The 144,179-nt window shown below is 38.6% G+C and overlaps 4 protein-coding genes across 19 annotated transcripts in view; 3 read left to right on the forward strand and 1 right to left on the reverse strand.

The window, feature by feature from the left end:
- Nucleotides 1-1,464: 1,464 nt before the first annotated feature.
- On the reverse strand, nt 1,465-18,872 carry THNSL1 (threonine synthase like 1). 8 transcript variants are annotated; one of them, XM_015618890.2, is made up of 3 exons: nt 18,788-18,872; nt 17,119-17,206; nt 1,465-16,606 (listed from the first exon to the last, which is right to left on the reverse strand). In XM_015618890.2, exon 3 carries the CDS (start codon nt 16,550-16,552, stop codon nt 14,327-14,329), a length of 2,226 nt encoding a protein of 741 aa, XP_015474376.1. In that variant the 5' UTR covers nt 16,553-16,606; nt 17,119-17,206; nt 18,788-18,872; the 3' UTR covers nt 1,465-14,326. The 8 variants fall into 8 exon arrangements, 4 of the variants coding, with proteins under 4 accessions (XP_015474376.1, XP_015474378.1, XP_015474377.1 ...); XM_015618892.2 differs by having other exon boundaries at nt 1,465-16,609; XM_015618891.2 differs by lacking the exon at nt 18,788-18,872 and adding an exon at nt 18,322-18,640.
- Nucleotides 18,873-18,955: 83 nt separating this feature from the next.
- ENKUR (enkurin, TRPC channel interacting protein) lies at nt 18,956-33,030 on the forward strand. 2 transcript variants are annotated; one of them, XM_015618894.3, is made up of 6 exons: nt 19,121-19,202; nt 21,068-21,150; nt 22,613-22,758; nt 23,918-24,135; nt 25,901-26,047; nt 29,517-33,030. In XM_015618894.3, exons 3-6 carry the CDS (start codon nt 22,680-22,682, stop codon nt 29,688-29,690), a joined length of 618 nt encoding a protein of 205 aa, XP_015474380.1. In that variant the 5' UTR covers nt 19,121-19,202; nt 21,068-21,150; nt 22,613-22,679; the 3' UTR covers nt 29,691-33,030. The 2 variants fall into 2 exon arrangements, with proteins under 2 accessions (XP_015474379.1, XP_015474380.1); XM_015618893.3 differs by lacking the exon at nt 21,068-21,150 and having other exon boundaries at nt 18,956-19,202.
- A 5,620-nt stretch (nt 33,031-38,650) lies between these two features.
- On the forward strand, nt 38,651-81,053 carry PRTFDC1 (phosphoribosyl transferase domain containing 1). 6 transcript variants are annotated; one of them, XM_019005796.2, is made up of 10 exons: nt 38,719-38,737; nt 39,300-39,349; nt 42,108-42,214; nt 44,273-44,451; nt 60,987-61,052; nt 75,318-75,335; nt 76,753-76,835; nt 77,249-77,295; nt 79,080-79,156; nt 79,783-81,053. In XM_019005796.2, exons 3-10 carry the CDS (start codon nt 42,166-42,168, stop codon nt 79,828-79,830), a joined length of 567 nt encoding a protein of 188 aa, XP_018861341.1. In that variant the 5' UTR covers nt 38,719-38,737; nt 39,300-39,349; nt 42,108-42,165; the 3' UTR covers nt 79,831-81,053. The 6 variants fall into 6 exon arrangements, with proteins under 6 accessions (XP_015475052.1, XP_015475050.1, XP_015475055.1 ...); XM_015619566.2 differs by lacking the exon at nt 39,300-39,349 and having other exon boundaries at nt 38,651-38,737; XM_015619564.2 differs by lacking the exon at nt 39,300-39,349 and having other exon boundaries at nt 38,657-38,737; nt 44,268-44,451.
- Nucleotides 81,054-107,748: 26,695 nt separating this feature from the next.
- ARHGAP21 (Rho GTPase activating protein 21) overlaps nt 107,749-144,179 on the forward strand; it is a 108,782-nt gene continuing 72,351 nt past the window's right edge. The window contains exons 1-2 of one of the 3 annotated variants that reach the window (XM_015617327.3): nt 107,749-108,124; nt 108,217-108,537. In XM_015617327.3, coding sequence (XP_015472813.1) covers nt 108,451-108,537 — 87 coding nt within the window. In that variant the 5' untranslated portion in view covers nt 107,749-108,124; nt 108,217-108,450. The remainder of the gene's footprint in view (nt 108,125-108,216; nt 108,538-144,179) is intronic. The other 2 variants (XM_015617326.3, XM_015617324.3) reach the window with 2 other exon arrangements.

The raw sequence follows: 144,179 nt of genomic DNA on the forward strand, positions 1-144,179 counted from the left end.
CTACATTAATGAGTTATGAACTTCCTTAACTCTACAACCACTTCCCTGTCTTTTGCCTCTGCCTCTTGGTTGATTCTCTATCATTTGTTTATTCATCTCTTTTGTTAAGAATACACTGAAGGAATTTCTTAACCGCTTTAGGTACAAAATCATATCTCTAATTTCTTTGAATTTTCTAATTTCTTTGACTATTTTCCAACCTCTGAGGTTTTTCTTTAAATGTCAGTTGGCAAATAGCAGACATTGTTCATGCATTTGAAGCTACAGCTTAAATCCACACACTGTGGATATAACATTTGACTGGTATTGGTATTGATTGGTCTGATTGCAGCTAGTGAAGTAGATGTAACTTCCACTATACGCCAAAATGGATACTCTAAAAAAATCAGACATAAATCCTATTCCAAATCTGATCCTCAGAACTGACATTTCTTGGACAGCTAAATTACCAAACATTTTATGTTAGCATCTTCATTTAAAAACAAAACAATCAACAAATAACAAACCAAACAAAAACCCCCAAGATTAATATGTATGGAACCAAGGCATACTTGCAGTTCAGCTAAAGTTGTCCAGGTTATCTTTTTTGTCCAATGTCCTTCTGCTTGCTTAATTACCTGGCACCAGAGGTGAGATGAAGAGACAGGCGTCAAGAAACATGGTGCTGGTAGAAAGGGGCCTGGTCTGAAGGACACGAGAGACAAGGAGATGCAGCATCTCCACTTTGGTCTGACGAGTTGCGCAGCACATGCCAGAAACCACACACACATTTCTTCCATGTCCAAACCAGGTGAACCAACAGAAGTTCGGTAAGGCTTTGGCTGCATATCAATGCCATCTATACAAATAGTACAACCATGAAGGCTATAAAGGCTACTCCCAAAATGAGATGATTTCTTTAATTAGAGGGATCTGAAGGCAGCAGAGAGTCTGCCATGTATAAATGTAGTGTGCTTCTGGAGACAGCTGGTGACTTCAGCTGTGACAGCAAGGTGGGGAACCTGTGCCAGAGGGCCCAGCAGCGATGGGTGACTGCTGTGATTTGAAACCAGAGTTATTTCCACGTTGGTGCTTGCATAAGCAATAGTGCAGAGTATTTTGGGTCCCCAGTTCCTATCCCAGCCCCAGACACTCACCTTAGAAGGTTGTTCTTGCTCCTCCAGCCCTGATGCCAAGCTGGGCACCTGTGTGGGTGGCCAGAGGGCTGGCTGGTCACTGCAGCTGCTCCAGGGCCGCTACACCATGCCAGTGTGGACATTGGGGTCAAGAGCAGTGAGAGAACAGTACCACATACCAAGTGTGCCCTGGGGGCTGTATCTTTACAGAGTAAAATGAGAACACTAAAGGGTATCAAGAGGCACTTTTGACCAGAGGCTGATCAGAGAAGCATCATTCAGACAGGTCAGGAAGGAGCTTATGAGATGAGGATCCATATGGAAAAGGAAAAGGGAGAAGGGAAAGGTATATGGTTTCTGTTGCTTTTTATTGGCATAGCACACTTTAATAAGAAATGTCTTTCATTCATGTCAAAATATCCCAGTAAATCAGTACAAGTTCTCACAGCTGCAGAGGTGCCATCTTCTAAGTCTTTGCTTTCTTCCTTAGACTTTTAGATTCTGTGTCAGTATTCTTCCCCAATCCCCGAGACAACGTTCCCAGCTCAGCATGTTCAGTTCTGCTTGTTTTTATTTTTTTTTGTCTTGCATGGTTTCAGTTTACAGATTCTCAGAACTCAGCGACGGCTTCCTCAATGACAGTGAACCAAGGTCAGGCAACAGAGCTGCACAAAACCAGCCAAGGGCCAAGGCCAGCTGGAGCCCTGGGCTACAGAAGCCCTGAACCTGACAGCACAGCTCAGAGAAGTTGTGTGGTCCCTCTGTTACATCAAACTTGCATTGAGTAGGAAGGACAACTGCATGGGCCGGATCCCATCTGGATGTGATGATGCAGCAGACTGGTACCCACAGGGAGCTCTTTCTTCATGGGGATGCACATCTCTTTCAACACATGATCTGAGATGCACCAGTCAAGACAGCTCACAATGATCCACTGAGCATGATATTCCATGCACACAACAAATTCATATACATACACAATCTGTAGGCATGTACATTATATATACACATGTATACACAAAATCATACAACTTCAGATAGACTGCTAAACTATAATTCCTCATTCCATGTTAAACACAATTTTTGAATAAAAAAGTTTAAACAAAATTTGTAATGCTTTCTTCCTCTTTTAGCTCAGAATTATTGCAGACAAAAAGTAGGAGCACTCCTCTCTGCCCCTCCCAAAAAGCTGTTTCCCTGGTACCTAGCCTCACTGCAGCAGGCTTTTACACAAATCTCTCAAGAAAACTACAGCACCACTTTTATAGTAAGATATTAAGGCTAGGAAGCCTTAGTCATGGCCATGGTTAAAGGAATTGTTTAAAGAGTCAGAATTTCAATCTTGGGCTTTAATTTATAGACACTCAGCAGAATTGTGTCCAGCTTCTGAGATTACTCTGGATCTGATTTTTGTTGCTCTTTTCCCCCACTTTTAACTTAATACATAGTGAAGTCTGATTTTAAAAATTTTTTTATCATTCATTTATGAATTTGGGTAGGAGTAAGGTGGAGGAAAAAAACCAGCATCCCCTAATCAATCTGAAATCTTGCAAAAATCACCACTTTCAAGCTTTCTGAGAAAAATATAAGCTTCTCAAATATCCACACAGACATCTTCTCCTCCTAGGTAAAGTTATAATAACAAAATCCTGTCTTCTGATTTTCCTTTCCACTGAAAGTTGATACATACATACATACACTTTTCCTTCCAGTCAGAACTCATGGCAGTTTTTAAAAAATTTTAATTTAATAACAATAAAAATTAAATTTTTAAAATTTTTAAAATTCTGCTGAAAGAAGTATAGTGACAACACAGTTTGTTGAACTTCAGCATGAACATTTCAAAGGGTACCTGATTCCAAAAGGGAAATAAAACTCTCAATTTGCAGTCCAAGCACCAGCCTGAAAGGAACTTAATTACATTAACTATTAAAGCAGAATAAGCAAAAATGCTTATTACAAGATTATTTTTAAGATTCTGGTATTTTGAGTTGTAATGTAAAGCAAAATTTATCCTACAAAGACTAATTTTAAAATGTCCTATGAAAAGGCTTGGAGAATTAAAAAATAGTTATGCTAAAATGACAATGATAATGGGTGACAGTGAAGAATTTGAGTGCACAAAAGAGACATCTGCTTTGCAAACAAAAAGAAATTACCAAGGTGGTCTCAATGGCACTCCAAATGTTGCTTATTTCATCTATCCTCTTAAGAGATCTATGCACAGCACCATCCCTAACAACATCTAATACAGCTATCAAAAATGGAAAAAGGAAAGGCAACATACAGAAGGAAATTTAGGAACACAGGACTGGGCAATTGTTTCTGGGGAACTGGAGACAAATGCATCACAGAATTGCTTTCATAAGGTGATCAAAATACTTCTTAAATTAAAGTGACAGGAAACTCATTGGAGGAGAGTTAAGGGACATTGTAGGTTAAAGAGACCAATTTTTGTCTTTTTGGTCCTTACCCACACAGCCACAGTAGCCATAAGGCACAATAATTCATCGGTTGCTCAGCTGCACAATTACTTTTAAGCTGTTCCATTTAAATGTAAGCTGATTTATGAAGCAGATCATGCAATTAATACAAGGGAAAAAACCTCACAAAGGAAGATGATGCTTCTGCTGTCCCTGGACTGACCAAAGAGCCACCACCATGGGAGGTGGGAGACCCACACTTCACCCTGAGGCTTAGCACAATAAGCTAAGTACTCACAGAAGGGAAATTTTATTTTGGACAGATTTTTTAAAAAACGTGATTTATATTTCTTCCATCAGCTGTGCTTTGCAGAAGTGAGTAGCAATTTGTTTGATACTGGGAGATCTTAGTAGTTTGTGAAGTAGTTTTTAACTAGCTTTTATACTGGCCCTGTACAGTGCTGAAAAGCTCGGTTTGCACTTAGTCTCTTCTGGCTCAGCTTCATCACTGCACTTTGAACAGGGGTTGACTGGGTATTAGGTTTGATTTGTCTTTAATACAAGTAATTCTAGTGTCAGGCCAAAGTAACACAGTGGATAACTCTGTTTTACACTCAGATTCTTCTGAGAAGGAAGAGACCTGGACTTATAACTATCTCTTTTCACAGTATTATAAATGCATAAAAAGTAAGAACTTTACCATCAGTGACCCAGGAGCACAATGAACAAGATGTTGGCAATTCAGGTGCTGCACACTTCCTGGAATCAGAACTTAAAAGCTAGATTTAACAGTTTGAAAATGTAACATCTTTTTGCCTTTTGTAAAGGAAGTGAGGACAGTTTTTCTGTTTTCAGTAATCATCAGTGTATCATTAGCACCAAATATAAATTCAGAGAATACAGCATATGCTTTTGATAACAGATAAAGTAAAACAATACAATTTGGAAGTACATTAAATAGTTAAGTATCTGATAAGTTTCTCAAATGTGTAGTTGTAGATTTCTGAGACTGAGGAAGTGAGAGACTGAAACAGATAATGTGACTAACATGGGGAAGCAAACCTTTGTCTTCCACCAATTTAAAACCCACATGAAAGTACTTTATAAATCTAACATTTTCAATAGGCAGACCTGGTCATCTATTGAAGGTAAACAACTCCAAATTTCTTTTGAAGTACAATCATTCCAGAAAAGTCTTTCATCAAAAAATGTTAGCCAGAGTGATAGATCACTTAGAACAATAAAATCACCTGCATGAGCAAACACAGCTTCTGTCAGTAATTGTGCTTCCTTGCCCTAGGCATAAGTTTGTTACATATGGGAAGTGATAATACTTGTGGTTACAGTTCCCAGTATCACATTTTCCTTTCCCAGTTCACACTTACTCATACGTATGCTTATCCAGCAGCAGTTACATAAGATGCAATTCCAAACATTTATAATCCACCTCTTGCAAACAATAAACTGCATCAAATTAGCCCCTGACGTGCTTTGTACTAGAAAAGCAATTTGCAGATCCATCATGAAGTATGAGGACTATTATTTGTCTGCAGTCAGTACTGTTGTTTTTTCTCTGACAGCGTTACCTGCAAGTGCTGGGTTATGTGAACTTATATAACTGAGACACCCTTAGACAAAAGGACAATCCAGCATAATTTCTTTCCCCTGTTTCTGGGAGTTGGAGTATATATCCATCTGAGCCGACATCACGAGATGTCCTAGAAGCAACATCAGCAATGCTCCAGACTACTGATTTCTCCTGGTGATGTCCATCACACCTACACATTACAGCACTTTTGGGGCCCTGAACCCAGTCATTACTTTGACTACCCTTTTCCTTTGTATAGCTGTGTACAGTTCTATCTACAGACCATCCTTCACAATAAGCCCTTTCCACATGGTAGCCATCAGAGCACAGAATGTTTCTTTACATTTGATTTTTTTTTTGTACATTTGTTTTTTCTGTTTTCAAACATTCTCTGTGGGACAGATTTCTTGCTCTTCTCAGAGGAATGTTGCCCTCATTTACTCACCTAGTGCTATGCCTAACTACTATAAAGAAAATTCAGTGTGTAGCTTAACTTGAAAGGCAACAACAACAAATAATTTACTTCCTCATTAACACTTCATAATTACTATATATAACTTTCTTTGTCCACCCATTTCTACATCTTGGAAATAGCAATTTTCACCACATTTCTTTACCATTTGTGGCATGTAGGATATGTTCAGGCCCTCAAATTTTACCGGTACTCAGCATGAGATACTACGAACCCAGGTTGGCCTCTAAAGTCCTTGTGCTAGATTCAAGCAGCAGGTAGGTTCTACCACAGCTTGATCATTCTGAAAGTGAGTTTTTCTGACTGACAATTGCTTTCAGTGAACAGTAATTTGTATTCTGTTTTGCAGAGCCATCTTTGAGAGATGATGGAGGTACAACAGAATGTTAGGGAAAAGAACATCTGCTTAATGTCAAAACAGTGCCCACTAACTCAGCAAAGAGTGTCATTAGTGTCAGCTGTGGCGCAGCCGCTGCTCTGTCCTTTCAGCTGTGTTACGTGATAGGAACCGAACCCAGAGGGCTGAGGCATCAGTGGGGGTTGGCACATGGAGCAGAGGCATTAGAAGGAAATGTACACATGCATTAGAAAACACTCCACAGAAGTTTTGCTACCACAAAACAATAAACCAAAAAACTCATATTCCTTTCTGTTGACTCGAAACTGACTTGGAAAAAATTCCATAATTTACATTGGATTACAGTTTCAGCACAAACTTTATATCTTTTTTTTTTTTGAAAACCAAAATACAAGTAGGACACCAGCTAGAATGGAAATATAAATGATTACTTAGCTAAGGTCTGATCTTACAGAATCAGAAAAAAAAGCAAAGTAAGATCAGGACCTTAACCATGGGGGAGAAAATCCCTGTTGTGTAAAATCTAGTGTACTTGTACTAGTTTAGCAGGTTGTATTATACTCCCTTCATGCTTGTATTTAAAGAAAAAGAGTAACAAGGTATTTGAATTTAGCATACAAAGACTCCAAGAAAATGAAAAAATTATAAAGCCTGAAAAAAAAGCAGAGTTGCCTGCAGACTCAGTTATCAACCTGGATGACAGGCATATGAAAATAAGTTGCTTGGTCATTGTAACATAAGACTATGAAAAATCCTCCCCTGCAGAGCAAGACATAATTTATACAGCTTTTTCCCACAAACACTGTTATTTGCCCTTCCTTAATCCAGAACTCACTACAAGCTCCATATGCCACATCATGTTCAAAACACCAAACACTGGGGTTTGCATAGAAGACCGTGGTATTTTTTGTGCTCTTGATTTAAAGAATTTTTAAATTATTATTTTAGACTCTTTCATTAAAGCAAAACTGATTCCAGCTTTACAATTGAAAAGTCTCTAGCAGCATATAATGCCATGAATGAATGTTGTTTTGTAACCTAGAACCATTACATATTTCTCGATACTCCACACATCGGTGAGTATTAACCTAATTATGATTAAGGTTTCTGACTTAAATTACCTTTACACTTTATAAAAATGAAAACATAAAAAGCTCATATAATATTACAAATGCTTATGACTCCCTCTCACTTAGAGCCATTCAAAAACTGCAAGTGACCATGTCTAGCAAACTCCTGTTAGGAATGCCACCTTGTGGATAAAAGCTGTATGGAACAATGGTTCCAGGTAAATTTCACTAAATTTTTTATTTGCAAAATACCAGTTTTGTGGAAATGAACCGTTCTTGTGGTATTTCAGAACTGCATAGAATTCTTTTATTAACCTTTGTGGTAGAAAACTACTGTGAATATGGCTTTCCCATCCTCATCTGTATAAAATGCTAATTAATTATGCAGGGAGGACTGGTTTCTTTAGGAGATGGGATGCATTCATTATCATTTTAAACAGAATCAGATTGCCACAGATACTTAGAAAAAATGCCTACTCAATTTAGATATAATTTAGTGAATCAGTTTAAAATATAAAGAAAAATACATTTTAATCAAAATAAGTTGCTAGAGCAGAACCTATGAGTACATTTTACCTTCTCTAAGCTTTAATTGGTATATAAAAGTTGAAGTTTAACTATAAAAAGGAGACATTGGCTTTTCCGTTTGTCATATAAGTCTTATTATGAGCTGTAAATGAACTGAAAATGGCCATTGGATTGCAAGTTGCTTGTAAAAGCAGAGAAAAAAAGGGTGCAAAAGCATCTAATAAATTTTAAAAGATTTCTCACTTTTAAAAGCTTGGGAAAATAAATAATAATTAGCCACATTCAATAAAGCTGACATTTACACAGACACTTTCCTCCTGTGCTGTTCTCCTAATTTTCATAATGAAAGTATATATAGCCCAAACCATCACAAGGCGTATTGTATAATGAAATTTAAAACTAATGAGCCATATCCTAATAGCCATGAGTCAAGTCAGGGTATGCATTAGTAGTCCATTTGCAATTCTCTAGAGACAGAAAGAACAAGGCTAAACATATCCAGTAGCCTATTTAGTGCAGAACTTGCTCTGTGTACTCATCACACCACAGCAGAAGTGAAATTAGTTCATAAACTCTATCTCTCAAACCTCTGTGAAAAGCTGTTCGTGCTTTTATTAAAGGCAAGTTACTCCTGGGGCAGCCAAACATGACTTGTGATTGTTTAGTTTGACCTCTTGTGTAACATGGGTCTGACTTGTCTGAATTAGTCTTCTTTCTATCAAATCACATTTTTTCATGAAATCATCTAATATGTCCAGACTAGGGATGCTTTTACTGTTCTGTTACATACCTTTATTGCTTTTTGTAACATGTCTGACTTCTGCTTAGACTTGCTGGGTCACTCTTTCTCTGCTAGGTGGAACAGTTCTTTATTATCAATATTTCTCTGAAGATGGTTTGTCTAGGCTGATTCTTCTTTCACTAAACTAAGCAGATTCTGTTTTTTGAGACTCTCATGCCAGTACTTCTTTTTAATGCTTTTATTGCTCTCATGACTCTTTTCTGTCCAGCTTCCCAGCATTACTGAAAATTGTGACTGCTGAAATTCGGCATAATATTCTTCCAAAAGGTTATGCCAAAGCCAAATACAGACAGCAGTATTTCTTCCCTGGCAGTATTCCCATTTCTAACCTCTGGATCTCACTGGTCCTTTTGGCCACAAGGCAAGCTGAAAATTCATGCTTGGTTGAGAATGCACATCATCTCCAGACACCATTCAAAGTCAGCATTTCCTACCACAAATTGTTTACCTTGCTAAGTGTGTGTTCTCACACTGTGCTCCTAAAAACACAGGCCTACTACACTAGGCCAGTGTGAAATGCAAATTGCTTACAGCTCCTAACTAAGCAATTAATCTTGCTCTGATTAAGTGGCTCATTAGTATTTAAGTTTTGTAGCATCTGTAGATTTGAACAGTCATTACTTTATTTCCTCCTATGTTCTTAATAAACTCATGGTTAAGAGCCAAATCCTGTGTGAACCCACATAAAAAATCTGTTCAGTCCTCCCACAGTTTTGACACAATTATTGTCATGAAGAATTTTAAATCTAGGGGTGATACTGTCCATGTTTCTATAACAATAGTTCTTTAAAATAAAAGAAACTATTTGAAAATCTAAGTCTATTCCAAATACCAGTGACAAAATACCTAAATAAAATGCTAGAGTAACAATTCCTGTGCTATGTAACTGATTTTGTGGAATATATTTTTTTGTGGATATACACTTTTTATGAAAAATATGTTCCTCTGTTGTGCAGGGAAAACACTGTGGATGCTCCCCTTGGTTAAATTTTATAGTATCATACACAAACAAGTAAATCAGGTGCTATCTTAATTCTACTGAATAATTTTCCAATAGTGTCAAGAAGGAGATCAGACAGCAAATAAAATCTTCTCAAGTAAAATGAACAAACAGCTTAGAACTTGGTCCAGTCTAAGAGATCGGAAGTTTTAGCCAAGTTGGAGAGCAAGACCAAGACAGTTGTCTTTTAGATTGCTACAATCTGAAAAATCTGAAGCAACAGCTTCCCAGGTCAGATAAGCAAGCTAAGCACATTTGTAACTGCTGTGAAAAAACACAGTGACATTTAAATCCTCCTTAAGCTGCTAATACATGTTCAGAATCAATGGCCCATTCACATTAATTCACTGACATTAACTGCTCATCGCTGTTTCAACCATTCAAGCAATTTTTAAGCCCATGATCCTGAAATTATATTAGAAGTGTACAAAAGTTGCTCCACAACAGCTAAGAGACATCTAGCCCATCTCTACACTGAACTAAGCATGAATAAGAAATGTTAAACTGTCACACATTTCCTTTTCCATACTAATCCTCACAATACAGGCTTTCCATGCAGCACTGGACAAGCCTGTGGTACAATGTAAACAGAGTGTTTAGACATTTGCTATTTTTCATCTGTTTCCTTTTTTATATACATACTTCCTTTCAGAATGATGCAGACTATCTCACTAAAATCATAGTCTCAGCAAAGTGAACTATTAGATTATCACCAACTATACCCCTAACTTTCAAAGAAACACAGGATGGAACACATCTTTCAAGACTTAAGAATATCCAACTCAGAAACCACTTCTTTTAGTGTATTTTCTTTATAGAAGATTGGTAAGGATTTACAAACATATTTGCAAAGAAAGTGCTATAGTGCTATATATATCCTGCAGTGTTTATTTAGAAAAAAATACAGTGGATACAAATGAGTAATGTGTATTTCAGGTATGCCAAACATGATATACTTAATAGCAATGTCTGTTCTTGATGTCTTTGAAAGCAAAGCTGGTCTTTTGAACAACAAGAATCTTCCCTGTAGAGTTCCATCAGATAAAATATTCCATCACCTCAAAACTGTAAATAGCAATTCTTTTTATATCATAAAATCCTAAGGAAACAGAATTATCTTCTGATGTTCTATTCATCATTGACCTCATGTCACTCTCTGTCACTCTGAGAAGAAGGGCTGTGTCTAAAGGCAAGTAATGAGCACCTGGTATATCTGTAAGCAAAACAAATGATTTTCCATATAAATATTCTTATAATAAAAAGTGTAAATATAGATGTTGTATTTCTCCTTACATTTGTTAAAGTTGTCCCTGAGGTTTTTCATGTAGTAGGAAGTGTTCAGCAAAGGTTTATCTATACAGAAGAACAACAGCTTAACTAAAGCAACACTATTACTATGGGTCAACAAAGTGAGTGGAAATGTGTAGATCTGCACACTCACACTCTGTCAACTTGGTTTTTCTTGATTGATACTGCAACATACTGCTAGACAAATAGGAGTAAACTGTGTATGCAGCAAACCTAAATGGCTTAAAGCATCCTCCTAAGCAGCACAATATAGATTTGTTTTTCTGTACCACTGGCACACCACTTTGCCTTAAGAAGTGAATAGAAAATAATGTATTTACATTCAGTGTGCACAGTGTCTGCATGCTGAACACACAAGACCAAAAAGAAAGGGACTTATGCCCAGTCTTTAATGCCTTCTTAATCTTTCATAATACTGATAGTGGGGAAAAAAAGGACTCTAACAGTAGTAAAGTATTTGTTGAACCACAGTACATCGCTGACACTAAGAAAATCTGGACTGGGAAGAAAGGGGGATTGCTTCCCTCACTATCCTGTTTACCCACAGTCCCATATTCTGAGCATGCTGGAAATTTTTTTCATTTGGTCACAAATACTGTGTATATCCAGGATCACAACACTACTGCAGCATTTTATAGTGTTCATTAGTAGGATCCACAAGCAGATGTAGTGCAGGAAAATAAGTTTACTGAAGTTAATGAAAGTTAAAAAATTAATTCTTTTTGAAAATTAGTAAATACTATATTGAAAAGCCTTTAGACATTCTGAGAAATGTATTAATATTGTATGTGCTCATTAAGCACTGCCCTTAGACACCATAAATCCACGTTGAAACCCCTTACCCAAGTACAAATGCTCATTTTTTTTACTTATTTGGTTCATATCAACTGCTATAATGGCTCATGTAATAGGAAAGCAGCAACTAGAAATCTAAACCATGCATGGGTTACTGCCATGAACTTTAAAATAATTCAGTTGTGCCAAAATAAATCCCCTGCTAGTTTAGCTCTGACCAGTTTATCTAACACTGAGTTATCTCAGGGTAAGATGTTGGCTTCTAGTCTAATCTTATCTCAGCTAATCTAATCTCAGCTCTTCCCTTTCAGGTACTTTCTACAAAAACAAGCTTTTTCTATAAAGTATTGTAACAGTGTGTGACAAACTGCCTTGTGATGTCAAATGGCATTAAACCCCATGGAACCAAGTGCTGCAGGATTTCCACTGAGTCCTTATGCTGAAACCATACCCTATCCCAGTAATTCAATCCAGACAGTTGGGTTTGCTTGGTTTTGGTTTTTTTTTTTTCAAGATTTAGAATTCTGGTTTTATACTAAGCATAGCCAGAGAAAGCATTAGCTTTTTTTCCCCCTTGGAATTACAGTAAGAATCAGACTGAAGCATACAGAAATACAAGGTGGATGCTCACTTATCACTAATACAAGCAATGCTGCTTCCTTAGCAATATGCTTATGTAATCTTTTCTTACAGGACTTGGATGTTTTTAAAATTACATAATCACAGTCTTTCCCATGTTGTGTTAGGAAAATGGTGAAAATTCCCCTGCCCTATGAGAACACTGAATGAGTTAGATCTTTTCATACTACAGGAGGTTCAGTGGGCACTTCAGCACAGTTGTCCAACACTTCAGTGGTGGTTAGGAAGAGATTGGAGGCTCCCTCTTCACAAGGAGCCATATGGAGATGACAAGGGGGAAGTTGTACCAGGAGAAGGTTCATTTTGGTATAAGAAAGAAATTTTTACAGTGAGAACGCTCAATCACTGGAACAATATTCCCAGGGAAGCAAAAGAGTCTCCATCACTGGGAAGTTTTTAATACGTAACTGGAGAGGGTGCTAGATAATCTCATCTAGGCTCCCTTTGTCACGAAAGTTTTTGGGTCACTTCCAACCTGGTCTGTTCACAATTTCATGAAAACAAAAAGTTATTTTTCAATTTTACTGCAGAAACAGTGAATGAGGTTTGAGCAAAGAACTAGGAAGGTCCAAAAAAGTATCTAGGAATGGGGGAATCCAGAAAGCTACTGTGTCACACCCATGATCTCAGCTACATTTAATGATACTGCATATGTGTTCACTGTGGCAAACACACATCATGCTTGGGACTTTTACCTTATGCTGGAAAAAATTACAATTCTTTAATATAATTTGTGAGATGATTCCCTTCTAGTGTGACAAAAAGTACAAGCAGGCACACAGAGGAAGCTGAAGGATATGGCAGCAGTTCAAAGCCCCAGGTGAATCTTGTCATGTAGGAAATTATGCCTATTGAAGAGGCAAAAAAACCTGTTATCAGTTACCAGATTATTTGAATCTTAATGGGAAACACAACTTCCCATAGCTATATGTCCTTACATCTGAAGACTCCTAGCTCTTTAACTGCATGCCACTCAAAGCTTTCAATACATCATTTTACCGTTTCTCATAGTATGAAATGTAGCTTATGTCCTTGTGAAACATAATCATCAATTAGCAGAACAATTTCTCCATAACCACATGATCTCCTAGGACAATCCAGTCTATTTTTTTCTTCAGAAAAAAACCAGCAAAGAGCCTGTCATTAGCAAAACCACACAGATGTATTTTGGATTACATAATGAACACTTCTGATGCTATCACTCTGGAATTCATCCTTCACTTTCCTTGATGAGATGCCAAGCAATTTGGGAAGCTTCTTTTTATACTAATTCATGCAAAGCATGAATAGAATAGAACATCAAGGAAATTAACTTAAGAAAAATATGAAAACACAAGTAATTAGAACAAGAAAAGCTATATGATCTCAAAGATAAAATACAAAAAAATATATGTAAATAAATTGTGAAGTTTGGTTCTTATTTAAGAAGATGTTACCACTATCAGATTCTTCTATAGTATTAAAAAAGGATTTCAAAGTTGAAAGTTGAAATAAAAAACATCTGAGAAAGAGACTAGAAGACACTGGAAGAAGAGTCACACCTCAAATATATTAAAAATATTGAATTAGGTATTCTATTTGACACAGGAAAATATTTGGGAGAAAAAGGTGTTAAAAACAAAATGACCAGATTTTTTTACTTAGACACTGGCCACACAATAGATAAAAAACATTACACAAGAAGGTAATATATCACAAAAATCAATGGTTCAAGGATTAACAATACAATGCTACTTTAATCTTTGTAGTGAAGTCAACCCACATTAGTAACATATGAATACCATTAACTTATTATGTTTCAGTGCCCTAAGTGAAATGATTTAAAGTTTAATTAAACATACACTGACCAAAGGTTCACATCATTGTTGCAACAAAACAAGAGTTATTAGTTGCAGAAAGGTCAGACTTCATTATCTGCCTCCTCCTGTCGAGGATGCTTTAGGTTTGTGAAGGAGACAGTACTGCCAGGGAAAGCCAGCAGTGCTGGCATCTCCACTGTGTACGACTTGCAAAACGGTATTCCAGTTTTTTACACTCTTAATTCACAACCTTTCACCACCACTAGAAATCTCACACATGTTACTTACAAATACTGTTGAAAGCTTGACAACTGAATATAAAACTGTGAGATACGCTGTGGACTGGACACAGGCCAGATGAATGATGGCTTTAGTAAAGCATGCAGCTTGTTAAGAAGTCATTGCAATTGTGGACATTGGATCAGTTGCTCAAAAAACTTTCATAAAATGATTTTGAATTAAGGTTTCTATATGGGACATCAGCACACTCATATCAGCAGCACAGACCTGGTGATCCCCATTTCCAGTCTTTTTCAGGGTCTCTAATAGGCCCCAGTGGATTGGAGGCAAAGCGCTGTAAGAACTCAGCAAGTGAAGCTGACTTAATGGATTCTGATTTATTTCTGAAATCCTCAAGGCCTTCAAGATAGCAGGTGCAAACTTAGAATAATGAGCTGTAGATGAAATAATAATTGGGCAAGTTCTATCTTGTAATCGATCTGCAACTACTTTAGCAACAGCTGTGTGTGTATCCAAAATATATCCTGTAGTACTGTACACAGAGTGAATGGCAGCCAGACAGTCCTCATCAGAGCACCAGCCAGCCACTAAGTCCTGCTGAAGCTTTCCAAGTAGATCTTTCCGCAGCTGGAAGTGGCCCTGATTTTCCAGGTGGTTAAATAACTGTGTCACCAATTGTCCATCTCCATTGGCAATCAGGTGTAAGTATCGCTCAAGATTGGAGGACTTCAAAATATCTACTGCTGGTGAAAAACTGGAAATTAATTTTCTTCCCCTCAAATCATAAGCACCTGTTCTTATGAAGTCAGTCAAAACATTGTTTTCATTGGAAGCACAAATACATTTTCTAATAGGAATTCCCATCATTTTAGCATAGAAAGCAGCTAATATGTTGCCAAAGTTTCCTGTAGGAATGCAAATATCTACAGGGCTTCCAAAAGAAATAATACCTTGATGAACAAGATCAAGGTATGCAGAGGCATGATAAACTATCTGAGGAAGCAGTCGTGCCCAGTTTATGGAGTTTGCTGCAGCTAAAGCTGTTCCATATTCTACTGTAAGAAAGCCAGTAAAATCAGAATTAGTAAAGATTTGCTTTATAGCTGTCTGGCAAAAATCAAAATCAGATTTGACACCCACTGACCAAGCATTTTCCTTCTGACAGCCAATCATTTGTGATTTTTGAATTGGGCTTACTCCATCCTCAGGAAAAAAATTCACCAGAGCAATTCTCTGTTTGTCAGTGTCATGGAGACGACTAAAGCCATCTAGAACAGCACTCCCTGTGTCCCCAGAAGTAGCTACCAGGATCAAGTAATTGCAGCTTCTGGGTATGCAGTAGGCAAATAAATGTGGCATCAACTGTAATGCAAAATCTTTAAATGATGCTGTTGGTCCATGAAATAACTCAAGAAGGAACTGATTGCCTGCCAGATGCCTAAGTGGGGCAACTTTAGAACAACTAAAGTTTTCTCCATAAGCAGTTTCAATAATTTCTGCCAGCTTAGAAGCAGGAATATCAGCTGGATGTATGCATCTTTCTAGTATCACCTGGGCTCTTTCAATGTAAGTTGCTTCTATCAGACCTTGCCATTCTTCAGCAGTGAATTTTGGAAGTCCTCTCTCAGGAACAAAGAGTCCTCCATCAAGGGCTAAGCCCTGAGTAACAACATCACTGAAATAAAATTTATGAGTGTCTTCTTCCGTACTCCTTCCAGACCTACTAGACCTTGTTGAAATGAAACTTTCCAGTTCTGAGTCTTGGTATCTCTTCACAGCATCAAGTACCTTTTCTGCTACCACCTCTGCTGCAACATCCCCTCCACAAAGAACACGGATGTCAAACCACCTTTTGTAGAACTGCTTCCTAAACTGAAGTATGTCTTTGAGAGAAACACCAGGAGACAGGCCCACGACACGATCCATTCCCTTTGATTTCAGCCTGCTCATAATGACTGTTGTGGGCACATCCAAATATACAACTATTCCATTTTTCTTTATGTGCTGCATGCCAGCAGCATGCATTGGATTGGACCCACTAAGGGAAATTACACTTCCAGATGCCGAGAACTTCAACAGTGCTTTTCCTTCCTCCTCTAGAAACTTCTCACAACCAATGTCCTGCAGTTTTTCTGACACACTCGTATTCCAGGTTGTTTCAAGGACATCGTCATCTATGTCTATGACAGGGCAATCCAGTTTCTGGCCTACTATTCTCCCAGTTGTTGTTTTCCCAGCACCTGGAGGTCCCATCAGGATAATATTTTTCTTTCCAAGAAGAGAATGACTTGAGAACCATGACTTCCATATCTGTGCAAATGCAACAGGTCTTGAAAGCATCAGTTTTAAGCACATGCTAGAAAGACTGTTTTGGGTTATTACTCTTAAAGGCCGATACTGAAAAATGTGAAACATCTTCTGATGAGTTATTGTGGGTTTTTTTCCAAGACAACTTGAAAATCCACTTAACTGCTCCAGAAAGAAAACAAAAAAACAAAAAACCAAACAGTAACTAGTCCTTCAGCAAATATCTAAGAAAAAACCCTCAAGGATACAAAATTTAGAACAAGACTTCAAACCTAAATCCAGCTATAACCTCATCAGTACCAAGGAGGTATTTTTCAGAGTAAGACTCATTCTCCTCTCCTGCATAGTTCCAACTTGTTTCCACTGATAAATCCAAATTCAAAAAGTTCATGTCCTCAAGGTAAAAAAAGACATCCAAACCTAACACTTATAATACTGTTTGGAAATAATATTGCTTATAGGAATTAAAAATCAATTATTTTTTCTTCTAGAAGATTTGCTTTTAACTACACATTTATGAGTAACAATTAACTCAATTACCTTCTTGTAATTAAAATGTTAACAAACTATGCATTTGTCCCACCTCCCAACAAAACTTTGATTTTTATTTTTTTTTAATTATTTCTTTCTAAAAAACCAAATCCAAGACCCACTTAAATACACAGTTAACTCACAGTCTTGTGCAACAGCAAGGCTGGATGAGTTGCATTCAAATCTCTTCTGAAGGGAACAGTTTTGAAGAACTCCTATACTGGAATTGTACTGAATGTAATTGGGGGATAGAAAGGGGAGAAGAGATAGACAGACAGAGAGAAATCATGAGGACTCTACCAACAAAAAAAGTAACTAAGAAGGATGGATTTCCAACTAAGCAAGAAACTCCCAATATTATGCTCTGTTTACTTAGAAAAATAAACACCAATATCAGCACTAAATTTGTCTGCAATGTTAAGAGCAAAGGGGGAAAGACTCTTAAAATCTCCCTAAAACTGCAAGAGGGGCACTGGGAAGAGCATTTGGCCACTTTTATGGAAAGCTGAGGTTGCAAACAGTAGACTTCTGTCTTTGCACCCAGTGCTGTGACCTGGAGCATATGCTGTAATTACAAGACATAGATCAGAGTAAAAATGGCCATATAAGGCAATCCAGGACTTTTTCCTCAATCCTTGTAAAGTATAAGGGGATCATCCTATGTAGATGCAATATAAAGGTTCTATAAATCTTTAATTAAAAAAGGGTTTAAAAAACCTTTATAAACCTTTAACAAAAGGAAGACCAAGCTGCAAAGAGTAACTGTAATATCCAGTATTGTTCTAAAACTGTACTGCAATAGTAAGCAAGAGTGCATGTATAAATATGTATATATTCCTTTCAGGGACAGAAAGAGATCTTCATATTAAACTTGCAGATGTAAAAAAGTTATATTCAGGAGTAAATAAACCCAAACCCAGTATATTTTAGTAACTTTATTTCTTAAATTTCTTCACTTTAAACATCGTGTGTGAACTAAGGGAGTGAAAACTATGCCAAGCACAGAGTCCAGCCTGCCACGTTCTGCTCCACTACAGGTTAACTTTGAGCTGCAGTTAGTTGGTGTGCATTACACAAATAATGGGTGTAACATCTGGGCTGCTTTATTAATTTAGGCCATAGTTGTTGTTTAAAATCAACTTGAGCTTTGCACTCACCCACATAAAGTACATATACATAGAAGGCCACAAGCATTGAATACAACCCATTTCTCTTTATAATAATTTTTTGTCCACTGGCAAAACTTTTAACAGTAAAAACAGCTCAAATGACCCACCTACCCCACTTTAGATACAAACTCCACAAAAAAAAGGGTGGGGTTGCTGCAGCAGAGCTTACACCCATACCTCCAGTGACATTTTGCTTTGGCTATTCAGCTCGACATGGACGGGGATAGCATCTATGTATCTTTAGCCGCAACCCACAATTTTAACAACCATTGCCGGCGACAGGCGCTCTAGTAACAACCTGGGCCTTGTTGCTTGGATAGACACGAAACCACCCCCAAACCAAGCTTCTGCTCCAGTGGCTCCCTGGAGTCAGAGCGCGGATGGGAGGAGGGAGGGAGGCGGACGGACCGCACCCACCCAGCCAGCCAGCACGGCTGCGGGCTGCCACCTCCCCTCGCCGCGTCCTGTCCTGTCCTGCCCCGTCCTGTCTTGTCTTGTCCCGTCCTGTCCTGCCTTGTCCCGCTCTGTCCCGTCCCATCCCGTCCTGCCCCATCCCGTCCTGCCCTGTCCCGTCCCGTCCCCCTTGTCCCGGCTGGGTTCCACCCCCGCCCCCCGGCGCCCTCAGCGCGGCGCGCGCACGTACCGGCGGGGGCGGGCCCGCTGCCGCAGGTGCCGCGCAGGCGCAGTCCAACAGCCCGGCACGCCCCGGCTCCTCCCGCACCGCACGGTACCGGCAGCGGCTGCGCCTGCGCGGCCGTTCCGCGCCTGGCGCTGGAGCAGGTGGCGGCGGAGGCCCCGCCCCTCATGGCGCCGTTCCTCTGACGGGTTTCCCCGGTAACTGACAACAGCCGCCAACCCCGCCCCGAGCCCCTCGGTGAGGTGGCGCTTCCCCTGTCCAAGCCCCCGAGGCGGGAGAATACCCCGTGTCCAGAGCTCCACAAGCAGGCGGGCGCTTGCCCGTGCCCCGGCTCCCGCGGCGGGAGCATGGCCACGCAGAGTGCTCAGGAGGGCGCCTGTGACCCCCCGCCCCGGCCGGAGCAGCCCGGCAAACCTGGCGGGTATGTGGGTGTGACGGAACCATTGGTGGGCTGGGTGGCTGGTTCTGGCAAGGCAAAGCACCTAACGGGTAACACATATTAAAAAAAACCCAAACAAACTAGTTTTTGCATAGTTGCTCCTCCTCCTAACGAGTCAATAACGTCAGGAAGGACACTGAGGTACTGGAGTGTGTCCAGAGAAGGGCAGCGAACCTGGTGAAGGGTCTGGAGCACAAGTCTGATGAGCAGCTGAGGGAGTTTAGCCGGAGAAAAGGAGGCTCAGGGGTGACCAAACACTCTCTACAGCTGCCTGACAGGAGGGTGCAGCCAGCTGGGGGTTGGCCTTTTTTCTTAGGCAGGAAAAAAGCGACTGGACAAGAGGACGTGGCCTCAGCTGCACCAGGGCAGGTTGAGATTGGACATTAGGAAGAGATTCTCCATAAGATAGAGCGATTAGGTACTGGAGTGGGCTGCCCAGGAAGGTGGTGGAGTCTCTGTCCCTGGAGGTGTTTAAGGGAATAACTGGATGCGGCACTCAGTGCCATGGTCTAGTTGACAAGATGGTGTTGGACTTGGTAATTCAGAGGTCTTTTCCAACCTCACTGATTCTGTGATTCTGTGATCTGAGGGTTTACAGTCTACTCCAAGAGGTGATGATTAAGTTTGGTGTCTTCAGTGGCATCTTGTTCATAATTTGCAAAGCACTCCTTCTGTGCACAGGAATTAGATGACATCTTTTTTTACTTGCACTTAGAACAACTCAGTGAGCAGCTGAAAATGCTGAAAAGGTGGGCTTTCCAGTTTCCATACTTTCCATGTTTCAGGTGTATCATCTAACATTGTTTCTTTTGCTTCCCTTTCTTACATCTTGCCTTAAAAAAATATAAGAAAAGGCTTTTTTGCTGAAAGTTATGCACCCATGCTGTTTATTTCAAGTCCCTGTTTATGTAAAAGGCTGTTACACTTAGCATCTTTAGTGAAAGGGTAGGTCATAACAGCTTTGAAACAAGTAGATGTATCAGTGGCACTCATTAGAACAAAGATAGTTATCCTGTTTCAGGTAAATGGATTCAGACTTGTGAGATTCCTAACTCTGAGTCTTTCCCATGTAATAGTAGATTTTAAAATTTTGTTTGTTTTCATCGTGAATGGATATAGTTTTGGACAGAGATACTTTTGAAGACAGAGGAAGATGAAAGGACAATATGGCAAAGCATGCACATTAAATCTACTCCTGATTTAATACCACTCAGAGATTTGGGTACTCCATGACCATTAGGTTCAGTTTAGGCAACAGATTCCTTGGCTTAGATATAATCTGACTAAATCCCCTTCTGATCTCATTGACTTCTGTTGTTATCACACTTGCAGCTTAGGTTCACAATGTGACAAATATTCAGCTGGTAACAGGACCATTGACTCTGTGTGATTTGACCAGTTTTAACTAACGTCTACCAAATCTACTTTGTTGTATGTTTTTTTTTCCAAATGAAATCTTATTTCATTCTCAACTGACTGGTACTGCTCATGAAACCATAGCAAACATTCTCATTTTCCCCCAACTTTGATATCCCAAGTTGAGCCCTAAGGTCAACTTCATCTGTCATCTTCTTCTGTCTTCTTACAGATGTATTGTCTTTTTTCCCTTGCTAAATGATGAACAGATTAGATCCTGATGTTCCCCATAACTTATGTTTTCTCCCTTGCAACCCTCTCTAACCCTGTGATATTGAGCTGCTTTCTTGGTCTGGAAAGTCACTGAAAAGATAACAGATCCCTCATCTCTTTGTCCTGAGGAATGTCTATAGCTGTCTACAAATGATGTCTTTACCTCATGCCAGTATGTAAGAAACTCAATGTCTTCTCATTCATTTTCTCTTTCCAAGACTATGAACCCCTCTAGGTCAAAATTTGCATAAAGCCAGTGCCTTTCTCTCCCATGTGCTCATGATGCCACTTCTAGAAAATGGTGAGGAATACTATTATTTATCAGTTTGGTGGGTTTGTGCAATGTCTATAGCTGTTTGCTATGAATTTAACAGAAATAAAAAAATAAAACCTCATTCCTTAGAAGTATTTCAGGAAGTATATATAACTTTATGCAGATAATCCTCTCTCTGATTTTGGAGACCAAATCTCCAAAAGACAAAATAAGTCCACAATTTTAATGAAATCCTCTGACATGTTGTAATGTTATGATCAGGTACAAATACATTTATTGGACATTTGCTGTTCACAGGTAAGAGCTTTTATCAGTATTGCTACTGTGATACACATTCAGTGGCCCAGGATTACATGGTTTCTTTCTTCCTATTCCAGTATTTCCATAGAGTCCGTTGCACTAGATATAATCTTTTCTGCTCTTCTTTTTTATCCTTACTTGAAAACACGGTATAGTTTCTTTCATAAACACATTTTTTCTGTAAAATAAGCACAGTTTTTCATAAGCTTTTGTCTGCCTTAAATTAATATATTTCCTAAAGATGGACAGATTATAGAAGTACAGGGAGGGAACAGGGAGTTCTGCTTTCTCAGGCAAACATCTGTGACAGCTCAATCCTTCAGATAGAGTCAAGATGTTGCCAATCAGCTAATGCTCAGTGTTTGGCTGATTAAAGCAGAAGTTATCATGCCATATGCAACATTAGACCAAAACAGCAGTGTGTGAATACCATGTTCATACAGCTTTTCATGTCTGAGCCCTTACTGATTTTCACATCAGCTGTTTCAGTGCCAAACCCACCGCTGATTACTGTTGTTCAGGATCTCAGCTCCTATCTGTGTAATAGTGTGCTGTGCTATTTCAGAGCAGTCACCCATCTCATCTCTTATGAGAGTCTGTAACAGATGGTTCAGCTGGAACATTGAGACAGTGATACAATGGCCAGTAATAAGAAAAACTGATGATCAAGGACATCCTGTACAATTCTTGACTACATTTGATGTCTTTTCTTGAGCATAAATCATAGAATCACAGATAATGCTGAGTTGGAAGGGAGCCATCAGGCTCATTGAGTCCAAGTCCTGGCCCTGCACAGGACACTCCAAGAATCACACCACGCACCATAAGAAATTAATGCGAGCAATACTCAAGTTTATTTCCAAAATTTAGGTTTTGATGGATTTCAGAATGTCTGTGTTCAACATTTATATTAGGTATTTATTTCCCCAAGTGTGATAATCCTGACCTCAGAGACGCAAGAGCAGAAGGAAGAAGGAAGCTAACTTCAGAACCAGAAAACTCATTTGTCAGTGCACTACTAGGTTTAGCCTTAGCTTGGAGGCTGTGTGAGTCATGGTCTTTATTTGGGATAGAGTACAAAACAAAACTGATCAAGCTTTTACCATGAGCTACTGCAAAAAAGTTGAAGAACTATTTTGAATATTTTTCTGACCCTTAACTTCTTTTTGGCTATTTTCTAACCTCTAAGGTATATTGCCAAACTTAGAGAATTGGTGAAACATGAAGCAGAGAAAAATAAATCTCAGTGGAAAACTATGGGGCCAGCAAAAGTTGCAGTGCCGTCTCCAAATGATTTTCTGCAGAAACGTTCCAAGGAACCCAAGATAGCACCAAGTAAGTGTAGACAGAGAATATATACAATGAAATGTATTTTTTATGGTAGAGTTAAGTCTTCGTGTCCTACAGTACTAAGTTATGGGCACCTATTAGTTGTAAAAACAAAAATACTGGTTTATGCAGTAAGTATCAGAAAACCAGCTGTTGTAGGAATGGTCTTTGTCACTTGTGACATTACACTTATTTACTGCCAAAGAAGAACATGTACTCACTTGGATCAATCATTATTTCTGGTAATGATCATGAATTAGAGTTATGCCTAGTGGGAAATATGATGGGAAATAATTACTAATCACTCACTGTGAGACTACTCAGGATGCTACTTATTTCTGTTGGTGCCTTGGAGAAAAGATTACACTAAAATGGAAGAGTTTCTATATTCTCTGGAAAAAGGATTATTTGAATTTGTTTACAAGGATTAGGGAGCAGCAAGAGCTGGGCTCTTCCCTAAGGAGAGATGAGTCAAACATTAAGGGCAACCACAATGCAGGCCAGGCAAAGACCTCACCAGGAGAGTACAGTCCCACCATGTCAGGCAGGCCAGCACAGTGGGGTGGTGAGAAAAGTCTGTTCTGTCAGTGCTCCACTGACCATCAGGCAAAATCAGGTTACAGGCCAGGTCCCTCCACTGAATCCACATAGCTCTTCAGGAACAGGACTAGGGGCAGACCTACCTGAGACAGCTCATCCAGGCATTGACAAGTGAAATGGGGTTCCTGAGCCCGAGGGGGCGGGGTGGGTGCCCCTGGTGAGACTGGACAGGACCATTATTGCCCAAGGGCTCTGACAATGAGCACCTCTACTAAAAGTAATTATAATTACATTTGACAAAAGTCCTGTATTACTGCAGCTAAGAGGAAATGAGTGACATATAAGGAAAACCCATCTGAAACAACATAGTATTTCCTAGGTTATGAAACTTCTGCTAGGCCAAATATGCATCACAGTTCATTGACTGGCAGCTCTTTCATTGTACATAGTGTTTATTTTTCTAATAAATTCTTATTAGAATATGATAAATATATATAATGTAAGATAATAGGTTTCTATTTTTATGTAATTCTGTACAGTTTTTCCCTTTTGAAAAGTGTTATAATATTAAATTGAAAATCTCTTCAAATTTGTTGCTGAGAATGTTTGTGTGCTCTATTCACAGAAAAAAAAGAACGGGATTGTAAAAAATTGCTTCCACCAGTGCCACCCAGGACATACCACCCCGTTATTCGCATTAAAAAGAATTTTATAAATAAAAATGCAGTTGCTGTTATCAAGGGGGAGCCTAAAAAGCCTCGACATTTTTGTGTTGATACAAGACAGGGAGATAAATATCTCCTTGAACCTTCAGGACTCTTTCCAAAATACATTAAAAAAAAGGTACGTTTTATTAAATTATATTAGAAATGCTATTCATAATGCCTATTTTAAGTTCACTATTGCATATATACCATGGCTGTTCATCTTAGATCTCTTGAATTCATCAAGAAGAAATCACTGGCTCTAGACTTATGCCTTGCCTTTTCTCTGTTTTCATTTGTTTATGCTGTCAGCCAGAAAAATTTGCAGAATGATTGTCCTAAAGCAATGGCATGTATCTTGCATTGGGAACCCAGGGAGTGTCTAATGGGGAGACATGGAATTCTGTGATGAATCAATGTTTGCTGCTTAGAAAAGACAGGCAGGGAAGAAGAGAAGGAGGGTTGCCCTTTGAATGAAAGGAGCGTTCAAATATATGGAGTTCTTCTATGAAACTGGCAACAGGGTGGTTGAGGTTGTGAGTCAAGATCAGAGGAAAGGCAGCAACTGTCAGAAGTGTGTTTGTTATGGAGCACCCAATAAGGTGAGGAACTGGATGAAAATCTCTTTAAGCAACTTGAGAAAATATTCAGATCATGATGCAGCTTCTTATGGAAGAGTTCACTGTCTTTGATAGCCACTGAAAGGATTTCACAATAGGATGAAAGCATTCCAAAAAGTTTCCTGAAGCCTGTCAGCAACAGCCTTCTTCACAGATGGTGGATGAGCCAACCAATGGTCATGCTCTTCTGGTTCTGCTACTTTAAAAGGAGGAAGAATTGCTCAGGGGTGTGATAATCAGTTATAGTCTGGGTGGCACAGACCTTGTAGCTGTTCCAGACCCCCTCCTGTTCAGGGAGCCAGTGGTAGCATACTGACTGCTCAGGAGAGCAAACAGTAACTTATTGAGGGTAACTGGTAAGTACTCCCCTACCTGTGACAGCTCTGGAAGGCAAAGAGCTTGGGAGAGCTGACATGCTTTTAAGGACAACCTCCTCTGTACTCCACAGCAGTCCATCCTCTACCCAGGAAAATAAGATCTATCAATAGTCTGGTTTATCTAAACATGTAACCCATGAGACAGCATTAAGAGATGACATAAGACAGAACTCATGACAAAGAAGATGCCAAAAAGAACCTTGCAGTACTTTTCCATGGATAAACATATATATGAACAATGCTAGTCATGGTGCTACCTGACAATAAAAGATTAGTGAATAATTTTGCATTGAGTAGAAAAAAGGTAGACTCTGATATCTTTTGGCTAGAGGAGCTTCATTTTACAAAGTTTAAGACAAAATAGGTGTATTTCCCCAAGAATTTCTGGGATATTTAGAAGTTATTTTTTTCTTCACTGAAACACATCAGTATGGGATAGTTTATCCTTCTTAATTAGTCCAATTTTCATGTATGTATTCTTGTATGTTGCAATGCTCAGCAAAATTCAGGATACAGGCAGACCTTTCAAAGAAATTCTCTAAGGAATTTTTCCAATCATAGAAGCTGACACCATATAAAAATGTAAAATAGCTCAATGTCACAAACAGGTTTCAAACTCCTTGCTCAACCATCAGTTCTTGTAAATAGACATTTTGGTTTCTGGATTCTGTTATCTTCTAAGGTTGTGAAAAGAAATGGAAGGGAACTGTTTATATATTTTTCTCAGACTACAAAGGTAATCATGTATTTTAAGAACATGGTGATTTAGGATTTTAATAGCACAATCAGTGCTACTGAGTAGCACAAATTGTCATTTCAAGCTATTTTTGCAAATGGATAGATGACAGGTATCTGTTTGTTTCCTTCTTAAAAGCACATATAAGGAACTTCTTCCTTCTTCTTATAGAATTATGGTGTTATACCAAAATATGTGACACGGAGAAATGAAGAAATGAAGAGACAGGAGGAAGAATACCAGGCTAGTGTTTTGGAGCAACTCAAGACGAAAGCCATGAAAACTCTATCTGAGGAAGAAAGGACAAATATTTTAAAGGTGCATATTTGATTTAGTGTAATTAGTAACATGTCCAAAAGATTAAATAAGGTAGTGTAAGTTCATATAAATAATAAAAGTACATTTTTTTGGTTTTTAAGTGAAACAAATTAGTTGGCTACTTTTTCACTAGATGGAGCTGTAGAACAGTTGTATACAACTGAAAGGAACTGATCTAGTTACAGTTTTAATTTTTTTCCATTCTGTTTGGTTCTTATCCACCTTAATGACTTGGAATTTCAGTGAAACTTCAAAGAACAGAAAATCACCAATATGGATTTAGTGACATTTATTAATGGAGAAATACAATTTTTTTCCTGATGCAGAATATTGCTCCTTTTCTTGACAGTTTCTATCCTCACATTGTGACCTCGCTGATTAAAGTATAATGGCTTGCTTTAAAAAGTGGCAAAAAAAGAAAACAGAATTAAATTGCGATATAGTCATAGAATTATGACTGAAAATTTTGGATTTTGTTAAGATATTCTTGATACTGTCTTTGATACAGTTTTTATTGAACAAGACTTTCTAAAGAGAATTACTACCATTTACTACCATAAAAGAAGCAGAGCATGAAAGAGATATCTTAAAAGTATATCCTTAAAAGTAAATCCCTAGAACTGGAATTTTTCTTGAGAAAAATTTAGACAAATTTCCTATGAAAATGAAGCTTATATGGCTGCAATATCTATACATCAGTCTGTCCCTTAATAACTTGCTCTTAGCATCCACCTGAAACAAATTAATAGAGGGACAGCTCAAAGATGCTGAATGCCCACAAAAAAAATATCTAGAGAGAAAACAGTGTCTAACTCACTTGCCTGAAAGATGAACTGATTAATTGGCAAGGTCTGAAATGTCCAGCACAATGGTTTTTGCATATACAACAAGCAGTAGAAGCTAGGAAGGAGTATGGGAGAGAGGTGAGGGTATTGCACTGACAGCAGTATAAGGAACAAAACCACATGCTGTTTTGAAGAAGATGGAGACATTTTTATGGTAGGAAAGGCATGGGACAAGCTGATAGTCCAACAGGTTAACTATATAGCAAAAATTTTTGTGCAAAAAGGGCATGTGAGTTCAGCTGCTCACCATTCTGCATTTAGTTTGATTAAAAGTATGTTCTGTATTTTTCAAATACAGGAATGCACTGGAATATTTTTTTAATTTTTCCAGTTTTTAGTAACTGAGTATTTAATTTTTTTTTTTCAAAAACATTTGCACTTCCATGGGGTCACTTATACAGTTATATTGTCAGGAGGATTTAGTGTCCCCAGGGTATGTGGCTTCTACCCAGTGCTCAGCTGTAGGCATATGGGAATTTCTGTCCTTTAAAATAATTGACATAGCTAATGAACACATGTGCACTATCTGATTTGAAAGAATACACAGCAATAAATGCCTGAGACCAAAATCAAGCTTCATGACCTTATGAAAATAAAGAGAAGTAATTTGTGTCAACATTTTTTGAACTCTTCATTGCGCTTACTTTGGTTGGGATTTTATGAGAATAAAAGAGAATGCTGATAAATGCAGTACATACTTCTCACTGATCCAGCATGTGTTAGAATTCCATATATAGAGTTGGATACTCAGTTTGTGATCTAGCTGTAGGAATAGTGGTCAGCATATTACAATGTTGGAGGAAGTGTGAAGACGATTTTTATAGAGTCATGATCTGTTTTTGATCTCTCCACTTTGTAAGAATAGAGCAAATTTGATGAATGTATGCTCTAACATTTTAAAATTCACTGTTTTCAATTATTTCCAAGCCAGTTCTTACTAATCTACACAAATAAGAATTATTTAAAGAATCTATGAATGACTCTTCTATGAAAGTTTTTGAAAAGATGAGATTTATTTTTATGGCTATATATTTGTAAGCTGTACTTAATGCCTGGTAGACTATGATCTTATGAAAGTACTTTACAACTTTGGATAGCAAAGACAAGTAGATAACAAGATTACAAGACAGTAGATAAATATCCTTGTTGCTCTAAGTTTCACATCTAGCAGTAAGGTTTTTAAGCTGATGTAGATATTTGTATATCAAGATTGTTGGAATAACCTTTATGAACAACACTTAGATGCTTAATATGAATATGCAAAAAGCGTGAATTGCTATGCAATAACTACACTGGTTTGAATTGTTAAAATATTAGTTCATGTTAAAGATTACATTTTTCTTAGTGTTGGCAGGAGAGTTCATTTTTTTCTGTAAATCAATTTATACAGTCAACAAAAGTCAAGTTTTTAAGCACAAGAGCCCTTGAGTTCTGAAATAGAAACAACAGTCTTCAAAGCTAAATATGTACAAAAATAAACCCTCTAAATTTAACTTCAGTATGTTCATCAGTTAGCTAGACTGTGATAAAAATGTTTAATAATAATGGAGGACCTGAAGTTGGAAACCACAGTGTGCCATAAAATCAGTGTGCCATTTGAATCCAGTTTTAGTTATGGAGAAGAGCTGAAAAATTTGGTTCAAACGAGACTAACTTAACTTCTTTATTTTTAGAGATACTTCGTGATATCTTCTAAGGTGACAGAATTGAGAGCCATAAACATTTTGGAGAACTGTTTTCTCACTGATAGGCGTGTTATTTACTGATTGCTGTCTCAGTTCCTTGTTAGTTGTTATTTTTAAGTTCACCCATATAGTTTTCAGAGGACATTTGATGCACTGGATAAACTCTACTAAATCTTCACTTACATGGGGGTAGAATGTATAGATTTTGATATAATCAAATTTTGAGGAGAGAAAGTAAGAGCAATAATTGCAGTAATTGTAAGAAGGTTACAAAGGCAAGATTTAAATTTTATTTTTCTACCACTGTCTGGTTCCTTTTAGTGTATATTGGTGGATAAAAGTGTTGTATTTGGTGTCAGCTTAACAGGTTTATGAATAAGTTTTGGATTATAGCATTTAAAAAATTTTTAGGCAGAATTTTAATCTCAAGGTTTTATATATGTTCACTTTATCTAGAAAGGTAATTCTTTGCACAGCAACATTCAAGAGAGGTAGTAGTTGCTGAAATTACTGTTGATAGGGTCAGTGACAGTTAGGGTTTTTAGTCTAATTAATGAATAAATTGTCCATAGTTGTTACTGTCAATGTGGATTAGAAGGAGAATGCAATTATTCAGAGTTTTTTCAAAGTAGTTTTTGGAAGTCAAATTGTTGTGGAGTCAGTTTGGTGACTGTGGTCTGGACAAAGTCTCAATTACAGAAAATTAAGCTGGTGGTGAGATGGCCTGAAATTTTGTTGAATTTTGGCTGGAGTTCCAAGTATTGTAACTCTCAAAGATTTAATTAAGGTCCAATTAAGATGATTACACATTATTCATATACTTATCTATCAATGACACTTGGCAAATGTCATATAAATTAAAAAATCAAGTAGTTTATGTACATATTGTTCTTACTTTAAGTTTTTCTCATATATTTCCTTTTCATGTAATGGTACCAGGCACTGAAAAAGAACTGGGAGGAAATAAATAATGCATATCAAGGTCTTCCAATACTAGCAGACACCATGTACAAGAGGATGCATAAAGAAGAGCTGGAATTAAAGCTGAAACAACTGGAGCATGACATAGCAGCAATCGAGAAGCACAAAAGAGTCTACATTGCAAATGTGTAAGGATTGTTGTTCAGATACTGCCTCTTTTCTCCTTTTTCTCTATCCCTGCATCTCCAAGAAGTGCCTCTCTAAATTCTTAGAAGATGCTACTGTCAATTATTTAGAAGGAAATGCTCAACTAAGTATGTATCTTCTTAGAAAAGTTGTTACATATGACTCATCTGTACAGTCCCCAAAAGAGTTAGAAATAAAATGCTTAACTAAATTTTGAGTATGAATAATTAATTAATTTTATTATTCTTTGTAATTTTTATTAACTACTAAGATTTCTATAAACATCATACAGAAAGCATATAAAACACTGTTTCATATGTTTGGAGTACATCTTTCCTTGCCTAGCCAAAACAAAGGGAAATAATTGGCTGCTGAAGACAGCTTGGTAAATATAACTTCAGGATAGAATGGCTTCTGGACTATATGTTAAAGAGATGTTATGCTTTACTTAAAAGCTTGAGTGATTGTATTTGTAAATAGCTTGACTTCTGCATAACATTTTGTGTACTCATTTTTTGTTACCAAAACCAATTTTCAATGTGGAAACCTGTAATAACACAGACTTCACACAATACAGATACCGCATGTGTGTTTTTACAAGTACACAATTCTGTAATACTACAGTAAATCTACAATTAAGTTAGAAAAATGTGTTTTGACTGGAATTATGTGTGTATTGTTAGAATGAAAGCAATATACAAGCATCTGAGTCAAGACTCACACAAAAATTTTATCAGCACACTCTACTGCAATTGTTTGCATAGAAGGAAAAATGTTTTTCTTTCCTACTGCTTCAGCTTTTCTTCATAGAATTGTAGGTATTGTTTAGATTAGAAAAGATCTTTTTCAGCCTTTCAGAACACAGCTTTTTCTGTATTGTATCAATCACTACCACCAGCAGCTGTTGTGACATCATCATATCTGACATCAGCAAAGGATAAAGTAAAAAATACAAAATTAACTATGAAAAGCCAAGTATTCCCATACATTAAGTTCCTTTCCTAAATTTTTCAGGGAATGGCTTTGAAGACTTCACAATGATTCTAGGTTTTATTTCTTGTGTATATTACACTTGTCTATGACATGCACTAGGAACATGTGGGTGAGCAGGAATGTGTATTTTGTTATTTGTAACTTATTGTTAAGCAATCATGTTTATTTTTGAAGGGTGTAAGCTGGAAGAAAGCTGCAGATTTGAAAAAAGTGGATTTAATATGCTTCTTACTCAAAAGAATGACACACTATGTATATTTTAACAAAACTACACTTAATTCTCTATGAAGTTTGACAAAATAAATTTGCAGAATCCAAAGAATGCAACTGAAGAATGCAAAGCTGTATCTATATGTTCAGGAAAAACCAGCAATTGAAAGTATAATGTTCATGAATCAACTAATAGGTACCATTGGTATAACAAAATTTAAAAGGTGAATAAATTCAATTGTTCTGATAGAATTCTTCCCTCATAAAAGCTATTAAATATTAACAGAAACAAGCCTGTCCACAGACTAAAAATTAGCATTACCAGTTGAAACATCCTTTAAATTCACTAGTCAGTTACTAATAATCAATGAAATAACAAGACTATAACCAAAATGCTTCAGTACTTCATAATTATAAAACTGGTAATTTCAAATTGGATAGCCATAATAAAACATGAAAAATGGGGCATGAATAATCTATTGGTCAGTAAGAGTTACGTTCCCACAAACTAAAAATATTTCCTGTTGGAAGTTGTGCATGACAAAGCTGCGTATCTATTTTTTAAAAATAGCAACGTGAAATTATGATGAATATCTCACTGACTGTTCTTGAGAATGAAACTATTTATATTCAGGAAGGAAGGGATCAGATATGGCATGGTCACAAGCAGAGGGAGTTCCTGATTTTATGGCTCCGATAGACCTGCCTCGAGCAAGCGTCAGCTCTGACAGGAGCATGTGGGCTCCATGTGGCTGATCTTGGACCATGGTGGCTTTTTGGGCTCTGCATGCATTCCAGGGGACTGAGTCTGGGACAGTTCTTCAAAACCTTCCTTGCAGAGGGGTAACCTCATTCCCCTCACGAAATAGGCCAAAATTCAGTGGGAAAAATAGGATAAATTCACCACTGAATTAATTTTTCATAGTTGCTGTAGGTAGGTTCTTTTGTAGGATGGCATGTTGTGACCCCTGGTATATTTTTATGGAAAATCAATACTGCAAACTGCAGCTGTGATGGCTCTGCCACAGAGCTAAAATCTCGTCCTTTCACTGGCATACATTTCAGGCAACACAACATACCTAATAATTTCAGCCTTAATGAAGACAAACATCTTTCAGATAAAAAAAATTCACATATATGCAGATTAATAGGATCCTAGATAAATTCTAGCCTCAGTCCACACTTTCATCCTCAGCTTTAGGATGCTTATAATTAATGACATAGTTAGAGGGAGACAGGTGGCAAACCCTGTTATTAAGGTCATCTGACATTTCCCATAGTCAAGGAAGGCAGCTGCTGAGCCCTGCATCTGGCTGGCACTGTCCACCCCAGGAACCAGGTGTGTATTGAGCCTGACCAAGCCAAGGAGGAGCAGCCATTTCTTCCATGATTGGCCATCCAAGGTGGTGATGTACACCTGACAACATGAATGCCTAGACTGTAAGGTTTTTCATACTATCTCAATCTTCCTCCTGTACTCCTTCTTGTCATGCAAAGTTATGTAAATAGAATATGAGTAAATGCAGGGTTTTCACCTTCCAGGCTAAGCAGTGGCATTATGGTAGGAATGCAACGTGAATTGTTTCTTGCGGGCTTTTTTTTACTGTTTAAAGGGTGCTGATATAAATAAGACTTCTATTTCACCAAGTTATGAAACAGAATTTTTTACAGACTGTACCTCCAGAAATAGTTGTAGACAGGCAGACATAGCCAAATAGCAGCTATATGCTGGTCTTGTTGATGCTGCTAGGAGAGTGAACTTCTGTTCAGTCACAGTACTAACCTGAGGTGTTAATTCATTATTCCATGCCAGCCTCGACATTGACTGCACAACACGAAGAAATTCACAGAAACATGCAAACACTGGAATAACTTTGTATTCAAATCTTTCCTCAAATGTCCTTTGCAGTGGTGCCCACCAAAACTTTAACAACAGCTGAGCTGCTGGTGAGCTGAAATAAGGGTTAATCTTGCTGACCTGGGCAGTTTCCTTGAACTCCCCTGGTACTGTAGCCTGCTGTTTCTTGTCTTAAATTGTTATCTGTTATATGGATTGTGGTTTTCTCTCTTTGCTTAGTGTCTGACACAATTTTCTGTTAGTAGAGCTCTTGTGTGCTTATAATAAAATTAAGAACAAATATCATCATCTGGGCATGAAGACCATGCAATAAGAATCCTGTTGTTTACTAAGAGGATGTGTTTTCCAAGAACTCTTATTTCATTTGTTTCAGCAACTGGAAAGTAGGAGTTGAAGGAAGAGAAAAGAGATTTAAAGCACTTAACTTACTCCCTGGAGCAATATGATTTATTCATGTCTTTGTCATAGCATGTTTTTGAAATGCAATGGTAAATGACTTATACCTGGCTTTTTCACTGGTAACCATTAATGCTGCATTTCTTATTTTTGGGATTTCTGACATGCAATTTGAGCCCATCTGTTTTAAATACAGCATATGTGTGCCTAAAGTTAGAACCATGACTTGAGCCTAAACAGCACTATGGAATAGTTTAAAAGCTATCGGTTACTCATATTTATTAAAATTAATGAATAATTTAGTCTTGATAGGTCAGAGCCCCCATATTCAGGTGACTCAACCCTCTAATTCCAAAATTTTGAATTAGCTGCTTTAAAAATGGACAAGTACCTCTAGAACTGTTCTTTGAGGTCCATTTTAAAGGACCTCATGTTGCTTTGAGGGCCAGATTCAAGCTGAGGAAGCAGTGTAGTAATTCTCTCTTCAGAGGAAAAAACTCCAGTTGTGCTCAATATGGGGCCCCAAGCATTGCATAAGGGAGAAGCAACCACATTTTGCTCAGGAGGAATGATTTCTCTTGTACACAAAGAATAAATTTAGCAAATGGTCCAAATCCAGCATTCCAGCACCCGCAGGTAGTGGGTCATTCTGTGCTGGAACAGAGCACAGAGGCTGTCCAGCCATGAACATTCACTGTCCTATGCTACAGGAGACCAGACTCTCTTTTTCAATACACTTTTGTTACTGCACTGTTAACTCTAGGCAAGCTGTGAAGTATACAAAATTAAATCAAAGATAACTGAGCTATTCTGGGGAAAAAAAAAAAACCCCTTTAAACTGTTATTTGTTTAGTTGTTTAAGACACTCTGAATTATTTAGTTTGGCAGACTTTCATAGATTTGGTTTAATTGAGGAAAAAGAATAATGTAAAAAGAGGGATGAAGCCAAGTGAACGACCTCCTTTAAAAAGAAAACAATCTCTAACAGTTAAATTCATTACATTGGGTGTGACCCACCACATAGTTACAACTCCCTCACTAGTTTTCATGGTCATGCATGATGAATTTGTCATAGGATATGATGTGAGCAGCATTCCTTGAAAACAGTGCTTTATCATTCAAACGTCAATGCCTCTAAATAGCTGGTTAGAGCAAATATTTCCACAATATTATAAAGAATATAAAGTTTATTCTAGTATTGAAGGACAAGAGGAAATTTCTGTTTGCATTTCTTTCAGCTATAAGGACTCCATATTAATAACATGAACCTGAAAAGCAGGAAGGGTATCTTCAGGAGCCAGGAAATTGCAAAGCAAAGCTCTCGCTGCTCTCGTTTGGCACAGTGAGATTAATAACAAACAAAAAAGTAGTTTTGTATTAAAGATGTTTATCGTAGACCAAATAAGTCAAAGCCCAGGGTTCTGTCAAGCAGTGCCTAACAGCGATTTGGAGGTTATAAATATTTTAAAAAATAGACTAACATCTTGAATGGCAACTTTTAGCTATTTTCTTTGTATCAAAGTTATTCCAGTTAATTTTCAAAGCCTAAGTCGGTCTCACAGACTCAGTACAGATTAACTGTGACCAAGCTTCCCTTGTAGATCTTAGATGCTGCAGCTGCTTCAAAGCCCAACTTTCCAATTCCTCTAAAATGATGGTAATGCTGCTGAATCTGAAGATGGACAGGAGCCAGATTCCAGCTTACAGTGCCATTCTGTCACCTGCTCTAGTACAGGAGTCACAAAGAACAATGTGCATCTTTTCTGCTGCACATCACAGGATGCTCTCTAGCCTTGCTAATGGGGCAGTATTTCTCATGGACTCCCTGTGTTCATGATTGTAGGGGAATAGTTTGAAGTCCTGCTTCATGCTGTCCCAGATGTCTGGAACACTGTCTGCCAGACATGTTCTGCTGCACTCAGAGTCTCCAGCAGCCACCCTATGGACAGGGTCACTGCCTCAGGTTATACACAAGAACTCAAAATTCTGGAATATATTAAAACTGGATATGAAAATAATTTGGAATTGTTTCCAACATGCCCTAAAGTACTGTACATATGTTAGACTTTTGGATTTAATAATCTCTTCAAGAACCATTTTACCCAAAAATGTCTTTCTCTGACACAATTGGGTGTGTGTGTATGTGTGTTGTAGCTTACCTTGTAACCACTAAGAAATGCAAGTTTATGCTTGATAAGATTGTTTACAGTTCTGCTGTTCACATAACAGCTGCAGCAACAGGCAGAACCAGAAAAAGAGCTCTTACTTCACCCCCTAATTGGCAAGCTTCTACCTAGGTAAGCCATACCTCTTGAAATATTCTGGATTTTCATGCTTTTCTTGTCTAGTTTTGGTGTTTACATATTAAACTGAGTTGTCAAATGTTTGTTATAGCTTCTTAGAAGCAGTATACATAATGCAAAGGTTGCTTAGGTAACTCCATAATAATATTTGCCTTGGACTGCTTTCTTGGCATATCCCTGACCCCAACCTGTTATTTTCAGTATTTCTTTACATTAAAGTTGTGAAAGGGTGGACATGTCCTACTTTTATCAGCAACACAGTAAGAGAGGAATAGATGTCTAATTGAAATGATAAAGTTGTATAAAAGCTAAAGACATTAATATATTCACAGGGGATTTGCATATCAGTCTTAACCCTGCTTTGTTTCTCTGTGTGTCGCTTCTTCCATCTGCTCCTTTATGGCTCTTGGCTATGTGTCCAGACCTACCCAGTCCTACTTGTTAGTATTATCGACCCTTATTTTCTTTGTTCTTTTCCCCTTTGATCATTTCCCCTGGTTGTATATCTAGAAATGTTTATTCTTTTCCTCCTATTTTTAGTTCATAAACAAACAGCTAAACAAAGATAGTAAGAACATTCTTCAGAATGTTTACAGGCTTTTTCATAGTTAAGCCCAATATCATGTTTTCACCAATCATATTTTGGCCATAATTAAGTTTTGAAAGTCTACTGTAAATTCATTCATTCTATAGCAGTCCATACTGTAAAAAAAAAGGTAAACATTCGGTAAGTATATATTCCCCCATAATAAACTCCTTAGCAGCTTCATTTCCATAATGCACAAAGAACCTCATTAATTCTGGTTTCTACTAATTCTGTGAGTTCACAGAACCATGAACTTGTCTCATTTGCAGCAAAACTAAACAAAATGTATTGTTTTATGCCAATGAAAAAAATCTTCGATGGAGAACAGCTTTGTGGGTTGAGCGTGTGGCTGCTGACACAGTCAAGCACATCCAAGTGTACCCCGACTAAATTTATCTAGTTTTTCATTTCCTTACTCATATTTATTGTTATTAGCAAGACATGACACTTCATTACACTTCTTAAGCGATCTCTGTAAAATTTCTGGAAGATAAGAACATCAAAAACAAAGACGTGACAAACACATTCATCCAATCTTGATGGGAAGAACAAACATCTCCTGCTTAGGTTTTCCAGCACAATGCTGAAAGAATTTATTTTTTAGTGTCCTGCTGATGTTAATGCTTTTCAAAGCATTAAGCTTCTGTCTGTAGTTAGTCAGAACAATCTCTCGTATTGCAGTAGTCTGATAAAGAATATGGTTTAAAAATACAGAAAGCTCTGTTAATTGTAACCCAAATAGTCTGAAGGGTAGAAGAAAACAGTCGTCATATAGCAGTGGCAGAACTGATTTGAGTTTCTAGCTGTAGTCTGAATAGGTTCAGATCCATACAGTTCAGCTCTGTGACATAAATGCAACAGTAGCTTTATTGGTAACTTGATGGTAACTGATTCTAATTGCACTAGCTTTAGGGCAAATATGGGCTTTAGGACGCATTCTTTCAGACATGAAGAGTCTTCAAATCCTGAAAAGTGTGGATACAAATCAGGAGGAGTTAACTCAAAGATCAGATGAAACTTTCTTTCTCAATAGTTGTATGAAATGTTGAGATGTAATGGAAATGCAAATCTGTTAAGGGATTTTGTCCATTATGAAAATCTCTTATGTATTTTGCCAAAGTATTTTTATTTTATTTGTGTAGGTTTGTCTACAAGTCTGCATATGCTGTTTATCAGATTCACTACTTATTATTTACAGCACTGTGAACAGGAACTATTTCTTCCCAGCACATTTCAGTCTTCACATAGAGGCACCACTTTGAGGCAGATGTATTCTGAAGTGGACTTCTGACACTTTGTAAACCTTGTCTTTTGTTCTTTCAGACATGCTGTCTATTGTAGCAATAGCTCTTTAAAGAATAGTTCCTTAATTCATCAAAAAGCAAACACCCCTGGCTTCATAAAAGAAACAAAGCATTTATCACAATATAATCTTCAATTGCTATAGTACTTTGCCAGATTTTAATTAGTGATTATTTTATAAGAGCCTTCTTAACACCAGATTCCTAAGAATTGTCCTATCAGTGCTAATGTAAGTGCATTAACAGGATGCACCTTAAAACTTGTCCACATTGGACACCAAACTCCCTTTGTAGACATACCCATAACTGCTCCCTGGATCCATCTGTTGTGACCAGAACTGTCAATGACCACATTCTAATAGTAGTGTTAATACCAATAATAACCAACCTGTAACGTTTCATACTTGGCTGGTGAGAGCCCCTCGGGTACCACTAAGAATATTTCACTATTCCTAGGTCTCCCCTCAAAGCAACTTTTTCTTCCTTTAATATTTTCTAGTATAGGAATGGCAGAATTCTACCAGCTGTGTATTTGACAGATTTATACTAGAAATTATAACCAGTTTTCAATTTTAAGAAAGTGAAAAGCTCTACTTTTATCCACAGTGGGCAGAGAGGCTGTTAGCATTTTCCACAAAAGACAGGATACAAAAAGGATGGAGCAAGTCCAAGTTTGAACTTCTAATATGGGAACGTAAAAGTAGGCAATGATCAGAGTAAGCCAATAAAAAAACAAGCTCCTTCTCATCTGAGAGGCTGTGAAAGTAAAATATTAATAATTTTAACAGAATTTGAAGTGGGTGGCAGGAAGCTGCATTGTTCCTGGTGCCTGATCTGTTTACCTTCAACTGCACAGAGAGCACAGGCAACATGGGCATGGGCTGGGGGCAATAGGAAGACACAGCTTGCCCCAGCACGTACACAGTGCTGGGAAGGAGCAGCAACTCCAGAAGACAGCAAGAATGTAAAGTATGACTACTGAAGAGTTGGAAATTTCTTTTTTTATTTCCCCGGAGTATAAGAAAACCCTGTTCCAATGGCAGTTTAAACCACACCACCTTAATATTACCCTTAATCCAGGCCAGGCCCCTTGGCCAGCGCTGATCAAGCCTTTCCACATCCCGACCGTACCTATACCCGCACAGGTTCCATCTGCACCCTGCAGCCCCCATCCCGCATCTTCCCTCCCGCAACCCACAGCCCCCATCCCGCATCTTCCCTCCCGCGCCCCACATCCCGCACCCTCCACCCTCCCTCCCGCACCCCGCACCCCACAGCCCGCACCCCTCACCGCCGCAGCCGCGCTCGCCCCGGCGCGGCCCCGCCCCGCCGCAGCCCCCCGGCCGGGCGCGCGCAGGAACATGGCCGGGCAGGGCGGGAGCAGCGCTGGAGGCCGCGGCGTTGTGGTAAATGCGGAGCGCGGCCCAGCCCACCCTGGCAGCTCCCCCCTCGCCGGACGCGGTGCTTCCCCGGTTCCCAGCCCGCTTCCCCACTACTCTCCGGCGCTCTGTGCTGAACCCCCGCGCCCTTCCCTTCCCCCGCTTGCTCCGGGCCCCCGGCCGGCGCTAGGGCCGCGTCCCCTCACGCTGTTGCTGGTCCCGCCGCGCCCGCCGGTCACGGCCCCGCTGCCCTGCCGGGGAGGGACGGGCGTGTTGGGCTGAGCCGCGCCTTTGGCTTCCGCCGTGAAAGCACGGTCCGGTACCGCCCCGAGAGGCTCCTGTGGCCGCGGCTGTGCTTCCCCACGCTCCCTGAGTACCAGGGATGAGGATTCTCCGGCATCCCGAGGTGTCTTTCTCCCACCGGAACGCTGAGGGGCTCCTGGGGGTCTGCGGGCGCCGTGAAAGAGGGTTGGGCTGTTCTTGTTCTTCTGGGGTGGAAAACAGCCTGAACTTTGGCAGTGCGTTTGGAGTGCCTGTAGGGATGGATAAATGGTGCAAAAATGAATGAATGTGATCCTTATTCTGATAGACACACCAGATTCTCCTGTGAAGCAAATGCCATCACTGCCACCACCTTAGGTATGTTCTTATTTTAATGTGGCATTAGGATTTTAACAGAAAGTTCACGGGTCAGCTGCCCAGATCATGGCCCAGGGCCCTCTGCGCAGGCTGTGGTTGCACTGTCCACTCCAACGTCCCCTCATTCTTCTTCTGAAGGACCTGTCTCTGTGTGTTCGAGGTCTGTCTGGAAACAACGCACATCAACCACTCTCCTGACACCTGTGTAATAAATGACATTCCTTAAGTGGGTGACTGCATATCACCAGAGCAACACGAGGTTATTGCAAAGAATGTGCGTGACCATGTTCTGCTGCACTGGTTTAATTTTTTCTGCTCAACTCCCCAAAAACCCAACCAGCAGTGAGTCCACTGCAGCATCATTTAAGTTACAAAAACTGCACTTTGTTTCTTTCTTCTTGTTCTTGGAGGTGAGGACTGAGCTCAACCTCACCTGTGCTCACTTTGCCAGATGAGAAAACAAACAACATTCTTCTAAGGGTGTTGCAATTGAATGTCTTCAGCTTCTCTCTTAGGCCTTGAGGGAACACTTTTGGATATTGCCATGTATTTGTATTCCTTTTTATATTCATTCACATCAACTTTTTTAAAGACTTACTGAAGAATATCTGCTGGGCTATTCAAACATGCAAAGCCTGAATTTTAAAAGTGCCTGTTTAAAAGAAAGGAGAGTATGAAATAGGCTTATTATATCAGACAAATAATTAATTTGAAAGAATATGTGAATTTCATCTTATTTATGAAATGCCAGCAAGCACTTGTGAACAAGAACTTCAATATTATTGTAGAGTTACACTATTTATGTTCTGTTGTTCAAGAGAACCCGAAGGATAAATGAGAGAATCAAAATTTCATCCTGATCCTGTTTTATAAAGGACTTACTGTAACCCAAGTAAAAGTTACTGGTTTATATGAGTTCTGAAGCAATTTCTATCCATTTAATTTGATCTTCTGCATCACGCTGAAACCATTCGATTCAACAAGAGTGCAGAAGTAAACAACACTGACAGGGATTGCTAGTGGGTGTTTGTAATTCTTAATGAAATTGTTTCAGTTTGCATTAAAATGCTTTGAACAAACTGTTCATTGCTACAAAATCTTTAAAAAGCTTCAGCCCCGCCACACACTGAAAAAGTGGATGGGAAAATAGTCTTTCCAGGCCGACTAGCAGTGTTTTTGGAGCAAGATTTGCCTCTAATTAGAAACCTCGCCAAGGAGGATATTTATAATCTCCTGTTTCTATGGAAATGAGGAACACAACTAAGTAACTTTTTTTCTTTTGTGTAATTTCAAGGCTTGTGTAAGTCAGGGGAAAAGCTTTCATTGATTCCAGTGATCTCCCAGTCATGCCCTTCATGGGCAAATATTCAGTGGCAGTTGCCAACAAATAACTTCTTTTATGCAGAAATTTTTGGGTAGATTTAAGAAAACATAACAGTCAAGGTGTCTGTAGCTATCAATGAATATACAAAAAAAAAGGCCCCCAAGCAACCCAAAATCCACAAGGAAGAACAGTGTTTCAGTACAACATGAGCCAGGGCTGTGTCTGAGTTAAAGTGGGGATGTGGAGGATGTGGAGGAACAGTTCAACATAAAATATGTTATCTTAGCCAAAATTGTGAGAAACCGTTTATTGCTCTACTGTAGAATGGTAAGTGTAGGCTGGTTTCAGTGATGGCCCTTTAAAGACTATCTGTAGCAAAAATGCCATTAAGACATGAACTGCACAGTGGCAGGTTTGTCACCATTTTTCCTTGTACTCAAGATTCCTTAGCCAAGCTATGTGTGACCTCAGGAATATGATTGTAAGGAAAACAGTAAGTGTTGCTTTTTATCCTGAACCAGTATTGAAGCAAAGCTTTGTAATGATTTCAAGATACCTCATGAACCTGCAGGTCTTGTCTTTCATAAGGAATAGGGAAAACTTTTATTTTGGAGTTTGTTTAGTTTTTGTACTGGTGACTTTGCATTTCATAGCTTTCTGAAGCCTTCAACTGTTGGCTGATTTTTGACCTTCTGAAGCTCTACCACCATTGTATGTTTTGAGATCTAATCTCTGTATTCTGATACTTAAAAAAAACCAATGTATGTTAAGTCTGTAAAATATTGTTTCTGTAAATATACGGATTTACAAACTAGTTTTATAGTGAGGTGAGATGCAAACATTTTGTAATCACTTATCTTTGATGACATCTAAATTAAGAACCTCACCTTTTGCAAGAAGTACAGCTTTTCACAGATTTGTACAGATATCATCCATGAACCACATAGATTATTCTCTACATGTGATGTTTCATCTGCAGAACACTTAGCTATTTGTTTATGACTTTAAGTAATTTTAAACTAGAAATACACAAATTTAATATAGAATTTTATGACTTCTAATTTTGCCATCCATTCTTCCATTGGAGAATTCCTTCTTACTGGCAATATTATATTTGCACTTTGAGTTTAAAAGTGCTTAGAAATTTATTTTAGCTGCTAGTTTAGTATTAAATATTTCCTTTGTCTATCCAGTTGTTTGTAATTTCAAGTGACATTTCCCACACTCTATGGGGAAAAAGCTGTAGCATTTGATTTCTGAGTTATACTGAGGAGCAAAATAATTAATGGGAAAAACAAAGTAGTAAATTGTAACTGGAAGAAAGTATGATACACAAATTCATCCAATAGAATGTGTACTAGAATGCTGATTTTGTATCAGTTACATAATGTGAAACACCATGAAGTGTTCTTGACAGTACTATTTGATATTCAGATTTCAGACAATTGGCCTGGATACAGTCTGGATTTATTTACTTATCCTCAGCACTACTATGGAGACCTGGAATATGTGCTCATTCCACATGGCATTATTGTTGACAGGTATGTGTAGCTTGAATGTTACTAAATAAATTGTTTGGTCAGTAGTATTGTTCTTTATTATAAAGGCTGTCATCCATATAAAGTGCATGTATGATCTTTGTCTTAAAATATTATAAGTTAAAAACTTGGATATTTTTATTTAGAAATTTAAATTAATACATTTTTGTCTGTGCTGGAGTACCTACACTTTTAACATACAAAGTAGTCTTTGGAATTCCTGGAAATTTCAGCTGCAAACAATCTGAGGAACAATATAAAAAACAAAAATTCATCAAAGAAATGTTTCTTAATGAGGGGTTTTCCCCATTTTCAGACTTCATAAAAGTTGATGAAAGACTATTTTATTAATCTTCAGTAAAGTAAGTGATCCTTATTCTTACAACACTAGAAGGATTGTGTATTTCACATCAAATGAGATGATCTAATATTTCTAATATCTTCTATTTCTCATATCAAAAATATATGAGATTTGATATGATATCTCATATCAAAAATATTTTATAAAAATATAATTATTGCTATATGGAATTTACTAGAGCATTAAAAATAAAAGATGTGGAAATGAAGCAACAGCTGTTTCTCATACTTAATATATTATCTTCAGTCTAGAGCTTATTCTTCTCTGCTCCATGAACAGATTTCAGCCCATGTGCTTATGCAAATTGATTTCTGTATTACAGTTGGTAAAGAAAGAAAAAATCAGCCAAAACTGAAAAATGTAATAATAAAAGACATAGGATAAATTATAGGATTATTTAATAAATTGTATCCTGTCTACAAGTCTACTCTCATTAAAACTACTAATCTAATTCAGAGAGCTATCAAAGGAGTTTCCAGTGTATTTACAGAATGTAATGCACTGAGCTGTTTTTCCTCAAAACATCAAATGTTTTCTGTTGATACTGCATTACATCTAGAAATGACCCACTTATTATTATTATTATTATTATTATTATTATTATTATTATTATTATTATTATTATTATTATTATTATTATTATTATTATTATTGTAGGTCTAGAAATGCTAATTCTAAAGTTAATATTTATTATTTACATTTATTTTTAATATTAAACGTTATTATTTTTATCTTGAAAATATATGTAGCATTGCAGGGCAGAAATGTGTATCTTTTTTTTCCAATCATCTGCCATATTGTGTTTGCAATGCAGAATTGTCAAAGAGAGGATAGGTTTGGTTGGGAACCCCACAATTCCATGTTCATTGGAGCATTTGCCTAATTATTTGCCTGTGTGTGACTTTGAACAAGTCACTGAAGCTCTTTGCAGTCCTCTCTTCTGCTGTATAAAACAGTGAGCTGTACAGAATAGTGATAGTATATGCTCTTTATGAGCTTTTCACTGATGCTCTATTGCTTTCTAGTTTTTATGTATATTTTTATTAAAATCATAGGGGTAGCATCTTTCAAAGCCAATCAGCACAAGATTTTCAAATATTCTTCCCTGTCTTTCACTTAATTTGTTGTTCTTATGCAGTAACTAACATAACAAGTTAGGGCTTTGTACAGGTATATTTTATTCTGCTAATGCCTGTGAGGTAAAATGCAAGGCTAGCTCACATTCTTGTCTCTCGAGTCTCTGATATATTTATGAGCCAAAAATATGCAGAGATGTGTAGGTTCTGTTTGTATAGATGGGGAATTTATGCATTTAGGGTTAACCCCATTCATGTGCTTTGCATCTTGCATCCATCACTCTGTATCTGCTGTCTGTGAGCTGGATCCAAAGCCAGTCAAGCATTGGAATGGACTGTCCTGAAAGGTGGTAGAGTCACCATTCCTGGAGGTGTTCAAGCAATGGCTGGACCTGGCACTTACTGTGGTCTAGCTGACTTTGTGGTGATCAGCCAAAGGATGGACTCGATGATCTTGAAGGTCTTTTCCAACTTAAATCATTCTGTGATTCTGTGAAGTCAGGATACTTAAGCAATGCCAGTCAAGCTTTGTACTCACCATAGTGTTTGTAAAGTGTACCATGAACTTAAAGCATCTTCACCTAAAGTTATTTTATCCCTAATTTTTTTTTGTGCCCAGGACAGAACGACTGGCAAAAGATATTATGCAAGATATTGGAGACAATGATATTGTGGTTCTCTGTGTCCTCAAAGGTGGCTACAAGTTCTGTGCTGATCTTGTGGAGCACTTTAAAAATCTTAGCAGAAATTCAGAAAGGTTCATCTCCATGAAAGTCGATTTTGTTAGACTGAAAAGTTACCACGTAAGTCAACAACTGATTTATGTACATTCTGGTTGAGTGTCATAATAAATAGGTGACTTTTGCATGTGCGATCTCCACCTCCAATTATAAGAAAAACTATGTGAAAAGTATTTTTGTTTGAAAAAACCTCTGAGGTTTTCTTAAAAACTCATATTCCTTATACTTTGTTGATAGTTTGAATAAGGATATGAAGCATCCTTGAGCTCTGTTGTTTTATTTAGTCTGTCTTTTACTTCTGGACAGAGTCATATTCAAATTTCATTCATGTAAAATGTTGGCATCTTGTTTGTTCACAAAATCCTCAGCAGTTCTGTCAAGTTAATTTCATGTTACTGCATTTTCCACCCCCGCATATTTTGGCGTAACTGCAAGGTGGTAAATCTACGTCTCCTTCTAAATTTTTAATGCTAAGTAAATGAAATGCTTTCGTCTTCATAGCATGCAGTTTATATAGTAGCAAAATATACCACCAGATGATGATAGTGCTCTACAAGAAAATGAAAAAAGCTATTCAATCAAATCCAGTGTTGAAGTAATCATCAAGCCCTCCTGTTATCTTCAGAAGAAATTATGCAATAATGATTCATCTGTGTCACTGAAGATATGGTAATGAGATGACCAGCATTTTTTTGGATCTCTAACTGAAAGTTCTTATTGTAGCAGTTATAAATTTATATTCTACCTTGCAGTGCATGTTCCGTAGTGAGGGAGCATTTCTATAAGTAATTTGTTGTAGAAATGTCTGAGGAAGTACACTAATAAATAGAGTGATAATACGGTGTTTTGCAGAAAAGCAGCTTGCTATGTCCAGTAGTTCCCACAATAACTCTACATCTTTTCCACAGGTTGTTGGCTGGCGTTTTCTTCTGAACCCAGTGACTATAAACTGTTCCTAACTTTCACACATCTGGTCTGACTTTTTTTCAGTGTGGAAAAAAGTGAATGAGAGCCTTTTATAGCCATTTGGTTAGGATTTGGTCCTGGGACTTCTGTTTCAAGAATTAGTTAGTTCTATGAAGCACGTGTGAAATACTAATATTATATAATTTCTAGCAGTATTAGAAATATTAGTATTAGCAGCATTACAGAAATAATAATTTATAATATTTATCTCACATAATGGCACATGGAAATTTTACTAAATTTTTTTTTTGCATAGTTATAATAGCACTTCAGTAACACTGCTGAGCAAATAGTGGAATTACTTAAACTGGGTTTTATTTTGCATCTGGCATATAGCTAATGCACATGATTTTCCTACAGAGTTAGCTCTTATCCAGTATGAAGATATCGTGGTTGTAAAATTTCTTTCCTCAGGGTCCAATCTTATTAGCCATACTAACCCATAACCAATGAGTGGCAGAAGATGTGTACTGCAAAAATGTGGAAATTTTCACATCTTTAGCTTAGGAAATAATGTAAAAGCATGTTATATCAAGCTGAAACAGCACTAAGAATTTTATTATGTGAGGGTGCACTTACCAATACTTAGTCCAATACTAAGTCAATTTCCTAGCATTTAGTGGCTGTGCATATTTTGGGTCATAGCCTCATGCTGTATCAGAAAGATACCACCTTCCCAATAACTAGTGCCTGCATCTGCTTTTTTGAAAATATATTCTTTTTTCTTATATGTACTGCCAAACAGGTGTAATGTATTTAGAGACTGAAGCTGTCCTTGATTTAGTGCTTGGATTTAGTGCTTGATACCTGTTTGGTCTTGAGAAGCTGAATGATGCTGCAGCAGAAATTTGAAATGACATTAATATTGGTAGATGCAGTCCATGAGATATGCATAAACGTAATGCTGACTAAAGCACCAGTACCACTACCCGCCATCCTTTGCATCTGAGTTACTATTGTGTCCTGTGCAATTGCAGGTTTTGGAGAATGTCCCCTTGTCAGTTTAGCTGGGCTGAAATCACTTCAGGAACTCACTGTACCTGGTCTGAGTGACTCTTTATTCCAGCCTTATATGAAACTCCCAAATCTCCATGACAGTTTATTCTGTAATAACATTTTTTTTTTTGGTATTTTACACTTTAATCAGAGACAACAATTACAGCTTATCTAGAGATAAGACTCTACTTAAAATCTTGGAGCATCACCAGTTCCACTCCTTTGCTTTCCTCTGTGTTTTCTGTTCCACTTTCTAGTAAGACTTATTACTGCTCTGTCTTTTTATCCCTTTTACATTTTACAGACACCATTCTTCTCACATTATTTATCCTGCATCCTTTTACTAACTGTTCTCTCTTTCTCTCCTGAAGGGAGTCCTGCTGGTCTCAATATGCTTCCTTCAGACATGCCTCCCTTCCCCCCTCAAGCTGTTTAAATCCAGCAACTAATTTCAGCTCAAACTCATGGGATTTTTGTATTGTCTCATTCCAGCTTCACTATTGAAAGGTTAGTTGATTTTTAGGGGTTGTAATTCAAAGTGGGATTTCTTGGTTTAATAGAATAGCAAAAATGGGCTGTAATTGTGACCCAGAGTCAGATCTTGGCATCAGTGAAAGTACCCCTTAATTGCCAAGTATCAGTGGAAAATGTTGTACTTTGCTGTTTGGCATGCAGACATGGTTACAGGAAAAGGAGATTGCAAATATGACCAGTTTTATATGGCTCTTCATTTTTCAAACCTGTCATAATATTACAGAATTTAGACTTTAGAATTTATACTTAATTAGTATGTTAGGATTTCTTTCATATTAAGTAGCTGAAAGCTGGGCATGTATCTTCTTTGTTAGATTTCTTCATGCAAATGAATTGGTTGGAAAAAAAAAGCATAGTACATTTAGGTTCTCTGGATATTCATAAGATGAGTGGCTACTTGTACTGCCATAATCAGGATGGTTTTATCTGGTTTGTAAAATATTGTCATATATACCTGAACATTTTTACATTTTTGTGAGAAACTTTCCTGTATTTTACAAGGAGCAGTTTTAAAGAAAGCACCAAGATGAGAGTTACAAAATAAGATTTCAGGAGTAAACAGATAGGAAGCATCATGTAGAATTAATGATAAAAGTCAGGAAGTAGATGGAGAGGAAAATCAAATCAATTTTCCAGATGGAAATCTGAATGAAAAGCAGCAGCTCTGAGTTTTAAAAGGCAGAGAAGAGAAAAAGCACACTTTCTTGAATGAACTCAAGAGCAGCAAGGCAAGAAGGATAGTGGGTAGAGCAAGAAGCACTACAATAGTCCTCATGTGAAATATGATGAATATATCAAAAGATGTAAGCCAAGTTTTAGGGGAAAACACTGTATTCTGGAAACACTGACATGAGATTTGAGAGAATTTGGCAGCTTTTTAGATATTACGTTCTAAGATATTGGATTTTATTATAAGTCAGGAACAGTGGAATTGACTGCAGAGATTTTTGAATTTAAAACTGGATGAATAAAATTTACTATTCAATTTTTACCATGCTGATTGTTTTCCCCGAGTGATTGTTCCTCCACAGGAAATCGGAGTTCTGAAGTTGAAAACAGGTGAGGATTTCAGATTGAAAAGAGAATTCAAAATTATTTCCAGAAGCATGGTATGTTGAAGTCAAAGATGAAAAGTAATGATGGAAGATGTTGAGCTGGGGAATGTCATCTAAAGAGAATGTAACCCTAGCAGGAGAGATGGTGGATCCAGAAATCCTGTAATACATTTGTGATATTAATAACTGTAGGAGATTAAAGAGCTGATTAACAAGGTGTTTTACTAGGGTGTTTTGAATTAAATGATAGGACTAGACAAGAAAGAATGGTTGAGGATGAACCAAAGGAGAGAATGAACAAAAAAATAGAAGGATGTGGATGTCATGAAGGGAAGGGCTGAATAGCATATGTTTTAGCAAAAACACATAGTATGAGAAGTGTAGTAGCAGAGCAGACTGTTTGTAAACAATAATTAGAGCTTCTCCTTGTTCAGTGTGGAAGAGAAAATTTAGGACAAGCTGAAAAGGTAAAGGTTGTATTACAGCTTCAGACAGAAGAGGATGTTCTGGCTTAGCAAGTCTAATCTGCAACGAAGAGATGAAACAATATCACCTAATCCTGTTCTACGGCTATGCCAAATGTGACCTTTAAGTCAAAGCTCAATTTTTAAATGGAATTGAAAAAATTAAGAAGTAGAGGAAGTATGCAGACTTTCTTGAAAAGTTCTCAACAGCCTCTCAATAGAAGAGAAGGTAAATGCATGTGAATTAAGACTTCTTTAGTGGATAGATGATGAAAGCTAAAAAGATAAGTAATCATGGTAAGAGTCATTGTTGAAACTGGTGATGGGGACTAATGGAAGGAGGAGAAATACTACACACTTTTATTAAGCAGAGCAGTGTGCTTTCTACATGCATTGCTACCTGTTCTTGTAAAATGCATGTATTCCCATATGGTTATCCATAGATATCTATCTATTTCTCTTAATTACTGTTTGTTATATGATAGATATGATAGTAAAGCTCACATCTTGGGGAAGGACAAGAGAATCGTGGTGGCATAACCTTTTTTGACTGAAAACCATGGAGAAGTAAAGTAGGAATGAGATTGTTACTTTTCCTTAAGTCTTTTGTGATTTGCTTGGTTATGTGCGTGGACTAAAGTGGCAGAAGAGCAGTGATCTCTGTTATTTTGAAATGACATTGTTATAACAAACTCTGTTATTTTGAATAACTTTGAGACCCCACCTGGAATACTGCATCCAGCTCTGGAGTCCTCTGTACAGCAAAGACAAGGATCTGTTGGAGGGGGTCTGGAGGAGGCTACATACATGACCACAGGTCTGGAGCACCTCTCCTAGGAAGACAGACTGATTCAGTTGAGGTTGTTCAGCCTGGAGAAGAGAAGGCTTTGGGGAGACCTTAGAGCAGACAGCCAGTACCTGAAAGGGGCCTACAAGAAAGGTGAAGAGGGACATTTACAAGGCCATGGAATGAGAGGAAAAGGGGAAATGCCTTTAAATTGAAAGAGGGTAGGTTTAAACTAGATAGAAGGGAGATACTTTTTTTTTTTTTATGATGCAGTTAGTGAGGCACTGGAACACATTGTCCAGAGATGTGTTTGATGCTCCAAATATGAATGAACTTCAGAGGCAACTTCCAGAGGATTATGCAGATTTGGTCAATTCATGTAATTCTTTCAAATGAGTACATTATTTATAGTTTCCAGAACATAACTAATAAAAAAATGTGAAAATGTGACTGCTGAATTGTAATCCATGCACAATGGTTGCATTGAATTCTGTTCACAAACAAATCCATTGATATGATCTGTTTCCTCTTCAGCCTCCAGTTGTTTGAAAGATATTTACAACTGTTGGTTATTAGTCTTGGCATAAACAGGACTATTAGTGCTGCAAGAATATGAAAACAAGCAACAAAACAAGCATTGTTTAGTAGAAATCTGAATGTTTTTGCTATATGAAGCCATCTCAGTAAACAGTTTTGCTAAATCTCTCTTCTGTAGGAGTAAGGAAGCAGAGGAATTTTATAATGAGTAAGTTGAACGCTTGATAAATGGAGAGCCAATTTTGTGCCATGCAGGTTTCTTCTCATACACCAAATGAATGTACTTAATTCCTAAAAAACTCAACAGCATGAGGCATCAGACTATAATCAGAGTGGTATAAAATGTACAGTCCTACTTTTCATAACAACCTATTCTTATTAAGTATACTTTTATTGTATGTAACTTAGCTTTTTTAAGATCACTATGAACTTTGCATTTAAAAATAGTATGTTGAAATCCTGACCCTGAAAAGGCAAGTAACCTCAAAATGGTTCTATTAATTTAACAACACAGAAGAAACAGCTGTCTTGCTTGCATTTAGTGATTCATGTCTATACCCAGACTCTACACCAGTGTTACAATGATTGTTTATGCTCATTGCTGTGTCACACAGGAAAACATACCTCACAATCTCCTGAGAAAAATGTACATGCTGAGATGAAAGAGGATTCAAGAGGATACTTACATATTTTATTTTGGACAGGTTGTGAGTTCTCTTTATTTTGTTTCATGTACACAGTTTAGCTGATGGCTGCATCATCTTACTGATGTGGAGTAGCCATGGAATAATTACAAATTGGAGCCTATCTGATAGAATGAATTTCTATCAACTTTAAAGCCAAGTTCTACCATAATTTCACGGGACTGAACTCCAAATTATCTGTGAATTATACATTTGACAGGCAAATAAATAACTTCAGTCTAGGCAAAAATGTGGTTTAATTTGAAAATTAGTGATTTGTGGTTAATTTGCAGAGAGGTTGTGTGTGCACTAGACATTCAAAAACTAAAACATACTCTTAACCTATTTCAGATAGGTTGCAGTCACCACTGTAGTCACTACTGCAGTTCAGTAGTTGCTTGCAGTCACCACTGCAGACAGTGAACAACTGTACAGAGAATTCTGCAGCATGATATACTTTCAGATGCTAATGGGCAGCAGAAACATGACATAATTTAGTCCACAGAAGTTACCAATGTCAAGGATCTAGACCTTAAAGTTGTTGCTGTTCTGAGAGATATGTTTTGTTGACTAGATAGTGTTGTCAGAGAGATGTCTTATGGGCAAGCTAATGATGAGAGATTTGTGAAATCTGCTTCTTGAAATCCCAGAGGGATTTTGTCTCTGTGCACTTTTTCTATGAATGGATAAAACAGCATTTACATCCCAAAGCAGTAGTATCTTTTTGAGTGAAAGTTCCATGAGATGTTCAGACCTGCTAAAACATGTGAGTAGAAGGTCTTTTAGACCTCCATGCCAAAGATGCTCCAAAATCTAAATTTTGAGAGATTGCTCTCCCTGTATCTCGTACACTTTTGGTTATTTTCTGAAATTTAGTAAGACCTGAGATGGTTAAAAAGGTGATAAACTGCAGAAATGGATCACATGTTTTGCAAATTGAGCATTTGGAGATACTACAATTCACAGTTCTCCAAACTGTGTCCAAATATTCCTTTTTCAAGTGTTAAGACTTGTTTAAAAATAGAATATTTTTCATCAACATGCAGCTGTGTCTTACTGCAAAATACCAGCCTCAGAGACACTCAAACTTTTCAGAGAAATAGCCAAAAATGTGTTACTAGTGGAAGTCATCCCAAAATCTTATTCTTGCAGCTAGCTGGTGAAATTTTAAAAGAAGTTCACAAAAATGTAATGAGAAGAATGGCATCTCTTTGGTTAAATTGTGAGTGGTGTTACAAGAGTAGCAGCACAATTCAGGCACTTTGAAAGTAAAGTCTCCTGCCAGATTAATCTGTACATCAGGTACAGTGGCCTGGGGTGAAAATTCAGACACTGGAGGTGGGGCTCTTTCCTGATTGCACCTGCACTGCTGGACCAGTGACTGTCTCCATTTCATTCCTCAGGGACTGCAGTGCCCTCCAGGGAGTCGCACTGGCCAGCCCAGCTGCTTCTGAGCACTCCCTAACCTGTTTCAGCCCAGATAACACCAGTTATCAGAGAATTTCTATTTGGACCGCATGAGCTTGCTGGATTTGTTCTCAGCAACCCAGATCCACACATGTATCTCAGTAGCCTCTGCCAGAGGGAGGCTTACAAGCAGCTGGGGACAGCTTGTGGGCAGTAAATGGTTTAGTCAGCACAGTTCTTGCTGGAAAAAAGAGTCTGCCCATAGTCAAGGGACCCTCACTTACCATGTGTGCAAGCCTCAGACTCACCCACTTTACCTGAGATGTGCTCCTTGAAGGTATCAAAAGGAGTGTGGATATTTCAACGCTAGTTATTTTTGTGTACCAGCCTAGTTTTCATAGTGTTCTAAGATAAACTGAAGAAGGTCATGCTATATGAAATAAAATCTGAAATTAAAAGTCAGGGTCTTGAAATGCTCTCCATTCACCTACATGGAACCTACAGCTTCCGTTTAACATGATGGCAGAGTTGTGAGATATGAGAGCTTTAATTCATTTCTTGCTCAAAGAAAGTGTTTTATTTAAAATAAAAAAGTTTTATTTTGTGCTTAGGGTCTTGGGATGCTACTTCTAATGTAAGTAGGTGTTAATTTGTGGGCATAGCTCAGGCAAGGTCATAATAAGTCTATCATACAGTCAGTTACCAAGTTTATCTCTAATGTAAAACTTACTTATAGAGGATGATCTTTGGAACCGTATGCATCAGATAACACACCTACACATCACTTGAATATGTTAGCACCATCTGAAATCTTAGTGATTTTTTTAAAGTATGAGTAAGTGTTTCAGTGACTCACATATGAAAGATTTGGGGGAACCAAACAACTCAGGCGAGGGAGAACTGAGTAGGAAGTGGCCTGATTGCCATGGGGACAGAACTAGAGCAGATGTGGTAGTGAAGGCAGAGTGATACTGAGCTGTCCTACAGCTTCTCAGAAGTATCAAACTATTGTTTTAAAGTGTTTATGGAACATATTAAAACAACTAACTACATGCTTTTTAAAGACACTTTTCATTTTTATCTATTGTTTCCACCCTAGGTATTACCTTCCTTCATATGGATATATGATTTTTAACTATGGAATTATTTTTTTTAAATTAAAAAACAATTCGTTTTCCTATGTTCTGAGTTGGTACTGTGTTCTTCTGGATTTCAGATCTAATATAAACTCCAGAGAGGTATTTTCTAATATTGAGAAATTTGTCTCCCCAAGAGTCACATTTTTCTTACAAGCTGTCATGTTTTCTTTTGAAAAATGTCTTCAAATTTGAAATAATTGTCTTGAATTAAAGTATATTTCATAGGGTACAGATACTATGTGTAAACAGAGTTTAAGACCTGAGGTTCCTTTTTCTTAAGGTTTTTTTATATGAGGGTTTTTTTTGTGAGTTTAAATCTTTGATATTTTTAAGCAATCCAGGTTCCAGGAACATCTTAACATTTAAGACTATAGATGTTTTTGAAACTGGCCACTTTTAGAACAGATTCAAAGCATAAAGGGATTTTATTAGAAGCATCCAACTGTTTGTCTTTTCTAAGAATTAGATTCCCCTGGATGCAGTATTTGTTGTAAAGCAGTGCTTTCTTAGAAAGCCTAAAATATTGAAGTTTAGTTTTAGTAAAATGTTTTGTTTCATATTATGCCAAAAATACACTGAGCTACTACTAAGTTATGGCATTTGCAGCAATACTGTGTGTCATCCTGCTTCATAGATTTTATAGTAACAGAGAGATAGGATCTTACGTGTAAGATAGGTTCAGAACTTAATGGTCACTAATCCTGCTGTAAAAATAAGATCTGATGAGTTTGAAAGTACTGTTACATGTTTATGCATTGAAAAAATACCACATTATTTGTATGCTAGTAGTACCACTTAATATGTGAGTTTTTCATCTTAAGATCTGAAATGGGGCAAAATTAATTAAAACAAGCCGGAGCATTCAAATTTTTCTCAAGGAATTCAATGACTCGCTTTTACTGGCATCTTAAACGCTGTTTCTTAAAACAGACCATAACATTGTAGTGCTCATGCAGTATCACACCCTGGGAGTGGGTCTGTAAGGCCAGACCAAAAGGGTTACTCTAAAGGAATATGGCAATAACAGGAACTTCTGTGTAATTGCAGTGCTGATCTGTGTGACAGATACAAAATTATTTTCCCACCTCATTTGATAGACAGAAGTTAAAATATTTAAATAAAGATGGGATACTATAAAACAACTGCAAGAAAATTCATAAAGAAGATGTGTACTGTTAAAAGTTTCCAAGCTGTCATTAGCCAAGGGAAGAGTATACAGTAGTATGGAAGAGAGGGCTACTGAGTTGTGAGAGTCAATGATAAACTAAGCTCCAGATTGCTGGAAGGGACTAAGTATTTGAGGTTTTTATCAGACTCATCTTCTGTGAATTCGCCTACCTATTTATCTGTTTTCGAAGCCTGTGGGTATTTGACAAAGTTCAGGATTCTTCTTCTATCACTGTTTTATCACCAGATTCTAGGAACTAAGGGTAGTTAGGGTCAGAAGGTTAGCACTTTGTGCTTATTCTAGAGAAAGCTGTTTTCTCTTGTGCTTGCTGAATCCCCAAGTACACAGGGTTTTTAGTACAGAGCTACAAACTCACTATATGTTTTTTCACAATCTTCGTTTACTTTTGATCATGAATTTACAACACAGTTTAAGAAATGGGGTAAGATCATACATGTGGATCTAGTAGTGTCCAAGCTGGCATGCTAAGATTCTCTGTTGAGACTGGGAAACATGACTTCTAGTTGCAGTGCTGTAATGTTCACGCATTTAGTACTAAACAATAATTGGGCAAAAGACAGATACTCCAGTTATTATTGATTTGAATCCAAATGGACATTTTCCTACCCAAGTCCAGTTGGCCATAGCATGATTGATGACCTTAATGACTTTTGCATTACCATAGCAGGAGGAAAATTTTCCCTATACTCTTTGGCTTATGGAGCTGAGGAGGAAAAGCATCCCAAGTCTGCTATTCTGAGAGTGTGGATATTACATTACTATCATAAAAGGTAGGCACCCATAGCAATGCCTCCTGGCAGCCCAAAAGGAGTACCTGAGTAAGACTATGGCAGATCTGGAGGGCATGCTTCCTAAATTTTTCCTTTGCCACTAAGTTTTAAAATTTATTTGCTTCCCATCTCTGGAGAAAAATTATGTGATCTGAACCTTACCTTACATGACTGAAGAGCCCTGTTAATACCTTTTCTCATGCTGGAATGTACGGAGATTTAATTTCTATGTTTAAAATATTATCTTAAGTGAATAAAAATAAGATAGAGTACAAAGAAATCTCAGACTATAGTATGTGAAAACTCACCTGAGTTTTGAGGATTTATTATGTTTCTGATATACATACAAGTCCAAACCTTTGTTATCATGTGTTCTTGATTTCAGTTCTTGCTGATCTTTTTAAATGTTCAGGGGCTGTTTCTGCCATATGGTGATAAGTAGTGCTGCAATCTTTCTGCTTCGTTCTTAAACAAAAGAACTCGTTTAACCAATGCTAAGCAAGTATATAAAATCTAATTGCTAAATCAGAATTTTAAAAGTGAAATAATTTATTGTCTATAATCCTTATTAGCCCAGTTAACTGGTCTGAATTCTGCTTGGATTTATGACAGTTTGGCCCTTTTTTTAAGATACCTTACCTTCCTTGGATTTAATACAGGGAAGGCATGTAGGAGTCCTAGTACATATAAAATTGCTGTGTCTGAACAGATGATTACAAGCAATTCCATTTATTAAGTTTAATAACTTACTGTTTCCCAGACTGTTGTCTGGCAGCTGAATGACCTGCCTTGCTTTTACAGTAGGGAAGAAATATACCCAGGTGTTACAACAAGTCATCTGATAAGGAGTACCTTGCTGTCACTAAGTTCATTGTTTGTCTTTCTCTGTCCAAAGCCAACTTCCTCATTGCAAAACTCTGGCCTTCCTTGGAACTGGATAGACTAGCCTGAATTTGAAGCAGTTCCAAACCTGAGTGCTGGATCTTTTAGTTAAGGAATAACAACAAGGAAGAAATAGAATGAAAAATAAGTAAATCTTCGCATGAGTTATATTGTAGATCTACTCCTACAGAAGTAAAATGTATCTTGCACTGTGGTAGCTAGAACTCTGCTAAATATACACCTACAGCAAATTAAAATTTGCTATTATCTGTTTTCCTGGCAATAGCAGCAAGGCCAGTCTCAGTGCAGCACAGTCAGTGGTGTGGTCAGCTCAGGAGGGCAGCTTTAAAGCTTTGAGAGCTGCACAAAGCTGTCAGTGCTTCAGTGCACACGTACCTGTACTTCCCTGCGGGGAAGGGGGATGTTCTGGCAGTGGGTGTGTGTCAGTTTACTGGATTCCATTCCCACTTGGCTCAGCATTGTTGGATTGTTTGCAAGGTATTCAAGGCACCTCTTAAAAATATATCAGTGACCTGGCACTTGACTATTTTGAATGTGGGTGTACCCCGGAGGTTGCAGTCTGGCCTTTGATATACATTTGATTCTGGGTAAGGGAAGGCAAACTTTCCAGTCTTTACTGGGAAGTGATCCATATCATTCCCACTCGTCTTAACAGTTCACTCAACCCAGCTTAACAGTTCTTACTAGTTGCCCTCTGAATGTTCCTACTTAAGCCTGGATAGTCCTTCTAGCTGCCTGTCATGAAGATTGACAGCTCATGTTCTACACCCTTGGGGTCTTTTGTTCTTAGCTGTTGTTCTTGGGAGAAGAAATCCAAAATTGTATTGATTCAAGTGTATGTCGTTTCTAAGTACAGCATTATATACTACAATTCAACTTCTGCTGATTCACTGAGAATATTTCATAGTCTATACTTTATATATCAGTTTGACTTATTTTGACTTTATTTTGACTATCAGTCAAAATAGGTTAACAGATCCTGTAGATGCCATACTAACACTTCTCCAAACAACTTACTCATATTTTGAAGTATTTCTTAGGAGGCAGGTTGCAAAGCAATTTAGTTACATCCTAGGATCCAAGGGACAACTGAATGGTCTGTCATTGACTTCTTTTTTGGTTAAAATCTTCCTGGAAACCCAGTTGTAGGAGGTGGAATGGTGGTGTGAACTGAAAGAGCTGTCCTAATGGGAATTCTTAGGTTGGAGGATCTGCTGTATTGCCCAAGGTGACAAAAGCAGCACAGAACATGGCCTGGTGGCCACAATCTTCTCTGTTTTGAGTTTCTCTGATGAATTTTGGGAGAAAAAGGTAACCACATTTTTAAATAAATTCCATATGAACTCTGCAGACTGTAATAATTAGATGTGTGATAATGACCTTGTGTCCATATTTCATAATTTAGTTATGCATTTAAACTGTTCTGTTAAAGCTACTTTTTTTGCCATGATTAAAGAATCTTTGTTTAACTGAGCCCAATATTAATGTACTCCAGATTCTGTTTCTTCAGAAGAGTAACAGATGTTCACAGTTTGGTGCAATTTTCAGATGAGCAATGCTGTTTATAATGAATTTTCCTGAGACCACCCAATTCATTTCACTTGTAACTTGAACTATGTCCAAGTGTTGATCTCAGGAGATGTAAAAGAGATGTAATAATTTTGTGCCCCACCCAGTTCAAAACACATGACTTAATATAGATGGAATTTAAATATGTATATTTCCAATCTACATAGAAAGCAAAAGTTTTATCTTGTATGCCATGAAAAATGGTGGTGGAAATAACATTCTTGCTTTAATTCATCAAGTATTCCTGAAATGAAATAAAATTATAAAACAAAGATGAACAACTGAAAAACCACAACCCAGTAATTAAAACCAAAGAAATTGAGATTTATCCTGGAAAATGCGGATTTATTAAGCACAAAAAAAAAAAATAGAAATATAGCATGGGATGAGGTGTGGGGATGGGACACAATGTATTGCATCTTGTCAGAAGCAGCTGCAATAAATTTTTTGCTACATTAACCAAAATACAGTCTGATTCAGAGCTATCTCTATCCAAGCCAATATATTTAATGTTAAATATTAAAAAAAAAAGGAGTTGATAGGGTTTAGGGATTTTAGAAAACAGGTATTGAGGAACTTTGGGTGAAAGAAAATTAAGCAATTCATATTTCTGCATTTATAAGAAATCTCAGAGACTCAATTATATCAGTTGGAACAAATCACAAAGGAAGAAAGAAGCTCTGAATGACCTGAGAACATGAAAATTAAACAAATATTTCTGAATTGGCATTAATTGGTACTGAATGAAACATTTTTTCCTTTCCTGACATTCATTGTACTTTATACTTAACATTTAGTGCAGTGTTATTTTGAGATTATAAACTGAGAACTCAGAAAAATGCACTGAGAGGTTCCCATGGCAACCATAGTGTGCAAATTATCTATGTGAACATTATGATCAGGGTAATGTCACACCGTCATATTAAGCCTTGCTGTTTGGCAGGTATGTGTTTTACAACATGAGTTAAGTGATAAATGTAGATAGTTATAAATGGCATTAGAGTCAATGACCTGAATTTTTTTTTTTTTAGCAAGAGAATTGCTCTCCAGTGTGATGCAAGGAATTTCTTTAAATTTTTGGAAAATACCTTGGCTGGAGGGTTCTGAGCTGCATATGGAAAAATCATGTAGAAAATGATATGGTTTTTAGGCACTGTGAATACTCAGCCTTGTTCTTTGATGGCACTCGTTCTCCAGTCAGAGCACCAGGATTTTCATAAATGTGTGCAGTTGTGTCCCAACAGCCGATGTGTGAATGCAGAGATTGACGGGATGCTGTGATCCCTCTGCTCTCAATGGCTTTTGTGTTTGCTTAGCTGCTTGCCAGCAATGAAGATGCTATTTCAGCATCTTCCTTTCAGCTGAAGCCAGAAATACCAAATGCAAAGGAAACTGTGCTGCTGTGAATACTGTTGAAAGAGAGAGGTTTTTTTAGTGAAAAATAAATAAATTCATTAATCATTGCACCTCACTGTTATCTTTTTTTCTCTTTCTCTTTCTCAACTAGCAGCTTAAGGGCAAATTGCCTCTTCAGTAATTCTTGTGTGCTGGTTGCTAATGAAATTCTACACTTTCTCATTTGGAAATGAAAAAATATTTTGTCAGTGCCTTGGTTACACATGCTGTGGTAGATATTAGAAACAATCTGCTTTTTATAGTCTTATAATAGTCTGACTTGAATACATGCCTGACTTTTGAAGAGTGACCTGTCTTGCTTTACAACAAAAGACTTAACGGTTTTAAGCCTGAACTTAAAATCTTCTTGATCTCCACTTTTTGCTTTGTTTTAAAATAATCTTCTGAGGAAATCAGTTACTTGCTTTGGTGTTGTTTGGGCTTTTCTTTTTTCCTGTTTTTCTTTACGAAAATAAAAGAAATATTGAAACTTATATTAGAAAATGTATGGGATGTAACCTTCATTGCTGCTCTAGCTCTGTTTCCCAGGAAACGGATCAGAGCAGCATGAAATTTATCTAAAGCTCCCAGATCCGGTGCAGAAAAAGTGAAGGAAGGTCTAAAAGCTGTCTTTTAAAGCAGTGACTGCTAAGGACCTCTTACAAAGCTATGGGGTGGGAGTTTTGTGAAGAGTGGAGTCTGAGTGAAAGCCAGGGAGTCTTTTGGTGGATCTGCAGAATGCAAACTTGGAGAAATTCTCATCTGGGCAAATCTACAACCTTTGCTTACAGTTAATACAGGAAGGTTGTATTAATTTAAACATGAGGACCATGAATAGTTCCTGAGGTTGCCAGATTTCTTGTGATCAGGTATCTGCAGTGTTGCTTGCAGGTCCCTGAACTTCTGCCGCCTGGGCTGTGAGCGTGGGCAGGTGTGGTTCCATCTGCACAGGGGGCAGCTCTGACCCTCCAAGTGCTGCCTCTGCCTGCCCTGCTTTGGGAGGGGAAGAAGAGCTATAAATCCCTTACTCCAGTAGATCTTTACCCACATTGTGAGTCCCAGTATTTACGTGTGGAAAAACATTTGGCTTCAGAGCACTGGATTTATGAAATAAAAGGAGACAATTCAAGTGTTGTGTATTTTTCAGGTGTTTGTAATGATGAAGCTTCCTGGTGTTACCAGTAAACCACAGTGTCACATTGTGGTACTGGAGCTATTATTAAAATTGGACTAACTTCCTATAGGTAGGAAGATTAGATTAGCTCATGCATCAATTCGGCAGAAAAACCCACATTAACCATACTTACTTCTGCTCTTGCTTTTTCTGAAAAGTTCATATAGACTTGCCATGACTGTATTTTTTAATTTGCCACCTTCTTTAAGGCCTCTTTTGTCTTGCCTTAAAAGTAGGGCTTACACATGTCTCCCTTATGTGATCTTAACTTTGTGTTCTGCTCATAATGAACTGGAGCTAGAGCTGGTGGAGGATTTTCCATGAGAAGAATTTCAACTAAAAATGTTTCTAAAACAAATTCAGCAAAAAAAAGAACTCTTAAAAAAAATAACTCTTTTAACAGGAAAATCACAACATACTATTCTGTTGCATTTAGTTCAACCTGATTGGTCATATTTAATTAATTGACCTCAAGGATTTTATCTCTGAGTCAGTTGAATAAGCAAAGCTCTGGAAACTCCATGACACACTGAAAATATTTTTGATAGTAAGTGATAAATTTTGGAAAACTTTTTTCCCTTGAAAAAAAATGAATTCCTCCAAAAAGAGCTGACATGTAAACACATTTAGCCTGTGTTTCCAAAAACTGTTTCAAACCAAGAACATACTTACTGGTGTTTGGTCAAGTGTTAAGATGTTCCTGTCCTCCCATTTTGAAAAGGATAAATAGGTTACTCAACCCTTGTCATACTACGAAATAGCAAGCCAGGGAACACTATTTTAAAAAGAAAGATGCAACTTTTTCTAGTCCAGTAAAGCCTAGAGTTTGATGTTGGCTTAAAAACAAGCAGGAAATACAGAAAGCCACAGGAAGAAGTGAGGGTGTGCTTTTCTTATACACCAATAGTAACAAGCATTAGGAAATATTCATAAATAAGACTAGTAATTAAGATTCTTGGAAACGGTATCATTTATATTTTCATTTTATACAGTTAGAACCAATTTCAAAGTTTTATCTTTTTTCTTTCAGAATGATCAGTCTATGCAAGATATGCAGATAATTGGAGGAGATGATCTTTCAAAGCTGACTGGCAAGGTTTGTTCATTTTAAATTTAAGAAAATAAATTCACTAAAAATACTTGAGAAGAGATATATAATTTTTGTCAGATACTAATGCAAAATCAAAGTTATTTATTCTTCTGTGTTAAATTGCTGTAATGCCATGGGTTTCAGATTGCAGATGCCCAAAAAGGTCAGAATGTAGCCTCTCTATCCTTGTGCAGGATTTCCCAATAGTTGTACATGTACCATCAGTGAGATTGTGGGCAAAATTTGTGATGTAATGTTTCCTCTTAGCTCATTTATGTCATGGAGCCTTGTTTTTTCTGCCTTCAGTGGGTGCATATAGGCAAACTGCACAGTATAACATTCATATCCCTGTTGAATTCAGCATATGAGTTTAACCATTTTGCCTACTGCAGAAAATCCAGTTGTGGAGCCTTTCACTCAGAGAATCGAATGGGATTTTTTATTTCAGCATCAGGCTGGCTATATGACTGAATCTGCACAAGCTTGAGCCTTGTGGTAAGGAGAGAGAGTGGTTTGAGGCAGTGAAAAGGCCGTTTTCATCCAGCCATGGTAATACAAAGCAGTGCTTTGGATAGGAAGGAAGGCTGATTTCATTAGGCAAATGGTCTGTGTGGCAAATGGTCAGAAAATGGATTCTTTACTTATGCATTAAGGCAACATAATACTTATCTTGTTATTTGTACTGTATGTGCAGTCACTGTTTTATTAGGTGGTTCTAGATAATATCAGTTTCTTCAAAGCACTCAAATGGAGCATTAGCAAACTCATTTGTTTTGCTGTACTATAGCACACAAGAAAAAGAAGGGAAAAACTTAACTTTAAATAGTTCATTAATATTAAATAGGGTTTGATGCAACTAGAACTGAAATTTTAAAAATGCTGTTATATTCAGAATATTTTAGTGATATATATGTACTCAATTTACACTTCTAAATACTCCTGCTGGGTGTTGTTTCCAAATTACCACTAAAGCGTTCATCATATTCTGAGGAAATATTAATACATTTACTACTTTCTAATATTCAAACACTGGAGTTACCTGTTTTATTATGATGATTTTGCATATGTTTCTCTACCTCACAGGCAGAACTGGCAGTGCATCTTACTTAACATTTCTCTTTTTGAACATAGTTCAAACACTTTCTAAACTTCCTATTCCACCTCTCCTTCCCTATCTTCGAATCCCAAATTTCCTTGATTAATGGTTGCAGATATTATTTCCAGACATGATATTTCCAGTATCATTTGAATTCACTGGGCAAAACATTATTTTTTTGCGAGACCTTTGTGTATTTATCTGCCCACTTGTGCATAAGAAGGAAGATTTCACCTTATTTAGTCCTGCTCTTAGCAAAAATTAAGTAAATTGTTTTCTTACAGTGAAAATCCTGGTAGTCTTTTTCTCAGTGGCATGGCTCTCCTGTTCCCAGGTATGGAATGGGACACAAAACTTGGCTCTTGGGAGGCTAGGAGATACTTGGGGGAAGGCTGGGCATCAACATAGTGTAAGATGACTGGGCAAGGAGGCTGGGATCTTGGGTAGGTGTGAAGTGGCTGGTTTGGGAATAAATTACTGCTCAGGAGGGGAGCCCAGTGCTGGAAGCTGGGTGTAGAGGCTGAAGTGAGGCAGGAAGGGAGAGCTGGGGCTGCCAGGGGAGCAGACGCTCAAAGGGTCTGTTTGGTGTTTGTTTGTATGTGGGGCTGTCTGTGACACAGCTGATGTAGGAATAATGAAATAGCATTTTCGCTGTAACACATGAGAACAGGATTCCCTTAAGACTTATTTTACTGTTTGAAAAGCTGGAATGCAAAGCTTAGGCTCAAATGTTCATGGCTTACACGTCTAAAGTTGGATATGTGAAGGAGTGGCCTTATGTCCACAGATGCCAACTTCTCCATCTGTTGCTGACTTCAGCAGTTAGTGCAAGTATTCAGCACATTTTACTAATCAGCCATTTGTGGGCTGATTCAGAGCCTCCTACAGGCCATGTAAATCTTTTCCTTGAAGTGTTTTAAATACCTCTTTTTAGCTGATGGCTTTTAAAACTGCCGGTTCAGTAACCATCCAATGTCACTGAGTGAATTAGTTGAAGACTTACTCCAAGAATTCCACTTATTTGCTATCAAGCAGGCTGTGTTCTTCCTCTGCCTGCTTGGAGTATTTAATAAGAAAACATTGTAATTATATTGAAAAATTAATATACTAAGTTAAATCCCATTAACTTACTGATCATGGAAGATGTTTTCAAAAGCACAAGCATGAGTTTGGAATATAAGTTCCATTAAGTTTCTGTAAAGTTGAAAAGTATCAATAAATGTGAACAGTTTTGAAACTTACAGAGAAAAGATTCTGAGATTTTGATGTTGAACTGCCTTTCATCAAGTAATAATACCCTGAACCTCAGCTAGCCTATAATCTTAATGAAGAACTAAGGCTGCCTATTGGAAAAACAGCTTACTGAGTAGACATGCTGGTATATAATAATGTTGGGATTTTTTTCTGAGAAAGCTTACAGAAAGCAAAAAAATATAAAAGCTAATTAGAAAGAGGCAGTTAAGGACAATAGTTCTTCAGAATAATATCTCCTCTGTACTTCTCTACAATATGTTTTTGTTTATAAAATTGTTATAGTCCTGGCAAAAATGTATAATGACCCAAACCATGAAAAAGAGAAATATTATGAGAGTTAGCATACAGACCCAAACTGCCAAGATTATTACCTGAAGAAAATAATCTCCCATTTGAAATTATTCTTCTGTGAAGAAGGTCACTGAGGCAAGAATGAAGTTTTCCATGGCACAAATCATTAATTAAGGTACTTGAAGAATGAATATATAGCTTAACACTCTAATGCTTTGTAACCATTTCTGGCCAGAAAAAAAAATAATTAAAAATCTCTCCTTTAATCATGTGAGTAGGGAACATAAAGTTTATCAGTATCTGATTTCATAATAAAGTAGTTTTCAATTACTTTAAAGCTGAAATGCTCACTTGGGTAAAATTTATCCTTAATGTTTGTAAAGGGGAAAACATTTTGAAAAGGGGGGATAATCAGTTACTGTTCAGAAATCTGTTTCACAACAAGATGACAATGTAAATGTATGAAGATGAGGTGAAAGAACAAACAATATAACCCTGCTTAGTATCAATACTGTAACCATACTGTATAATACTGTAAAAATTCCTAACATATTTTCAAGTATTTGTGACATTTGAGCCTTTTAAAACATCTAGAAGCTTCAGTAAGTTCAGCTGTACCAGAGCTGTGAGTAGCACTGCTGTTTATCTCTTTGCATGTATGTATGTTTTGTCTGAAGAGCTTTGGAACTGGTTTTGTAGTCAGAAGTCTCCAATGACAGGAATCATTCTGTATATCACAGCATATATAAAGTATGTCCTGTAACCTTTCAAAAAGCTACTACACCACTTTGACTTGTCTCCTTGCAAATGAGACAAATTAAATAGAATCATAAATATAAAGTTTACACATTTTTGCAATTAAATACTTATTACAGTTGTATAATATACTTGATGTCAAACTTAGACCTGTATATTACTGTTGTCCCTATTTCTATATAGTATAGAAACTGAACAAAAATAATCATTATTAGTTTTTAAGTTAGTAAGAACTTCAAACTAAAACAGAGTAGTTATACAGTTAGTACTATGCAGTTATGGAGCCGGTGAATTTCTAAAATTCTGTCAATGCTTATGTTTTGTATGAATTCCCCTTGTTCATATTAAGTATGTGTTGTTGACAGTCAGTGGTTTTGTCATTTTCAGAGAAGTGTAGAAGGTAATAAATAGCCATCAAGAAAAAAGGAAAGTGAGCATTTGTGTTTTCTCTGCACTTTGTTGTGTTAGTTTGAGCACTCACTCCTAAAATGGCTGAGCAGTTCATATGAAAAAGAAGCTTCAATCAGAAGAAGATATTCACCATGCCACCATGCAGCTCTTCTTAATTCCTTCTGGCAGGATTTGTGCTATAAAATCTCCAAACTTCCTTTATATGTCCTGCCTAAATCAATTTATCCACTGTCTACCATTTTCTTGCCCAGCTTGTCATTTGTGAGGATGTTCCAGGAACATAAAGCATTCTCACTTTCTTCTCTTATGCCTCTCATTTCATTCCTATTTTATTGAACCATTTTCTGTGCATGTCATAGGCACCAGCAACAGTTCTGAGAGCTGTTTCTCTATCATTCTCCTAAATATGTTAGCATATCAATATTTAGTAAACAAAACCAATGTTTTATTCTCTAGATTATTATACGTATTATCCTCACCATTTCAAATTTGTTTCTCAGAATTCTACTGGTTCTATACTTATTATTCTCTCTGTTAGTAGTCACTGTCTTGACTAATGTTGTGATTTCTTCCCCTATATATTCCTTTCTAGAGTAATGCCCATGAATTTGCAGAAACAATAATGCCATTCTCTTTAGAACGTTACATACATGAGACACAATTTATATGACAATAAAGGTATACAAAATTCACTATACACTTTGGAAATAGTCACGTCCCCCACTCACCTGAACATCTTACTTTGTTCCTCTCAGACATGCAGCCTTGCCTTTTTCATCTTTTCAAAGGTTGATTTTACGTATCTTGAAGCATTGCACATCTTCAGTACCTCTGCTTAACTGCCATCTTTAGTCACTTCTGTTGTTCTCCATTTTTTCTTAATTATATTTGATACTGTCTATTCTTCTGACAGGTGCTGTCCTTAACTGTTTTTTCTGAAGCAAAAGACACTATTTTTTCCTTCTCCAAAGTCAATCACCTTTCTTTGCACTTCTTTCTTATGTAATCTGTTCTACTGTTCATCATTATTTTCTTTTGTTGTTGTTGTTGTTCTGGAGGAAGGAAGGTATAAAAAACCTTTACAGCCTTCCTATCCCATTTTCCACATGGGCTCTGCTCAGCCACTCTCTGCCTGCTTCTACATCATACCTGTTCATAATCCTATTTCATCTATGTCGAGAAAATCCTCATCCAATTCCAGATGACCAGAAGGCTGTACTTCTTCATCAAAGTGAGAAAATGGAAACAAAAGCCATTCCTGAATTACCTTTAGATTAATTATGGTAGTTTGTTCTACTTTTTATGCACAACAGAAGGATACTGGGAAGATGGCTGCAAGTGGAACATGAGTGTGCACAGCATTCAACACAGTGCTCTCTAAGACCAAATCATCAGGTCTGTTACCGCTGAAGATCAATAGATCATGCGGACACAGGTTGAGGTGTGGTAAAGAAAGAGCAGAGTTTATTTTTCCTCCCAGGATTTATAGGCTTCTTACCATGGCCAGGGATTGGATGGTCAGGATAACACTTTCTCACTGCACTGGCCATGAGAGATGTCCATCAGAAGATGTGTAACAGAAAGAATGTATACATATCTATGTTTACAGTTACTGTCCTGGGAAAGTCCTTAGAAAACTATGTTAGCAAGCTCAGAAGCTGCGTTTTCAGGGTGACACAGGTCCTCCATTATTGTCCACCACTCTGTTAACTCTTGGAGATTCTGAACTTGTTTTACACAATTTAAATAGCTGGTAACCAGTTTGCTCCCATCAGCAGCTGCTACTGACCAAACCAAGTGTCTGAAAAAATAAGATTTTTGAGATGTCATATCTGGCCTTCCAAGTATGCTGTAAGATGTGGATAGCCCAGTAGAAAAGATTAAAATGAGACATATGTGGCCTTTTCAAGAACCCTGTAGAAAGTTCCTAGCTAGATGTCTCATTTTACAGAAGTCTTTCATATTATTTTTTAACATACTGATGAAGTGTTAATATCTGTGGATTTCATTCCTGTGTGCATAACATAAAATTATTTCATTTCTCACAGGAGCCCTTGTAGCTTCCTTTGAACCTCTTCTCTGAAACTTGATGCATTTTTCTTTAATTTTTATTTGATAGTGATTCTTTAGCTCTATGGAACTGTCATAAAATGTCTTGTTTAACCACTGGTACCTGAGGCTTCCCAAATACAATGCTAAGAAAGCAAGTATTGCATATGTGAAGACTAAACTGATTATCCATTAAAAATTCAGTTTGAAGACTCACATTATCAATTTATGTAATTCAGATGATACAGAGTACACATGAAAAGATGTCTTCAGAAATAATCTAGCTGAAAATGCAGACTGCTGAATGGAAATTTATCTAAAGGAAATGAAAAAGACGCTATATTGTTGCTTTTGATTCCCTTATGCCCATAAAACAAAACAAAAAAAAGAAATAGAGATTAATAAAAAAGAGATTTTGTGGGGGGAAGGTGGTGGGGGTTTTAGGGTTTTTTTACAAATATGCTTTCACTTACAGAACTGGACAAATAAAGAGTTCACCTTTTCTTGACATGGTGTATTCATGCGTACTTGGCAAGCTGGTATAACTAACAATATGTTACAAGTGCTCCCAAGTAGTTTAAGAATAGTTCTATCCAAGAAAGAGGCAGGCAGGAACTCAGGATATCAATGGGGACTTGAAGATAAAAGTATTTCCATCAGTCCAAATTATGCCAATCTTCCCACATTAAGGTTCATTTTTTTTCCTTTTCTTTTTTTTCCTTCCCAGGATAGTTAATTGGTCTGATCACAAAAAGGGCTTTGTTTAGAGATTCCTTTATCTCAAGGCCCAAAAGCAACTTGTCTGAACTTCTGGGTGATTAGAACGAAGGGTCCCAAATGATAATTTCTTCACTGTACCTACAGTGTATCTTTTGAACTACCAACAATTTTGATTTAGAGACTTGATGGAGAAGCCTCCATATATCAGGAATGTTATACCAATAGTTAACTGTCATCACTGCTAAAATGGTGAACCTAATTTTTTTTTTTCTGAATGTGAACAGTTTTTTGTCTTTTACTGTGGCCTTTTTTAATACCTTTGCCTACTGGATTAAGCAGTTTGCCATTATCAAATTTATATTACCATATGGTTGCATATTTGCCTATCACACAGTCATTACTTAAGCTTCTTTTAGATAAACTAATCCATTGGGAGCCTGCTGTACAGTACTGGCATACTGTAGGATGTAAATGAGACAAGGTTTGAAGGTGGAATTAACAACAGGAAATTAATAGTAGGCAACTGATATAGTTGGAAGAAATGAAATTTCAAGTAGGCAGATCCTTCTGTTGGTCTGAATAGAATCAGCAAACTTCAGGCTAAGTAAAGATTGGGAGAAACTCTTCATTTTAACCTGATGTGGTAATCAGACAATTTAGGATAAGAAAAGTGATTGCCCTACATAATCACCTGCCCTGTGACTAGAAGGGCAGATAAAAATGTTAAGAATTCCTCTGAGCTAAAATAAGAGAGGAAATTATCAGCTGTGGAACACTGATAAATGAGTTGAAGGGCAGCTGCACTGGAGGATTATAATGTGCTGTAAAGCCACTATTTTATTCAGTCCATGATTTTGAGTGCATACAGCAGTTCTGAATTTTTGTTCCCAGGCTCAGCTGTTGAAGGTATTTTGTGGTCTCTCTGAGGCTGTGGGCTGAAAGGTCAAAGTTCTTTTGTGAAAAATGTTTCCCCACTGGGAAATGGGCTGTTAATTAAATAAAAGCTATTACTTCCTGCTACAAACCTTACTTCATTCTAATGTATTTTTTTCAGGTCTCAAATAATTTTTCTTTTCTCAGTTTTGAGTTCTTTCTTTTCTTTTTATTAAAGAAAAAATAAAGTGTGTGTATGCTATCCTGCTGATTTTTTTTTAGAAACATTTAAGGAGAAAGTACCGTCTTTATGTACCTACCTGATTTTCTTGCTATACATGTGAGGGCTGAGTTTGTCCTCTTAGCTATAGTATGGCATTAAGTACAGTTGTTTATTTGATTACTGAAATATAGTTTCAGCTTTCAAGGAAATACTCCCCCTGTGTAAATGTGCAACTTAGAATTTTTACCTTGTTAAAATTTCACATTTTATATTAGTTCAAAGACAGAGTTTTCCTCAAAGTCTTATTCAGTGCTAACTTCAAAGTGCTACTATTTCACAGCAATTTTCATTTGAAAACAGTGTTCTGAATGGAACACAAAATCCAAGTCTAGAAAAAAAAATGTTATTCTTTCCCAGGAAGATGAAAAATAATTTCCATAGCGCTAACTACTGTCAGGCAGGAGGCAGACATGCTCTCATTACTCTGCTTGGTCTTGTTAGCTCACATTGTTCCATTTATTACTGACCTGTGGGAAGGTAAACAATAGAAATGTATTGACTCAGTGCTGGAGTAGTTTTCATCTTATTGTAAGTCAGGATTTTTTAAAATGTACTATAAAAACAACGTACTTTCTTGCAGTGTATAAACTTGTGTGGCTTTAAGAAACACTAAATGACAGATTTTCAACTTTGGCATGTTTCCATTATTAAAAAAATTAACATTCACAGAGAATTCTCTTTAGCATAAGAGACAAATTTACAAATACCCAGGGATTAGAAATTATTTCTTTTTTATTTTACATAGTACTAATATTGTCAAAAACTTCCTTTTTCCAGATGACCCAAGACGTGCTCCTGTTTTTACTACTGTCTAGAAAAGAATATGGAAGCACAAATTTTATTTTTGTGGAGATCCAGGTCACACCGCAGATATTATTTCTGCTCAGTTCACACATTCATGTGCAGAGTTACAAGTTGTGAGTGCCCTCAAAACTGGAGTTTTAAACTTCACAGCACCTCTTTGCATTTAAAACCACACAATTTTAGGGCCGCTGCTCTTTAATGTTTTTATAAAAGATCTGGACTCAAAAATTGAATGTACATTAAGAAAATTTGCCAGTGATGCTGAAACAGGAGGGGCTGTGGACTCCCTCAAAGGCAGAGGGAGAACAGAGAAATCTGCATAGGCTGGAGAGCTGGGAAATCACCACTAGTATGAAATTTAGCAAGATTCTCCACCTGGGACAGGGTAATCCCTGTTATATGTATAGACTAGGGAATGAGAGGCTGGAGAGCAGTGCCATGGAAAGGGACCTGGGGGTCCTTCTCCATGAGCCAGCAGTGCCCTGGCAGCCAGGAGGGCCAGCCCTGTCTTGGGGGGCATCAGGGACAGCCATGCAAGGGAGAGGATTGTCCCGCTCTGCTTTGAGCTGGGACAGCCTCACCTCGAGTGCTGGGGTGTGCCACAAAGCAAGAAAGACTTCTGACTATCAAGTGGGTCCAGGACAGCCAAGTTGGTGCAAGGGCTCAAGGGCAAGACTTCTGAGGAGCAGCTGAGGTCACTTGTGTTGTCCAGCCTGGGGAAGTGAAGGTTGAGGGGTGCCCTCATCACAGCCTACAACTTCCTCAAGATGGGCAGTGCATACTCTAGTGACCAGCAACAGGACAGGAGGAAATGAAATGAAACCATGTCTGGGGAAGTTCAGATTGGACAGTTGGAAAAGGTTCTTCACTGGTCAAGTCACTGAAACAAGTTCCCCAGGGAAGTGGTCAGGGTCTGAAATGTGTCAGAGTTCCAAGAAGCATCTGGTCGATGTCATATGGTTTAGTTTTAGGTAATCCTGCAAAGAGCAGGGAGTTGGACTTGATGGTTCTTATGAGTCCCTTCCAACTTGAGGTATTCTTTGACTATGTGTTGCACCAGCCTGCTTTCTGCCAGCTACCTGGTAAAAAATGTTGTAAACACAGAATGAATCACAGTCATCCAAATTTGTCAGCTCCCAGCCATGCCTCTGATCCATCAGTAATGGAAGCTTATTTTTTGCAATGTTGGTTCTTTTACAATGACTCAGTAGGAAGTAGGAAGGTGTTTAGTTCTCTGCAGCCAGCATCCCTTTTCATTTGGACTATGTATATGAAATCTTTCCAGGACATATTTTAAAAAACTGACTGTACTCTGTCTCACTGTAAGATATATTAGCACCATTATTATATTTCTGGATGTACTTCAGAGATTGTATTAGTGAAGATGGCTCTACTCAGAAATAAAGTCACCTTTAGTCTAGTCAACATGCCAGTAAATATTCCTATATCCTGTTCTCTGAGTTTTGAAAGTAGACAGAATCCAGAAGGCTGGATTACTTTTCTTTTCATGTGGTTTCCTTCTTTGTAATAGCCTCTAATATATCTGAAAGGACAAAACATTCTTGATCTATGTGGTACAGGAACTTCAAACACACATGCTTGAGAAAAAAATCTTTTCTCCAGTGTCCTTTAGCTTCCTATTTGTCCAGCTGTCTGTTACTGCTACAGCACCACAAGCTGATGAGTTATACTGGTCTCCTGTGCACCGGGTCACGTGAGGATTTCACAGTGAACCTGAATAAGATCTTCCACATAACTGACCTTTCACAAGAGATGCTGGGCACAGCCAGCTGTGCCTTTAGGATGATGGGGACATTACTGATGATGTACTGATTTGTCATATCCATTGCATTCTTCTTTCCTCTGCTATCCATCTGACCAAGGATAAGCTAATCTATTTCAACCAGTTTTAGTTAGACAGCACTGCTGTCTTGTCTTGGACACTGTATATGAAAACATTTCTTGGCAGTTTTCAGTTTGTTCCTCTACTACTCTGCTGTTCCATCCTTTTTCTGAAATCTAGCTGTAGACTGCTTCAACAGTAGAAAGGCAGGGGATAGGCAGCAATACAGTCAGTTTCCCAGCACAGTATTTTGTAGGAGAGGGTTTGTGTACCAGAAGATGGCAAATCACTCTGAATGCCTTTGGTCATAAGCAGCAGTTAATGACTGAAAGTAGGGAGACTTTAGACACAGCAACCCTACATAATGATAACAGAGATCAAAGTATCACTCTGAGCAGTTAGGATGCCTACTTACTTATAGTTACAAAATGTTTTCGTATCTAAATATTTTATAGTGGCTTTTCCACTGCAAAGGCCTTACATAAAGGATTTCTCCATAGTACAGAAAATCCTTATCAGTGTTTTGGAAATAATGAGAATGGGCATAATATAAAACAGCATCTGTGTTTTCTGGCCTAGACATCTTACAGGAACTTCCCCACTGTATATGATTTGCAACAGTTGGACTCTTTGACTCTTGGGGATGAAAGAGTCCACCAAAATCCTTCCTTCTCAAATTAGTCAATAAATATGAGCTCTTACACTTTGGCTGAAGTCATGTGCAGGTGACTATCACTCCTGTAGCCAGACAAACCTTTCAGGCATGTCTGGATCCACGTTAATCCTCTTTCCTTCATATGAGTCATTTGTGATAAGGAAACACAGACAAGATTAAATTTCTATTAGACAGATGTGTAACTGGTTGGAAAGCTGTTCTCAAGAAACAGTTAATTATGCCTCTCTGTCAGACGAGATGCATTAAAGCATGCTCTCCAGGGACTGTACAATATTTAATTCATGATTGAAAAGACAGAATTAGCATTTAATGGTACTCATACTGCCTGGAAAAATACTACAAGATATTATGATCTTAAGAAATTATTTTAAGAATCTGGATGAAAGAATGACATGTAATGACAATAAAGATGAATACCAACTTCTGTGTTTATGCAGAAGTAATCTTTTGCATAATGCAAGTGAGGGAGCACTGACTCAGCAACAGTCCTGGAGACAATAGGTAGATCACAAGTTGCACATGAGACACCAGTAATTTTTAATTTTTATAGATTTTCATAAAGGATGTAACTCTTGTACTGGGATACATAGAAAGGATGATTATTTATAAAGCATACAAAGTGGTTCTTTTATTCTTCTTGACACTGGAAAAGTCTTATTTCTAGTTTGGAACATCACAACTGGAGAAGGCTTCTGACCAACTGAACTAATTCCAGAGGAGAACAGAAGAGTGATCAGAAAGCTAGGAAATATAATTTACGAGAAAATGTTGAACAAATAGAGGTTGTTTAATCTGCAGAAGAGGAAACTGAGGAAATATGTCTTTCAAATATAGAAGAAAAAAGAGAAGATATGGCCATAACCTTTGTCCCTTGGGGCCTCTTCTCACACCTGTGGGCACAGGAACACCAGCTCAGCCCTGGGCTCTTAGTCCATGCCTGCTTGTGGTGAGTGGGTACCGACCTTCAGCTCAGCTACAGCCAAACCTGTACATTACTGAAAACATTGACCCAGACCCTGACTCATAGGCTGGCTTTGTTGAACCTGTCTCAACTCTGTGGACCTGCCTTGAGATCCATGGGCTATGTTTGACCATGGCTACTCTCACTGGGCCTGGTACTAAGAGTTCATTTCCATTTTTAGTTCTGGTGAGGTTCTTTCCTTGTCAACTCTTTTGCTTTCTCCCTATATAATATATATATATATGTGTGTGTGTATGTGTGTGTGTATAAACACATCAGTATTTACATATATCACCAGCTGCACAAGTTCCTTGGGGTGGTTAAGCAATTACTCCTGCACATTATCTTCAGGTGTCCACTGACTGAATCAAGTAATTTCATTATGCCTCAGACCCAGGTGTCCTAATCTAGTCCACAGAAGTCTTTTTCCCACTTATGATTTCATATAAGAAGCCAGATGAGAACAAATTGGTTTTGGATCCACACAGTTTCCTTCAAAAAAAATGTGTTCCTACACACCTGTCATAAGCTTCTCCTGAATATGGTTTTGGGTCTTCATCTTATCTAGACAGCTGATATACTTCCATTTTTTTCTTGAAGGGAGAAGTTTCTAGAGGCAGGGTGTCTTCAGACTTTTGTTGTTAAGAGGCCTTTAACTTTTTGCCTTCACAGGACTAGGTGTTTGAGCTCCAAAGTTGTGTGTGTCAGCAGCTGAGAGGTTGAAAGTCAGGAGTGCCAAGCAGGATAACCACCAGTGAAACCTGTTATGAAAACACCAAAAAGGAGCCTCCCTCCAAGATTAATATACATTCCACCAGAGTGGAATCAGTCTAAATTAGTGGCTTTCTTGAGTGGTATCTCCATTGCTGACATTTGCTCAACTGCTATCGGGAGTTCCCTCCACACCTTTACCAAGTGTTTTGCCATTTCAGAAGCATCCAGGTATAATACAGTGTGTGGTAACATGTTTCTGTAGTGCTTAATGCATGAAGTATGCCATGTCTCCCTACCAAGCACTGTGAGTGTTAGGAAGACCTGCAGTATGAATATAAATCTGGATAATCTATATTAATAATTTCTGGTTTGAAGATTAAAAATTATTTACATATCAGTTAATGAAGCTGTTAAAGATGTGCTGGTTGTGAGCACACTTCTTTCACACACTCCTCCATGTGTTTGAGTCTCTCTTTCAGCTCTCAACCTTGGGTTTCTGTTATGGAAAAGAAAGTTAAACAGTCTCCATGTTAGGTATGTAGTAAAGCCAACAAGCCTGATAGAAAGGAAGTGGAACGTAAGCTAGGCTGGTGGATACTGCATGGATATGAAACTATGTGGTCCTGAGGTTTTGCAGGACACTCAGCATGCACATCCATGTAAGATGCTTACATTGACAGATAAAGGTATTTGTGAAACAACTTTCCTCTTGCTACTGCAGGTTTCACTTCTGAAGGTAGATCTTAATCCAATATTCTAAGAGTCCATCCTTTTGATCATGGATATGATCATGCCTACTAATAAATAGATTTTTATTTCTTCTAATAACGACATTACATCTTATTATTGCTTTTAGTAGAAGAACTGAAGTCTCCTTAGACATTGAAATTCCTGGAACATTGATGAACCATTTCAGCAAAAAGATCCAGCCTGTGTGATACAGTCATAAAGCTTGACATCACTGCTCTTGGCTGGGCCACTCCTCTTCAAATACTACTGATTTCAGCAGCAGTATCTGAAGAGAAAGAGGGTGCTTTGCAGTATGAGAGTGGGTGTTACAACTTTCATAAGTTCATCAGCACTAATCCTTTACTGTGAAGTTGCTGGGGTGTGGGTGGAGGGAGGAAGAGCATTTATTTCAGAAAAAGAATATTATTGCTGTATTCTCATACTAACACTGGAAATAGTATTCTAGTGAACTATAGGGTTCACTGCAGTACACAGCTAGAGACGCTGGAATGAAGTGAAGCTCGTCCTATTTGGATTTCTTCCATCTAATTTTATTTTCCAAAGCTACATCCGTTCTTGGACAAAGAGGATCATATAGACAGAGCTGAATTAAGTTGTGGTCCCTGACTGCAGGGCTTGCTCTTATGGCTGGCTCTTTTTCAGGGCACAAAAATGAAACAGGAAACTCCTTGTGTCCTACTGTGTTGTACATATGCACATGGACCTATCTTCATTTCCCTTTTTTAAGCATTTGTTTCTTTTACGATGTGAATATTATGTAATTGTATTCATTTTTGTTTGTTTCTTCCAGAATGTTCTAATTGTGGAGGTAAGCTGGGTGCTTATGTCATATTGTACTTAGATAAAGTCACACAGCCAAATCATGATTGGCTATTCAGTTTCTAAATCCTGTGTTTACACTTCTTTCTCTGGGAGGTGGCAAAGAGGGAGAGGGGTTGATTTGCTTAATGGCCTCTCAGTCTTTTTTCAATTGCATGACAGATCTAACTACATTGCTGTCACTAACTGGTGCTCTGCCTTGTGATATCCAGGAGTCTTTGTTTCTGCCTCATTTGATTTGTTCTTTCTGTGCTTTCATCAACTCCTGTTCTTCAAGTTGTTCTGTTTCTTGGAGGACCGTGAATCAATTGCAGTGATGCCCTGCATTTCTCAGGTGCATGACTTTGAAACAGTGGCCCTGCTTATGTTTTACAGCCTTAGGGTTGTTCACAGTCTGGTTGGGAATGTCAGTCATTCCCTCAATGCCCCCGACTCCTGCATCCGGCTCTCAGCCCAGCAGTGTCCCCAGGGGACAGCCCATCACAGAGCTGTGCTGATGTAAGTCAGCAGTGTTCAGTTGCAGAGGGAAAGAACATGTCCCTTCACTGGTGCTCCAAATTCTCATATGATTAAGATAGGTGATTCTCTGAAAATGTTGAATAAGCAACTGGGACAGCTAGAGAGCCCGTTAGGATTTGCCTGGCATTTCAGAACCAGTCTACTGGTTGTTTGGGAAGTAAGCTGGACAGTGTAATGAGCTGTATACTGTTGAAATTTCTTCTCTTAGCAAAGGATGGGAAAAAAGCCATCAGCTACAAAGATGGCTGGTTACCTCAATAGCTGCCAAGAGTTCCATATTTACCCATTACAACTGCTTTAACATAAATTAAAAATGCCCACAGCAAATTTTGTTAATGCTATTAAACAGCTGGAGGGCAGAGACAAGGTGTTGCTAATCTACCCCCAGAGTTCAGGATCAGCAGCTACTCTCCATGGTCAGTTTTCTAGCCAGCTACCTACTGATCTCATTGAGATTATATTGGACATGGCAGCTCTGGAGAAAGCACATTTGTACTGTGCTAATAAAACAAAAAATAGGGCAGATTTAGTCAAGACATGGAGATATGTTGACATACTGTGATCTCAAGCATAATATGAAAAGTCTAATCTCTGCATCCTTGTAGTGCCCAGTACAATCATCTCCAGTCCCGAGTTACATCCCAAGTAACATAGCTGTTTTCAAGAGGAGGTGGACAGTCCTTGAACTGATAATTTTATGAATAGAAAGTGCTTACTTCAAAGAGTGTAAGCTCAATTATAACCTTTTTTGGATGTGGTTTACAATGCACTGGAAAAATAAATCATCTCTATAAAATAGGAATGTGGAACTTCTCAGTCATTGTCCAGATTTCCTCCTTTCAGCTTTCCTTTTTGTTTTACTTACTTTATCTTTCTTGTTTTATAAGGATATTGTTGGAACTGGAAGAACCATGAAGGTTCTTCTTAACAATATAGAAAAATACAAGCCGAAGATGATTAAAGTGGCAAGGTGAGTAAAACAATCATGAAACTTAGTAATTACTTAGTCTAGTCCAGCATATTTTCCAGAGTAGATTCCCATTCAGAGATCTTGCTTTAATTTGATGCTGCAGTATGAAGGAGAGCTGTGCAGAGGAGCTGCCTGAGGCACTAAGGGGAGGGTGAAAGAAAGGAGGGGAAATGCTTTTGTATTGTTCTGCCTTGGCAATGACCATCCAGCCATTTCAAGACTGGCACTGATGGACTTGGGAGGGGAATACACCCAGCTCTTCCCTGCAATCAGGATGTTGTCAGGAAGACAAACAGAACAAGAGCAGTGACTCACATGGCTCAGAAGATTTTTGATAAAGGGCATAGTTTTTATGTGTGTTATTCAGTTACATAGCTAGATTTAAATGGGGTTTATTTTATTTTTAATTGCAGTTTGTTGGTGAAAAGAACATCTCGGCCTGATGGGTACAGACCAGATTGTAAGTGGTGTTCTGAAAATCTCTACTTGACAGTAGAAGAAGTTACCACTACTCTGACACTTGCCTTTCATAATATTCTATGGACTTCTAGGAGCATTGTAAAATACTAGTTGTCAGTGGGTCTATGGGATGCAATGGAAGGATTTGTATAATTGTCATTTGGAAAGCCTACCCTACTTAGGTTTTCCACAGAATACTAACTTTTTTGGGAAATTTTGAAAGGGCTTAATTTTATCAATGAAAGGTGAGTGTTTTATCTTCTGTCTCTGACAAACAGTATAGAAGAGAATACCCATTTCTTCTTTTTCCTTCCTCATTGCATCTCTGGAGGAGCTGCAGGATTCCATCTGAGCATAAAAGGTGTTTTATTGTGACTAAGTATTAACAAGTTTAATATTTTTTTTTTTTATTCAGAAAAACACTTCTGTTTTTTTTTCAGTATTATTTTTCAAAGGCAAAACACTGATATTGTAATTAAATCCCACCCCCTAAAGAGCAGAAGATGAATTGGGCTTTTTAAACTTTCTCCTGCTGCTCAGTTTGCACCACACCAGCACCATTTCTCTCTAAATTATTGGTCCTTATACAGTGTTATGATGAAGCTGTAAATGGAGCTATACCAAGCAATTGTCATTTTAGACTTACTTAGAATAAATGATGTAATAATAGGTATGTGGCTAAATACGAAAAGAATAGATCCATCTAGAAGAGATCGACCAGTATTTGCTACTGAAGAAGTATCTGGTTAGCTGAGCTGGGGAGGAGGGTAGAAGGAGAGTAGGCAGGTGAGTATCAGGAGGCAGCATGGAGGGTTTTGATTTGGGATGTGGGAAAGAGGAAAAATTTATGAAAGAAAAACTACTTAAATGTTGGGCATGACCCTGGGGTTTTAGTCCTGTTATCTGAACTATAATCCAAACATTTTGTTGTACAATTTTTTATACAGTGGAGTAGTATTTTTAACATTTAGAATTTAGTCCAGTAAATTCAGGCATATATTTGACTGGATTCACTAATGCTAAACATATAAAAGAGGCAATACAATTACTTCATGAAGGGCAGCTTTATATTTTTATGTATTAACTTTTGAATGAAACAAATTTTATCCTTGTTTATTCATTGTGTTACAAATTTTATAAAACACCAGAGATCTCTTTTGTACATCACTGACAGTGCTGTATCATTTCCTCACTTACCTAAATTTACAATTCCAATAACTCTCAATCTGAAACAAATGAATAAATTCCTTAACTGAATACCTGTAGAATTTTTTATGTGGACCTATTTTTCTGTCTGTAAGACTGGGTTTTCCTCTAGTTATGCAGAGAACAATTTGGAAAGAGTCTGACTTGTTTTATGTAGTGCTGAACTTCACACTCAAAAAGATGCATGTCTGTGCTTAGCTTCAGGTGTGTGAGTTGTATAATTGAGGAGCACTGCATGCATTAACTTTGTTAAGCATGTGCTTGAATCTTCATGAGGTTGGGGCTTTTAGAAGCATTTCACATGTTTTGGTAGCGTAAAATACGAGATAGATTTTGCCATTCTTAGCAGAAAATATATAGATCTCTAAAAGTTACTTTTGATTTCATCCTCTCCTCTCCCTCTCCTCCCCTTCCCATTAATTGGCTACTGCAGACCAAGATGTTTCAGATTCAAAGGTAACATAGCCCCAGCTGTTATATATCAGTAGAGTTTGCTTGTTGAGGACCACACATGAATTTAATGGCTTGTAACTGCCACTGATCTTGTATTGATGGTGTTTTCTATTTGTCTCAATACAGATTATGGATTTGAAATTCCAGATTTGTTTGTGGTAGGCTATGCCTTAGACTACAATGAGCACTTCAGAGATCTAAATGTAAGTTTCTTATTTAAGAAACAGTTTAAAAAGTCACTGATCTACTTTTCCTGTATGTATTGCCATAAACATCCCATAATTTGTATCATTTTTTGGGGCCCTGTAGAAGTATATCTTTGACGTGGTTGGGATTTGGGATCCTTTCAGTGAATACAAAACTCCCTACAAAACCTTAAATAATCCAAAGGAGTCCCTGCTCAGTGCTGTGAACAGTTCCTGCCCCCAAGAGTTCCCTAAATTTCCATCCTCTGTGAGCCTAGGGCTCCTCAGGACCACCACTGCCAGTATGTGCTGAGACAGCAGCAAAAGTGCAACACAGACACAGGTCAGACATTCTCTGGATGCTGTGCTGCCTGTCCCCTTTCTCTGAGAAGTGAGGATGGAAAAAAGGTGCAAACTTTTCCTTTGCTTCTTGTGGTACTCCCAGGGGTGCACCTCAAAGCTGGGAATTCCAAGTGGGAAAAAGTGCTGTAGCTAGAAAGCTAAATCAGAATTCCAGATGTCTGGAAAGGAAAGAGTAATTGTAAGATCAGTAGGTTGGACAAGCCCAAGTATTTCTGAACAATGAATTAATAATTAATAATGTACTCAACCATGCTTTTGCAATTTGTTCTGTTTTTTTTCAGCACATATGTGTTATCAATGATCATGGCAAAACAAAATACAGAGTTTAAAGCGGTAACATCCACACCTGGATATTTCTGTGAAGCAGAAATTTGACTACAGTCCCACAAGCATCTCCCAGAAAAGCAATTCAACTGACTTGTATGTCTTTCAACTCAGTATAATAAGGGCTTTACTCTAGAGATGCTAATGAATATTTACAGAAGTGAGAGCTCTTATCTAAAATGTGAAACATAGGACTTTAACATTTACTACCTTTATTAAGTATTAAAATTACCACCTAAGATGCCTTTTGACTAATACCTTGTATGCCTCAGGTCTCATTGTGAACACATCTTTTCTTTGCTCAGTCCTTCATTCCACTTACTGCAATTTATGTACTTCATGGTGTTGCACAAGATAGTTTAAAAGTGCCATTCTGTGCATGAAGATTATTTAACAAGATTTTATTGACTTCATCATGCCTCTAGCCTTGGTCAGATATGTTGCTAACAAATTGAAAGCATTATTTTGATTTAATTCCACAGTTCAAGTTGTGTTGTGAAGTTCTGTGTTGTGTTGCAGTTCATTACTCACTCTTCTGAACGAAGTTTTAGCTCTCAGAATGTGCTGAATTACAGTGCAGGTCAAAATGAACCTTTGCAAGACACTGTTGACCCAAAATTGGAATATATCATGGTTCTGGTATGTCATGTAGCCATAGATCTGACGTGTTTAATGTGCTGAATTTTAATCAAGACAAACCAATGCCAGGCAGGTTTGAATTTCTGCATGGTATCCCCTTCTTCTCTATGACATAAACAGTGTTCTCCTGAGCTTATATTCTTAACTAAACCTCATTAAGCACAAAAGTTTAATTTTAGTCAGACAATTATTCAGTTATGATTGATTTTTTTAACTCTCTAAGTTGAGATTTCTTGTAACTATCTGTCATCTTCACGAATACAGATCTGACTATGCTGAAGAAGACCTGTATAGAAATAAAAGAAGAAATGTATAGGACAACCCAGAAAATCAGTTAATGCATGAGTGCTGTAGATCCTAGACTCCTTTCTTTATAGATCATGTTTGAAGAAGTTTGTGAATTTTGGGTACTGTATTAGCTGTGAAAAATTTAATTCTGTATTGAATATAAGTGTTCTTAACAACTTTTTGAGGGAAACCAGTGCCAAGTAAGTAGCTGTGTATCAGCAGCTTTGCTCTGAGCTGTGAGAGGCAGATTGTTACTAGCTGCAGATTCCTATAAACTAATAAAGAAACATTAAGAATACTTGTTACATTGCAGAGTTGTTTGTTTTCCCACTTCAGCATGTTTTGCATATCCCATAAAAGTTTTTAAAAAATATGCATTTACCTGGTAATCTAAACATACCATAATAATGTATTCTGTAGCTGATAAGCTATTGTTATTTGGATAAAATCCACGATGTTAAGGGAATGAAAAAGATCAAAGAACTATGATGATTGCTAGAGAAATGCCTTAGCTCATCTCTACGCCTTTAACTTCTATTTTCTGTTGAAAATCTTTCCCTCAGAGTAAATTTCTTCTGTTTTAGAGAATAATGCATACTCTTACAGACCCTGGAAGAAGCTGCTGAAGAATTTCATCTCATTTTGTTTGATGAGAGTGGTAAAGTTTTCTTAATGCTTCTGACTGCTATGGGTTTACTAGTAATGACACATTGTATAGACTGACATGCTTAGACTTAGGCTTAGTCCAGGACATCCATTAGGTTATTTCTTTATTTTCATCTCTTCTTAAAAAATTACAGTCCAATTCACCTTGCTACCATTACCAGCTTTCAGCAATAACAATAAAAATGTAGCAAGTTAGTGTAAAATTACTGTGAGAATATGAAGTACTGTAGACACATCATTCAGGCAGTATTAAAATTGTTTAATTGGAAGACTCAGATTATTAAAATTTACATACTTAAAAGACCAGATTTCTAGAAAATATGAGAACTGGAATGTTTCTTAAAATTCCATTTCCTCCTGGTATCATATTTTTAACATTGTGAAAAAGGACCATACACATTATACTAGTGAATTTGCATGTGGAATTATTCTGTGAATAAGATGGATGTTCTCTTCTAATGTCATATTTAAATTTTGTATCTATATGTATCTGAGCATCTCCAGATGTCTCAGTTGCCATCCACATTACTCTTTCCTTGAAGCACTTCCAGCTGAAAAAATTAGCTTTCAATTGCATTAAGAATCAGACTCCAAAATACCATTACTGTAACTGAGGGAACAGGTAATCATGGATGTGTGACTAATTAATATTTGGCTTAGTCTCTTTGGTGAGCTTAGAGAATTTATTGTCTTTTGGTAATATTTATTGCATTTTGGTAGTATCATTGATTCCACTCCTTTAACTAAAAGGCTATGAAATATTTTTTCGGTTGTGGTTGCACACTATGACCCATAAAGCTAAGTCTGGGTTCTTTTAATCAGTTTAGCAATATCTGTTACTTAAGAGGAGAAGATCTTCTTTAAAATCCATTATTTTCCTTGGACATTGTGTTATGGGCAGGCTTCCATTTTTACCTCAATTTTTCTTATTGTGCACTTAGCACCAGCATTTTTTCCCTGCCTCTTGAATATAAATTAGCATGGACAGTAATTTTGTTTAAAGTGATGTAAATACTTACCAGCCATCAGATTTTAGAGTTTATTCAGTCCATTTATCTCTGATCCCAAAATATCCAGAGGTGATTTTCTGGAGAGAAGGTCAAACTAGGAAGAATAATTCCTGCACCTTGGTTAACTAAATATACATTAGGAATTCATGTTGCAAACCATAGATATGGTCTGAATATCTATTTATTTCTGCCTAAAAAATAGAATTTAAATAGTCTAAAAGGTCTGCAGTTAAGATTTTTTTTAACTGAATCAGCTGCTGCACTCTTCTAGTTAAGCTTAACAAATAGGAAATAGTCTGTTTAGTTTAAATAGTATATTTAGGAAATAATCTAGTTGATTGATTGATTGCTATTAGTGATATATTTCTTGACTGTGTCATGTTAATCCTTGAAGTGTTACTAATAAATTTTTATAATGCAAAATTCCAACATTTCCCCCCAAAATACAATATGTATGTGATACTCAGCTGCAGAACAGTTTCTGATCTGTGAAAGTGTCAAATCATCATATTTTACACACAGTAAAATGCTTAACTTTTAGATGTACTTGGATCATAAGTTATTATTATTGATCTACAGAAGAATAAGATTTATTTAAATAAAAAAAATGTTAATTCTAAATTTTAATATTTCTTTATACTGAAGAAGATAAAGGCTGAATCAGCTTCTCTGTGCATTTTGATTTTCTCAGATAATCTGGCAGTGAAAACCCCTATTGTAATCAAATTTGTTACACATGCAAACTGTGATTGATTCTAGCTACCTTGAAAACTTTAATTTTCAGTTTCAGTCAAAAATGAGTCTCAAAAGAAAACCATTACAGGGTTGCACAGCAAGAGACAGAAAGGTTCCTTGCCCTTTTGTAAAACCATCATATTTCAGGATGCTTTGTCCTTCTTTACCTTTTAAATGTTTTCTGAAACCTCTCATAGTCTAAATATAAAGATCTGAGATGAATGCGGTATCTCAGTGTACTGGGAAAGGTATCCTAAATTCTTCTCCTTAAATTGGAGGGAGAAATGTAGATACATAAATTAATGTAGGTGTGTGTTATCTCAGTTCAGTCTTCTAAAAGTTAGCTCTGGCTGCACCCTCCACATGACTGAGGTGTCTGAGCCAGCCTCCTCCTGTGCTTGTCTCAGTGCCCCCATTTGAAACCTCTTAAGTGAGAGAAGCAGGATGTCAGGTGCTTTTGCCATCCTTTCAAAACATTTGAAATACAGTGGAGGGAAAATAAAAGCTTGTATCCTAATTTCATACACTTCTCACAGTTACTTTTTTAATGCCTTCCTCTGGGAAGGCAGCCTTGTACAGCTATCCCAGTACCTGGCTGAAATGTTTGTACCATTAGGGAATGACTGCTGTGCTTGCCAGGGATATTCAGAGCAGTGACAGCACCACAGCAACACTTGGACAGATAGAAAAGTTTGGTCACAAGCCATAAACTATACTGTAAGATTATTTTGTAGTGTTAAAAGGATAATTACTTGTGAAGATACAACAGTATTATGCACTTATAAATAATCAGAAGGGAGAGAAGGCAATACAGACTGAGGAAGGCTTGTCCTTTATTTTGCAGAAAACACACTAATTTTTTTCTAAGGGAAAAAAGGAGACATCAGTTCTGGGTGAGGCTCCATAAGCCCTTTGAAGGCTGTCAGCTGTAGTTTGGATGCTTGTGCTGTTACGCAGAACTGGCTGACCCTGCCTTCCTTTCTGTGCATAAACCAGTGCTTGGTTTCTTTGTACCTTCACATGAACACATGCGTATCCGCAGCTGAACTTTTCACTGCTGCCAGCAGTTGTTTTGGAACACCAAGGGGTTTCCAAATCCAGAAATTTAGACTCAATTAGTTAAATACTTGCTGTCAAGCCTTGTTCCTTCTGCTGCTGCATGGAGCAATGAACTACTGACAAACTATTGGAGTCTGCAGTACGGAGATTTATGTCTAATACTAAGTTTTGGATACTGTTCAGAGGATGACCTTTAGTTTGTTTCAGGAGTGGCATGAAAATTTTCCTCTGTTTTTCCATAGAAGAAAGAGACAAAAATTACTTGCACTGTAGTTCTATTAGTCTGTCTTCAGCCTGCATGATTGGGCCTCTGATAATGGTAAGAAAGTGTTGTTTCTAAGCATGACACAAAATTTCATTGAATTAACTCATTGCTGCATGTGCTCAAAAACCCATTGTTCCTACTGTTAGTAGAGTTTAGTACATTTATCAGTGCTGTTAAGTCATGAGGTTACACAAGGGACAGCTATTGCTGGGAGACAGACATATGTTATGCCTTCATAGCTATTGAATTTGCATAGAAAAACATTGGAATTTAGCTAGGATGTTTTGGAAACAGTGCCAGAAAACAGAGTTATCTTGAAGTGCCTTTTCTCAGCAATCTTCCATTTTCCTAAACTTCTAGAAGTATTAATCTCTTTTCTTCAGATTTCTTATCTCCAGTTACAGATTGGTTTTGTACTCTATTCGATCACAATGTCTTTTAACCAAGTCCTTGCCAGTCCTGTAGTTTTTAAGGACATTCACAAATGCTTGTTATTTACCAGGAAACTTCAGCCCTTTTTCTGAAACACTCAAAAGCAGGTTTTCATAGGTGCTTATGCATCCAAGAAAATTTTATGGGATTTCACCTGCTTGGGTAGGTGCCTAGGTGCATCCTTCAGTGACCATGTACCTTTGAAAATATGTTTCTTGCCTATCTGGATAGACTGGGAAAATATGCAGTAACATAACTTGGAATGAAAACAGGAGGATATCACAACAAAAAGAAGAGGCAAACACAATCGTGTCATTCTTTCATGTGGGCATGAATATTTCTTTGTCTTTCTGAATCATGCAAGTGTTTAATTGATTTATTTGTTTGGGTTTTCATGAGAATTATTGTAGTAGTGTTTCTGCTCTTTCTTAGGAAATTTGGAATGCAGTGAGAGTGCTCAAAATTTAGCTTTTGGAAATAATAACTCAGCATAAACATTAGCACAAAGAGACAGAAAACAGATCAGCTACAAAGGAATATTCAACAACAGTGGCAAAAGAGTCAAGGAGAGTAAAAAATGAAGTGTCATAAAAAAAATGTAAGCCACAGAGTACTAACTGGAATGGATCCACCAGTGGGTGTACAGGCAAGATATTAAAATTGGTTAAATATGACCTGCTGAATGAGTGTGGAGAAGGGAGCTTTCTGCTGAGAGCCAGTTTGGTCCTGGGCCCATTTGTGCCATATGGGAAAGAAAACCATAATAAACTGAATTTGTTTATCTTCCTTCAGAAGCATTTCACATAATAACATTATGCTATTAACTGTCTTCAAGCATTTAACTACAACCACCCAACTGAAGCTTCCAGCAGTATTTTGCCTAAGCTGTAGACAAGACAATCTCAGCCCTGTAAAGTCAATCTCAATCTCTGTTTTAAATTTAGTAAAGTAGTAGACACTGATATTACTCCATCTGTATAGATTCCAGTGTTGTTCCTCACAGCCTCTCTGTCCTATTTTCTGAGATTTTAAGGTCTTTCCATCTCCAGCTTTACTCCTATTCCTTACATCTTAATTTATCCCAATTCCTCTTAGCTTATAAACCAATTTACAAGATCAGCAGGTGCTGGGAGAGAGGTAAAGAATGCAGACAAACACTGCTGAGTTTGCAATATTAAGAGAAAACAAAACCGAAAAAGTGCTGAAATACTCTGCTGAGTGGCAGTCATTGGTCTTTCATAAAAGATTTTAAGAAAAGTAGCAAATATTTAACTTTAGGGGGGGAAAAAAAATATCTCTGCTTTGTATCCAGTGGAGGTGACTGGCTTGCAAGATTTTGTGCCACCGCCACTGTCCAGTGTGGTTTCATTTGTTTCCAGAGCTTAGGCAGCAGCTGGGGCTGGAGGAGGAATCCATCCACTGTGACACAAATCAGCACAACAAACATCCTCCTTTGCTGCAGCTTTTCTAGCTCCAGTACTCAGATAAAGACAGAATAGGATTTATCCTGCTCAGGTCTGGCACACTGTTGAGTCTGTCAGGCTTCAGCCATATCTCACAGCAGTCTAGCCAAAATATGCCTCAAAGTATTTTAATATTTTCCCCACACAAGCTGGAGTCCAAAGCTAGCAAGTGTTTTCCTGATTATGGTCCATTTATTTATAGAAAAAGAGTCAAACATAAAAACTCATTTCCTATGCAGAAGCAAAGAAGCAAGTCAAGGCACATCATGGCACTGCCCCAGGCAGATCTGAAGTCTTTGGTTGGGAACAGTTTTACCATGGTTATTTTCCGTCCCCTAAACTGTGTTTAGACTGTCTCAACTTCAGCAGTCTCTGAGACATGTAAATTATTTTATGCAGAAGGATGATTTTTGTGAAGCCAAAATAGGTTGTGAAAACTGTTTGTAAAGCAACTCAGGAAGGAGTGCCTGCTCTCTGCGTTTGAATGGCTCCACACACACAAGCCCTGTTCCTACAGAGGAACACAGACCAAGTGACCGTCATTGCTCACACACCCCAAGTTAAGCCCCTACGGAGTCTGAGCAAGATTGCACCAACAGATATTTGTTAGTATAGGTGTACACATGAACATAGTATCATTTTCAGTGTGGATGTTATTCCAGACAGTCCTTTTGCCTCCTTTAATATAATGGCATTGGCATAAAATTAGGAATGGCAGTACTACTGTTAACTACAAGAATGTAATTTTTGGGACCAAAATTGAATGCATCAGGAAATATGATGGGAAAGCAGCCATGCAGTTTGAAGTAAGGATCACCACTGGTTAATTCACCAATGTTTGCTGGAATTTTCTGCTGTTGAGGTAAATCTTCCTTACCTGAGGAGACAAAGGCTCATCGTAGTTCTTCTCAGCCTTTATTAGACAGACTTTCCAAATCCATAATAATTCACAAGGCCCATTTCTAGTAAAGCAAAAAGAGTAGAATATAAACTCTTGTTTATGAATCATAACAATCATCACAGCTGCTTTGTTCTCCTCTGAAGTTCACCTGCCCATGAATTCCAAGGTTTTCTCCCTTGAGGTTCCTCAAGACCAACCTGGCCTGCCTAAAGCCACAGTTTCATCCACAGCCATTATCCTGACAGAGCAGCCAGAACCTTTGTGTCTTCTACCTTAATTTGCTAAGAGAAACCCTCTCCCAGCCAAAGCACTAAACTATGTAAAACTATTATCAGTTACGTAGCACAGGAGTGGCCACAAAGTACTGGGTATCAGCACAGCCTATGGAGCAACAGGTTTGGGTTGAACTGGAATGGGGATAGTGACATTTTACCCAGCCATTTTTGGGAGGGCTGGGCTGGGAGGATGAGAAGGACAACCACAGTCTGGTTTATTCAGCAGCCAGAGCAGCTGGTCAGAAGCACAGTGCTCTCTCAGGGCTCAGAGCCTCTCGTGGCAGCTCCCACGTCAAGTCTCAAGTCCAGCACCCTGCTGAGATCTGGTATTTTCCAAGCCCAGCTCCCAGTGTTAGAGCAGATGGGATCACTGTTTAAAACTGTAAAGGTGTAGGAGTTAGCTTTTCACCAAGAACAAGCTCTAAATTAAAAAATGTCATCACACTACCTTTATAAACATCACTGCCCTTGTCCTGAGGTTTTGTGCTGATCTCCTTGGTTGATGCTGCTACCTTGGTTCAGCTTCTTTCCAGAACCAGTTTTTCTCACCCTCCACTGGCTTTCACTCTTGCCTGAGACCGCTTCATAAATGTGAGTTTTACAGCTCAAAATTACCATTCCTGACCTGCTACTCCCTCCCAGCCTCCCAGCCTCCTAGCCTGTAGTTGGCTACAACTGAGATAATAGGGTGAGTGGGAAAGAGTTATTCTGAAAATCAACAAAGTAGGTGATTTCCATGTTTAGGTTTAATCAAAATTATAGTACCAAGATACACAAAACACCTAAGGCACCAAGGCCTAGCTGATGTTCTCTGCTGCTGTTGAAATAAGCTGCTGCCTTTGCTCCTTCAAACAATTTTGATATATAGGAAAATGTAGTGTCCTAGTAGGTAAAACTGTAGTTATCATAAAAACTGAGAGCTAATAGATAAAGATCTGTCACCTTGTAAATAATTATTTAAGAATTTAGAGCTTGGAGAGATTTTGGCTTTTTAAAAATTTTCTTCTTCTTTGACACACTTTGCATAAGTCCCTCATCAGGTTATTTTCAAGAGTCTTCTAATTAGTCATTCCAGGAAAAAAAAATAATTTTGATTTATTCTTTTGTCTATATGTTCACCTAAGATGAAAAATCTTGGGAAGTTGCCATCACTCTTCTGAGTAAATTCACATCAAATTTGCTCTAAAAGTTAGTTTAAAAAGGCAATTAAGTATTCAGGTGTCACTATTTGCACTAGTTGCTTTCTGAAGGACAAAAATAGTTCTTATTTATGTATAATGTTCCTATAATAATAGTTGTTATAGAAATGTGGACATAGAAAAACAGCTCAAAGTAAAAATCAGTCATTTCTGTCCCTGTTTTGATAGTCTCAGCTAAAAGGAATTTTTCTCATATTCTCAGTAATTTTCCAGAATTCTACCAGAATTTCTGTGTTCAGTGTTTTAGGTCAGTAAATTTAAGTCACAGAATTGCTGCCTCATTGCATATCAACTGTGCTTCATTAGCTCTACTTTACTGACCTCAGAATTTTCAGTTAAGGGAACCCTCGCAAGTCTGGTTTTAATGTAGGATTCTCACTTTCCCTCTTCCAACAAGTATATTTCAAAGGTGGCAGTGCAGATTGCTCATCCAAATTAACTTTCTTGTTGCCCTCCCTCGTGCTTTCCACAGCAGGTCAATGTCTCCCAATACATCTCGCGTATGTTCACAGTGGGTCACATTTAAGTTCTGAGTTATCTCAGCAACTATGGAATTATTTCCTCTTGCTCCAGTGACATTTTATGGCATAATAAGGCAGCCTTGAAGTGAGACCAACTGTCTTTAGAGAAATATCCTTCATCATTTCAGCCCTTCCGGCCATGACAATAGCACAGAATATATGCTCTTCGGAGCTAGTATATAGGATCATCGGAGCTCCTGGCGCAGATTTTTGTGGCAATGCTAGAGATTGCTGACCTGCCTTTCCCAGTGCATTGCAATTGGTAGCTACCTCTGCAACCCCATGTTTGCTTTCTGGACTGGGCAGACACCTGCAGAAGCTTTACAGGCTGCTGAGACCCCCACCTCACTCCCACCCTTGGGACTGGTTCAACATGCAGGCACAGCGCAATGCCGGACTACAGTCCCAAGTCTTGGGCCTGTCCTACTAGTTTTAATTATTTGCAACACCTGGAGAAGCCCTGCTTCTGGATTTAGTCTGTTTTGCCTGTGTGCCAGCTTGCTCCTCTTTGTCTCTATAGATCTGTCAGTTTTTTCAAAAACAAGAACTTTTTTTCTGACAAAGCCAGATTCTTGGCACATTCTTCCAGCATTCCTTTGAACATACAGTCAGCAAACAACATCACAAACACTTGCCTGCCCCCTCATTGTTTCCCGACCCTGATTTATGAGAGGTCAGTGTGATAGATGTTTAAACTAACCACAGGCTCAGTTTATGCCAGGCCATTCCATCTGAGCTTTCATGTCATATTAATTACAATTCTTTTAAATTCTATTACAATTAAAATCAAAAGCAACAGCTGTATGCTTTCAGCTCCCACCCAAATATCAGGTATTGCTGAAGGCCAGATTCCATCCCTCTTCTCCCTTCAGGATATCATCTTCCCTTCTATATCTTCTTATTTTCAGATCAGTCTTGAAAACCATGGAAGCTCATCTAACTGAGTGGACAGCCAAGTGCAGTGACATCCAAGGAAAAGTACTGTGTTAGATAAGACTGTTAGAGGTTGGCCCTTTGCAGATATGTCTGAGCTGGCTTTCACAGCACAAATACAGGATGTGGGCAAGAACACAGGTTTTATGTTTCAAAAATTGAGATGTTACAGGCCTGGTTTTAGAGGTATTTCAGGCTATTAGGGAGTTTGCCACAACAAATGAAACCAAAGTTCTGCAAGGGCTGAGGTATCCAGGCTTTTCATCCCCAGCAGTGGCAGTGCACGTGGCCAAGTGTCCTGTTCAGCAGCAGCACCCCAAGGGGATGCCCCATCACAGGCCTGCCACTGTGTGTGTGCTGGGCTTTAGCTCATTGGCCCCTTGCCCAACAGATCAAGTGCTAGATCATACTCTGCTTGCAGCATTCTCCCTATTCCTACTCTCTTTTTCCCTCACTGTGTTTCTTTTATTGTCTTTAACTTTTGTTGTATTTCTAACTCTGCTTTGTCTTAATTTTGCTGGAACCAGCAGCCTTCTGCTGGACTCTTAGACTGAAGGATCTGCTGCACTTCCTTTCTGGTCTCGCAGGACTGCTGCTGAAGCTTCTGGCAGAATTTCCTTCTTGTAGCTTTTTTTCCCCTCCCCAGACTCTACTGAAATAGCTGTTTGCCTTTCCAGTAAGAGATGCTGCATTACTACCAGGAGCAGGTGGTTCTCGTTTCAGAAATTCCTGTCAAAAAACTGAAGCATGTGACATCTTGTGAATCACAGATTCTTGCTGTCTGTCGTGACAGTTTCTCTTATCTTTCTGAGCTGAAGGCTGGTCCTTAAAATGGATAAGTAAGTGATACTGCATACCACACCACTACAGTCCAGCCAAATAATATCAAGACAAATGTCTTAGGTGGAGTCACTGCAAAATGCAGAATTAGAAAAGATCATTTGATGTTGGTCTAGACAAAACTTTTATATTTGTACTATTGACTCCCAGATGAATTAAAAATTACATAGCCTTACAGCTCCTAAATCAGTTTAAAATCTCCTGACATTTTATAGACCCTGATTCATTTTCTTCTTCAAAAAGTTCAATGTGAGATCCTATTTGCCATTTTGCAGCCTTTCTTTGTTCCTGCCTGACAACTAGAGTGCTGGTGACCCTAGCCAGCTACCAGGACCTTCAGCTGGTTCAGAAAAACTGAAAATGTACCACCTTAAACCGGGCAATCTGTCCAATGGGAAAAAAAAATGCCTAAGGGGAAAAAGCAAGAGGTTATAGAGAAAACTAATTTTTAAATATGTATTACAGAAGGTTATCTATGGCAAGAGTGGATATAAGGTTTAAACTTCTAAAATTCAAAATCTGAATGTCTTACACATTTTAAAATATATCTCTGGGCTCGGATGTCTCTGGCTAGGGTCAGTCTATTTGGCATTATCTGAACTGAGCTAGCTGAAAGGAGAGTCTGCTGTCTCCAGACGAGTTCTTCCAGTTTCTACCACTATCCATCACATAACAATAATAACTTTACACTTAGCTCATGAAGATATGCCAGAGAACTTTCTTCCACACCTCGCTGCAGTCCAGATGGGCTGGCAGGCAATGCAGTGTCCTAGGAACAGCCATGCCTGAGCCCATAACAGCTTTCTGTCCTACTTAGTATCTGAATGTTCTTGTTTTCACTTGCATGCAAGGGACAAGAGCCTGGAGCTTGTGCGCGTGCTGTTGGAGTGGCCCCAGATAATGTCAGTGCCACGGAGTTACAGTCATTATCCCTGACAGAAACAACCTTCTCCTGCTGCCTCCTCAGTGGATTCACAGCGAAAGAGGAAACAGCGTATCTGCAGGTGCCAGGAGCAATGCTTTCCAAGGGTACTTTATTCTCTCCCATGTTAAAAAAACCTGCCCTTGTCTCCAGTTGTCCATCCAGGTGCTCTCTCCTCCTTGCTGAGGGTCTGCTCCTTGAGCAGCACATCACTGCTCAGAGTTTTCTTCTGCAGTTCTTACCTAACTCTTCCCTGACTCAGCTTCTGCCAGCTGTGCTCCACTGAATCAGTACACTTGGCTCATGATGGCCATGAAGTTCAGAACTGGAGGCAAGGTGAGTCTTTGATTCTAATTTTAAACTGTCACTTTAAAAACATTTTAAACTGTTATATGTAAAACTCAGGTATATTAAAGACAGAAGCTTGTTGGGGAAGGAGAAGGAATTGTACATCTTTCTCAGCAGCTTCCTTATGACGAGGGCAAATCAGGAGCAGATTGTTCTACTGATGCTGCAAAGCTTTCTGAAAGCTTTCAGAAAGCCCAGCTGTCTGCTGAGGGTCCCGCAAAAGCCCCTGTTGATTTATTTCTAGCTAATACTACCTTCCTCCTCTGATCTGTCTCCTGCTTTCAAGGGATTTGCTCAGGTTAGTCTCCATTCTTTCATTTGGCTTCCAGGATTCTATTTCTGCTTCCATATTTTTAATCTTTCTTACAAGGTGTTAAGGGATCCTTATTCTCTTTTCAGCATTTTCTGAAAATTCAAGAAATAGCTGTATGCAATCACCTTGTCTTCCCTCTCTGTACTTTGCCTCTGAAGGATCTCATCATAAATACCATTTTGGCAGCTTTCTTCATGCTTATGATTCACCAACTTTTCTACTTCCTATTTGTCACATTCAGATATTTATGGTAATCTTTTAATGCCACTCCACTAAACACTTTTTAGTGCAACTCTTGGGCTTCTGTGTCCTCTTATGACAGGAACCTGATTTTGGTTTCTCACATCCGTTACTCCCACCTTGTACAACTTATGTTCTCATAGTTCTGATACGGATAGGAAAGTGGTGATGGGTTTGTGTGGGGTCACTAGTCACTGTAACCTAAAAATATATGAGCGAGTCTCAGTGAGGTTTGGTGAATGGAAGCAGATTAAGTCTTGAAAACATCCTTTAAGACTAACTTGTACCAGCCTTTACTCATATTTTTTTTTGTTGTTTTTTCTCTTCATTTGAGAAGGTGGTCAATACATAATCAAGCCTACCAGATTTTTCTAAAGACAACTGTATCCAACTGTGAAGGTGTAAACACAAAGAGAGGGGCTGAGTGCTTGGCATTGACCAACAGGGAATAACTGGGAGTAATGAGATTAAACTGAACAAAGGAAAACCACTGAAGGTTGAACATCAGGAAAATATCCTGGCTGTGTCTATCAGACCATGGACTAATTTCCCACGGGAAGAAGTGGAAACTCCATCTCTTGAGTCATTTAAAATTAGAACAGATAAATCACTAAAAAACAGAGGGCTGGGAACAACCCAATTGGAATTGGAAGGGGATGAACTAGACAGTTCTGAAAGATGTTTTTAGTCTCAGTTTATCTTCCCCTGAAATTAAATAACGAGCCTTGTTTAGGGTTTGCTCACGTGGGACTGACAAACCTGCAGCTGCATGTGTTCTACTCATTATGGCCAGGTTGAAATGCTAATGTGACTGTCTGATCAGTTTTCCCTGCTGCAGCCACATCACAGCTAAAGCCTGGTAGGATGACCAGAAGACTCCTGTACAGGCCCTCCTCCTCCCCAAATCACAGGCCTGGTTGGGGACTGTCCCTGGATATTTCTTCCAAAACCCTTTGTTTTCAATGGATTCCTTGTTATTTCCCATAGCACATACCCTGCTGGGCTGAGCTCCCCTAGATGGCAGAGCTGAAGCAATTTACAATGCAAAATGCTTTACACAGCCCTGCTGGATCAGGGACTGCCATATCCAGCCCTCTAATTTCTTCAGAGCTACTGGCTAGAAACAGCTTCTGTTGCCATGGGTCACTTTTTGCTGCATGTGAGAGAAGGTCCACCTCTCTTTGCAATTAATGCAGTAAGGCCTTGGTCCCAAAAGGATATTGTTTCTCACAAGAGATTCAAGTTTCCAGTTCTCAAAAACAGCAGGCCAAAAAAAAGGTTCATTTATGGTTGTGTCTTTAGCAAACCACCAGGGTCCAGCCACACCAACCTTTTGAAGAAAACAGCTATAATACAGTTGTGCAGATGCCTGGAAAAGCAACAAAGGTGAAGAGGCAAGTTCAGAGAAGATACAAGTGACCTTCTTGTCCATTTATACTTCTGTGCCTTCTGTTTGTTGCGTAACACGAGGGGTTATCCCATCAGCAGCATCAGTCCACACAGCACTGCTCCTGGTCCACACTCAGTTGTTCTTCCAGCTCACTGCACTCCACTGCAATGCATTTTTTTTGGGTTGAAGTGCTGAGGAAACATGAACACAAATTGGGCCACATTTTGAGGATTTCTTTTGAAATTAAACACATAGCTTCAAGTTTAAGGATCTGATTAAAAAAATACTTGAGTTCTGTTATCTCCAGGACTGTCCTCATTTCCTATGGTTTGCTGAAGAGTACAATAGGTCAGGGGCTTTTTGTGTGTGTTACTTCTTTTTCAGAGGAGCAGCTTCACATGGGCTGCTGCATTTTTCAGCTGGCAAAAGACTTTTTTTTTTAAACTATTGTTGGATTAGCACAAGATGCCTGAGAGTTTCCCATCTGAAAGTCAGAAACAAGTTAAAAATACTGACAGTGGCTGTGGTAGATCTATAGATGGGAAAAAAAGATTATCTGTGTTGATAAGTGATCAGAATCAGGTGAACCTTCTTAGCTCTGAATTTGTATAGCTTTACATTTTGTTCCAGAAGAATTTATTTCTCATATAAGGATTATTCTGTTTGCATCCAGTTTTTATTGATCATTTCCTTGTCACTCACTCTATGTTATATTTTCCATTATTTTAGTCTCTTTTTTTGCTGAATTTTATAATTTCTATTTTACTCATCTTTAATTGTGTCCAGCTCATTTCAACATTTGTTTTACCAATTCTGTAATTTTTTGCTTCCTCCCCATATCTGTCTTATCTTTATAATCACTGTGTATCTTTTTTGATTTTCCACAGCACAGCTTCTTGGTATCAAATACTCATGTTGCAAAATTTCCCCTTGTATAAAGATCAACAATAAGTTAGCTGGAAGTCATCCGTATTTCATTATATTTGGCACTGAGAAGTGCAGCTTTTAAAGAGCCTCCACCCTACAGCTGCATCACATCATTGATCCATTTAAATGCACTAATCTAGCCAAAAAAACAATGTTTCCCATTACAACCTGTCTCTAAGTGACATCTATGTGCTAGTTTAGGAATAGATCTTCATAACAGAACTACTTTGGAGGTAAACCAGGGAAAGATATTCTGGTTCAGTGCTGAACACTTGCATGCTTTTAACCTGAAATAAGTATGGAGCTGTGTAGTTCCATCCAGTTGTATAATGGGTAAAATAAACATTGTGAGCGTGGCTCACTGAGTACACATTCTGCAGTTATGGGTTGTGCATTATGACCATTTAGGTGACTAGGAATTGGCTCCTACATTCCTACACTGGAAGGGATTTCTCCACATAAAAGGAAAATTATTAAAAACTCTGAGATTCACAAGGAACATAAGGGAGGAGATCCTAACATGTGACTAACATCCCAAAGGCCCTCAGGTCTTTATAATAGTGATCATAACACTGTACCTTCATGAAAGGAGTAATGAGGCCTCATCTGCCCCTGGGCTAACACAGTAGTGTGTGAGATGGCTTCTGAGTTGGTTTGACTTCGTTAACATAGTCATAATATTATAATACTGGAAACCTTACTAACCAAGATGAAGGGTCTTAAAAAAAACCCAACAAACTGGGGTTTACAGATCCTGTGACAGAGACACATTTTGATATCAGCCTCATAAATGAAAAAAGGGTTTCTTTCAACAAAGAAGGAAAACACACAGTATATTCTTCAGCATATTCATTATTTCACATGTCTATGTTGAAATAATGATCAATATCCTGTGCAGATCTTCTTCCAGTGTGATGCTGCCTTCCTACACTTTCCAGGAGCTGGTGGGCTGCAGGACCCGCCCCCGGCACTGCTCCGCTCCAACAGCTGTCACAGGAGAACGAGAGGGTTTTATAACGAGAGAGTGGGTAACTGTAATTTTGGTACTCAGGAACTCGTGGGAGGCTGTTTCTTGACTCCAAAGGCAAGTTGATAAACGAGAATCCACAGTGAGAGATGCACAGGCTTTGGAACACTTTGCAGGGGCTGCTACCAGGTGACCCATGGGGGCCATACCCAGCTACGTACGTGTTCTGGCACCCTTAGAAATACTATGGTATCTCCTGAAGGACCATCTTGCTGCCAAATGCTTTGTGCATGTGTTCAATGGATGCCTGAGTCATAGATTCTACAGTGCTAACACTCACAAAACTAAGTTTATTTTTGATCTTCTTTCCAAAACTTCTTTTCTAATTCATAGTTGTAGTCAACAGCACCTTTGACCTCTGACATACCTTCCCATAAACTAAGCCTTAAGACACACATACATTTAAAGTATTTGCTTTCTAAATTAACATTCAGGCTGTGATAAATGTGGCAGTGCTTGGATAACAAAGTTACTGTTTCATGCTGTTTGCTGGCAGCATCAGAAGAATACCCACAGTGGTCTCAGTTCAAGTCACACACGACTGAAAAGCCTCCTGCTGCAGGGTGGCCTTCCTTCTCAATCCCAGTTCCACGAAAAGAACACATCCCCAATCACTGTTTTGTCCAGGTGAACAAGATAAGGATTTAATCACTCCTTCCTTCCTACAGAGTAGTTTAAAGAATATCTGCACAGAAAGTCTTTCTGTGATGCTGACATACAGATATACAATGAATAAAAAACTCCCAGCCCTCTTGAGAACGTGTACTTTGAATTTAGTTTTAATGCATTTGGCACATAGTTTATGATGATTCTTCACTTCAAGAGAGGTCAATTATATCATGTTTCAGTATTTTATTTTTCTCTGGACTTACAAGTCAGTTGTGAAACAGATCTAATAATTTCCTGTGGTGTGGGGACACACTGCTCAATTTTTTATTACTATTAAATGGACCAAATTCCTACATTAAAAAAAAATTTAAAAATTGTATGTGCTAGGTATATTGTTTCCAGGATCATAACCATTCTTGGTATCGTTTGTGACAGCAGACTGCTAAATTTTTTAACATGATGAATGAAACTAAACTGAAAATCAATATTTTCTTTTACAGAAGCTTTCAAAATACAAGACCTGGTATCTTGCTCAGAGTTAAAAATTCTTCCTTAATAAAGATAATCCTCTATTAATACAGATCCTGCAGCACAGTCACACTTGCTCTCACCCCACAAAATGGCTTGACAATCTATAACGCTAACGAATTTGAAAATAACTAATTAACATAATTGAAATGTTTCAATTAATATAGTTGGTTAACAGCAATATTACATTACCAAGAGAAAAATCCCCCTACACACTTGGATGAAAGCCTTGCTGTTACCTCATGTCATATTTATTTCTTAATATAGAAATAATTAATACTTTTATATGTATAGTTATACAGACCAGAATTGCACAGCTGTCCCTGGCTAGCCATCAAAGGGATGTGTTTTATACACAAGAATAAATTGTTACTTTTTCTGTAATTCTCCCAATATGAGGGTGGACAAAAAGAAAGTGGGCTAATACACAGTTGCAGAAGTCTGGGCTTTCCCAGAAGTCACTGGAGAGAAATAAGAGCCCTGAGAGGTTGATGCAAACCACCTTATGTGTGCTACAAACGTGCCTGGCCAGCTCCTTTGTCTTTCATTGACTATTGAGGGAGCATAGCTGCTTAGCTCAGATCAAATGAATAATTTATAGATGGGTAAAATCAGGTGTCATGAACACTATCCTCAGTGTCTAGTGCATTTGGAGAGCTCAAGGCGAGCAGAAAATTTCCCCTGCCTCAGAATATTAAGGGGTTGTGTTATTAAGCTCCCTGTTTGCCCAGAGAGTGAGTCCTGTTGCAGCCAGATTTGTAAGGATTTGCTTTCTTCTGGAATAAACAATAGTGGCTGTGCAGGAACACCTGTATCTGCAACAAGAGCCCCTCATTCTTGTCTTCACATTGAGCTAAACTGAAGGTGAATAAGACATTCATATTTTTGAAGGAGAGTACCCAGCATATGCTTTGATAAACCACTAATGTTTTCAATATTTCAGCAGTGCTTTTGCTCTGAATTGGAACCAAAAGAAGTAATTTCATTAAAAAGAAGAAGAGAGTATGAGATCCATTTAATTAAAGCTTTTCCAGCCAATACGCTAAGGAACATTTAGGTTCTGCAGGCATCTTATGCATAATCAATGGAAATTGCATGAGCAGAAAACGGAAAGGCTTGCAGGAAGCTAATGTAGAATGAGCAAAGACTACAACAGACTAGACCCCAGATTACAAGGCTCTGGCATTTATCTGTATGGGAGAACCTAAATATTTGACTACTAAGTGGACCCTGTCTGTTGAAGAGTGGCAGGTGAACCCTGACATGGTTTAAAGCACTCTGCCAGTCTGCTCTGCACCAAGTGACACATTGGACAGGAATGAGGTGCTCCAGTAACACTTCTGCAGAGGATGCTGCATGGAGCAGGATCACTGACCAGCACAATCCCACCACTCAGCAGTACCAGTCTCCCTATAGCTGGCATCCCCTCCAGCTGGGTCAGTTGTTTCTGTATCCTCTCTCAGTGCAGAGCAGCATCAAAGGAAAGGGGGTGGGGCACTATTTCATTAGTCCAGCAGTCTGAAATAACCATTTAGCTTCAGATGCAGCTAAATCGGGGAGCTGTTTGAGGTAGCTGTCTTCAGGCAGCACTAACCAGGACCATCCTTTCCCAGTGAGCCAAGCCATGTGCCTCACTCTCTGCTCTCAGCTCTCATCTTTGTTCTTGTAAGAACAGTATTGTCATGAGCGAGAAGAGCATAATCCTCTGAGCTGGAGTCAGAAAACACATCTTGCAGGAGGAAAAGCCAAAAGATGACTGCTGCAGTGTTTCCACATGGTTCACCCCCTTTGCTAAAGCAGATAATTACTGGAAGGGACTTGAGCTCTGCACAGATGTTATTTACCTCTATTTTGAAATGCAGAAAGTTGCAGTAATCTGTTTATTTTTCTTTAACTCTTTTGTGCTTTGGAAGTATCACACAGTTCAAAAGGCAATATAACTAATTTTTAAGAAAATTATTGAGTTGCCAGTGTTTTAATAACTGTTGCTTTATAAAAGAAAACAAAAAATAAGGAAAAGCAGATTAAATAATCATAGAAGCTATGAAACAAACATAGAAACAAAAAAAGTTTTAGTGCATAGAGAAGTTTGACAAATGATGACTGCTGCAAATCTTTGCTTTTTCTCTGGCTTTCATCAAGATTTCTTTAAAACTTAGAGCATGTCTCCAGAAGAGCAGCCTGCCACATTGCAAGAGGAATAGAACCTGCTGCTCCTGCAGCTGGTCCCATAGGGGATGAGAAGAGCAAACAGGAATCTGTATATCAAGGAGGAGGGTTTTCCCTTTGGATGTCTTTTTTATATTCATCAGGTCCAGTTACTCAGGCTAATTACCTTTATAAAAATTGACAAATACTTGTGGCCCTTACCTCAGGTAGTCACATAGACCTGAAAACTAATAACCCATCCCCACCTGATCAGAAGGAAAGAACATTCTTAATATATCAAAAATATTAATCTTTGACCCTAGACATCAGAGAAAAATGCTTTGTGTTATTGTGCTCAGAGTTTGTTTTGCATTTTGCTTAGGCCCTAAGGACTGCCTTGAGAATTAAACTAACTTGGACTGCTTTCCCTTGCCTCCCTTGCAGCTCTTTGGTCTAATCCTGAAAATGACCTTTGTGTGGACATACTTTGCATCCACATGGAGCCATTTGCAGTCTGGTGCATATGAAACAGCACAATACTGCAGCAGAGTTCAAGTATATCTAATGAGTTAAAATATTTGGCTGCTGCTTTTTTCTGGGAAAGCAGTTCTAAATGAACATCTGAGGGTGTCTCAGCAGAAGACTGGGCTGAAAATATTCTGTAAACGTGGCTTTGTTCCTTAGCTCATTACTTTAATTTTGACTTCTCCCAGCACTATGTTATTGCTGACCAGATTTCTGGATTGATTTTTGACTAGATTTGAAACTCTAATTCCATTGCCAAACAGGGACAAACTGGTGGAGGGTGCTGATAATTAATTTAGTCATATATTTAGAAATATGTTATATTTAATGCTTTCTTCAGTCAGTTGAAAAGCATGTTTCTTCTTTCCATACTACAATTTACATAGACAATAAACACAGCCTGCTTACAGAAAATTAATGAGCATTTCTGTTCATTAGTTGCAACAATTTACATGGCTGGATTCCTACCTTGTTTTTTTTTTCCTAAAGGCAGATGAGCCCTTGGAACCTGAACCCAATCCTGGATGTCCCTAACTCCCACAGTTGTCTGCGTGGGTCCCTAAAGCTAGAGCAGAACCAACCATTAAATAGTATCTCTAACTCCAAGCAGCCAGCATCTTCTGTAGCATTTGTTCAAAGGGTTTGTAAAACACTGCAAGAGAAGGAATCCTGTACTTTCTTCTTCTTGAAAGCAGCATTCATATGCAGTCCTTTCTCTGGAAGCAGGATGTAGCTGCCTTGGGAATTCATAATATTTATTTCAGGAAGCTATAGTAAAAGTTTAGTTCTCTTAAAATACCAAAGATATTCCTAATTCAGTCTCTTCTGGGAAATTCATAACCTACAGACATAAATACAATCCAGCTTGCCTCACACATTTGGTTTTTGTTATTTTCTTTTGTTTTGTTTGTTTTTAGTTTTTCTTTTTTTTGTGGGGATCATGCGTCTCTGGATGCTGTCTCCCCATTTTCCATCTTACTTTTTAAAAGCTTCAGCAGAAAGATGCACCCATCTTTTGCTTTCCCACTGCTTTTCCAGTGGGAAAGCACTGGGGAAACAAAACAACCAAAAAACCTCCAACCAACAAAAAAACCCCACCCCAATGTAATATCACTTTCAGAGCCTAGTCCCCATAAATAGTAATCAGCTTACAGGTTTAGACACCTTCTGGCCTTTGGATGACTCCTGCTGTCCTAGAGAACATCTCTTGTGTCTCTTGAGTGAAAAGAGAGCTGAGCAGCGGTCAGTTGGCGTAAGTAGCAGCACATGAAGTCAGGTTTAGGAGCCAGTGAAAGCCAAGTACCTGGTTTCTACAGGGTATCTGGCAGCGAGGTTCTGATGAGCTCAAACTGAAGTATAAGCTCTTTGGAAGAAGTAGGTAAAATGTGGGAGCAGCAACTGACACATTGCCTTTGGGTGGGGCACATCATTTTTGGAAGGAGGGAGAGTATGAATGAAATCAACATATTCATGTGATACAACTAATCTTTACTCCTGAGTTTTTCCTCAATGCCTGAAAGCTGTCTTGATCCAGCCCAGCGCTAGAGGCAGATCTTTTATATGGCAGAGCTCAGGAGAAAGCTGCCATGCTTTGTCCATCGAGGGGGAAGCAGTGGATAGTCAGGAAAAATACAAGGTGGGTAGCCTGAATTTTGGAGATGGCTGTAAGCACCTCTGTGCCATTAAAACAAGGCTTTACTAATCAGTGGATCAAGGGCTGATTTATTACAAAATAGAGCTGATTTATTACTTTGCAGTCAGAAGCTCAGAACCAAACACAGAGCTGTTATTTCAGCAGAGGAGCTAAGGTAACTCAAATTGTCATTTCACTTTTCTCTGTCATTCAGGCACTTAAACCTTTGCTGTCACGGCCAGTTTTAAATAGGTTGGATATTTATTGTGTTGAACTCTTTTAAACTGTGTGTGTGTGGGAGGGGAGGATTTCTGAGGGAAAATGCTGCACATGTAATAGTCCCTGCTGGCTTTCTAAAACAAGTTAACATTGTTTGACCTAAAGTGAATAAAGCCTCAGCAGAACTGAGGCCGATGACTTTATCTGTTAGATTCTGGCTCCTCTAATTTAAAACAAATGAAAGAATGTAGATAGTTTAAGTGAATGCAGAAAAGATTTGAGTGATATTATTTTTTTCCCCTCGACCTTTAAAAAATTAGGAAATCCTGTGAAAACAGGCACAGCATCTTTAGAAACATTGTCACTGTTGTTATTCCACAGTGACAGTTTCCAACAGCAAAGCATGAAAAACATGTTTTGCTTTGCTCATGGTTTCAGAGTGTGTCAGTAGATTTTCATTGCTAGGAACCCAAGTTAAAAGTCTTAAGTGAATTCTCCTGGGCTCCTCCTAAGCATAATCTCACTTGCTTAAATTTTATACTGCAACCCATTCTCCTGAGCTCACTGAATTATATGTGAAATTATTTTTGTTTCTGGCTGGATGATAGTAAACTCCTGCAAGTTCGAACAACTTTGTATTTCTTTACAGAGTACCAAGTTTGTGGTCTGAGCTGAAATACTAATGCTGCAAACCCACCAAAATGTATCCAATTCCAGACTCAGAATAGCAGGGATGGCTGTGTGAACAGCTGAGGTTAAAAGCTGTGCCAGCCGGCCTTGGTGCACACTGGTAGCCTGACAAAACCTCTGGGTCCAGCTGAGGAAGACTAGCAATGGATCAGGGATGCTGGCCAGGAGGAACAGTCATCTTGCTGTCCACTCCTGGCTTCTCTTTGTGCTTCAGACATTGTTACACTCTCCACCTCAGGAGCGGCCTCCTGACACACACAGATCTCTCTTTACACTGCAGCTTTGTTATCTGAGAAGACTACACTGAGGAGTAGGAGACATATCATCTGAGACATTGGTTTTCATAGCACAGGTAGCTGGTTCCCAAAAGCAGACAAATGCCAGAAAACAAATGGCTTCTTTCTCCTTACAGTGCAGCAGGATGCCCAAACCTCCACCCAAGCTGCTATGTTACTCTCTGTTGGCACCCCCAGGAAGTGATTTTCCCTGAGAATGTTCTTGCAGAACACTGTATTCACTTAAAATGGTGTTTCTTCTAGGAGGTATTGCCTAACACCCTGTGACTGATGGAGATGGCTGACTGAAGCTTCAGGATGTCAAAATCCACTCTTATTATGGAACCAGTAGTAGGCCTTGCTGCAGTTCTCTTTGGCAGTGTTCTGAGCACTTGAAAAGCATCAGTATCCAGGGCCAATTCAGGAAGGTGTGATCTCCTGTGAAGAGAAGACTGAAATAAAAGAAACACACTTGTAAGGGCTCAGTGTAGAAGGGGAGCAAGATGTAGGCATGGCAGCAATGACGTTTATTTCTGTTGCCTGAGTGTCAGTGATAGGAACATCTACAGAGTGGAAGGGGAATACTGTAGTATGGTTACCAAGAAAATAGCCATCACTACTGATATCTAAGGTGAATACTGTTCTATTATATGTTCTATACTGTGCTGGCCAGGAAACAGATGCCTGCATCATGACTGAATCACAGGAATTTCAATGCAGAAATCTATAAAGCAAATGCAGTTGCAGACAATGGTCACATTTCTGTGTAGCTATAGTAATGATTTCATGGCTTTTACATATGTAGGAAGGACTGACTGCTATCTGCAGTATCTTGGAAATACCAATGAATGAAAATTGTATGTGCAATACACTCCTCAAATCCCCATACTAGGAATAATCTACTGAATCATTCTCGGGCACCTGTCAGCATCCTTGGGGAGCAGGGACACTGTTAGGCTGATGCCAGTGATGAAAAGCCTGTAGCCAGGCACACTGTGGTGCTTGCAAACACTTCTTAGGAGGCAGAAATATTTCTCATGTCCAAAATAACATAACAGAGGTGTCCAGGTTCAGCCTGAACCTTTCAAAGCAGGCCCTGATCATCAGATTAAAGCCACTGGCAACTATAGCAGAAACTCTTATCAGAATGATCATTACCTCAGCAGTTCCTACAAGTGAGAGTTTCTGAGGGCAAACATCAGTACAAACATCTACTTATCTGAGGCACATTTCTGCCCACTCACTCTTCCTTTCATCCCTAAACTCAGGCCCTGTTAAACTTTTCCTACTTTACTTTTCAGACTTCTCCTTAGGAGAGAAAGTCTTTATCCCAGCACAAAATACCCAAGACTTACTGCTATCTCCCACTGCTGCCTATCTAATCTATTTTACTCAGGTACTCCACACTAATCTAATCTAAGGAGTCCTGTAAAAAACCTGCTCTCACTTTAAGTTCCTTTTCTCTCCACTGCTGTTGTTGTCTAACCCAAAAGCTGGGCATTTGGGACTGGCTGTGGCTGGGCCTCCTCAGTGCATGTGGCACCTCAGGTCTGACGTATGGTGGGCTGCAGGTGGGGAGAAATGAGAGAGCCTTCAAGAACTGCTTGGCAAATGAATTGCTCCACCTGAGTGCAGGTTACAGATCTGCACACTTGTGCATGTGAGAGAATGGCATGCCCCTGTGCTCTGCCAGAGGCAGGTGCTATGCACCATCTGGAAATGAGGCAGGCACCTAAAACATATTCAGTGTAATGAAATTTAGTCCTCCAGTTTACTTGGCCAAGTGAATTTTGATGTCCACAAACTAGCCTCTAGAATATCTATATTCTCAACATATCAACATATTCATCTAGAAAATAATAGTTTAAGAAGACAGAGTCCAAAACTAGTGCCACCACTGACCCAGCAGAACAGGCAGAACAGAATGACCGTGTACACCTTAGACCCCAGACTGAAGGACAGGCTTAACTGTCTACCTTGGCAATTTAAATTAGTTGCTAGACTTTGCGTTGAAGTGGCTGAGATGTGCTCAAAGATGTCTGCAGCAGCTCTCCTGTGGGGATGATACTCTTTAGCAAGGAGTGATAATAAACAGTAGGACGGTGCTAACACTTTAAGCTGCTGCAGCTGCCTGCTAAGTGAGTATGTGTCAACACCTTCAGACTGGAAGGTGAGAAAGTGAAATTATAGCTTTCAGTTGCCCTATTTCTGCTTTTGAAACCTCTTCTATTAAATCACTTTCAGGAATGATTAAGGGGCTCAAAGGTTTGCTTGTGTATTATGAATCTAAGATACTGAGCACGTTTCTGAAAGTTTGTGTCCTTCAAGCTTTTATTGTAACTATGACACCATACTTAAAAAATTACAGCAAGATAGTCTTATACAGGGAAGTCCTAAATACAGTCCAGTGTCTTGAACAAAAACATCTGCCACTAAAAAAATAGAACACTGTAATACACGGAAGAAATGAAGTACATGATTAAGAAAATTAAGTAACAAAGGGCTGTGTAGCCTGAACTTTCTTCTGATAATTACACAAATATAAACATCTGAGTCAATAATGAGATCTAGTCCCTCAACCTAGCAGTGAAGTAATATGTGATTCTAGGATCAAATTTTCCTCTGTGATATTTTCATCTCCCTGTTTAAGCTTGAAGGCTAAAGCTGGAGAAATTGATTGGCAATGTAAAAAAAAAAGTAAAACTGGAAGATTTGCCTCTGTATTGATGTAGCTATGCTGATAGAGAGACTTGTTAGATACAATACTCAGAGTCCACTTGTAGCTCAGTCTCTACAAGACATTTTGTAAACCTGACATCCTATATGGGTATTAGTTATGATGCTCATTTAGATTTGGAGTCAGTATTGTGTCTCCTATTGGAAAAAAAATATTATTATGAATACATGAACTGATTTTCTATGCAGCAGGTATTCTTGATGGTGTTCTGCAGATTGGCATGATGACTCCAGTGCAGAGAACAATACACAGCCGAGCACATAGATACACTTCTTGGCTCTGTTTGATAACAGTCTCAACAGAAGTGCCCCAACTGCTCCCCTTCTCCACTCTTCAAAAGTCTCAAGTGATTTTAATTCTGGTCTTTTCAACTTCTTGACAACCATTGTGCAAACAATATTATAACAGTTTTCTCTGGATCTGGATGGCAAATAAATTTTTAAATGTTGTAGGGTAATGAGAAAAGATTAGGGAGTTGGGCAGAACCTTTCTGTAGATTGCTAGATGGACAGCAGTATGCTTACTCAAAATATGTGTATGTAATCTCTGGTTCAGGTCAGGTTCAGTCACAAAGTAGTTGTTAACATTAGAAATTTATGAGGAACTCCAAATTAGAAACTACCAGACATTTTTAACTATATATATGCCTAATGAAATCCACAGTATTGTAGGCAAGCACCTGAATCAGCGCAACAGGCTGTGTGTTGTAACACCCTTTTAAACTCAGCAGATGTGACCTTGGTTGATAATAATTAGCATAGAGACTTTTCCTCCAGCTACTGGAAATAAGCTTGTTCCTCAGTTCTCTGGATTCCAGAATTCATCCCTGCTGAAAACGCAAGCTGCTGATTGATAACCAGGGCAGGCACCTCTTGTCAGAGATTGTGATCTCATGGTCAAGGGTAGCACAGTAAAAAAAACCCCACAACCCAAAACCTTACTATTGTTTTCAGAACACAAACCAGACACAACGCTTCGTTTCACTCTTTACCAATTCTTGAGAACGCTTTGTTTTTCTTTGTTCCCTGCCACTGAGACTTTACTTGTCCCACCTCCACGCTGGAAAGCACCATTCTAAACACCGAAAAGAAATTTCAAATCACACACTCCGATGATGATAAAATATAGAAAATGTCTCCATTTACCGCCTTTGTGGCTACAACAAAACCAAGTTCTTTCCCCCGCCACTGGCCCAAGGGCGGCCCAGGACTTGGACCAGCCGAGAGGCGGTCGCGGTCCTCCCGAAGGCAGGTGCAGGTGGAGCTGGCGGCAGAAGCACCAAATCCTGCGTTAGGGCGGAAAGTCTGAGATCGCTGCTGTGTGATCACCCCCGAAAACGCCCAGGGAAGCAGCAGCAGCAGCAAACGCCGCCGCCCCAGGCCGTGCTGGCGGGCGGGGGCCGGCGGGGCTCTGCGCTCCCCGGGCGCAGGGCGGGTGCCCTGGACGGCAGCCGGGAGCCAGTTCCTGCCCTCGCGGTGTCGTCTGAGAAGGTGGGTGGATTTTTGGAGGGAAGAGAAACCGGCAGTACGGAGACAGGGGAAGGGGACGTGCCCCTCCCCAGCAGAGGCAGCGGGAGCCGCCAGCGCCGGGAGCGGCGGGGCGGGAGCAGGAGCCCCGCGGGCCGCCGAGTGAGAGGGGCCGGCGGCAGGGCCGTGGGGCGGCGGTCGCCTGCGGCGCTGGGACGGCCCCGGGGCCTGGCCGGGGATGGGCTGTAATGGGACGGGGCAGAAAGGAGGCCGTGCTAGGGCTCGGGGAAGCGACCGCGGCGAGCGGCACCGGCGAGGCGGCACAGCCGCGCACAGCCCTGCGCCTCCGGGAGGGCGCTGGATGGAGCGCCCCGCCGCTCCCGGGCCGGTGCCCAGGTAGCCGGGGGAGCCCTGGGAGGAGCCCGGGGGGGGGCGCAGCTGGCGCGGCACGATGGCCCCAGCGCCTAGACGCCCTAATTGCCGCCGGCGGGGCCGCAGCGGCCGCCGGCTGCCGCTGTCGAAGCGAAGCGACGTCTGTGCGGGGGGAGGCCCGAAGGAGGGGCGCGGGCGGGGCGTGGGGCGCGGTGGTCTGATCGCGAACGGCTCCGGCTACGTAGACGAGGGGAGGGAGCGGCCTGCGAGCGGGGCAGACTCGCGTAAGAGACAAAAGCCCGGCACGGCCTCGCTGCTGCCGGAGGGGTCTTTTGTTGCCGCTTCTTCATCAGGGCTTGTGCGCTTTCTGCTGCCGCCCCCCCGCCCCGGCGCGCCACTGGATCCAGCCGGGGCGGGAATCGTGAGCAGGCGGCGGCTTCCGCCCGGCCCGGAGAGCGAGGGGCCCCCGGTCCCGTCCTCCTCGTCCACCAGTTGATCAAAGTTCGGCTGGGCCGAGGCGGTGAGCGGCCCTATCGCCCCCGCCAGCAGGGGCTGCCCGGACAGCGCTGCTCCGTCCCCGCTCCCTCCGGCGGCGTGTAGTGAAGTAGGAAGGAGCGGACACCTCCCGCCTCTCCCCGCTTGCCCTCTCCTCCCCGCGGCTGGAGCTCTGGATAGGAGGAGCCGGAGGAAGAGGAAGATGACGAGTGGGTGCAATTAGCCTAACAAGGGACGGGCGGCGGAGGCGGCAGCGTCCCCGCGCCGAGGACTGACACATCTGCTCTCTCTCCTCCTACAGCCATGAAGGCAGAAGCCGGAGAGCGTAGCTGAAGCCCAGGGTCGTCCCGGTGCTCTTCCCTATGGCAACCGCGTGAAGGGGCCGACCCCCGTTCCCCGGCGGCGGGGCTGGGCTGGCCGAGCCTCGCCTGGTGTGCGCGAGTGGCTCTGGCGTCGGTTCTCTCTTCCCGTCCTTTCCCTTCCCCGATGTGGGCTCCAGAGGATTTGCGCCTCCTTTGTAACCGGGAATGAAATAATGGCGACCCGGTGGGCAGCGGGGCCACCCGGCGGAGATGGAGACAACGAGCCCCCTCCGGGCGGCGGCAGCGGCGCCGGCGGCCAGGTAGGAACGGCGGAGGCGGGCGGGGCGCGGGCCGGGCCGGGCGGCCGCCTCCCGCCGCGGGGAACGGCTTGGCTGGAGCGGGCTTAATGGCCGCTCCCTCCCGCTCTCCCTCCCTCCCACTCTTCCTGCCCGCCCGCCCCGGAGTTGCTGGGAGTTGGACGCTGGGAGTGGTGCGGTTCCCCAGCAGCGGAGGGGAGGCAGCCGCCCGGCCGAGCGCTCCCCGCGCTCTCGGGGCACCGCTCCCGGGCCAGGAGGCGGCGGCGCCTTCGCTGCTTCGCGGGCCGGGCGGTGGCTCCGCTTCCCGCCCCGCGGAGCCGCCGCCGCCCTCGCCCTCGGGACGGAGGTTCCCCCGGGCCGCCCCTCGGGCCCCTCGCCCCCCCGGCCCCGCGGGCAGAGCGTGGCGTGTCGCTCCCACGCCCAACCTGCCCGTCCTGGAGGAGCGCTTCGCTGGGCGCTCGGGGGTACGGCTTCGTCCCTGTCACATTCCAGTCGTGATTTTTAGTAGAAATAAGGGTCTGGCCTCTGTCTTGTTTGTACCCAGTGCTTGCCACTCTCCTGTCTATCCATAGCCGCTTACATTAAAGATATTTCTATCCACAGCATTTGTTGCTGGAGCGATCCTCTGCGTTTTTAGTTCAGAAACTTAATAGCATGCCCTATGGTGGCACCATTGCGTGTTTTGACTTGCAAGACAAAAGTTTTTAACGCAGAACCGTGTCTGATCCTTCTGTGCTTCCTATTAATAGTAATGGCTCTGAAACAACAGTTAACTTTAGATTCAACAAAATACATGTAACAGCTTCAAGTAGACTTGTTCTAAGATTTGTCTTAAACTTTATTTACAAAGACAAACTTGATTTTGTATTTCTCAAAGTATGTATGTAGTGCTGAAGAAAAAGGTGATTTAAATCTGCATGGGGCTGTGAAATATATGCCCTTTATGCAGACATTCCCCCTTTTGTTTGATGAAGTTGAACTACAGTTGGGTGATTTTTAGGCGTACAGAACTTCAGTTTAAAAGTGTGGGTTGTGGGTTTTTTTTATTTTGTGTGATTTTTTTTTTCCTTAGGACACTGAGTTTTAGTTTTCTGCTATCTTGAATTCACCCATTTGCCTTGGTTTGAAAGTGTCACATATGGTATTGTAGGATTTTCCTTTCTGATGTTGTCTCAGTTAAGAGGTTCCCACAGTCTCTTAAAGCCAGATGGGTTAGATGAGGATAAAATCGGAGTCTTAAGTAAGAGGACAGAAGATACTGAGACTTCGTGATAAAACACTGAAAAACAGTGGCATGTTTGGAGAACCTGTTCTTCAGTATTGTTCAGACAGTATGTGAAGAAGGAGAAAACTGTATGTCTGAGGGTGAAAATTATTATCTGCTTTTTAATTCTGTCACATTGAAACTTCTGGTCTTTGGCACTGACCCTTGTCAAAATCTACCTCTGCCTGTGATAGTAAGCCTTAACAAGGCCTGTGGCACTATTGGAGCTCATCATGTTAAAGCTGTCTAATTGAGGACTACTAATAGGCATGGAATTGCAAAATGGACTGCTCTGCCTGTTGTTTTGCCAGGTACTTACATGTTGGAGTTAAAATGTAACTGGTAGAAAACATGTGCTGGGACCTGTGATTGCCTTAATCACAGCAGGCCTGATGTAATCTTTGCTTGAACTTGGACAGCCCTGGTGAATGTCTGATCAAGGTTGCAATGAGCTCTCAGTTGCCTTCATGTAATATTGCTGCATATCTTCAAGTTCAATATATTTTCTTACCACTTCACTTTCATAGATTTGTGTAAAATGCCAAGAGACTGAGGATTTGTGGCATGACACCTGCTCTCTAACTTGGTTTGATTGAATAGTTACTGTGTACAGTGCTTCGTGTGCTATCTTGGAACAAATCCCTTTAATTAAAGTCTCTCATGTTTGTATTTGAAGTGTAAGAATGGCTTTTTTGTTTAAAAGATTGGAAAACACCATTAATGGAAACAATTACTAAAAAAAGGACTTCAGGTTTTCAAAAAAATTGCTGCAGTTACAGGGGTTTATAGTATTCTAATACTGATGTGCAAGGTATTAGCAATTTTGGGAAATGATTTATGTTTTTGGGACACTGGATCCCATATGGTGTTTGCGTTATAATGCAGTATTTAGGTAATCTACATTTTATGTTTAGGTGTAGGTATCTACATACAGCAGGTTATCAGGAGGAAGACTCCAGGCATAGCTGTTGTTCACCAGTCAAGGGAGTTGCAGCAGAAATGAAGACTTTTAATCAGTATAAAGTTTTGGAAATGTAGTCACCAAGATTTGAGCAAGAACTGAAAAACTTGTCCTCTAGCTTCTGGAGCAGTGGTCAGACTAAGAAAGGGAATATCTGACTGAGAAGTGGTGCTTCTGTAGATCTTTGTGTGCACAGGTAGAGGCATACAGGACATGCCATCTGAGTCCTGTGGATACCGCTGCATATGGTGGTCAATAATTGTGTTTTGTTTTGGACATCTGCCTACTCTGATTAAGTTCTGTTTGTCATGCCTTGCCAAACTTTCTATTTTTATTTTCACTTTTTTTGTTTGTTTGTTTGTTTTCCCTTTCACTCTGTACCTGGTGGTTTTTCTCACTTCAGAACCCCTTCACTGAAACAATTGTTGGGAACAAAGATTGCACATTGAGGCTTGCAGGTTCTGTCTGAATGTGGAGCGCCTGTTCAAAGGGACAGGTCACATATTCTGGGCTCCTGGGGGAGCTGGCAGGGAGGGCCAGGGACTCTCAGGGCTGTTTGCCATGCTGTTTGAAATTTGACACACATTTACAAATGGAAGAATTGCTGGGCTTATGTTCATGAGGAGAGATAAGTGAGAGCGTGTTCTTTCTGGCGTTTAGATTAATAAGCATTGGCTATCTCTGTTCTGTCAGGTTGTAGCGGTATTTTTCTGGGGAGTTTTATCCCTGCTGAGGTACAGGCAGTACTGCTTCAGTCACAACATCCCACCTCCAGGCCTGTTGAGATTCCAGCCTGGAACTGGTGTCTTTGTTAGTGTAAATTTAATTTCCCACCCTTTGCCTAGAAAGGCACAATAAAAAGTGCTCCTATTTTTATTTTTTTTCCCCATTCCTACTGTTTTGCATTTAAAGAAGTGCTGTGTCTCTTTGTGGTATAGTTCACTGTTAATCTGTATTAAAAGTACTTTCTGAATATTAAATGCAGGTTGAAGAAAATATTAAGCACAGTGTGTGTGGCCTTAAAAGCCAAATTTTAATTCTTAATAATACTACTTCCTCAGTTTATGAATACTAAAATTAATATTAAAAACACTTTATCAAATAATTCTGTTAAGACTGTTATTTTTCTTTTGGTTTTCCTACATGTTTTTGTTTTGCTTTGCAGGCAAGTTGTTAGGAATAGTGAACAGTCTTTTGTGATTCCCAAGAGTTCTGTGTTTGTCAAAAGTTAGTAATATATTTCCAAAGACTTCTGTAAAAAAAAAAAAACAAAAACGTGTTTATCAGTACTTGCTTTGTAATCACAACTGTTCAATTTCAGAGAAGAAAACCCCACAATATTCTTACTCCTGCCCCTTATCAGAGAGAGTGCAACTGCATAAACTGGAGAGAAGCATGTGCTGGGTCAGGAACCAGAGAAGGGCAGTGATGGCACTAAAAATAGAAAATCATTTGCCTTCTCACTAACAATAATGAATAGATCGTTTACTATTTTAACAGCCCGGTTGGGAGGACATTGGTAAACTTCAAGTGGTGACTCCCAGGTGTTACATCTCTCCACTGGCAGAGGGAATGTCAGTCTTTGTAATTGTGCCTGTAAACATGTGAACTGCTTTGGAACTCTCTGTCGTTGGGTATTGATGCTTTTTCTATGCCTCATACTCAGATGCTGGAAGGTTTAACCATAATGTTAAAGATTAGAATTAGCAAAATACATTTGTACAATTTTATATGTCACATAGTATGCAGTACTGGTTGTTAAAAGTGTACATTACTTAGAGTGATAGAGAATTCTGCACAAAGCTTTTATTTAATAAATTCGGTATAAATACCAGCCCTACCAGGAGTTTTGGTTGCAGCTGTTCAAAAAGCTTGAGTCAAATCCTGTTTAATCATGCAAGCATAATGCTGACTTCTGCTCTGATTTATGTCAGCATAAGCCTAGGATAATTTGACAAAACATGGACCTCTTCCATGAAGAAATGTTATGTATTTAATAAGTGTAATATGAAGCAGGAAGTAGTTCCTTCAAGAAAAGGAAGGTGTCTGCCTTCTAAAGTAACTGCATTTAATATGTTTTTCTAAAGCGACTTCTTGCTTCCCAGTTATACAACTTTGTTAATGGTACCACTTTGGTGTAACTTTCTGAAAAAAAAATACTTCTGCAAGAAGAAATGCAATGGACTGAGAGTATCTTGAACTGTGTCCACGTGAAATAGCTGCTCTTCCTGCATGTGAGTAATGCAGTATATGCATTATACAACTGAACTTTTTTCTTTAACACCTTTGACAAACATCAAAGCACTAAGTTGACTTTTTTATCTGTTTAAGCTATTTTTAATGTTTTTTATTAAGGTGCAAAAATAGTGTCTGCTACTTCAGATGTATTATTTAATGTCATTTGTATTTACTTACATGCAAAAACAATTGAGAGAACGGTTGGGGAAGAGGAGCTATTTCATCTCACACACTGTATGCATTTGTGATCTTGGCCCTCTTGTATCTTTGAAAACATCTTACTGTAGGTGAGTAACCAAAACTGAACAGCATGGGCTCTGAAAAGAGTAAAAGCTGGTATTTTTTTTCTTTAATTCTCTGACTACATACATATATGGCTGTGTAAATGAAGATTATAATATCAACATGTGCAACCTGTAAGCCTTACTAAAAGAAAGAAATTATCTTTCCAAGGAAGTCTAAGTAGCAGTGTTAGACTAAGTGTTAGGAGTATATACTGGTGCTTTGTAGCTGATGTTTCAGGGTTTTTTTCTGATAACAACTGGAAGAAAAAACAGAGGTGTTCTACCATTCAGAGGCTGTGTGCTATTCTTCCTTGCAGCTGTTTGTGTGCTAAATTGCATAGAATAGAAAGCAGATATAAAAAACTATGAAACCATGTTAAATGAAAACAAGATTTATTTCATGTGCTTAACAGGAGTCATTGGAGTCAACAGGAGTCATCATGTGTTTAAAAACGTATGAGTTAGCCCTGGTGTAAATGTTGAGGCTTCCAAACTGCATTGAAACAGTCTGAATTGACAGTGCACCAGAAGTCAGTCTGGTGTTAGATACAATTCCATGATTGTGGAAGCTGTCAGAGCCTATGATCTCGTCAAAACCTTGAACTTAGGGCCTTGCTACAGAGGAAGTGTTTGTCTGCCTGCCACAATAGATAATGGATATATATAAAAATACGTTTTGCTAAGCATAGTACCCAGCCAGTGGATGTGAGTTATGCTGTCTGGTCAGGTTGATTCCTTTCTACAGAAATCTTGTAACACTTTGCCTGTTTATAATATGAAATGTAGATTATTGTAAATGGTGTGCTTTTCTGCTGTCCAAATCCTTCTTATGTCTTACAATTTTTATTATTTTTGCAAAGACACTTCATGGTATTTTTTGCCCATCACCCAGTAGTAGGCACACACTGTAGAAGTATAGTGGGTGGGAGCAGTGACATCAAACAAGCTTTGTGTTCATATCAGAGGCCTGACACATCTTGTAAACCTGAAAGTGCATAATTTTAGAGTTGCAAGGTGGGATTAAGCTGTTTTATGTACACAGTCCCTGAGTACATAAAGGTTATTTAATGGGAAGGCTTCCTCTGAGGTGTGTTTTGCCTTTTTGTTGTTTTTTGTTTTGTTTCTTTTTTTAAACCATGGTGAAATGCAATTTTCATTTACTCTAGTTAGATGGGAACTCTGCCCTCTCTCTGTTTTGTTGTTTACTTTGGTAAACAGGGAAACAATTTTCTGAGTTTACTGTTTGATGACTGCTGCTGGATTTGAAGAGAACTCTTCTGGGGAGGTGATATATAGTTTAGTGATTAGATCACTTGGTAATAGGATGGTAAAGATTAGGCACAACTGTGTGCTTTGTTCTCTGCATCTCTGTGCTGGGGGTCTAGAGCTACTGCAGTTTTCTGTACTAGTGTACTCTGTTCTGTATGCCAGGGGATTGTGTTCAGCAGAAAGTGTTGCTGCTTTATATTTTCTGTTCTAGATATTTGCATTGAAAACTTGTAGATCAGAATTGTTTTAGTGAAACTTTGGGATCTATTGCTGCAGCTTTCTACAGCCTGTGTGAGAGAGCCTGATATAAATCATGTTAGTAAATATTTGGTGCTCGGCATGAGAGGTTCTGTGTGGGCATTCTGGAAAAACACAAACGGCTGTTTAGATTTTGACTCTGGCTTGCAACCATGAGTATACACCTTTGGGAGTGTAGGTAGTGGCCTATTTTTGTTCTAAATTTCTTTATTTCCATTTGCCAGCAGCTGCTGCTTTGGTGAGAGTGAATGAGGTGCCTCCTTAGAGGACATGGCTAATTACAGATTGTCTGTTGGTGGAGGGGGGCACTCTGAGATAGACATTTTCTTTCATGTGTGTGTCATTTGCATAATGTGTTAGGACACACAGTATGGACTGCATTAAGCACTAGCAAATATGCTGTAGGGAATAATCTTGCACTGGCATTACTGAGTTGGCTGGATAACATAATCTTCCATATTTTAAATTTTGAGGTTTATATTTGTCTGCTTGAAGGGCCAAGGACAAGAAATCAAATAGAAAACTATTGAGGAGAGAAATTTTAAATGCTTCTGAGTAACAGTTGCGGTTGATACAAATAGGTTGAAAAGAGAAACGTGAACTTGCATGGGGATTTCGGTTTTTGTTTTTTGCTCTGAGTTTTTGTTCTTTCTTGGTTGGCTTTTTTGTGGTGTTTGTGGTTTTTTTGGGAGGGGTCATTGTTTGTTTTCATTTTTTTTACCTAATGGAAATGGCAGTGTGCCCTCCTATTTGTATGTATGTATATCTCTTTGTACACTTCGATGAAATACTATTTCTTATTAAAACTTTTTTTGCATATCACTGCCCCTTTAAAGGAATGTATTTTGTTCTCTTCTAGTTGAGTTTTTCATCTAAATGTTTGGGGCTTTTTGTGTTGTGAAGTTTGAGACATAAGAGAGTGAACAATCCTGTAATAAAAAAAAGTTTTAAAAAAAATTAAAGCTTCTTAAATTTCCTTAAATGTTAGTGTTGAATATCCGTGTAATTGCCTTAGTCTAAGTGCAAGGGCAGAAAAGACTAAAATTCAAATGCTGATGTGATTTAAAACTTCTGAGGTGAATAGGGGATTTGGATACAACTTGTTCTGTCTGTGGGATGAGCTGAAAGAGAATCTTTTAAACTCATGAATCCCTTACAGATCACTTGGCTTGTGGCGGACAGAGTCTGCTCAGTGATACGTTCACAGCGTTGGGGTGAACTCCTTAATTTTGAAAACTAAAACTGAATTCAGTCTACAACTGAAGTTGCAGTTTTATACTGGAAAACTACACAGGCAGAGATGTTCAAAAACTAGTTTAGGGAGCTAAAGTCATGTGGATTTCAAAACCATAACAACAATTCCAGTTATTTTTGATGAAAATACAACATTATAACTTGTTCAAGGTCTGTCCTGATGTAATAGAATGTGGAAGGGGTTGATTGCCTAAGAAGCTTGACAGATATTTAAATACAATTCTTCCATTAGAGTCTATGGGAGTTTAGACACGTTTAAATGTATATGTCCTCAGTTCCATAATTTTTGAAAGGGCTAGAGGTCAGTCAGTGCTTGCAGGAGTGCGCATAGCTATCAAAATTTCTTTTTGATGCAAGAATTGAGAACAGAAACATTTTGTTGTTCTTTTTGGTCATCAAAAGAAGAAGCAGGTCTAGTATGTGCTCCTCAAGCAGGTGACTCTTCTTACCTGCGGCCTCGGACCTGTTTTTTGTAAGATAAAGATTTGGTTAGGGTTATCTCCAAAAGAAATGCTGCAGTTTTCATGTTACAAGCTGGTCCATTGCACTCCATGCTTTGTTATTGTTGTTGTGCTTTTCCTCTCAGCTCTCTAATTTTGATGCAACTTTAATAGGGAGCCTGTGACTCCAGTGAAAAGTATTCCCATGTATAGCCGCAAACATTTCTTATTCATCAATGGCTGTAAAATCTGACTTGTTCCTTCTTGCATGCATTTTAAAATTTTATTATCCTCAATCACCATGGTAAAAGGTGAGTAAGTAAACTTTGCCCAGAGTAATCAATTTTCATGGCAGTTTTACTGGCCTTCTGCTTCATTCTCTGTACTTACACTGTTTATGTATGGGTCTGTCTAAATACAGTCTCACATTGTCTGTATGCTTTAGTTATTTTCTTAAAATATATTGGAGAAGTTGCTTTGGAGCTGCTTGTGAGGTGGGATTTAAACACAATCTTTTCTTAAGGAAAGAAGAATGAATGGCATGTGTGCTGCTCTGAGGATATTAAAGTTTTCCATCTTGCCAAATTACCAATAATATGAAAGTTGGAAGAGTGAAACAAGTGAACGTGAATAACCTTCGCTATTCCTTGCAATCTGTGCATCTGAATCAGATGCTGAGTAATTCAATAGCAGTAAGTAGTTTGGAAAGCTGGTATTCTGAACCTGATGTCATGGAGGTGATCTTACAAGCTCATTGCTTGCATCTCTTTTTGTTAGCATTTTCATTTTTTAAAAACATGAGAAGTAGTATTCCTGCTTTTTAAAAATACTGCATACAGAACCAAAATGGTCCTTGTAGCTTAGTCTGTGCAACAAAGGGCTTTTTCTGTATGAAGTGTTATGGAACATTGTTGTATAGTGGAAGCTGGCCAATACAAGTAGCATTTTGTAGCCCATGCCCTTTAGGTGTTGCTTTTCATGAGTTCAAAACTAGATGGTTTTGAGTAATTTTCTCTCCATTTGCACTGTGACTGAGGCTATGATTCAGCTGTATATCTAAACAGGTCTGGTAACTGCTGTTTTCAGGAGTTTAATGGCAATGGAGAGATAAAAGTGCTTCTTTTGTTATCTTTGTAGAGAACTTTTGCCTGCTGAGTTACTCAGATTAGTGAAGATGAATTGTCTGTGAAGAACTGCTGAAGGACTTTCCTCAGCACTAGTCGATACAAAATGTGTGTAAGTGTCATAGTGTTATGTCACATATTAAATACTGAGGAGTAATGATTAACCAGGAGCTCATGTATGAAATCTTAAATGTTCTGGTAGGTAACTCCAAGGATTAAACAGCACCTTAATGCTTGGTGTTGTTAAAAAGAGCAAATTGTCATCCATTTCCTAATAATTTTGAACAGACAGTGTTTTCTGTAATGCCTCAGTATATAAATTCATAGTGCACATGGAGCTGGTGTGTCTAGGTCCCATCTCTTCATTTTTCCCCATGTCAGAAACAATACAGTAGAGCCAGAAAAGTTGTGGAGATAGGCTAACTATGATAATTGAATATATGGAGTTGTTTCTGTGTCAAAAGTGAAAAAGGAAGCTAGGACTTGGCAGTTTGGGACAGAGGAGACTAGAGACAGACAGGTGATGTTGAGATGTAGTTTTCTCCATCTTCATCTTGAATTTCTGTGGATCAGCTCTTTACTATTTACACCAGGAACTTGGAGGTGTCAGGTGAGCATGGTGGGGTGAGAACAGGCAAAAGGAGATGGTCCTTTGCATAAAAATTAATTAAACTTGTTAATCTGCACCTTAATATTTTGCAAGCTAAAAGCATGTGTGCAACCTGGATATATTTTTGAAAGAGCAATACTTTCAGAGTTACTTATTACCCTTGTAGTGCAATGAATTATGGATTTGTGAATGATTAAAACTGGGAGGATAGTCTAGTGGTGCTTGTATCTGTGTTCTTTCCTAATTATTCACAGCTATCTGCATTTGGTCACTGTTAGGGCTGGGCTAGTTGAATCTTCAGTTTGATCTATGGGTGTTCTTACATGTTGCAGTGCTGATGCCATAATAGCTCATCAGGATTCCTTCTGCTTTCAGGAGTTTCTGTACCAGGCCTGATGGAACAAGGCAGCTGTTGGTGATCAGCAACAGGAAATGGGAGTTTTTCAAATATTCAGGACTGGACCTATTTTTGCTCCTTGAAGATACCAAACTTATGTCTTTGGTTTTACTTGCTTTTGTTAAAGTTGTTGCATCATATGGGTCTAATGTTCTCCTGTTTTAATAAGCTGAAATGAGGTGCACCATTGCCTGCTTCTGTGTTGATTCTTCTCTGTCCTCCCTCCCTGATGAAGGAGAGCTCAAGGTGATTGGGGATTGTACACACAAGTTGCATATGCTGTCATACTTTTCTACTTGTTTGCAGTCAGACAAGTGCTTTTTTTGCCTATAAAACAGTTTTCTGTGCCACCTTTTTAGTGGACTGCATTACACTGCAGGACTTAATTTTTGATTCCAATCAAATAAGACCAATTTTTGGTCTTACTGCAGCAGCAAACTCAGTAAACCACTTAGATCCTGTGGAAAACTCCTTTCTCCTTTTGTGGTGAATCATGCTGCTGGGACTTCTGTTTGCTGTGGAATAGTTACTCCTCTTTCACTCAATTTCTACAGCTCAAGGGAAGGAAATAGCATTTTGAGAGGCTATGCAGCAAGCTACATAGCTCCCAAGGGGTGGGACTGGGTGATGTACAGATAGGGAAAGGACGGGAGGGAGCAGCTTCATTTGGCAAAATGAAACTTCTTGCCTTCAGCAGTCCTGAAAATCAGTTATCCACAAGGTAAGGAAAAAAAAGGTAAACTACCTAAACAACTGGGAAATGAGATGACCACAAAAGTAGTTTTGTTGAGTTGGGGTTCTTGTCTTTTGTGGGAGGGTAGACAAATAACCTCCACCCTCCAAAACTATTTTAAAGCTAGATCTAAAGTGTTAAAAGGCATTTGTGGCTAAGATGGTTTCTGCTCCTGTAATCAGTGATTCATGACTGAGAAACTAAATTATTTAATGTGAGTGAGTAGAGACAGTGGTAATATTAGACAGTTACTCAGCAAGGCGTGTTCAGGGTAAACAGTCCTCACTGGTAAGTTTGTCTGTGGAGAATCATTTTTTCCTTGTTTCATTAAAATCAGGGACTTGGATAAACTTAGGAAAAAATCTTGTATTCAGTTAAGAATTCAGTGATGCCTGTTTTTCACACTGTCCCGGTGTGAGTTTTTTTGGGGAAAAGATTCTCCCCTTGTAACTCAGCGTTTTAACCTTTATGCATTTCATGGCCAGCATTCAGTGGCTTAAATTTTGGATGATGTGTCAGTGATGTAATGGTTGTGTATGAGCTTCTTTGCTGTTCACAATGGGAATCTGAAGTTTGGAAACAGAGTTTTTTTCTGTGTTAGGTTCTGTGTTTGCCACGAGGGAGGTGAAGCACAGACAAGCATCTTATTTTGGATAGTGCCAAAAAAGTGAATAATGATGTTTTTGCATGTTTGTTTTTTTTTTTTTTTGGTTTGCTGTTATTCTGTATGTTTTTTGGTGTTGTTTTGCTGTGTAGGTGAGGTGGTTTATTTGTGGTTGTTTTTTTGTTTTTTTTTTAAGTTACTGGATATTTTAAAAATTTCAAACCATTAATTCTACCAAATGAGTTAGGGGGAAGGCATTATGTGTGAGATTAAAACCAGGATTTGTGGGAGTAACTTGACCTTAAATTCAGTTAATGCTGTGGTGACTTCCCCAGCTTGGATAATCTGGTCTGGCAGATTTCTCTTTCCTGCTTAGGACCCAAGATACCTTAAGCTTTCATTCCTTGGAAAGTGCCTGCAGTCTTCCCTACTTTTGTAAGTGAGAAATCTGGGATTACAAGAATATGTCCTCAACTGAGTGTTGCTAACCTTCTCAAGGCATGGGGAACAGTGGTTGTCCTTTCTCTGTATTCTTTATCCCATGGGGCAGTTGTTTCTTGTGGAACTTGATTTCTTTATTGCAAAGACACTTCTCATTTGGAAAAGAAATACCACTAGTTGCATTTTAGAATGACTCACTAGAGAAGGACCTTCCAATTTATTCTCACTGCTTAATAAGGCCTTTCTGGCCTATGTGCATATTATTTCACAAGCCTGTTTGTCTCTGTTACCTTATTTACAAATGGCTGTTACAAAGTGGCAGTAGAGGCTTTACTTTCCCATTATATTGTTCTGTTCTTTGAATTCCAGTGAGTTCTGAGAAGTTCCATTATATTTATTGTTTTAAATGATGAAAATCCAGACTATTTTTTTATTTGTAAGTGGAGATTTGAAATGATAAAAAAAAAGTATATGTCAGAAGATGTCTTGTTAATGTTAATAAAAGTTATTTTATAATCAGTGAAAAAATATTTGTTCTAATTTAAAATAGTAGAATGGGGGAAAATTGCATTTGTTCATACTTCATAAATAGAATGCGCAAGTCCTTTCAGCTGGAGATGGTTCTGGACTTCAGCAGGCTTTGGATTCATGGTTCTAATAAATGATCCTTTGAAAAAAAACTTTAATTCTTTTGAAAATCAGTAGTACCTATTTTATTCTTTAATGCTGTCTGCTTTTTGTATTATGTGCTAGAATATAAATAAATAACTTGAATTGTATAATTTCTTCAAACCTTCTGTTGGGGAGATGAGTGTCAGGTTTAAGCAAAAATATCCCAAGCAACTAATATTTTCTTCAATTATTAGAGTAAAAAGCCTACAACTACTAGTTCTTTGTATAGTGCAAGACCATATATGCTATAGAAAACCTGACATGCTGTTACATATGAAGTCACAATATGAAAATATGAAGAATGTAAAAATAACCATATATTGAAGCTAAACACAGTAGAAGTAGATACATTTGTTTCAGGAACAAAAAGTTTATTTTTTTATACAACTCCTTTATGCTTAAATTTAAAGTTTGAGAAAGCTTGTCTGTTTAAAGGAAATCTGTAAAGAATTAGGCCTGCTTTTTGAATGTCTGCAGCTTGAAAGTGTTGTAGGTATGTCTCCAAAACCAGGCAGATAGGACTCTTTATTATGTCAAGTTGTGAATTTTAAAAATGTTAAATTCACAAGTTGTGAATGAAAAAAATGTAAATTTAATCAAAAAGAAGAAAAAACCCAAAAATCTAAAGGAAATTCTTGATCATCTTTCCATGGCAAGTCATGCACTGAAGCATAATTACACTTACGTGGTGTCCTTCCAGTATTAACAGACTTTGCCTGTTTAAACAGAATTTTGTCTTCCTGGTGTGGTTTTGTTTTCTGTAGCTACCTGCAGGATTTTACCTAGAGGCTGGAAACCACTGCTATACCTGCGGCAGTCTCTTTGGTGTTAGATCTATGAATTGAGCGTTTCTGGCCCTCTGAGAACAATACTGAGGTGAATTTGTTCTTTTGTTTCCTCCTTCCTTCCATATACACATGTGATTATATGTTATAATTGTAAATGTTGTTGCTGAGGCAAAAAGTTTTAGAAAATTATGGCAATTACATGAACAGTATTGTTTCAGTACATTAAATGAGAATAACAGCAGGAGTGAATATACTTCTATGCTTACGTTCGAAGTTCTATATGCATGTTAGCAGGTGGTATTGCAGACTGTATTGGACATGAGCAGATAGGGGATGATAGGGATTTGAGCTAGAATGTAGCACTTCACCAAAAATAGTCTGAACTTGATTTGCCTGCAGCTCAGATTTGTGTAGCTGCCATAAAATGCATTCTCGCTAATACGGCACAGATTTAAAACCAGTTTTCACAGTGTTAGTGAATCATTGAGGTTGGAAGGCACTTCTGAAGACCATTCAATTCAGAAAACTGGAGCAGGCTGCCCAAGATGGTGTCCAGGCTGGTTTTGACCACGAGCATGGAGACTCAGCAGCTTTTCTGGCAATATGTTTCAGTGTTGGATTATGCTTATAGTAAAATTTAGGGTGAGGGTGGTGATGTTTATATGCGATTTCCTCTATTTCAGTTTGTTCCTGTGTGTCTTCTAATTTCCATCAACTTGGTCTCCCAGCTGGACCTTTTCCTGTTGTTCATAACACCTTCAATTTCCAGTTCAGTTCACTGTTCATTTTTATCTGGCCCATACTTCATTAGTTTGTCCATAAGAACATAATAGGAGACAGTGTTAAAAACCCTCCTGATGTCAGGGTAAAAGAATACCTGCTGCCCTTCTCTCATCTACCAAGCCAGTCAGCTTTACAAATGGCCATCAGGCTGATTAAGTATGTTTTACTCTTGATAAATCTGCCTTCTTGTCCTTTGTATGTTTGGAAGCCTTTTTTGTTGCCCTTCATGTCCCATACCAGATGGAAGTCCAAGTGGGCTTTGGCATTGCTAGCCCCTATCACTGCATGCTTAGACAGTGTCTTTGTTTCTTCTGGATCACCTGGATCATGCTTGTGATCCTTGTACACTCCCTTTTACGTTTGAGCTCAGTCACAATCTTCTTTTTTTTCCATGCAGGCCTTTGCTTGATTCTTTGCACAATGGTAGGGACCATTCTCGAGCTTATAGGAGGAGATCCATGAAAATCAACCAGCTCTCTTGGGCTCCTCTCCTGGACAGCCTCCTTTGAAATTCTTCCAAGCTGATCACTGAGCAGTCCTGTTCTGTGGAAGTCCAGGGCTGTGAGTCTGTTACATGGCTTTGCTCTCTGCTCTCAGGGTCCTGAACCTTGTTGCTCATAATCACTGTAGCCAAGGTGACCCCTGAACCTCATGTTCCCAAGAATTCTCCCTTTTCTGTAAATATGAGGTTTAGTAGATTGCCTGTTCCTTTTTGGAATCTCAGTCACCTGTGTCAGAAAGGAACTATTATCACATTCTGGAAACCTACTGGATTGCTTGTGTTCTGCTGTGATGTTAATAAAATTATTAAAAAGTAATATATATTTTATTGCATATGTTTTTGTCAATACCTTCTGAATTGGTCTTGTACAAGGTAAAGCCCTTACAGGCTGTTCACCAGGAACTTGTACAGGGGAATTAAATGCAGAGTAGAGGAAGTTTCATTAGAGGATTAATCTGTTTTGTCATATGACATAATTTGAAAGCCAGGATATAAATTTAATAAGAAAAGCAGTGAAGAGGTTTGGAAAAGGATGGTTAAATAAAACTGAAACAAGAGCTTTCATTCCTGCAGTTAAGTAATTTTCAGTTACTGTTGATGTCAGTTTCACTTATGAAATCTGGTTGAAGGTATTTGGGTAAGTTGTGCTATGTCCATGTCTTGCTGCATCTTAGTGGAGTGCAGGTCTTCTGTCATGGTTTGACACGTGATATTTCATGCAAACACACCCAGGTCATGGAGCTTCTGCCATTTGACCTGAAGTTGCTGAATGTTGATTTTTTAAAAAATAATTCCTCACTTGAAAGACAAGGTTAGGAAATACATTGTCCTTTTACAGACATAGTAAAAAATGAAAGCAAAAGCCTCCAGAAGAGAACCATGTTTTTTTTTTGCACAGACTGATTGCTGTCAGTTATGTAATGAGGAGCTTGGCACATGTGCAGTAGTTTGTGATTGATGGGTCACAGTGTGTGTACTCACACTTGGGACAAGACTGGTAAAATACATTCCTAAAATACACTGTGAGCTTAATATGATGTAAGGTGAAATTTTTGTTAAGGATCAAGACCTGCTGCTGGGTGAAAGACGGTTGTGTTGACACAAGGTAGACTTTGCTGAAATATAAGTGACTCTGAATTTAATTCATGTGAGTTTGTTATATAGTCAATAGTCAGCCTGTAGTTTTCTACTTATAAACCTCCTGCTTGCTTCTTGGTTTCTACTAGTGTGTTGCTTTTCCCACTATTCCACGTAATCAACTATGTTTGTTTTTCTTTAAATTTCTTTTTGAATATTGTGTTTTTCTAGAACTTGTTTCCTAGGATTTTTTGGCTGTAATATTAGTACTCCTTTGAGTACTGACAGAAGTCTGATACCTGATATGTTATGATTGATTTAAGACTTGCTTGTTAAAATGATAGGGTTTTTTAAATGGTAATTTCATTAAGTTTCAGTGGCACATTAATTTCAGACTTTGAATATAGCTCTCACAGACTGTCTCAAACTTGTTGATGACATTTTGTGTGGTGTGTTCTTTTACGTACAGAAAATGTGTTGGTGAGTGAACAGTTTTTTAGTCTATTGGCATACACTGGCTCGGGTGGGTTTATGTACTGTATCCTAGGTTTGGGCACCTGAATTTCTGTCTCAGGTTGTTTATATCAGTCTTTAGTTAGTGAAAGTTTCTTTGAGATTTTAAGTGCTAGTACATTTATTCCATACTTACTTGGAGTCTTTAGAGTGAGAATTTTTTACCTTTTTAATTAGTTCTGCACTGTAGCTCTGAACTTTTCAGTTAAAAAAATAATAAAAAAATCCTTGAGCCTTTATTCTATCCAGCTTTTTTACACAGGGAATCTTGCTCATTAATGTACTTTGTGCTTAGTATTCAATATAGAGGTACGTTTTTAATGTGTGACAGATTATTCATGTTCGGTTAAATCTTTGTGTGCCTTTGTATGTTGTCAATCACACCTGACATGCATCTTAAAAATGAGGACCACTTTAATGCCCTCTCTTTCGCTTCTCACCTTGTCCTCTTCCTTCTGAACTGTTTATTCCTCCGTTTCTGGGGTTTCTTTCTATTGTTCAGTGCGTGGCAAGACTTTCTTCTTTACTGAGTAGAAGACTTAAGAAGGGCCAGGGAATTAGGTGCTGATTTTGCACCTCTGGAGGTCATTGTTCAAATACTTCAGTGAGGGGAAAAAAATTAGCATCAGTGTGAGTAGTGGTGCTGGTGTAATTGTTGTTGCTGTGCTTGTGTAGCATATCTGGTTGGCCGTACTGTTGACAATGTTTGTAAACATTTGTACTCTGTGATCTCTGAAGGTGTTGGTGTCGTTCCCAATCTGTTTGCCCTTGTGTTCCTCCCAGAAGACCATGCCCAGAGTTTGGCACGTCCTCGCTGCAGGACATGGAGGACTGGAGCGAGGGAAGGCGTTCAGGGCCTGCAGTGCCTGCCTGGACACCAGCCCACTGACACCAGCTTCGCTCACCCGAGGCAGGGAAAGCTGAGGAGGCAGCTGGATGGGGCCTTCAGCCTCTTGAAAGGGAAGGGATGACAAAATGGGTGTGGTAAGGGAAGCTTCAGGTCAAGGCAAGGAGAAAAAAAAATACTGTTAAGGTGGCTAAACACTGGAACAGCTTGTGAGAGGTCCTGGAACCTTCCTCTTTGGGAGACTTCTGGGGCTTCCCTGTGTGGAGACCTCTGTAGCCTTTCATCAGCAGGCTCCAGTGCCAGGGCTGTGATTTTGTCCCTTTTTCTTGAAAAAACTGTCTGGCCTGTTGCATTGTAAAATGTCTTACTGGCATGTCCTTTCTAATAAAAATGAGGTGTTTCTTAATATAGTTATGTGAAGAAAAGGACACCTGCCTGGGCCTGTAGACATCTTTAAAAAAATTGGAATTATATTCAACACAAAACATTGGTGTGGGGCTTTTTTTCCTTTTATTTTTTTACCCCCCTTGAGTCCTGCCTGTATAATACCTTCTGAAGATTGTGTTTTCAGTATAAAGTAAAGCTCAGTAGAAGTGTACTAGTTTGGACTAGTCTGTTTTAGAGATAAAGGTGTTTTAAGGTAAATAAAAAAACAGATGATGGGTCTTGGTTTTAGTCCTGTCTCAAGAACTTCAATGAGATGACTGCAGAGGATGTGGCATTTCATCATCCAGAGTTTACTAGGGTGATGATTACATCAAATTTACAGTTCCTCTTCATTGCCTAACTTTGGAGGATGAAATTTTGGTAAAGAAAATGGGAATCAGGTTTACTTTGTTTAGAGTATTTTGTTTATGTGTTTCCTGTATTAACAGCTTTATTCAGGTTCAGTGCTCAGGAAAAATGAAGGTACAGATTTGCTTTCCAGAGTTTTGTTTCTTACTTTATCCTTACATTGGGGAGTTCCAGAGACTGTGTTTTAAAATCAGTTCTTGGGAACCTACTTTAACTTCTTGGTGTAAATAATTCTCTGCCAAGATCTCGGGAATAAGCAGTAGAAAAGATTGATCAGTGTGCTTCTAGGACTGATGAATCTGAAGGAAATGGTGGAGTTATGATTTAGGCCACTGTATCACAGCTACCTTGCTTGGCCTGTATTTATTAGTGAGATCAATGGATGTTACTGATTTCTAATAGTTATGTGACTATTTGTGTACAGGATTGGAGATAGGCTTGTAGCTGTCAACTTGGTGGGATGGAGCCCTATTGGCCAGAGTTCTGGTATGCCTCTGCTTATACCCTTTCATTAATAGTAAACACCCCAAAATATTTGTAAGCTAAAAAAAAAGACATTTTGCACAGTTTTCTCCTATATAGAAAACGGAATTATTTTATTGGGTTAGAAATTAAGGGAATATATCTCCATTCCCTACTGACTGAATCACAGTAAGACCTTGTTTCTAGAATTAGCTTCAGATGAGGCTTTTTATTTATTCATTTTCTATTACGAATTGAGCAAAGATAATATTTCTCAGCAACCAGTTCCTTCTAGTTCATAGGAAGTTTTTCTCCAATCTCCTCTGAGGCCTGGCTGCACTTCTAGTGGCATTCTTAGGAGTCTTTGGCTGAAATGGTTCACAGAAGTGGCAAGCAGTAAGCTGTTACGCTGGCCAAGCCCATCACTTCTAGAAATGTCATGTAGGTTTGAGAGATCATTTGGAAAGTGAAACTTGCTTATTAATTGGATTTTTTTGTGCTGATGAATGGTAATGTGCTAATAAGAATAAAACTTCTGTTTTTTGATATGCTTCCTGCATTTAGGGAAGCAAACATTCTCTTTAAACCTTTGAGAGGATACCCTGACTTTTTTCCTAAGAATTTTGGAATGATGAATTGTGCCACCAGCATAGTGAGGTTTAGGACCATAATTTTAAGCGACACATCGTTACTGAGATCTACTTAGATACCATCCCTGTGGAGCTACATGTGTTGAGTTCTGTGGTTTTTTGCAATCAGTGTATTTCCCTTTAGTGGTAAGCACTAAAAATTACCCTGGGTTCACAGTGTAATTGAAATGTTGAGGCCAGAGGGTGAAGCTATTGACTTCCTCTCTAAATGTAATGGGGCAGTGCTTCTAGTTGATGAAAAACAGGTCTTTGCCAGTAGTGTTTCGCATACTGTGTATTTTTATCATAAAAGTTGCTTTTATCCTGTGGTTAAGAAATAGAAAGGTTTTAAATTCCATTGTATGGAAAAATCATTAAGTATCGTATCAAGTCTCTTTCATGCCACAGGTAATTTGGCTGTTGCATACAGACAAATTCAGACACCTGGCTTCTCTGCACCTTTGATCCTTTAGATGTGCATTGCAGTAATTTTACGTAGTGCTTTTCACATTGCATCTGAAAATACATTTCATTGTCTGAACTGTAAAAAGTGGGATTTTGGATGTACTCCTTTCTTCAACATAATGCTGCTTTTAGCATCTGCGTGGTCTGTACTTCACTGTTCTGAATTTCCTTACTAGATGCTTAGACCTGGAGCTGTACCCTGTAAAGAGAAGTGCAGCGCTACTTTTGCTCTGCCTGTATTTTGTGAATTTGAACTCTTGCTCCCTAGAAAAAAAAAAAGATCTTTAGCTCTACAGACATACAGAAAATGAGGAAAATACAGTTTAATCTGTTGGAAAATGTATATTGATCAGAAAAAAAAGCTTATTGTTCTACCTGTGCTCATATTATTTTTTGTCGAGAATATGGCTGATGTCATAATTTTCAGTTGCATTTTTTTTTTCTAAAGGATGTATATAAGTATTATAAGTTTGAAATGTACTACCTTATAGTTCTGCAAGTTTCTTCTTTTACTTTTGATAACAAGATCATAATATCGTTTCTGTAGGATAATTGCATGCTAAATTAGCATTAGGCAGTACAGGTGAAAATGCAAGGCTCATTTTCTTCAGGCAAAAGATAGTGTCAGTAGCAAGTGATGTAATGAAGTGAAGAAGTAAAAATTCTTGAATCTGATTTATTTTGTTCATGGCATCAGTCTGTCCATCTGTTAGTTGCTCTGCAGTTGCTCTTGAGGTCCCTGGCCAATTTTGGTCAAATTTCAAGGCAGGAAGAAAGTCTCAGAGAATAACAAAGTGCCTGGAAATTCAGAGCCACTCAGTAGGTAGATGGAGGAGAAGCCCCAGTCATGCTTCTCACTGAAGGTGCGATGGGGGAGCTGTTGTGGCCAGTCAGTCAGCACATGTGTGACTGCCAAAAACCATTCTTTCCCTTACAGGGGATCTGACAGGATGAAAGAAGATGAGGGGGAGTTACAAGATGTATGAGGCCGAAGTCAGTTCTACTACTCATGTAACAGCTTGATATATTTGTTTCTGAAATAGACTTTAAGCCGCCTTAGAATTCCAAAGCTCCCTGGAAAATTTGCTAACTTGTTTTAAAGAGTATTTTCTTCCAAGTAAATCTACCTTTGGATGAATGAAGACTTTAGAGAAGAGATGGAAATTTTCACATTGGTGGGGAAGAGCTTTGATCAAATCCACATATTTTTTAAAACAAAAAAGAATGGAAGTCATGAAAGTTAGTTTCAGATTGTGTCACTTGTGATCTGATAACACTGTTCATGCAAACCTGGGCTTGCTCCTAATAGAAAAAATATGGAAAAAATGAAGGAAAAATCTGAATTTTTGAACCTCTTCAAGTTACTTAAATTGCTTAGAGAGATTACTAGATATTAGAGATTAATCTTTGAGGTTTTTTTAAAAAGACCAGAGTTTAAGCCTCTGAAAACGCAGCATATTGGAAGCATGTTTATAGGTTCTAAACTAAAATTTTATTTGTAAACTTGATGTACAGGGAACAGGGGTGTTTGATTTTGTTGTTAGTTTGAGGTATCTCATCTTCATTAAAAGGAACGAAAGCTTCATTGAAGTTCTAGACAAGCCTCTGGCACTGTGCAAGTCAATAAAATTTGGGGACAGTCAGAAGAGAAAGATAGGCATAAGTCATCAAACTGTATTAGTTAACAAGCTGTTTTTATTTAACTCTTCTTCTCATTGGAGTGACAAGTGGTGATACTTGTTTCTCTACTGGGTTCTGTAGCTTGAGTGTGACAGGACTTCTCTGTACTGCATTATGTTGCCTGTAATCAATACAACAAATTGCCTGACAGATTTGAAAACCTAACCTGGAGTTGCTTTATTTGTAGCATATGTTAGCTGGTATATTTACACTATATCCTTGTACAAAAGGAAAGGAGAAGTGCAGGTGTGAAGAATGTTGCTCCTTAGTAATCCAATATCTTAGAGTCTATGCCCAAGCATCTGCAGGAAAAAATGTGCTGACAAAGGACTCCAGACTGCACTGAGTAATTCTGTGTAAATAATGATTTTACATGGCACCTTCCTCTGTAGCATTTGCATAGCATTAACAATGTGGGAGTTCTATTCAACCTTATATTTCAGACCATAGGTGGGAACAGGACAAAGGCTTTTGGAAAGGCTCCTGTGAAAGGTACTCTGAGATCTCCCTTGGTGTGGAGGTAAGGTGGCCAAGGAGTGTTCAGCATCATGGGCCTCGCCAGCTGGAGTGCAGCAGCCTTAAACAAGAGTGCTCTAGGAGCTTAGGGTTCTTGCTGCTGTGGGAAACCTACAGGGAGGTATTAAGGAATAAATGTTCACTTACAAGTTTTTTTTTTAGGATTTTTTTACCTATGTACAATGACTGATCATTACTTGAATTTTGGGAGAGCAATTCTAAAAAAAACTCATAAAACTCATGTCATTCTGAAGTCTAACACCTTGAAGAACTAGTGCTGAGTTTGAAGCTTTTTGACTCTGATAGTGCAGATGGTAAAGTTTAAAATTACAAAGATTGCCAATCTGTAAGGGTAAATTATCATTTAATAAAAACATATTTTCATTATTAATGGATAAAAACCCTGTATGTTAAGAATGGCAAAATAAAGATGTTCTATGAAAAATAAGATCAGTAATACTATGTAATATATCTTCCAGCATACCAAAACTGATTTTCTGTGTTTCTTTTTTGGTTGTCAGTTCAGTCAATGAACTAGCTAAGTGAAATGAATGTTAGGAAATTTTTAACTGTAATTGAGATTAGACTTCTGCTTTCTGAAGTTGGAGCTTACCTTTCTGACTGAGAGCTTGGTACAGTCCCTTTCATGTTCCACTGGTGGACTGCCTTCCAGCTGAGGGCAAAAGAATGCAGAGGAAGCAAATGTGATTATTTTGCTAGCTGATAAACTCGAATTGCTTCATACAAGCTCTAGTAATTTTATTTTAATGAAGATTTTATTTTCTCATTTTAGCTGGCTTCAGGAAGAGCTCAGCTGTCCTGATTGCCAGTTGTAAGGCTATGTTAACTTCAGAATTTGTACTTGGTGTTGGAAAAAGGATGGTTTGTTGTTATTCTCTGTATATCAGATTTGTGCTTTGAAGTAGGCCACGTTGTCAAGTACTGAGAACCTACTACTCTAACAGAAATAGGAGGATTTTATTGAAAATGTCTTACTAGTTCTTGTGTTTACCAACAGTAATAATTTATAATTCTGGTTCTCCTCTTGCAGACTGAATGCAGAGAAAGCAGGAATATGTCTGTGTTCTGATAAGGCTGGCACTGTGGAGTGAAATGGGTGTTGCTTTCTGGGATTGTCTTTCAGGAAAGCAGTTCTCTGTACAGAAACAGTTCAGCCATGTGAGCACCCTCTGGTCTCAATAAGAGGGTATTGGGCTGTAAGTGAAGGTGCTTCAGTGTCGTCACAGTTGCTGGTTAGTTTTATCCTAGCCTTGTATTTAGAGATTGCTAGATTATTGAGAAGAATAACTGTATTATAATAGATTTGCTGTCTAAATAAATGTCCCAATAAATGGAAAGGATTTTCTCTGTGATCACCAGAGTTATCGCTGTATTTTCCTGTATTTTCCTTTATGTTACTATAGGCATTAACGTGTGTAGGGGTTCTATTTTATTACAAGGGAAATTTCAGAATTCTGAAGCCCAGTCTTAAGCAGGCAAGTAACTTAGTTCTGGCTTTGTGCTGGGATCAGAAACAGCCAAGCTGATCACATGGCACTACAGTGTAGTGAAGAGTGGGAAGACAACAGGAAGTCCCTGTTAGAATTCTTCCTGTGGTGGTGCTCAAGCCAGTTGTAAACCCGTGTTTGTTCAGACAGCATCACTAATACTGTAAGTGAAAAGCCTTCTGTGAAAGAACATGTGTGTGCTGTCCAAAACCGTTACATTTGATGTGATTTAATTTGGATGCTTTTACCATCATTCCTGAGGGTAAAAGAAAAAACAAAAAAGAAAAGAAATCCTGCCTACTTTCTAACCTGATCATGGCTGCATCGTTGCTGGTGTGTACACTGTCTTCTAGAGATTCAGATGTAATCAAGAAACAGTACTGTAAAATTTGGTACATAAAATGTATCTTACAGTTGTTTTCATGGGGATGAGTAAATGGTGGGGGGGTGGTACATTATGGAATAAGCATTGCAGTAGTTTTTTTCCATGTTTTGCTCAGACATGAAAAATTACCAAGTAGAGAAATTTCAAATTAAGTCACATTGCGTTTTGTTGTAGACATGATGATGTAAAGTAACCAGGTGAATAGTACTAATGTGATTTAAAATGCACTTAACAAATAGACTTTTGTAAAATTTTTGCTAGGTTTTGCTGTTTTCATCTTCTGCTGACATGAAAAACTAATAGAATAAGTGGACAGTGAAACAAAACTGGTATAGTTGTGTGGACGCTGGATTAGATAAACAGGAATTTTCACAAGAACAGTACCTTTGCCATCCAGGAACTTGCAGGTGGAAAGCAAGTGATCAGCTCTTGGGAGACACTGAGTAGGTAGCAGTGATGATAGCTTCAGTAAACTCTACGTGTTCTCAGGAGTTTAATCTCATTAACACCATAAATGTTACCAAGTGTTTAATGGTGTGACAGAAGTATATTTTGCATAAGAGTAGACATGACTTTTATTTCTTACACCGTCCCCACTGAACTTGGCTGTGCATTTCTTAAATAGAGTATTAAAAACTTGCTTCCAGTTTCTAAAGATTGCCAGCTGCTTTACTAGAGTGCAGTTTGAGGAATCAAATCCTGTTTTATATCCAGTATATTCATTTTTATGGGATAACATGCAGAAGGACACTTTCCTATAGCTAAAGCTAGTAAAAAGTTAGGTTTTGTTTGGACGTTAATTGTTTTCTGAAACAGAGAGATCTGTGGCTGTATATGTCAGATAAAGAAAAGGAAGTGCTAGAGGTTGGTTAAAGAAAGGAAACACAGAACTAGTCTACTGAAAATAACTATGGCTAAAATCCAAGGAAGTGGGCATTACTTGAGCTTAACTGGTGAACTGATTGCTCAAGAGAAAAGAACTTTTCTATGTTTTGACTCAGACTGACACTTGACAGATCAATCCTGCTATCACATGTTCTTCTTGGAAGCAAACATGATGGTGAAATTGTCTTGAGAGTGAACGCAGGAAAATTTTTGAAGAATTAGGCAGCCAAAGTGATGAGTGCCTTACTGCATGAGTTTTAAAAACAATTACTAGAGCAACTCTCTTTATGTGATTTAGATATTGTGAATTTTTTTGTGGGGTGATGGAATGGTGTCTTTACAAAATGCATCATAAAATACATTGTTGAAGTAATCTAATGAGCTTACACATTGATAAAATGCAAGTTGCATTTATGCAGAAGAAAAATTACAGTTATGCTAATCTCAGTTATTTTCTTTTGCCTTTAGTTTCTGAAGGAAAAGTGATGTGTCTTGTGTGCTTTCTTAGTTTCTTGGGTTTTGGATTAAAATATCAGTATAATTGTGTCAGATGGGTATGCATGTGTTAAACAGCCTGAAATGGTACTGTGCCATCTCTTGTACCCTGCATTTTTTCCCCTTAGGGTTATCTTGTGTTTCTAACTCTGTGAACTGCGTTACATCTTAGAAAGGAGTTCTTACAGAGCGAAGGAAACACTCCATATACTTTTTTTTCCACCATGGAGAGAGATGGTTTTTGTATTTACTGTTTCTTACTTTTTTTTTTTTAATGTTCATAGGTTTTTTTGTAACAATTTCAATGATAGGAAAGAACTCAGAATGGAATCATATTTCAGCCTCTTCCTGCTGTTGACTTGGTTTGTAGCAACTTTTTTCCTTGTTAGTCTTTGTGACCTGAGCACTGAAAACACCTGTTCTTCAGACACATTTCTCCTTTTTTGTTCTTGTGCACTTCTCAATTTCAATTGCTAAAACCCCCCCAGATTTCCACCAGAGCTTCACCATCATCATTGTCAGTCTACACTTTGTTGGTAAAGGATTCACCCTTTGGAAGAATTGTTGCACAGCATCTTTCTGGAACGTGCTTCACCGTGCGCTGCTGATGTGCTGACCCTTGTGTATGTTTTGCTTATTTACTCATATAGAAAAAGTATCTGGAGTTTTAGGGAAATGGAAGCCCTTCCTTTTTGTGAGTATAAGCTGTTTCTGTTTCAGAAAGCTCACTGCAGTTTTTAGAGAAAAGTGTAGATACTTGAGGGGCACAATTTTAGGGAAGTTGTGCCTATTTTCTACTGTTCCTTTTTAACCTTCTGGAATCTGCATACAAAGGAGATTTCTGAAAGAGCTGAGGAAGTTGTTTCTGAACTGTTCTTAGTTTAGTTATGTCAAAATATTGAGATCTTAAACATGGTTTTTAACAGTAGGAGAGAACACTGAACTTGGCAACAGATGTGAGAGGACATTGGATAGGCTCTTTATTTTTTATTTAATAAATAGCATAATTGTGGTTCAACTTCATTGTGTTCTCAGAATTTTAGGTGGTCCCTTCATTATTTAAAGAGGTGGAAAGCTGACCAGCAGTAGAACTTCAAAACTTGGATGTCTTCATCATCTGTTTCTCAGTCAAAGCTCAGTGTATGATAAGGAACTCTCTGGGCAATTGAATGTTGGACTCAAATTGTCTCTGGACAGTGAGTCCTTTGGTGCTGGCTAATGTTGATGTATGTCAAACACAGGAACTATGCTTAGGAGTAAAAACAGTCTCCCAAAAAAACATGTTAACAGTAAAGAAAATAAGATTAGAACAGGGGAGTGCTGAATTAGTGTAATTGGGTTTAACATCATACCAGGAAGTAAATGAGGGCATACCTTGTAAATGAGGGCAATTGTCAAGCTGGCTGATGATGATCAGGAACAGTTTTCAGTAACAGCAGATTCAAATTTACAAGTACAAAGACTGACTTGGAGAAAAAGTTTGAGACCGTCCATTTTAAGCAATAATTGCAATTTGCTGTTGAAGGTGCTGCTCCTGCTGCAGTCTGTGAACTCCTTTTAGCTGAGGCACCTCAGTAAAGATTCAAGCTTGAAACAGCTTTTGTCCTCAGCTCATTCTTGTGCCTACTGGAATTTACAAGCATTTTGATACTGACCTTTGGCAGCAGCTGACAGGCCAAGACTGTTTCTGAAAATGTTCTCCTACTGCTCTGTATTGCTATTTATTTATTTTTTTTATCTGCAGTATTTAGACATTTCTGCATAAACTACAGTGGTGTATAAGCACTGTCCAGATTGTAGGAGATAAAAAATGGGTTTATGATTTCCTTGAAACAGATTGGAAAATGAATGGAAAGTAATGGATAAGTAATGGCTGCTGACTTCATGGAAAGAGTTACACAAATTTGATTCTGAGTTGTAACTGCTGTTTGTTTAATAATAACAGAACTGTACTGTAAGAGATTTCTAATACAGTATGTTGAATACTTGATTAGGAGGTTGAGTACTTCATAGGAGATAAATATGGAGTGATGTTTGATTAATAATCTAAAAGTAGATGATCGACAATAAAACAAATCACTGCAAAATTGTACTGAAATACTGTTTAAGAAGAACTTGATTGATGTTGATTTTAGTATAGAACAGCAGTCTTCTCTTAATTTTCCAGATCTACTTTCACTCTTACCTCTGCCTTACTTAGTTGGTGACAGCATTTTTCCACAGTCCCAACAAATGTGCAGCTGGCTGCTTTTCCAGCCATGTGTAGGCTGCCCCAAACGCTCTGCCAGCATCCCTGCTGCCAGTGCTGCAGGGTGCCGGGTTCTTCCTCCTTCCAGCATTGCTGTCCTGGGGACTTCACCGCCTCAGTCTGCTCTGGCATCTCTGCAGTAACCCCCTGCTCTGTAAAACCTTCCCAGACATCCTCTCCAAGATTTCTCAAGCTTGGAGAGTTGTCTCTTGTGAGGAAGTGTATCTGTTCCACCTAGTAATAGTTGCTAAGCAGGACATTTCTTCTAGCCACATGTCATGTCAGCCCTGCCTGCTTCATTACAGACTGTCTAACTTGAGATGTTATTGTTCTGCTTTTTTTTCCTTCACCTGAGAACACATTCATTTTGTGCCGTGTTGCACTGGTACTGCTGTTCTCTCTTTTGCACAATTAGGTGGTATAAAGATAATAGAGAATCTCCTGCCATATATATCTTAAAATGAACCAGAATAGATTTATTTTTTTTGTACACAGCAGGGTCTTGGAAGTTTTCAGACTATTCACATTGGCAAGAAGGGAAGAGGTTGGCTTGGACTCCGGTATTAATTTCCAGGGTTCTTCAGATGAGAAATTGGAACAAGATTTTTTTTATTTGTTTTGGTTAAAACAAATGAGGCCTTATTTGTATAACTGTCTCAAAGTTAGAGCAGCTCTTTGGCCACACCATTTGTCTGTCATGTACGAGTTTGTTTTGTTTCCAGACTGCTTTTATGACACACATTTTCTTTGACATTTGAAGTACTTTTCAGTCATTTGGCCATTGCTGAACCAAAGGGTGAATTGGCCACTTGTTCCCTTCCCTTCTTCTTTTCCCAAGACAGTTTTCTCTCTCTTGCATCTTGTGGAGTTGCTAGATAATTGTATAATTTAAACTGCAGGTTATTCTAAGTTGGTTCTGTGACTAGTCTAATAGTTTGTGTAGTTACCAGATAAAATGTGTTTCTGCAGAAACTCATTTCCTGTGTTTGAGTGTCACTTTGAAGTGAGAATATTAGGTAAGCAGTCAGGATACCATAAGTGAGGTTCATGCTAAAATAGGATTGTTGTTTGCAGATTGCAAAAAAGGAATACATGAAGAAAGGAAGGAACTTTTCCAGTATTTCTTCAGTTTCTCAGGATCCCTCTGGTGTTGCAGCCCTGACCTATAGGATTGTCATCCTTTATTAACAGATGGCTGCCAGCATTTCTGTGCAATGCTAACAGTACTTCTACAGGTTTGAAGAGAAGTCTGCAGTTTAAGGGTACAAAGTAGATAAACGTATATAATTTTTATGAACACTGTGACGTTTCCCTAACTTTGAAAAGTTGCTGTATTGTGCTGTTTTAAAAGAAGCATCCTGAGCTTTTGAATCTCATGTACAATTTGGTGAGCCACCATTGCAGCTGTGCCTAAGGAAGTTTTAAGATTCATATGATACAAATTATGACACTAAATGGTTTATATTTAGAGTGATTTCAGGAGGAGCAAAAATGAGGGGGGGTAGGGAAAAGAGCAAGTGCTGTTTGAGAGTGCATTTCTGTTTGCTTTATTGTGGTTTCTTAGGATGTTCTTATTTCCCATATATTCCTAAGAATGCATAATTTGTCAGCTTCGGAAGTATTATTTTGAAGAATGTTATGCAATTCTGTCAATTTATCTTGTTGACTTGACACATAGTTGGGGTGGGAAGGGACACTGAACAGGAAGGAAAGTCCTTGTTCCTGAATGTCGTTGCTGCATAGCTCTCATATCCTCGAGGATCACCCGGACAAAAGCTGAGTCAGAGCACAGCAGCGCTCTGCACTACAGCAATGGCCCAGTTCAGGATTTTGGACTGCATGATCAATCACAACTGGAGTTTCATATGTAACCTGTACTGTGCATGGAGCGATCAGGTTTGTTGTTTGCTTATCCTTACATAGAAGATGATTATATAATTTAGTATAAGGGGAGAACAAAAAGGCTCTGGTTGATCTCTTCTCCCCACCCCCAGTCTTACTGAGGATGAAATATTAGAAATGCTGATATTTATCAAGGAGTTTTCTAGAGTTAAAAAGCATACAAAGCATAGTTTGGCTATATAATGGCTTTTTTTAACACTTTGAGTACTTTAGTTTGTTCTCTTTAGATTATGCTTTGAGGGGTTTTGTTTAATGAATTGCACAAAAAGGTAAATATCACATACAGGAAGGGGGATATGTGCCAAGACAAGCTGAGTTGTTAATAAACATAAAGCTGATTTGTTTTCCTGCTTTAAAAAAACCGAACATTGTGGCTGTTTCAAAGTACTTGATCATGTATAGGATTTTAAAAAGTGTGAGGGGGAGGTTGTTACTTTTTTTTTTTTTAATATACAGGATTAAATAAATCAAAGGTTGTTATTCAGTTCTTAATATGGACAGATATAATTCTAATTCACTACCTTGCTGTAGAACCGGATGGGGAAAAAGCCAAACAAAAAAAGTTGCATGGATGCTGAATTAAAATGTTTCAAAATAGAATCCACTTGCTAAAGGTTTTTAAATAAGTAATTTAAATAGTGTATGCAGCTGTAATACTACTTTAAAGTTACTCTAGATATTACCTGTATTTCTCATGTAACATTCAGCCAGTCACTGAAGAAAACTTATTGAATTTTTATTTGATGTAAGGAGAAGGTAAACACTCCTTATAAAGTTGTGGATTCAGTGCAGTTACTAGAGACAGGTGATTCAGAAGTTTTTACTACTATACATAGAGGTCCTTTGAAATAATCTGGTATTTAAAAATGCTTACAACCCCTGTATGTCACGTCTTCACTGAAGCTTGTTAATCAGGAAAATACGCTGCTGGGTGATGGTGGTGTGGTTTGCTTTTGTTTTCTGCTTGTTTGTGGGTATTATTTTTACTTCTTTTGTTAATGGTGCAAAACCTGATTGATTGTGCCTGGGTTTTGCAAGTGGCCTAGATGATGTGGCAAGTAAAAAATATCTTCTGTTGAATTTGAAAAAACAGAGGAAACACGATACATTCTCTTAAACTTTCAATTTTTACAGATACCCAACTGTTTGATCTAGTTTGCTTGTATATGTGTTAGAATTCACTTATCCAGTCAAATGCAATATGACAATTGCTTCCCATGTTTCACAGGAATCAAGGAGAAATAAGAAAAGTCTTAGTATGTGGGCAGTCCTGCAAAGTTTTAAAGTGCATTTGATATAACTAGAGGGAAGGGAAAAGAGAACTGTTTTTTGAGCATATTGATGTGAAAGGCTTTAAAAAACCCAAAATACTATCCCCCACCCCAAAGCCAAATTCCAAACACTTCCTCCTCCAAAAAAACCTCTCCAATCAAATCCAAACAAACAAAAAAAACCAAACAAAAAAAAACCCCAAACAAACAAAAACCACCAAAACCCCCTCACTCCAATGCAGAACAGGGTTCACATAATCTAATAACTGTTTCTTACCAGTATGGAAAGAAGAAACAAGCTTTAGATCGTCATACCCTGACATAATTGCATGTTTGAGGTAGTAATGTTGCAGAACTGTTTGGTCTTGCTAGATTTTATTACGTAGACTATGCAGTTGTTATGTGTATGTGGGGTTGTTTTGTTTACTTTAACTGAAGTCCAGGCTCTGTAAACTATACAATTTCATGAACTGCTGATACTTTTCTTTGAAATGAAGCTGGAAGTTAATTTATGGGATATTACAGCACAGCTGCTCTGTTCCTGCTTCACTGATGTGCCATGGCAGAAGTTCAAGCTGCCAGGCCTGGGGAGAGGTGCACACTGCTCCACATAGCAGTGCTGCTCTCCACCTTTCCCACCTCACAGAGCCCAAGCAGGCTGCTGGTGAGAAAGCAGATGGGTGACTTCTGAAGTCTGTGTCACTAATAATATCTCAAATGAGGTTGTAGTGATTCTGAGGATTTCTTTTGTTTTTATTGTTCACCACCCACTCCCTTGGCACTGCAGCATGTATTTCCCAAAGCTTATTTTTTAAAACAGGAAGCAAGCAAGTATGAGATAGCAGGGATATTTTCTTCTGTCTATCATGGTGGCTTAAATTTTAGAAGAAGTATTTTCATAGTGTGACATTAAAGTTACTATGGCTGGACACAGTCGCCCTTTGCACTCTGATACAGCAAGCTGTTGTGTGTATTAGAATGTTTTCAAATGATCTGCAATGTTTCATACTTAACCAAAACCCCTTAAAATTCGGTTATTCTGTGATATAAATCAGTGAAGTTCTGTTGGCATCAGTGAGTTACAGTTTTTAGTCCAAGCATTGGATGCGATTGATGGCTGATGGATCACATGGTGATCCATAAATAATTAATCACAAGCCTTCAGTGACAGTAAACTTGATTGCTTGCAGTTTTTCATCATTTGCATTTTGTTCATGGGAGAACTGCACTACCTGTGTTAAAAATATTTCTTAAAATGAGTTATTGCAAAGTACCAAAGTGTCTTGCTTCTTGCATGTGCTGTCTGTGACAGCTGGCTTGTGGAACATGGGTAGATTTAAGTGTAAGAGTCTTGCTGGCAATTCAGAACTTCAGCATGACTGCAAATGTAGAGTTAGTGAAGCAGAGTAGTCGGTAAAAAGTATGTCTTAGTAAAGAAGGAATTTTTAGTGTTTTTTCTTAAAGAAGAAAGAGAGAGAGGGTGAGAGTGCTGTAAAAAGTTAAGGCAATTTATGTAGTTGTAGTCTTGGAATCATAACTTAGCATGCTAGCTGTGGTCCAAGAGGAGTTCCTCAATGAATATGTGGAAGAGCTAGGTAATGTTTTTCCTCAATAACATATGAACTAGGCTAATCTTCAGTAAGATGTAATTGGAGCTACTCCCTTTGTCCTTGTAAGGATGTCCTTTGTGAGCCTCCAGCACATGAGCAGACTCTGGAGATGCCTGGTATGTCAGTTGACCTTGTGGCCATGATGAAATGCAGTGGAGAAAGTATGCCTAAAACAATAAATTCCACTGCTTCAGATGGTTGGAAGAAGTACTGGTAGGTAATATAAAGTAGGTGATGAAGTGGTTTTGGGTTTTTTCCCTCCTTTTATCACAAATGCCTTTCTTTCATGTGTTAGATTGGAAACAGTAGACCACAAATTGAGTGTAGGTTGTCTTACCAGCATAGAGCATAGGTCAGCTCTGTGCTCTGAGCAGACTTCTCAGTTTGTTTGATTGAGCAGTTAGTTTAAGGGGAGCAGATCAGATCTTCTCATGTCCTGCTTTCACTAGTTCTTTGATGAACTGCATCAGGTTTTTTTTAATCTTATTGCTGTACTCTAGCCTCTAAAAATAATGATAATGTTCTTTCAGCCATGTAACTACTTAAATCTTGGAGTTTTCAGCCAGGGGTAAGTATTTTGCAAGCTCTGTAAACTTGCAGTTGTTCAAATTTCACTGCATAGGGTGGGCCTCATCATTGCAGTTGTTGGTCTTGGAGAAACCTTCTTATCAAAGACTATTTTGTTATACCTGAAGATTTGTTGTTATGTGGTGACCTAGCAGGAAAGGTGTCTGATTTCTGTTCTTTTAGCTGGAGTTCATTATTGCAGGCAGCGTGTGAGAATGCAATGTTGTGGTGCAAGCCCGGCTCTCGTATCACCATCATTCGAGCCCCAGAACGCAGCAGTACTGCAGCAGCTGCTGCACTGCAGCTATTTCTCCTCCTCCAGAGAATCTCAATTGACATTAAAAATGCTTTTCAGTTTTCCAAGTGTGTCACTTGGAGGATGAAATAACAAAGGTGTCTGTATTTCTTCTGAGATATTTGAAGCTGATAATGATTTTGAAATGTGATATTTGTTATCGTACTGTGCTCTTACTTCTGTTCATCTGCTGCCTCAGAGAGGGAGGGAGGCAATATGATAAAAATCTGTCTTGGAAGCAGTGCAGGGTGTGCTGTTTTCAGTTTAAGCAAAAAGTGTAAAATCATTTCATGAAACAGCTGGTGACTTAACTCATTGTGGAAATTCACGTTGCTGGAGAAACATTTTGTAATGTCCAGAAGTACAGGGAAATAACTTGGCAACTGTGAGCAATTTGAGCCACAATAATAGGCATGCAAAGACAAATAGTTCTTAAATAAGCACATAGATTCGTGTTAAAATAATTTCTTCTCTCTTTCTGCTCCAGCCTCCAGACAGAGAAACAAGTGTAGATTTATTTACCTATATCAACCATTCTTACTGACATATGCAATGCAAATGGTGAGGAAATACAAGGAGGTCACGTATGATCCTGTCATAAGTCAGCGTTCAGAAGCTTTTGGATTTGCAGTTAAACTGAAAATCCTGTGAACAACTTTCTCCTCTTTATCCTCTTGGTGACATCTCTGGGCATAAAGATATATTTTTTTCAGGTTAATGATGTCACACACCTTCTTTAAGCATTTTCCTGTGCATTGTATGTTTGTAAAAGAAGTTTCTCACTGAAAATGCTGCTTTTTTTCCTCTGTTATGCACAATAGATTACAAATTAGAGGTTGGTCACAATTCAGTTTGGGTGTTTGGATATGTGGCTTTTCATCTGTGTATGCTAATTTTATTTTATTTTGCTTTGCAATGGACGAGCCTTTTCACTTCCAAGTTTAGACCTTTGAAACATAAGAGTATGTTGATTTGCACATTATATAGAATGTTGAAATTAAATGTCTTGAAATGCAGGATCAGGATTGTTTATAAGTGGTGAGTCTGCAGGAGTTTATTAATAAGTCACTGTATTAGAAAGCTTTAACAGTGAGTATCTCAAGCTGTATGTAAATTTATTTAGAGGTTATTTTTTGAGTAGTGAAGCTGTGTATGTGGGGAGGTAAAGAATCTTGACACACTGGTCTTCTGTGTGAGAGTTTTGAACCGTGTTCTCTGTGTTAAAATTCCTATGATGTTTTTTAGCCTTGATCCATGTAGTTTTTCTTAAAACACCCCCATATGTCTAGGTAAGTCTTGTGCAAACGGAGTCAAATTCTAGAATAACAACCCATGTGCAATAATCACATTTTTAAGGTTTCTGTTGAGGTTTGACGTTGAAGGATCAAATCCCTGATCTTCCAAAGGCTTCTCTTTGGCTTTGGGCAGGTCAAGAGATTTTTCTGATATACATGAAATAAAATCCCAGTAGAGCTGCTGTAGTGCAGTATTGAATGAGCTTAAGCCTTAACAGCTTGAATTACCAGCAGGTACAGTGATGCACTTAGGCAGATGAAGTGATGTGTCTAGTCTCTAAATGATCTCATTTTCTTGTTTTTAGAACAGGAATGAGCATATTGTTTATGTTGAAAAATTCAGTACTTTCAGTAAGAGAAGGTCAGCCTCATGCTTACATTCAATAGAGAGCAGGTATAAGGATGCATTGTCCCACTGCTCAGCCCAGAAGCAGTAAAGCCATTACTCAGTATTGTAGCTGCATCCTGATGTAGCCTAGTCAACATAGAGATTTGCTGTAGGGACAAAGAAACTGCGTGAAAGTGGTTGTTCTCTTGGGTAGTTTGGTCAGCTATTAACTGTGTCCCTGGTAGAGTAAATGATTTTTTGATTCAAGACATAGTCTCTGTCTACAGTGGAGAAAAACACTATGAAGGGAGAGAAATCTGTAGGTAGTTTCAGGGCTGGTAATAGTTTCAAGTGTGGAGCATCAGGTTACTGAAACGGAGTTTGTGCAGGTGATTTTGGTGATTTTACATTGTGAGGTGGCTTTGGTTTTTTTGAAGGCTTCAGCAAAGCTATTTCACATGTAAATACGTTTGTGGTTATACTATGGTGGAAGTGTAGTGGAAACTATCTGGTATGTTGTGTGTTTGATAAAGCCCGGGTTATTCTAGAAAGCAAAAAGAGAACAAACTTGATTGAAACTCATTCCTATTTTTGCAGTAGTTTAGTTGGGGATGGAGGTGGTGTTTCATATTGTCCTTTCCCCGTTTGTAGGAAGCAGAGTGGGTCATGGGGCAGCTCATAGTCTTGAATCTGAAAAAATTCCATATGGTTTTAGGAAGGAGGCAGTATAAGTCAGGCAGCTCTTGACAGCTGGTGACTATGCAAGGTGCTCTTACCACTTCTGTCAGACTGCTGAGAAGATTCTTTTATCTTGCATAGAGTAACCTCAAACATTTCTTCGATGCTGAGGAGCAGAAGCATGCTTTGCTTGTCTCCTGTCTCTGATATTTTCAGATTACACTGTAAGGTGAGGACAGAGAATTTCCTATTCTTAACAAGCAATGACAGAACAAGCAGAGAAGGAAAATTTTCAATTTGGCTAAATTAAGATCACATGATATTTTGCTGTTGTGCTAGCTACCAGCCCTGCAGATGTTTCCTTTCTTTCCAGTTTAAGGATGTAGCTGTTAAGAGGGTAGGCTTTTGCTAATGAGTCTATAAGAAAACAAGGAAGCTCTCAATTTCTCTTTGTTGTTAATGTTTTTCTGACTAAATTTAATATTATGAACTCCATGTTTGTTGTTATGAGTAACAAAATTCAAGATGCAAACAACACACATTGTGAAAATAGTTTGCATCTCTATCCTATG

This window comes from Parus major, chromosome 2 (genome assembly GCF_001522545.3).
Source record: "Parus major isolate Abel chromosome 2, Parus_major1.1, whole genome shotgun sequence".
NCBI classification, from domain to species: domain Eukaryota; kingdom Metazoa; phylum Chordata; class Aves; order Passeriformes; family Paridae; genus Parus; species Parus major.

Excerpts from the sequence above, each read along its gene's own strand:
- THNSL1 (XM_015618890.2), bottom strand. The coding sequence starts at position 16,552 with ATGTTTCACATTTTTCAGTATCGGCCTTTAAGAGTAATAACCCAAAAC.
- PRTFDC1 (XM_015619564.2), top strand. The coding sequence starts at position 38,693 with ATGGCCGGGCAGGGCGGGAGCAGCGCTGGAGGCCGCGGCGTTGTG. Across the intron at positions 42,215-44,267 it reads CATGGCATTATTGTTGACAG|GACAGAACGACTGGCAAAAG; the intron begins GTATGTGTAGCT and ends TTTTGTGCCCAG. Across the intron at positions 79,157-79,782 it reads AGCACTTCAGAGATCTAAAT|CACATATGTGTTATCAATGA; the intron begins GTAAGTTTCTTA and ends GTTTTTTTTCAG.
- ENKUR (XM_015618893.3), top strand. The coding sequence starts at position 19,129 with ATGGCCACGCAGAGTGCTCAGGAGGGCGCCTGTGACCCCCCGCCCCGG. Across the intron at positions 19,203-22,612 it reads CAGCCCGGCAAACCTGGCGG|GTATATTGCCAAACTTAGAG; the intron begins GTATGTGGGTGT and ends CTAACCTCTAAG. Across the intron at positions 24,136-25,900 it reads CAAAATACATTAAAAAAAAG|AATTATGGTGTTATACCAAA; the intron begins GTACGTTTTATT and ends TTCTTCTTATAG.